A 142,615-nucleotide genomic window follows, 5' to 3' on the forward strand; every position below is an offset into this window, starting at 1 on the left:
TATATGAGTACATGATATTCTTCTGCATTCATGTGGTCACCACTTTTAAACTGTAGAATGCCTCACATGTGGTACAGCCAATAATCACATGACAAACTGCTCGGGGAATAATTTAAAGAACATTAGTAAGATTTAGAATCTTAGTAGCTGTACATGAAAATTATGTCCAAACTATGGAGGATTTCATGTAATGATAAAATGAAATGAATGTGATCTCAGGGTGATACAGATCAAATGAGTCAAATATTACAAAATATCCTTGAGAAATGATATCTCAGGGTTTGACAAACACCACATCATTTGTGATCAGTCTGTGATGCATGTCTTGATGATTAACAGTTAACACAGCCATGAGTACATTTTCAAAATGTACAAATATATCAACATAGAAATGTTGACATAGAACATTCTTGACATGGAAACTTGAGCTGGATTTGTAAAAATAAACTGATGGACATCACTGTTCCTGCATCACAAATAGCCATTGCCATGGCCATTGCAACTTTTGGATAGAGAGCAGCCACTGCACTTAAACTCTCACCAGACATATGCAATTTTAATGTCATCACTCATAAGTGATTATGGTGATTTATGCCTAACACTGTCAACTGGAAGACCCCACCAACTTTGTTTATTACAGTTGTGCAGACCTAGGATTGCAGTCAGAATTTACCACAGAGGTGAGGCTACCACGATTTGCGACAGAATGGGACGCAAATTTTTACGAGCGAGTTCCAGACCATCGACAATATCACTCACTACTAACAGACGAACACCCTTCCGTCGCTTATAGGTACAGTACCTAGCGCATCAATGAGCCATCGTTGTTGATTTGTCCTGGTGTTTCGATTGTTTCAGCTGCGTAACCTGTATATTCACTCGGCTATTCGCTACTCTTGTTCTAAACAACCAGAGCCCTGCTAGACAACGGCACGGGCTCCCTGAAATCAACTGCACCTAGTGCCCTCCTCTGATGATGCAGTTGCAGGAGCGCGTATTTTTGTATCCCAGTCGGATAACTTTTATTAACAAAATACCTCAAGATAAACCTGAGAGTTCTGGCTAGCCGGGATTTACCTGCAGTGCTGCCAGAATGCTACCAACCCGCATAGTGATAAATGCTACTAAATCCGAAGGCATCCAGTATGCATAAATAGTGCTATATAGTTGGTCTTTTTTAAAACTCTGAGGAATCAAAATTTCCAGGTAGGGCGCATATCTGGAGATAGAAAAACGGTGTGATGAATTGCGATGGACTGAAACAACATCATGCATGGTTGCATTCCCCGTGTGGAGGGGGAGGGCAGGTGCGCAGCCAGTGCCTTGGCAATGGGAAGCACAGGGTTGACAAAGGACTACCCGCTGATGGAACTCGCCAAAAAAATCGTTGGGTACAGTCCGTTTGCATGCATTAACGGTACAAGACAACCTTATCGCACAAAAATGACTTGCCTCTGCGCTTCAAACATGTTGAATGCAGTTGTTTAACACCCAACGGCAACTCGTACATGAGAGAAGTCACTCGGCACGCGAAGGACCGCTTCCTGTCGCCGTGCGCACCGCAGGGGGCGCAGGTTCTGGTCGTGCGGGTGGATCGGTCACTGGTTCGTGCGTTGAGGTGTGCTTGAAACAAACGGGCAAGATCCGCAGGTTCGCATTGCTTATGGGCTTTGAACACAGCGATTAATAGTTCGCAATTCACACATTTGGCGATGGCATTGCAAAGTGCAGGTCATCCCGCGTGCAAGAAACGTCATACTTTCGGAGGCCAGTAACTACACTGGAACGGAACTTAACTGCTTTCAAAAGTCTGGCTAGCAACAGCGACCCCTGGCCATAAACTGAAATACAGCATCTCACGTGCGAGATGACTAGATCCTGCACGGTGGTCAGCAGCACGATCGTGCAGGTCAAGATTGCTGCGTGAGACCGATGTAGGAGAAAACGTTTCAGGCGGCGGAGATCGATCAGGCTGCCGATGCATTTTTTCAAACTACATCAGTGACGTATGCATCCCAATTCAGGTGATGGTCAAATAGCACGCCCAAGTTTTTCCGGCCTAATTCGATAAGGGGAAGGAAGGTTGCGCTTAACATCGGATGTAAGGGTTCGAGTAGGGTCATCGTACTGGATCATATGGGCGTCTGGCGCGTGCAGGCTGAGGTCGTGGCGAAGATTATAAATAAAAGAGGACCAAGAGCTAATCCCTGGAAAACTCCTATGATGTTGGGGAGGGGCTAGGAGACCTTTCTGTCACCAAAAGAAGAAGGATGCAGACTGACTAGAAATGGAGAGAAAGATAGGGGAAGAACCAAGCGGTGTCAATGTCACAGACATGCAGCTTGGAAAGTAGTTGAGGAAGAGGAAGGACATCAAAACATTACTGAGATCCAAGAGGCCGCACGAGTGAAAGATGGCCTCATCCATGTTTGATATATATATATATATATATATATATATATATATATATATATATGCGGTTGGTCACCGGCGAGCAGAGCAGTCTGTGTGGAATGGACGGGAACGGGAACATGTTGGGATGAGGACAGAAGATGATTGTCAGACATGTATATAACACCTGCCTGCACTGCACCACAGGCTCGGACAATGGCGGCCATGATAGGGATGTTGGAAATAGGGCAGTAAATGAAATTCAGGGTTGGACCGCCGGATTTGAAAATAGGATGAACGGGGGTGGGCTTCCAGGAACCGGAAAGTTGGCAGAAGATGTGAGGCAGGGGTAATCTTATATGGAGGAGGACAGGGCCGATAAAGTATATATATATATATATATATATATATATATATATATATATATAAACAGAGGAGCGCAGAGTACAAATACAAACATCATCACGTCCACACCCCACAGAACGGCGTCATGGAGGGCATGACCTCGTGCAGCCCGCCCAGGGTCGTGCCAATCACCCGGAAACCAAAGCCCCACCCTGGGCGGGTGACGTGGGACGTCAGGTGGCTGTCCAAGACCGGTCAGGTTGGGTGCAACACGTGGGCCGACATTAACAAAATAAGCATTCATCTCGTCCGGGGAGGCGACAGTGAGATTGTGAACACCGCTCCCCCCCCCCCCCCCCCTCCCTAACAGCGGGCGGATAATGCGGTTACAGAGAACTGCTCCCCTGATCACGCAGCCTCTCCTCAATTTCAGCCCGGCAGTCACGCCTGATCGCCGACCTCACCCTCTGGTTCAGCTCGCGGAAAGCCGGCGATCTCCCTCGCGACGCAAACACGCCCCTCCGCCATGCCATGAGGTCAGGGGTCACCGGGCTGAAATGTTCAATTTTCAGTCAAAAGTCATTAGTGATACAAATTACGTAACGTAGTTTTGAGCATGCACGTTTGACGAAAGGTGGACGAAAATGATAACGCATTTGAAAGAAGTACGTTTGAACAACATCATATCGTGCCTTTAGAAGGTACTTCAGGCGGGTATTTCACCTGTGCAATTTTTAGACTGATGGTGAGAACGGATTGGGCTTTACAGCGCCGCGAATTAATGCCAGAATCTGATGTTCCTTAGAGGGATGCATCATTTCACGCTGTTCGTCTCCCTGATGCAGGGGGCCTTCTGACGCGCTTATTGGAACCCAGATCGAAGAACCCTCATTGACACAATAACATCCATGATCGCCGCAGGTGGTCCAATAACTGGCACATAGACTCAATTTGGTTTAGCGGGCACGTGTTGGAATTGTGTTGGAGGGCCCACCGTTCAGTACTAGGGGCCCTAACTGGCATAGGATCCTTCCATTGCCTCATTGTAAACAGCCATCATGAGTTCTCGTGCTTCCTTTCATTGTCAGAGAGCACCGACCAACGCAAGAGACCCTCTATCATTCGGGGTCCCGTCCTCGCCTCTGATGAATAATCTTCCGCTGCCCGACGTGAGGACCTTTGTTGACACAGAATACCCTGTTAGGCATTGTGGGCTTCTCAACGATACAGGTACATACAGGCCCCGTAGTATAGCAGGGACCCCAACCAGTGTAAATCGCGGGCCCGGCCGCGTCCCTGCTCGGGAAATGACCGGAGCTCAGACTGACACGGTGCCGACGATTCGGTGTTGGTAATCTCTGGCCGAAACAAAGGAACGCTCTGTCTCAGGGGTCCCCAATCACTCGGGGTGACAATTTCTGCAAATTATTGGGGAACCGAACCCAACCGAACCGAAGACCCGACATTCCCCCCCCCCCCCCATTTTTCCCACGGGATTTAGCCCACGTTAGTTTGATTAAACACAGTATATGTTTTAATCTTTGTGTAATTTATGTCTTTAATTTAAGCAGTATGGAAGTCATGCAGGGTTAGATCCAGACAGCAGGCACTGAACTCACGCATCTCTTCTGATCGGCACTTAAAGGCGCCCTTTTAGAGGCCACCTTAGGGCATCGATGGCACTCTTCTATGGCGGTCATTGGATGCGGCACGCATTTCGGTTGTGGGGGACGGGGACAAGGTTAGCCATGAAGGACTTAGGTCATCCCCATATTCCAGAGCTTTTCACTTTACCCGCACAAACCGAGACGCCACTACGCAGAAAGACCAAGAAAGATAGTATTTGCGATACGCTTATCTTTTACCCACCTTTTTGGTAATATTTCAGCTAAAAACATTGGGGCCAAACTAACATGACGGGGGGGGAGGGGGCGGGGCAACTCAACATTGAAGGGCCAGGGTCTCACAAAAGAATACAAATCGACACCCGTGGTGCAGAGGCCCTCTAACTGACATTCGAAATCACAGTCCCACGGGAGGGGGCCACTAATGTGACCTACAGTCAGCCCCCTTGGGCCGCTCAGCCAGCCTTTGGGACCTTCAGCCTTTCAATCGAGCCCTTGATCTTTGGTATAGAGAGACCCTTCGGCACCTCTTCGGGCCTCCTCAAACCCCGCTCCGACTCGGGGCCACTTGCCGCCACAGGATCCTGTTAGGCCCTGTTCCCCTTGACCGACAAAGGAGCCCCTCATTGTGACAAGGACCCCGAACATTGCAAATCGCGAGCCTCGGCTTCGCTCGTGGTTGGTACAGGGGTGTCAAGGGCTCAGGCGAACACGGAGCCGACTGTTGGCTTCGTGTCGAAGCTCTTTATAATAGGGATAGAGAAGACCAATAAGAGGGCCCCAACAGAAGTTCTCTGAGTGACATTTCTGGTCATAGGAATACAGATGGAGGGCCGGGCTCAAGTCCAATTGGACTGTTGATTTTGGGTCCCAAGCCCCTTTCGGCCCCTCTTCGGACCTCCTCAAACAAAGCCCGTGACCGATTAGGGGCCACTAGCCAACACATGACGCTTTGTCAAGCACTGTGCACCCCTGACGGACACAGGGACCCAAATACAGTTTCAGAGACACAGACCGATGCAAACAATAGCCCACGGCCTTGCTCGGGCTTGGAGAGTGGACGCCGTGGTCTAAATTGACAGGGAGCCAACTGTTCAGTGTTCGTGGGCTGCGGCCGACTGAGACACCCGAACTGTCTCAAGGGATTCTCAAACGGTACAAGGGGACCTCTAACTGATATTTTAGGTCACGACCCTACGGGCCGAGATTCTTTATATGACCTATAGCCAGTCCTTAGGGCCCTTACGCCCTCCAACCGGACCTTTGATAGTCGGCTCAGTTAGGCCGCCCAGACCCCTCTTCGGGCCTCATCGAACATTGCCCTTGGTCCGCTCGGGGCCCCTTGTGAGCACTGGACTCTCTGTTGGGCGCTGTGGCTTCTGACAGATACAAGGGCCCAACCAGTGTAAATCGCTGGCCCGGTTTTGTGACTCATCGGGCAGTGGTCCCTTAGGCCAATACCGACACGGAACCGACGGCACGGTAATGGTGGTGCCTGACCAACACATAGAATCATATCGACTTAATGGGTCCTCGAACGGTGCAAAAGACCCTCTGACTGTCATCTGGGGGCTTGTCCCCGCACGTCAAGGCCCATGATGACGACTCCGTCCGGCCCCTAGTGCCCTTAGGCTCTCCAATCGGGTCACTGATCGTTGGCCTCGGCGGGCCCTTTTCGGACCCCTCGAGTCTTCGGGCCTCCATCTATTCGAAAAGAGGTTTCTTATTTCCGTGCAGTCAACCACCATACGCATTATCCGCCCGCTGTTAGGGAGGGGGGGGGGGGGGGAGAGCGGTGCTCACAATCTCACTGTCGCCTCCCCGGACGAGATGAATGCTTATTTTGTTAATGTCGGCCCACGTGTTTGCATCCCAACCTGCCGGTCTCGGACAGCCACCTGACGTCCCACGTCACCCGCCCAGGGTGGGGCTTTTGGTTTCCGGGTGATTGGCACGACCCTGGGCGGGCTGCACGAGGTCATGCCCTCCATGACGCGTTCTGTGGGGTGTGGACGTGATGACGACTCCGTCAGGCCTCCAGCGTCCTTAGGCTCTCCAATCGGGTCACTGATCGTTGGCCTCGGTGGGCCCTCCAGACTTTTCGGGCCTCGAGAGTCTTCGGGCCTTCAGCTATTCGAAAAGAGGTTTCTTATTTCCGTGCAGTCAACCACCGCACGAAAAGTATGCACCCTGAAGAAAGTTTAGGGGCTCGTCTTAGACCCCACAACAGCCATCAATGGCTTCCACTAGTCACTCTACCATTTGCTCAGAGAACCCGCATTCCGCAGCCACTGCCCAATTAGCTTCAAGACGGCATGGGGTAGCCACCTATTTCATGGCCTACCAATAACGTTTTCAGCGTGGGGGATATAGGTAGGTACCGGCATATAGCGCTGGAAGGAGCAGAACGGCATATTCCTCGTCAATTCAATCCTCACACATCATTATTTGGTTCAGCAGGGGCGCTGCGGGCTGATGAACGACTCAAATCCTCCTCATGTGCGGGCGCGCTCAGAATCATTTAAGGCTCGGCCCTGTACACTGAACTAAAATACTCGTCATCATCACCTTCTACAAATCCCCACACCATCTTCCACTTACCTCGTTCCACCTGCTGCACCTCTCACATATTGTCTTCAAAGATGCCAGTGAATAAACACACGCACGTGCGCATACAAAGCGTGAGAGAGACACAAACAAACGGCAAACTCAGTCCACGCACGCTGCACCCTGGCGCTCAGCTCCGCCCGCTCGGGTGGGGCTGTTCCCGACGGTCCCGGTGCCGCGGGGTCGGCTGTCCCTACCGGTCCCATTTAAGCAGTGTCGGGCGTTCTCGACGCGACGAGAGACGCAAACCACCTGCTGGCCAGTGTGAAACACATGGGTGTAGGAGCAGGAGGGGTAGGGGGCCACGGCTCCCCACTTTTCATGAGGGGAGGTGGGGGTGGGGGAGCAATGTTAGCTGGCCCCCACTTTTTCAAACTTAAGCTTCGTTGAGCTTAATTTGTACTACGTCAAACACGCGTGCCGATTTACCAAGCTCACTAGCCATCTTCCTCCAACCACGCCGGACACAAATGCTTCATATGGTAAATGGCAGCATCCTATTCTTGCATGCACGGCGAACGGATATACTCAGGGGCAAACCCGAGGCTCCTCTAGTACCAAAGGCTCCGTTCCGCCTTTTTATATAGTCCCGGTTCTTCTGCATGGCTGCTTCCATCCGCTCAGTACATGTCCACTGTATCTAGAATGATATGATGCATCTCTTTGTGGGTTCCAGGGGACCCCGCACCGTGGGGTCAGAATGACAGCCGAAATGCATCCCAAGCTGGGACAGAATGACCGTTCAGCCCTGGACCGGCAGTGCTAATGCGCTTCCTAGTGTTCTGCCTACGGTCCCTTGCCCGGAAACCGCGAGGTGTCTCAGAAATGTTTGATTGGGTGAATTAGGTTAAACATAACAAAGCGAAACCATACTCGCCTGAAAACGTACATTCTTTTGCAGAATCGACGACTGAGATAAATAACATGATGAAGGTTTAGACCACGCCCACTTGTAATCTCAGGAGCAAGAGCAGCGATGGCCGGGATTACAGCTTCGCAAAACCGAACAATGCTAGCCGCTGCAGGCAACACCAAGCGGCAGGCGCCTTACGCGCAAGGACGACCGCCGTGAAATAATGCTTCCGAAAGTCTGTCAAAATAGATTTGAACTACCAAAAGGTTAGACTGGGGGATATGTTTTTAACAGTTGTGAGGATGTTCTCTGGTCAAATTAACATTAACGGCAACACGGTAATAGAGATTCTGCCTTTAATCTTCCAGTTCCAACATCAGATCCCACCATAACTTTGTGGTGCTGTAAAGGCTAATCCGTCCTGATTGTTAATATAAACGCCGCACAGTTAAAACAAACGCCCGGCATACTTTTCAAACGTGCGAATTATATTTCCCAAAGGGTTAAAAAGTATTTCTTATGCGCCATCTTTGTCGTCTGCCGGTTGGCCACCACGCAATGTCAGCCGAGCGGCCACCGCCTCTTGGCCTACGGAGACTGCAACGCTGGGCGTCAAGGCTGTTGCAAGATTTCGAACGCGCATGTTCAAAAAATGTCACATAGGTTTTCTCAGTAAACTATTCTGAACGAATGTTGAAAATTTCAAGGCGACCACGGGTCAGCCATGTCAATACAAATTTTGGCCCCATTTCGATCTACAAACAACGTTCAGGGAGCCTTCAATGTCTCTGAAGAACACAGCGAATAGCATGGCAAGGCTTCCGAGTTCTACCGGTTTAGGAAGACTGCACTGAGCCATCGTAAAATTAGGAGCATCAGTTATATATTCCATACAGTCGTTCATCGCCCCATCCCTGCAGTTTAATGACTTCAACATGCAAACGGAATTGATCTGGTGGCAACTTTTGGTTTCTGTTTCTGTTCTGGTTGCAAAATAAAGATGATAATTAAACGAACAGCGATGTCCCTCGTCAATAAGTGAGCTATTTCCAGCGATTCTTTTTTGTGGCGGCCTTTCACCACCAGGGAGCATTTGTCACTGGGCCCCTCCCCTGGGAAGGCTCATTAACAAGTTATATCTAGCGGTTTTAGGGATCACCATCTGGGGGGCTTTTGTCAACCCTATGATCCCGCTTGGCAAAGCTTTGGCTACACTCCTGCCTACAAAGAAGAGCAGATCAAGTCGGCAAAGTTGAATGAGGGGAAGTGAGTGCTCAGTGGACAAAATCATGGGAGGAAGCGCGCGGCAGGACCGAGAGCGAGAGAAGACATGGATGAGCAGCGAACATCGAGTGCGAGGGAGCGATCAAGACAGCACGCACGGCTGTATTCTTAGGAGTCTTCGGTGCCGATGCGGCCATAAGTGACGCCAGCTCCTCTTGTGGCTGAAGTCCAACCACACGCTTAATCCTACACCAACATGACAGGATTCAGCTTTGCTCTTTGATAGTCTTAAATTTTGTTAAAGGGGGCTGGAATTGGTGGTGGCGCAAAGCATCGCACAAGACCAGACCGAAGGTCACCAATGCCCCATTTTATACACACGTTCTCAGTAATGCCATCAGCAAGGTGTCATGCTGTTGCACGGATGCACACACATCGTTCAGCAGTTTGTGGCCGCATATGGGCGATCTCATTCAAAAGTTCTGACCCGCTAGGCAGCTAGATCCGTTTTGATGCAATACATGGGGCGGAAATTACTTCAACATTCAAACACGACTTGCACAATTGACCACATCCACGCATTTCCGCGGCGTCACCACACATACACATGGTTCGATAGAACAAAACAATGCTATATGTGGGGATCACACGACGGCGGAAGTGCTGACAACACCATCGGGCTTCATAGGGCGCTACTTCACCTAGACTGGGCAGTGCGGCCATATTTGGCCAGTTGAAATCAGGGGCGGAATGCCGATAGTTTAAACGTGTCGATGCGTCGATATTTTGCGTGCTTTCACACTCCCGGATCGGACATCGCGGCCTGTTGCTCCTCCCCTCGTGCAAGATTGAGCAATGAGCATTGAGCCGGCCAGTGGAAAACCCAGCATGCACGCGCCTTGGGGCTGGCAAATAGGCTGGGCAGGTTGGATGTCAGGGTCTAGGGTCATAGGAAAGTCTATAAGCTGTCTGTAAAATGTGCGTGCGGATGCCTCCGTGGAGCCAGAATGCTGGTAGCGTAAATTCACTTACATCAAGCACATCGAAGTTAATTAAATTTTACAACGCTAAGGCTGAGTATCGCGCAAAGAAGCACTTACAACGCGAGACAATATCATCGTCGTTGACACACTATTTATTCACACTCGGCGTGTTAGCTTCAGCTGGTACTCGTTATCATAGCTTTTTGCCGTGCCTCCTACTTACTGTTTCCACCTAACGCCAGGAACTTAGATTGGGAATGCCGAGCAGAGGACACTTCTAAATCAATTGTAGTGTGCTTACATAGCTACGTAAGCAACTACTCAATCACTTTCAAAGACAACAAACGTGTTAAGGTGTAGTTTGGTACGCATACACGCACAACATAACCAGCCCATTTAAAAAAAAGATTGCCATCGAGACCAAGACAAGAGTACCACAGTACGTCGCGCCGTGTCACTCGCTCCAACGGAGGATGGCGGCTGGAGCTGCCAAAATACCGGCTGGCGTGCTCGCAGAGGTTTTCGATACCGAGCGTCGTCCTTATGGAATGGGCTGCCGCCTGGTGCTACTAAGTGCCACTCACTGTACGCCTTCAAGCGAGCCGTGAGGAACGTGAGATTTGGCGGCTATTTGAGATAAGGTTATATTGCGGCTGATGCACAGTCATACCCTTGTGCCTTCTTATCTGCACGTTTGCAGTGTGTTTAGTCACCCACATTGTATTTGTCAGAGTAATCGTGCTCTTGGTTTTATATTTAACTGCATAGGCATCAGATGATCACCTTTTATATATTGTTTTGACGTCATGTACTGGTCGCAAATCCGGAGTAGCCACTTGATGGATGGATTTTAGATCAAATATATACATGCATGCATGCACACGTGCATCACATCGCGTCAGCCGAAGCGCCAACAAATCTAGAGACATTTTAAAAGCAGCAAGATCCACCAAATACCACTAGAAGTCTCTAGGCAAAAGTGTCTAGCGACTTGGATACAAATACACGCAAAAGCAGCGCACATGTTGCAGTTGCGGCTGTTTTCAGTGTTCACTGCACGTTCGTCGATCTGGCAGCACAGTTATGTCCAACTGCTAGTTTGATATTCCGGGGTGCTACGATCGCGTTAAAATTTGGTGTGCATAACCTTCTCAACACGATGATTCGGAAATCAGTCTTTGAGGTGGGATCTTGCGTAATTTCCTAGTTACAAGGCGCGTAACATCGCCAGATCGACGTTGTGGGACGCTTCGATTGCCCCTAAGTTTGGTGTACAGGGCCTTCTCAACACGACGTCCATCAATCTAGCAGCAGATTGATATCCAATTGCCAGTCGGATATTCCGGGGCGTCATGATCGCCTCAAAATTTGGTGAGCATGACCTTCTCAACACGCTGATCACGAAAATCAGTGTCTTTGGGGTGGGATTTCGCATAACTTCAGGGTTACAAGGCGCGTAGCATCACCAGATCGACGTTGCGGGGCGTTTCGATCGCCTCCAAATTTGGTGTACAGGGCCTTCTCAATACGTTGATTCCGAAAACCAGTGTCTTTGGGGTGGGACTTTGCGTAACTTCCGATTTATACGTCGCGTAACACCCCAGTTAATTATAGCGGGACGTCTCGATTGCCTCCAAATTTAGTGTGCAGGACCTTCTTAACACGCTGATTCCAAAAACCATTGTCTTTGGGGTGGGATTTTGCGTAACTTTCGAGCTATACGACGCTTAACACCCCAGTTGGATATTGCGGGGCGTCTCGATTGGCTCCAAATTTGGTGTGCAGGGCCTTCTCAACACGCTGACTCCGAAAATCACCGTTTCTGGGGTGGGATTTTGCGTAACTTCCGAGTTATACGACGCGTAACTGTAGACGACGTCACTTGTAGGCGGCGGCACTTCCGTAGACGGCGCCACCACCGTAGCTGGCGTCATGAAAGTTGTGGGCGGCGCTACTGAAAATGCGCCTGCCGCCCGATTCGCTAGATGTTACCGTGGCCTATGCAGTATCAGGTTTTACTTGGAAGTTGTCACGTCAGCTCCACCAGCTGTACCTACAATGATTTCCTACCGCTTAAATTATTTCTTCACGCCGACAAAAATAGTTTCACTTAGTAAAAACTGTTCATTGGGCGAATTGTTTCATAATGTCTTATATGCCTTTCGTCAGCGGCAACAGACAAGCTCTGCCAACATCCGCTCCCTCTCACGCCGCGACACACACATGCGACGGTGGGGCCGCTCGCTGCTCCATTGACTGCCGAATAAACCTTTGCTGTTAAGATACTCGCTCAAGTGTTAATGCCCATACACACAACATAACACCCCAGTTGGATGTTGCGGGGCGTCTCGATTGCCTCCAAATTTGGTGTGCAGGGCCTTCTCAACACGGCTGATTCCGAAAATCACTGTCTTTGGGGTGGGATTTTGCGTTATTTCCGAGTTATACGATGCGTAACACCCCAGTTGGATATTGCGGGGCGTCTCGATTGGCTCAAAATTTGGTGTGCATGGCCTTCTTAACACGCTGATTCCGAAAACAAACGTCTTTGGGGTCGGATTTTGCGTAAGTTCCGAGCTATACGACGCGTAACACCACAGTTGGATATTGCGTGGCGTTTCCATTGCCTACAAATTTGGTGTGCCGGACCTTCTCAACACACTGATTCCGAAAATCAGTGTCTTTGGTGTGGGATTTTGCGTAACTTCCGAGTTTTACGACGCGCAACACCCCAGTTTGATGCTGCGGGGTGCCTCGATTGCCTCCAAATTTGGTGTACAGGGCCTTCTTAACACGCTGATTCCGAATATCACTGTCTTTGGGGTGGGTTTTTGTGTAACTTCCGAGTTACAAGGCACATAACACCACCAGATGGACGTTGCAGGGCTTTTCGATTGCCTCCAAATTTGGTGTTCGGGGCCTTTTCAACACGCTGATTCCGAAAATCAGTGTCTTTGGGGGGAGGGAATTCTGCGTAATTCCGAGTTATACGACGCGTAAGACTCCAGTTCGATACCGCGGGGCGTCTCGATTGCCTCCAAATTTGGTGCGCAGAGCCTTCTTTACACGCTGATTCCGAATATCACTGTCTTTGGGGAAGGATTTTGCGTAACTCCCGAGTTATACGACACGTAACACCCCAGTTGGATACTGCGGGGCGTCTCGCTTGCCCCCAAATTTGCTGTGCAGGGCTTTCCCAACACGCTGTTTCCGAAAAGCATAATTACTTGAGTAGCATTTTGTGTAACTTCCGAGTTACAAGGTGTGCATTGTGCCAGTTTCATATTGCAACCTTATTAGCAGTGAAACCTGCCGGATATCAATTTCGCCAAAGCCCGTGATTTCCCTCACTTGCCCACGAGCATACTGTTTTCCTGTCAAAATTTGATTAGGATGAGGAAGTGCAGTAACGTGGGTAGTGAGAAACTGTGGGTATTGGTCGTAATGAGCAGCTTTATTTTTCATACATGAATTTTGGGGGGACAATCTGATTTTTGGGCACTTTTGGACGGACAGCTGATCCGTCCTTGTGTTTTCGATTGGACTTTGGGCAATCATTTCCGGAAAACCGTCTGGCCAGGAGATATCACCCCACCATTACACAAATGGAAAGTGATGGTTCTCGCTGCTGCTGCTTTGGATTCTTCTGACATTACTAGAGCGTATCCGTGAGTCCGTGAAAGGCCGAATACTTTGGGTACTGAATCAAGTTTAAATTTTGTTTTCTGCAATTCGTGCATATGCGAAGTGTGTTTTACGTCACAAACAACACCCTAGAGAAGTTCGATTTCATTTCATTTTCAACATACCGAAACATACGTATGGATATATATATATATATATATATATATATATATATATATATATATATATATAAATATACATATATATATACATATATATTTATATATTTACATATATATATATATATATATATATATATATATATATATATATATATATATATATATATATATATATATATATATATATGGAACGTACGAAGCAGTCATCGAAAATGAGCTAGGCACATCGGACCTCACAATAAACCAGCTTTAAAACGCCATTCTCAAGGCCACCATCACCTGCTTTATTCGTACTTATCATTCTTGTTATTCTTGTGATCAAGCACGCCGCGCTCCTGTGAACATTTGATTCACGGTGGCGCGCTGATCCTGCCACATATCTTCAGCCGCCAGCCAGCCAGCCATCTCGAACGACGGCCATCACAGGAGCACGACCAAGTGACAGACATTGCCAGTAAAAACGTCGCTTCACGGAAGAAGAAAATCATCACCGGCACATGGCCGCAACCCGAGTTCGTTTCCATCCCCTGCCTGATCCACTGCGTGAAACAGTGCGGGATGCGGGCAACAAAATCAATCAGTGACGCGTGGGGAAGAGGCTGGCTGCCGTCAGCACCTGGGTAAGGACGGGATCGGCGGCAATCAGCGCCCGGCGCCGCACGTCGTGTGCCGTCTCATGCTTCGGCATGCAGCCGGCTATCAGCTGCCGGGCCCCTTGACCACCGGTGTGTCGACGTCGCCGTCCGGCCGGCTATCAGCTGCCGGGCCCCCTGACCACCGGTGTGTCGACGTCGCCGTCCGGCCGGCTATCAGCTGCGGGCCCCCTGACCACCGGTGTGTCGACGTCGCCGTCCGGCCGGCTGTCAGCTGCGGGCCCCCTGACCACCGGTGTGTCGACGTCGCCGTCCGGCCGGCTGTCAGCTGCCAGGCCCCCTGACCACCGGTGTGCCGACGTCGCCGTCCGGCCGGCTTGCGTAGTGTGGCGTCTCCACCGCGGCCAGCGGCAGCGGGCTGATGTGGCCGGCCAGCGACATGGGCAGGCGTGCACAAGTAGCATGTTATGGGTTGGCTATGTCAAGACCCGACCTGAGGTAAAGCACCTCAAAAGCGTGAAGAGAAAACTTAGCATGCAAACCAGTGAAATCGGAACTCCAACCTGCTGCACCAATTGCTGTATAACTTTCACCATTGGATGCACCGCACGTCATTCCAACTTTCAATTGACATTGAGTGACCGTAGAGCAGATCGAAAACCAGCAAATTGCACAACTAGGAACTCATTGTTTGCAGGCAACACAGCCCTCAGAATCAACTGAAGCGACCGCTGCTAAACGCTCCTCATTAGGTGTGCCATACCTGGTTTCTGTCAGTTAAAAGGTTGGTTCCAAACTCCTTGCTTGCAGCTAACTGATTTATTAGAACATGCTGAACCGATCGCTGCCAGATGTTCACCATTGCATGATTGGATGCGCTATACCTGACGCGAACGCCCTGCCCACCAAATTTGGAGGCAATCGAGACGACGCCCGGCAATATTCAACTGGGGTGTTACGCGCCTTGTAACTCGGAAATTACGCAAAATTCCACCCCAAAGACGGTGATTTTTGGTACCAGCGTGTTGAGAAGGTCCTGCACACCAAATTTGGAGGCAATCAAGACGCCCCGCGATATCCAACTGGGGTGTTACGCCTAACATAACTCGGAAGTTACATAAAATCTCACCCCAAAAACGGTGGTTTTCGGAATCAGCGTATCGGGAAGGCAAATTTCCCACCTTTAAGAGCGGTTTCTCATCGCAACCAAAGCAAACGTCCACGCGCGGTTGTAAATGTATGACTACAGTACGCTGATGCCCGCTTCTGAATTGACACAAGATAGTGACATTTACAGTTCTAGAACTAGCTTAGTTGCTAACTCACATTAAAAACAAGTTTCCAGGAAGCGCTCGTGTGCCTAACCTAGCTGAGACGCGGCGGCAAGCACACAAACGTGTTGGATCCACACTCATCGGTATGCCATGTCATCCCCCTCCGCCGTTAAGTCCATGTAGGTCCGCTGTTCCCGAGTGGACGTGGCGGTCTGGGGTGTGCTGGCCACGCTGTTCTGCCGCTGTATTTAAGACGCAATATTGCACATATGACCTACCACGACAAGCTGAAAGCTAAGCAATGAGAGGCGTTGGCTAAACGGGAGTAAGTATTCTGCACTGCATTGGCTGGCCCCCACTAAAAGGTAGCTGACCGATTCTGTGATGTGCCATACTGATCCTCGGCGCTCGCTAACCGGACTGAATAAGCTGCTTCGATGGCCGGTGTCAGACATTGGCCACAGATGTTTAGCGATAGCGTAATTAAATTTATGGATGTTGCAAACCCACATCATTTACGATCCTAGGGAGGCTCAATAACGGTCAAGGTCCATGCTTGTGCCACATTAAGATGTAATCGTAACTTGCGTGGACCTAAAATAGCACCGTCCTGCGACTAACACAAATACGTTTGATAAGAGTGGGATAGGCCCACACTTCACCACGTCTGCCCTGGTCTGATAGATCAGCCATCATGCATAACAGACAACAGAGCATGTGAAAGCAGAAGAGGATAAGGGGGGTTAATATCAGCAGTTTTTTTTTTGTTCCGCATTTAATTTAAGAGGCATGGAGTGGTCGACGAGGCGAGGCCTACAAATGCTGTAAAACTAACATACGCCAATCGCAGGGACTTACGGACTACACATCTCCAAAATATGTATCCGCGTATCCACACGCTGAGAACAGATCAAGAAATGTCATATGAACGTCAGAAAATATAGCTGGCACAAATCAGCCCTGCAATGTATACTCTATCTTGCCGAGTAAAAGATAAGGGCAGCATATATCGCACAACATGCACTTGCACGAAGGACATCGCCGCTTATTTAAATGACATCAAAAGTGTAATGTGCTGTGATTTTTACGCCACGCTATACAGATGCGAGGTTGTTTGATCAATGGCAAATGCAAACAATGAAAAACTTTGGTTTTGGCCCTAGACGTCACTGGGGTTGCAAATCGGAGTATTGTGATCTTTTTGGGGTGCTCCATCTCCCAAAAGTTTGTCGAAATCCTTTGGCAGGCTGTTGACAAACCTCCAGCCGGGATTTAGTGGCAAACTTGATCGGCTTCCGAGGAATGACTCTGCTTGAAACGGGCTTCACGGTGGTGCCACGTTCATGGCAAAAGTCGTCAGTGCTCAGACCACAACGAACTGCGGTGCGCAACATGTATTAGCACGACGGATACCATAAGTGCTATTCTTTTTGGGACAGCAGGCAGATGTCACCCACAGTTTCCACGTAGCCGACTCGGCATGAGTGAAAAATCCCATGCAGACATGTGTATGGAGCCCTCCAAATGGATACCAGCTTCCGATCCCAGGATCCTATCCCCAGGGCCGATCCAAGCACCCGATCCCATGGGTCTACTTACATGTAATCCTATGGGATCCTGGATCCACCCGTGGGATTCGGGTACATGTCTTCTCTAGTACGTATAGTAGAACCATGCGAAGTCCGCTATTGGAATTGTTGCAGGTTTTACCGTCATGATATCGGGGTCACGAAGCCTTGCGTTCTCACCTTCCACTGGTAGTGTCGAGGTCAGGAGAACCAGTCAGCGACGAGAATCTTTGGCCCCAGTTATCGAGCCTGCATTGACATCAAATCACAGGTCGGCGTTCAGGAGAACGCCATAAATTTTGCGTGCGGTTTATTGCTGCCCGGTGCGCTTCGTAGTGAGGTGACACACAAGCATCCTCTTCCAGGATGGCCTCGCATGTTCCTCACGGATTGATATCACTTCCCCAGGTCAGTATGCCATGGTGCACTCGGTCACAGGCGGCATTGTGACCGAGGGCTTAATGCCCACGGATTCCAGGCCCCTTCGCATTAGAGCAGATAACGTCCATCGGACGTGATTCATTGGCCCTGTGAAACCGCGAGGGTCTTTCACTTGGGTTGACATACGGTAGTCGGGACTATTGCTGGGTTCAATTCATACCCCATCTCCCATGGCTACAGCCTTTTTATGATCTCAATGGAAGTTGAGCTTTCACCCAGCACAGCCAGCGGGCGCACGCAAACGACATCGATTTCATCTGCCCTGACCGGCCGCAGCGGCAGCTGTTGCACGTGTCAGAATCCAGCTCTCGGCTCGGAGATTGTTTCCAACACATCGCGCCAGCAGAAGCTGAGGTCGAAGTTCCCATATAGTACACATAATAGTACACTACCCCCCACCTCCCCACTCCAACCGGTGGACGGCTTCAGAAAGCGAGGATACGATACAGGTCACTTTGGAACTGCACGGTCCTCAGGGTTCCAGGACCTAGTTTCATACAGCGGAAGTACAAGCCTACACGATTTTATTCGCATCGGATAAACTTGTGGACTCAATCAATTTGACACGTCCTGTTTGTCCGATGTCTTGAGAATAGAAACGTCCAGTGAAATATGTTCGTCTCCTGTTGGTAGGCTCAAACGGGGCAATTGAAAATTGCTTGAGTTCGTATTTTCGTTTCAAGAGACAAAGCTGAGACCAGTTGTACTAAATGAGACGATTAGATTCGTTTGTCGAGTAGAAAAACGTCATGAAGCCAATATAGCGTACGATCCACACGTCCACATCGGGACGCGGGTCCCAGCCTCCTGTTGTGAAACGAGCTATATGCGACAATACTCACCAGAGTCTCCGCCACGCAAACAACGCACGGGGCAGGCCTCCATCTTCACGTTCCCTGGTCACCCCGCCACAGTCTCCGTCCGTCCCGCCTTGCGCCCCGGGCTGCAGGGCGTCGCAACGGCTCGCGCGCACACGCAGTGCTCCTCGAGTCGATAAGGAGACGCGAGGGCGGACGCGTAACCGTCGCAGCTCACCAGCACAGCGCGTAAAGGGATCAGCGCCGAGGCCACGGGCCGAGTGGGGCCGGAGATTGGGGTCGGGATGGGGCGGAGGACGCTCGATACGCCCTGAGTCACTCATCTCCCACCGCTCGTCGGCTTCAGCGCCGCCGCCGCCGCTCGCGCCGTCTGCTGTCTCGCGGCAGCCACGGCCGACTCAGGTGATCCTGCGTCGGCGCGGTTTGGACAGGGTTGAACGCCGGAGCGGTGGTCACCGCACGGAGGCGATCCTGTTTTTACGGTCGTTCGTTACGGTCATTTGTCTGCCGGGAAGTGATGCTCCCTGTTGTACACTGTACGTTGTGCAGTGATGCTCCCCGTATTCAAGCGTATGTTCTTGTATTGTCTGGGTGCGACTAGACAGTGGTTTTTGTGTGCTTTTTGTGTTTAGATCCTCAGCCGGCTTGTAATTAATGCGTGCACAAGCTGAAGAACATGTAGAACATCAGCATACCTAGCCGCACAAAACTGGAGACGCCGAAATCACACTTTATGAAAATTGGAAGGAACAGTTCCCTCTTGCCCCCTCCCCTCTCCAGGCATGGATACTCTCATGCGTATTACTCACTCCCCAAAACTATGCATTTTGCATTGAAATTTAACGACACCCTGCGTAAGTTGTTGGGTGCATTTGCGAGGAGCATTATGCGCGTAGATGAGACAGGAGTCAAAGCCTCATTCCCCGTAGAAAGACCGGAAGAATGGAGATATAGATGTATTGAGTTTTTTAGTTACTTCTGCTATTCGTTTCGATAAAGGCGTGTTGCTGAAATGTCGACGCATTTATATTTCCATTCTCCTGGTTTTTCTACGAGGAACAAAGCTATTACTACTGTCTTATCAACGACACCCTGCCCCCTTCAAGCAGTCTGATTATCGCGTTACCAAGTACCGTATGTCCGGCAACGTCTCGTCTGCTTAGCTGTGTCACATCGTCTTAATCTTTACATGTTTACCGAATGAGTAAGGTCATAGGTGTCTGTCCATACTAGACTGACTGATTGGCAGACAGCGCCGCAGTTTAGTGCGTCGAGCATTTCCCTAGACAGCGGTCGGTTATCATTGTTGTAAATCTTCAAAATCATGCGTGGCTCGAATCAGACATTTACAAAGATACTCCGGCAGAAACCTGTTCAGCGATGGTGTCTTCACCTACGGAACCAGCGGATGAATTCAACCTTGTCCCTCCGAGGCCTGAACACAGTGATCCCGTCTCCGGTGTTCTGCTCTAGAGAACGGTCACGTCCATCCTCCTTTCATGAGAGCTGTGTTACAACGTTTCTTTTTCTTTTTGCAGACGGGGTGCCGTCCATATTCCGCTCTTCATGGCAGTGGTACATCATTCCTCTCGGCTCGATTACTGCCCATTTTATATATCCCGTGGACCCTTACCCTTTTGCAAAGCTGATGTATTCTGCTCTGACTGTCGGGTCGGGGCATAGCCCCTCTCATCCCCTATCTGCCGGGATGCAGCTCGTCTCCCCTCTCCAGCACGAAACGCGGCCCCTCTCTCCCCCTTGCACGGTCCCCTCTCTCCCCTTTCCACCACCCCCTCTCTCCTCTGCACGGTCCCCTCTCTCCCCTTCAGGACCGGAGCACGGCCCCTCTCTCCCCCTTGCATGGTCCCCTCTCCCCCCTTTGCACGGGCCCCTCTCTCCCCTTCAGGACCAGAGCACGGCCCCGTCTCTCCGCTCCAGGGGCGGAGCACAGTCCCGTCCCCTCCTCCACAGCGGGAGTACGGTCCCGCCCCTTGCCCGCAGGTGGCGCCGGTGGCGGCCGCGCCGCGCCCCCGTCGGCGGCCGGGTCAGTCCGTGCGTGACGCCGGTTGCGGAGGGTCCCCCAGCTGCCTGACCACGCGCACTGACTGCTCTCACCGATCCGATCCGATCCGATCCGATCCGATCCGATCCGATCTCACGTGAGACGCTGGCCACCCCGGAGCAGCCCGGCTCACAGCGAGAGGCCGGGAGCTGCGTCTGAGCTGGATGTGGCGCCGCTGGACTGAGTCGCCCTGCGTAGCACAAGGTAAGGACTGAAGAAATGTGATTAATTAGTAGTGGGTTCACGATGTTTGAGAAGCGGACTTCCACGCAGTGGATGACATCGCAAGCGAGACATCGGCAGGGCTCTCGGATGACATAATAGCCAGAGGCGGCTACGCCCACACACACTGAATAAAACTTCCTCTGTAAAAAACTTGATATACGGGAGGCAGCTCGTCCCTTCCCCACCAAATGTTCGCGCGACGTTATATGGAGATGATGTGGATGGATGCCATCGGCATTTTTCACCACAAATGGCTGTGAACCCCCGCCATGTGAGGGGTCTTTCTTACCTCATGTCTACGAGGTGCCATCTGAGCCCGCATGATTGGTAGCGTCGGCTAACCATTACGGGCGATAACTTCAATACTTGAGTTTCACGTTTTCCGGAATGTACCCGCCTGCCAATGCGCATCTGCCGCGTAGTGCAAGGACATGCCCATGTATGGCGGTCAGTCACTGGTGGTCTCACGGTTTGTTATGATTCCAATTAATTGACTGCTATTTGATATGTAAACTCTTATGTTCAGTTCACACACAGCAAAGGTGGTTATCTTTTGTATGCATGCGTGTGTGCATTTGCACATGCTTTGTCGGATATAAAGTATGTGAAATCCGGAAGCATACGATTACCTGTTTAAAGTGGCTATCAGCCAAGGGGTTATGTTCTCAAACGCGAAAACATGCAGGGCACAGGATCGCAGCTTTTTCATACATTTTGTATGCGTCCTTTCGACAGGGTGATATTATTGCTGTGTGATCTATCACAATAGCATAGCGTAGTCGATTTCTTAATGCACACTTCTTCTGCGTACATGTAAGTCGCGGTATCCACTGCACGTGCGTTTCAACTTTCCAAATGCACCGTAGCTTTCGAGTACACCCCAGAGCACCATGCCGTCCTCTGCGCGCCCCATTCACGCACCCCACTCACGCGCCCCACTCACGCGTCGTACTCATGCACTCCACTCATACACCCCACTCACGCGTCTCATTCATGCGCCCCCACTCACGCGCCCCACTCACACGCCTCACTCACACGCCGCACTCACGCGTCCCACTCATGCACCCCACTCATACACCCCACTCACGCGTCTCATTCATGCACCCCACTCACGCGCCTCACTCACGCACCCCACTCACGCACCCCACTCATACACCCCACTCACGTGCCCCACTCACGCACCCCACTCACGCGCCTCACTCACGCATCCCACTCACGCACCCCACTCATACACCCCACTCACGCGCCTCACTCATACGCCGCACTCATGCACCCCACTCACGCACCCCACTCATACATCCCACTCACGCGTCTCATTCATGCACCCCACTCACGCACCCTACTCACACGCCTCACTCACACGCCGCACTCACGCGTCCCGCTCATGCACCCAACTCATACACCCCACTCACGCGTCTCATTCATGCACCCCACTCACGCGTTCCACTCATGCACCTCACTCACGCACCCGACTCACGTACCCCTCTAGCACACCCCACTGACACGCCTCACTACATCAGCATCGGACAAGAAGACGACCTCGAGGTCACGGACAATGGCCGGGGCCGCCGGCGCGCCCGGCCCCTTTCTGCGGTCACTCGCGGTGTCACGGGGCCGCGCTCCCCGCCGTGGCCGGCGCACGCAGCCGTCCAATTAGTGTCGCTCCGCCGACCCCGCTGCGTGGCTCAATTCCCGCCGATGCATTCATGACGCGCCAAATTCGCCTGCGACTGACGGCACGGAAACGCCGGACGATCAGATAGCTATGCATTCGTTGCGGGAATCGAAGGTAAGCCAGAATGGCAGAGTGCGGTTTGACGAACTGCCTCTTTGGCTGAGGTTTGGTAAAGGACTTCTTGCATGCGGTTTAGGCGCAAGAATCTGGGGTAAGTTCACCGTGCTAGGGAGTGCACACGGTGATATACACATAGATATACCACTGTCTTAGATCCTAGTCTTAGATAACAGGCCCAAATGTGACGCGATAAGTCCCTCGGAAGTCTGTGACAGCCTTCATTCGCCCAGCTCCGTTATCTTTCATTATGTATCCACATACAGCATGAGTCATGATGCCTTATCAGCACACGTCACTGTGTACCGGGCATGGGGTGCTCGCGACTGGCGAACACGGCTCCGTATCATTGCCGTGGTCATTCACGATGAAGCAGCACTGCGCCGAGTCTGCGACTGCTGGAGGCGACTTCGGTTTGTTGAGGTTGTGCGAAACGACTACGTGTAAGCACAAACCGACTCCCAGATTAGCCCGAAATAAACAGGCGCGCTGGTGTCTGTCCGTCCCCTCGGGCGACCCGGAACAGCGCGTGCTTCTGTCCGGGTCACGTGCCCCCATTAGCGGTCCGCCGACCAAGCAGAGGGCGAAAATTCCACCTGAAAGCCAGCATCAACACGTGCCTTCTGCCGGCCATTTCAAAGCGGCGCGTGTCTGTTGCCATGGTCGGGCTGCGGGCCGCGGGCCGCGAAGTCCCCTCCGTGCCTCGGCTGCAGCTCCGGCCGGGAGCTCAGGAGTTCCGGAGCTCCAGCTTCAGGAGCTCCGGCTCTGAGACCCGGACGGACCGCTTGGACGCCGAGGTCGTATGGCCGTCTACCGGGGCGCCGCGGCCGGGCTCTGTGACCTAGGGAAGTCGTGAGACGCCGAGGTCGTATGGCCGTCTACTGGGGCGCCGCGAGTGGGCTCTGTGACCTAGGGAAGTCGTGAGACGCCGAGGTCGTATGGTCGTCTACTGGGGCGCCGCGAGCGGGCTCTGTGACCTAGGGAAGTCGTGAGATGCCGAGGTCGGATGACCGCCCCTCATTGTCCCTTAAAAGGTCCTGCAGCTCTTTGACAATGATCCTACTCGAGCAGAGCATTGTGCACAGTATGATGCGCGCAACGCCAAAGGTCAAGGCGCCGTTAAATCACAGCACGCGTTGGTTTTCAGCCATTGTTGTTGCCATGCACTAAGTCAATGTCATGTCGTGGGTGATTATACGAATCGTTTTGCCACGGCGCGCCAGCTAGCAGGGCATGAGGTCAGATTATGAAGTCAGCACTGTGCAAGGGATGGAGCTTTGCTGTCACTGAGAAATAAACGGAAGAAATCCAGCCCCAATTCAGCGTGATTTTAAACCATTAGACCCTGTGCAATAGCCAGGATTTCGATCGCGACGGAGTCAAATCGGACAAAGTGGACCATTTCAGCCACGTGGGCCCCACTTTAGGGCTAGCATGGCCTAGTTTTGGATTCGGGAACCCCATTTGGCTCTGGATCCCATTTTGATGCTTCGAGTGTCTGATTTTGATGTCTTGGAAGCCCCTTCGAGGTTTTAAATTGCTAAAAAGGATTAGGGGCTTTGACCACGGGGGTGACCCCGTCACCTCCAGGGGGGGGGGGGGGGGGGATGACCCCACAGTCCCTCCGCTCTAACGACGCCATTAGTTAGAACAATCACTGTAAAATTGATGTTATGAAACGTTTTGCAGGCGCACTGAAATGAGTGCCAGCTGGGTATGCGTGGAACAAAGTGATTTGGACAGATGCGAATGGCACAACGCGCCGTCTTCGCTGTTCTAATAGTCCGGTAATTCGCGCAGTCCGCTTCTGGAGAGGGGTCACCCTTCACCAGCTCTGCACGCGCCACGCGGCCGCTGGAGCGAGGCGGTAGCACTCTTCACAAAATATTACCGACACAAGCCAGACGTAGTGTTAGCACCCGCACACCATTAACGCCACATGCTGGCGGGTCACGACGCTGACGCTTCAAGCTTAGCAGAGGCTGTTCCTGTCACTTCTCTTTACACTACGAGCATCCCCTATCTGCGATACATGTATCACAGCACCACATTTATATGCTGCGCTATCGCGCACCATCGCATCCATTCATGAACGCCGCGACCGCTGTCCCGCTTTGGAACACGTCCCCGCGCAAACGGCGCAAATGGACGAAGCACGCAATCCGCGGCTTGCGAAGCGCCGCCTCCGGTCACGCCGATGTCCGCACGCGTCCCGCTGAATAGGAGAGTGATTGCCCTTCAAGCGGCGACGGTGCGCGTCATCGAACGATGACCCTGATGTTCTCATGATGATGGAGCATTGCGGCGGCGCCGCTTTAACCAAACGTTTTGCTCGGTCACGATTGAGAGATTGCTCGTTTCTGGCGTCGCCGACGTCTCCAGGATAGATGACCCGCGCACGTCTGCTCGCTGGATGCGACCTCACTCCGCATGCCGCCTGGCCCCTCCCTCAATCGGTCCCAGGACCGGCGGAGAGACGGGGAGCTCTTGCAGCGCCCCTGGGGAGATCGATCGTGCGGCCGGGCCCACGGGTGCCTATCTGTGACAGCTGTCATGGGGGCCGCTGACAGCGATGGCTCTCTCCTATGACAGACAGCTGTCCTTGGAGGATGTGACGGCCGTCTGTCGATGGCCTGGGACTGGGTTGCGTGGGCGGGGATCTCAGTGACGCTGCTGTTGTACTGGTGCAACTGAAAGAGAATGTTTCACATTTGAAGATATGGGAGCAGGCATCAGATATAACGAAATAAGCTCGCTTATACCTATTGCTATAGTTTTTAAGTGAGACAGACTGTTCTAGACAGCACAATTGTCTGTTAGGTAAATACGCTCCTCGGCGTGTCATGGTTTAATTACGTCATCGCATCTTGCACAACGATGATTGGGAACCAATGGACAGCCGTTGCATCTGGAAATCGTGCTCACATGCGCCAGATGTGACCGCCTTCACAATTATTTTTTCTTGGCCTATATTGCGCCATCGTTTGTGGAATGGCAGAATTGCGTGACGTTATTATGAAGCCATTAATGCCAACTGACTTTGAATTACTCTTCCCAAAATACTCCCCATTTTCGCGGGCGTGTAGCTCAGAAGCTTGGGGTGTTTAGGTCTTAAGAAGAGCAGGGATGTGAACAGCATTGAAAGGTCTTCAGGATGGCTATTTGACTTCAAAACCCCATGTAAATGTGGAACACTCCATTTAACACGCGCCCGGGTGGCTGGTTGGATACCCTTCGCTCAGGTATAGGGGGGGGGGGGGGGTTATTTGACCTCCTGAAATCTCAGGAACTGAGGGAGCTAGGGACACAAAATTCACAGGTTGTATTGACCTGCATGTGGACTCGCCAAGGAAAACTTTCAGGTTCCCAGGTCATGACCTTCGAGTCAAGTAAGGTCAAACAAGGTAAATTTCCAGGTTGATCTCCAAAGGGACCTAGAACCTAGATAACTGCTCTCAGCAAAAAGCCACATACTCATCTAAGGTCGGTGGCCTTTTTTGATTTCTTGAAGGTCATGGTGACTAAAATCATACAAGACCGCTTTGAGTTTTGCTTTTGGATAAGCGACAAACATTACGCTAGGCAGAATGCTCCTAAAAGCAAAATGTTGACCAGGGTCATTCTGGGTCAGTGATCTATTCTGACATTGAAGAAGCCTATGGAAGATGCATAATGCGGTTCCTGTTATCATTAAATTCGAAATGAGCGCCAGGAACTTACCCATGCAGCGAGCGCTAAAGCAATACAACAGGTTGGTTTTAACCTTGATAGGACCTTATACCTGACATTTGGTCAATGAAATTTGTTCATTTAATTGTTCTGTTACCTAAGAAGGTATCTCAGAGATGTATGCCTTCGTCTACCACCCCGTTGTTAGATCAGTTTGAACGATTTCCTAGAAACTACCTTCGCTAAAAGCCTATTCTGACTTGACCTGCCATAGGTCAGCGACCTTACAAGGTACATCTAAATTTGTAACCCCAGACGGTCCGCTATTCAAATGTCTACAGCTCTGCAAAATTTAGCGCGGCTACGCCGCGACGTTCGGAAAACATTGTGGAAAAACCTTCAGGGGAGGTCAATTTGACGCGCACCTGAGCGGTGTTAACGGACGTAACCGGCGTAACAGCGCGCAACCGGCGGTTGACGGCTGTTGTTGGAGTCGCGACAAGGTTTGCGATGAGGTGCATTTTGCCCATCAGTGGACTTTTCTTTATGATGTGCCCATCCAATGGCTCTGTTTTTGGTGACGACTCAAAGATCTGCAGCTTCAAATGCGCTCAACTGATACCGTTGTAAGGGATAATGACACTTCGGTTTGATTATCAAATGTCTACGAAAAGACATCATAAATACCAACTATTAACCTTAAATAAATACGAACTATTCCAAGGAAAACCATCCTTCTCAGAGCAGATGCAATTTTTGTGAGTAAGGTGCTTGACCATTCGTTGTCTCGTCAAGACCTATGACCTTGGTATACAGGGTCTTCCCTATGACCTTTTCTTCCCAGTCCAGACCACAGCATAGACCTGACAATCCATCATCACTCCCCAATGAATGACCATGGAAGCGAGAAACCATCTTAAGCATCATGCTTGATCGCCCAGGGTTTGCCAGGTGCAATAAAGCGCTCTCATTTTACAGGACATTTCCATGAGGATGTCCAGATGAGACCACGGTTGTAGCGAAAAGGATGACCAGCTCCACCCTGGAGCTCATCTACAGCCCGAAGTCTTCCAGCTACATCACTCAGGTAACGGTCAGACGCTTCTTTAGCACGACACTGCCCTCGACGTGATTACATTCTCTTACCATCTTACGTTCATAACCGATCCTAGGCTCACTCCCGATGTCGTCCGCCTACACCGTGACGTCAGCTGCACACTGTACCTTATTTGTATCGTCCTCTGATTTTCGCTACATTCTCTGCTAGCACGCACAAATATTTCCTACGCACCCAACACACATTTGCGATGATCCTTCCCGTGCATTTTGTTCTGGCCTGGCCAGCTCGACGGCCCCGTTGTATGGCCCTGACACCTGTCTCGTGTGGCAGGTTCTGGCCACACTGGCCAGCTCGACGGCCCCGTTGTATGGCCCTGACACCTGTCTCCTTGTGTGGCAGGTTCTGGCCACACTGGCCAGCTCGACGGCCCCGCTGTATGGCCCTGACACCTGTCTCCTTGTGTGGCAGGTTCTGGCCACGCTGGCCGTCTCGATGGGCCCGCTGGCGGTCGGGTTGGGCAAGGGCTACAGCTCGCCGGCGCTGGCCTCGCTGGCCGGGCCGGCGTCGCTGGGCGGCCTGGCCATCTCGCCGGAGGAGGGCTCCTGGGTGGCCAGCCTGTCGCTGCTGGGCGCGCTGGTGGGCGGCCTTCCGGCGGGGCTGGCGCTGCGGCTGGGCCGGCGGCGCGTGCTGGCCGCCGTCGCGCTGCCGTTCGCCGGCGCCTGGTGGCTGGCCGCCGGCGCCGGCTCGGTGCGCGCGCTGTACGCGGCCGCCTTCGTCAGCGGCCTGTGCTCGGCCGTGGTCGCGCTCGTCACGCCCGTCTACGTCAGCGAGATTGCGCAGCCGCGTGTGCGCGGCGGCCTCTGCGCCGTTACCAAGGTGGCCTCCAACGCGGGCATGCTGCTGAGCTTCAGCCTCGGTGGCTTCCTCGACTGGCGGCAACTGGCGCTGGTCGCCTCGGCCGGACCGCTGCTGCTGGTGCTGGCCTGCTGTGCCGTGCCCGAGACGCCCAGCTTCCTGCTGTTCCGAGGCCGCGAGCGCGAGGCCCAGGTGGCGCTGCAGTGGCTGCGCGGCGCGCGCGCCGACGTCGCCGCAGAGCACGCCGTGCTTCGCGCCAATATCCTCCAGATCCGCGCCGGCAGCGGCGGCGGCGGTGCAAGCGGCGTCGGTGGCGTGCCCGGGCGGCCGCGTGCGCTGCTGCGGCCCCTCCTCGTCACGTGCGGCCTCATGCTGCTACAGAAGTTCTCCGGCGTCAACGCCTTCAGCTTCTACGCGGTGCCGATCCTGTCCAAGACGTTCGCGCGCACGAGCGCGCACGGCGCGGCGGTGGTGGTGTGCCTGCTCCAGATCCTGGCCGGTCTCACCTCGGGCGTCCTGATCGACACGGTCGGCCGGCTGCCGCTGCTGGCCGTCAGCAGCGCGCTCATGTCGCTAGCGCTGGCCGGCTTCGGCACGTTCGTGTACGTGGTGGATGCGAGCCAACTGCTGACGGACGGCCAGCAGGCGCCGCTCGACTGGATCCCCATGTCGTGCGTGCTCGTATTTCAGGTGGCCTTCTCGCTGGGCGTCGGGCCCATCTCATGGCTGCTGATTGGCGAGCTCTTCCCGCTGAGGCACCGCGGCCTCGGCGCGTTCGCCACCTCGGTCAGCTACGGCTGCGCGTTCGTCAGCGTCAAGACGTTCGTGGACCTGGAGCGAGCGCTGGGTCTGCACGGCGTGTTCTGGCTGTACGCGGCCGTCTCGGCGCTCTGCCTCGTCTTCGTGCTGGCGTGGGTGCCGGAGACACGCGGCAAGGAGCTCCCGGAGATGGAGAGGACCGGCTGCTGAAGAGAATAGGCCCAGACAGCCGCGGTTACATATCAGCTGAACTGCCGGGCGCGGCAGTCGATGGTATGGAGGATTACCGATGGAGGAAGAAGGAGAGAGAGAGAGCGTTACCTGTCAAAACGCTGAGAAGTTAGGTGGGCAAGGTGGTCAATATCCCAAGCGCTGCAGGAGGGCTGAGAGGAATGACCCCGAGCTGCAACCGGTGGAGGCCTCGTCTGGATAGTGGAAGCATAGGCATGCAAATATTGAGAGAATTGGTGGACTGGAGAAGGTGGCGAGCGGTTCCAGAAGACGGTCGACTCACTGAGGTGGTAACGTTCGAAGCCCCAGAATCAGTCAAGCTGCCGCTGGAACTGGTCAGCCAGGAGAGGCCTGTCGGCTGAGTTATCAAAATCCGGCACGCTTCTGAAGGGATCAACGGAGAAAGGGCAGCGCTGTATCACTCCAGCTCCTGTCAGGGAGGTCAGACGAGAAGAGCTGCTCGAGGGGCAGGAATGAGGAGACGGATCGGTCAGTAGGCTGGCTACAGTGTCGGAGAACACGCTGCGTGAGCGACAGCTCGGTCGTTGAGCAGACTAACGGACCAGCGGAGACGAACGCTGTTGTGACATAAAATGGAGTGGGTTAGCGCGCGAAGATGAAAGTGGCTGAAGGTACCCAGAGGCGATGAAAGCAGAGAGACACGTCGCATATATGTTGAATGTGAATGCTGATGGAGCTTTTCAGTCTTCCACGCCCTACCATCTACCTCCGTATTGTTTGTAGCGCCGCATGCCAGTACAATCCACATCCCTGGGCCGAGCGGTGGCCCGAGTTAAGACACGCTTGTTTTTCTACGTCGAGCGCCGGGCGTCCATCCGCCGCGTTTGTTGTTACTAATCGGAGATGTATGTTTGTTATGTGTCATTCAGCAGCAGCATAGGCGCTCCTCACGTACTATTGTATTGTTACCAGCCGATCTCAACCAGCTGCTCTGTGCATCCTTCAAAGTGTCTTGTAGTACAACTTCGCCAGCAGTGAGGCTTTAACCAACGCGTCGTAATTTACAATAGAACAGCTCTACGCGCACATCGCAGAAGTTTGGAGCGTGGCGGTGCAATGTTTCAACAAAAGCGGATGCGCTAGCGTGACGATGACGTTAGCGTTATGTCTCACGAGCATATCAGCGTGTGGGTGTGGCCGAGGCCAGGCAGCCATTGTTTTCTGAGCAAATGCCCTGACCTTGGATCCGCCATCAAAAGAAGTTAGCAACATTTCGGCACGTGCGACCACGAACACTACACCGACAGCACTCCCGAAAGAAAACCGCTCTCAGTGTAACGTAGTGAGCCTTGTTAAAGACTTAACTAGCTGGTCTTGTCGATGAGATTTGTCAGTTTTACCTGCACCGCATTCTCAAGCAGAGCGTAATTAAATCATCTGGTGTAAGCCTGTATTTATAAATATGGGTTCCATTTCTCTTTTAAAATACTGCTAAAAGCGCTGGACTCCGCTCATAACTGCTATTATTCGTCGACCGTGACGGAAAAATAGTCGTTTATTCACTCCGGCGCTTCCGTTTTCCCATTTTCCTCTCCTGTCCGAGGCTTTGTGTTGTTCCATTTTTTGCTCACTGCCTCTCCTCGGCACAGTCAGCAGAAGAACACCATTCCGAGCCCGTGTTTTCGTCCTCCATTTACTCAGCAAACTTCCTCCCTTTGGTTAGGGCCGGGTCCTTTCTTCTGCCGGCACGGCCGGCGAGCTGTTTTTGTCCGCCTGTCAACCACGAAAGGCGGTGTCATCCGGGTCCCCTGGGGCCTGTCGTCGCAGCCAAAACGCTGAGCAGACTGCGGCCGCTCAGAAACGCCTCTGAGGTATTTCAAACACCAGCTATCTGCGGAGACTGCCCGCTGGCTGGATGCGGCACATTCAAAGGGAACAGCTTCCAGTGATATGATTCAGCGCCGGTGCGGGCCTCGGAGGCCAGTGTGTACTTGGGGCTGATAGCGGGGCGGGGAACTCAGGACGCCGCACCGGGGACAACGTCGATGTGACGGCGGACGGCTTATGGCGGGTGGTCAGGACCGCGCGAGCGCGAGCACTCGGTAAGGGATCCACAAAATTCGACGGCTGCATGTTAACGCAGCGACCTAAGGCATTTTCACACGTCTAAGTGTAAGTATATTGTGGAAAATGTGTGTGCGTTGTGCAGTCGCGTCCGGCAACGCAGCTCCGGGATGACTCGATTTGTATTAACCCAAAAGTCGCATCACATCATGGAATCTTCATGGGCCTTCATCTTTGCAGTGTTTCACAAATGAGTAGCTTGTCCGGAAACATTTCTGCGACCTTTATTCGATCGGTTTGTCATGCGTCACGTGTCGCCATTTCATTGAGCCACTCATGTTTAACGACGGAGTAAGCTGTAATGAGGCAGTCCTTAACCACGTAACCTGCCCAAAAGTGTCTCAAGGGGATAACGCCATGGATCCAAACAGCAAGCGAGCGGTCATCTGGTCAAACTACAGGGGAAGATGTCAATCTTCGTTAAATCGTTGACGTATTTTGTCGTGGTGAATTCGTTTCTTAGATCCACCGGCAGTAGCCCGCAATCGGTACCATCGGTCGAACCGCGGGCCCTCAGATCCTCGGACTGCAGCCACACAGACCCTCAGATCCCAGGCCGCAGACCCGGGGACCCTCAGATCCCCAGGCCGCATACCCGGGGACACTCAGATCCCCAGGCCGCATACCCGGGGACCCTCAGATCTCCAGGCCGCAGACCCGGGGACCCTCAGATCCCCAGGCCGCATACCCGGGGACACTCAGATCCCCGGCCGCAGCCACGCACACCCTCAGATCTCCAGGCTGCAGACCCAGGAACCCTCAGATCCCCGGGCCGCAGCCACGCAGACCCTCAGATTCTCGGGCCGCAGCCAGGCACACGCTCAGATCTCAAGGCCGCAGACCCGCGGACCCTCAGATCCCCGGGCCGCAGACCCGAAACCCTCAGATTCCAGGCCGCAGACCCGGGAACCCTCAGATTCCAGGCCGCAGACCCGGGAACCCTCAGATCCGCAGGCCGCAGACCTGCGGACCCTCAGATCCGCAGGCCGCAGACCTGCGGACCCTCAGATCCCCAGGCCGTAGACCCGCGGACCCTCAGATCCGCAGGCCGCAGACCCGGGAACCCTCAGATCTCCAGGCCGCAGACCTGGGAACCCCAGATCCCTAGGTCGCAGACCTGCCGACCCTCAGATCCCCAGGCCGTAGACCCGCGGACCCTCAGATCCGCAGGCCGCAGACCCGGGAACCCTCAGATCTCCAGGCCGCAGACCTGGGAACCCCAGATCCCTAGGTCGCAGACCCGCCGACCCTCAGATCCCCAGGTCGCAGACCTGCCGACTCTCAGATCCGCAGGCCGCAGACCCGCAGACCCTCAGATCCTCAGGCCGCAGACCCGCAGATTCTCAGATCCCCAGACCACAGGCCCGCAGGACCCGCAGACTCTCCCTCTATGCGAGCAGGTGATTTTTCCCTGCCACATCCACAACCGTACGGCGCCCTCAAACCTACAAAAACGGCAAGTGATCGTCCTGATATCCTGACGACTGCATAGCCTTTGACGCACGTGCGGCGTTTTTGTGTCTGCTCTTCTTTTGAAATTAATCAGATACAGGCGGCATTTGCATGCACTCCCACACTTACAAAGAACTGTCGTGAGTCCCGCTAAGTAGTCCACCGTCAGACAGCGTGCCAAAAACCCGCGCCTGCTGAACACGAGATGAAGAAGCAAATGTCACGGTCATTTGTTCCAGATAACTCGCTTCGAGAATGGGTAGGTTCGGAGTTCCGACAATAAGTCCCTTATGAATGTAGTGATGATGATGCAGATGCAATGAAATGATACAGGACGCCTACACGCATGCGGAGTAAAATTAAACGTTAGCTGCTGATGTTCGCTAAGGGGGGCGCATCGCGCAGGGATGACTGTGCAAGTAAGTGAATAATTAATACTGTAAAGCTAAGCGCTCGTAGCTGCCATTCCCAGTCTGCCAAACGCATGAGGCAGCAGTACTCACATAAAATAACAAAGCTTAAAGCATGATCTTCGGTAACAATACCACTCACTGATGAGACCGGGAACACAGATGTCCTCCTAACTGGAGGACCACCGCTCACCCAGGCCGGAGATCACGAACAATCTGTCCGGAACGCACTGTTTGCACTGCACGGTTGAAAGCACTCAAAACATCACGGATCGATCGGAAAGATAGATCCTTGCCGATGGATCACAATATGGCATGGGCATCGTAGATCCTTCTGATGTGGAAAGCGTGTTATGAATATCCACCCGCTGTGTGGATCATGGATTCACGGATCACAGCGGTCTGGGATTAAAATGTACTGATCGGAGGATCACAGATCACTTTGATCGGTAGATCGTGGACGACACTGGTGTGACGTCTCACGTCTTATTGGCCCCAAGGTCAGGGACCACACTTTTAGGTGGACCATACTGACCTTGGGAGGGAGCACGATTGGGGGATCAAGCTGGAACCTAAGGGAGGCATGAAACACACAAATCCAACTGACAGATAAAACTGAAAATAAATGGAAGGATTACGAAAAGGTATCACGCTGGCCAAAGTTCTCTAACCACGCGTGTCGAAAGGAAAAAATAAAGTTACTTGGAAAACAAACGATCATCGGTAGCGAAGACCAAGGCATGAAATCAAGGCATGAAGTCAAGGCATGAAACCATTTCACATGGTCGCCTTGAGCAAATTATTGGGCATCCTCGATTAAACTGTTCCGCAAGTCACCAATCACTCTAACCACAAGAGAACAACCTAGCACTGAAACTGCACATCGGCTTAGCGCTGAGATCACAGATCCCTCAGAAGACCACTGACCAGGCCGGCAGACCGCTGACCAGACCGACAGACCGCTGACCAGGCCGACAGACCGCTGACTAGGCCGGCAGACCCCTGACCAGGCCGGCAGACCCCTGACCAGGCCGGAAGACCGGTGACCAGACCGACAGACCGCTGAACAGGCCGACAGACCGCTGACCAGGCCGGCAGACCGCTGACCAGACCGACAGACCGCTGACCAGGCCGGCAGACCGCTGACCAGGCCGACAGACCGCTGAACAGGCCGGCAGACCGATGACCAGACCGACAGACTGCTGACCAGACCGACAGACCGCTGAACAGGCCGGCAGACCGCTGACCAGGCCGACAGACCGCTGACCAGACCGGCAGACCACTGACCATGTCGACAAACCGCTGACCTGGCCGACAGACCGCCGAACACTCGGACGGCCGGCGAAAGATCCGCGCGCGCGCCCGCGGCCGCAGTTGCGCCGCTTGGCTGATGATGGACCGATAAACAGCCGGCGACGGGCCGCTGACGGTCCTGCTGCTGTCACGTGACACCTGAATGAGCTTCGTGATGCATCGCTGATCGTCGGGAGACGGCGGTGGGCGCTGACACGCCACAGGTCACCGGAGGTCACGACAGGTCGGACGGCGCGGCGCGGGCGGCGCTGGGGTGGTCGGCGCCGGTCCGTGGCGTGACCTCGACGGCTCAGGTGATCCGACCACGGGAGACGGACCTTTGTGGGCAATTGGAACGTCCGCGTTGGTAGCGGATCAATGGAGAAGGAAAGAGGATCAGGAAAGAGACACGACCACAGGACGTTAGTAACGCTAGGCGATGAACAGAGGAGGGAATGTAATTAGGAGGGAGACACGGTCACAGGAGTTACCCTCATACGAATATTAATAGAATATGCGTATCAAATATATATATACATATATATATATATATATATATATATATAATTTATATTATATATAATATACATATATTGTTATATATTATATATCTTAATTATATATAATATCTATATAAATATCTAGAAAATAAATAGGAGAAGATAGTGGAAAATAAGGAACATCATGACATGGAAAAGGGAAGAAGCGTCAGCCGCAACTGAACAATTCTTTAGAATTCAACACGAAGACGGAAAGGAAAAAGAAAGACCCAACGCAATTGTAGAGTCCGGGGTGGGGGTGAGAACCGAGGACAGGTACCAGGACAAGGAAAACACTTGAACAACGGAGAACAAGATCAGCATTTATCAGTGATCCCCTCGTCCATGTTGTTCCACTCCGGTGAGTTGCATCCCACCAATCTAACGGCGCAGCTTTCCGAAGGCGCAGCGCTGACACAGCCCATCGCTATCCCGCGCCGCTGCTGGCGCTGGCTCCGGCCGGCCGGGCGCTCAGCTGATCCTCTCCGCCAGCCCCGTGAGGGCCGTACCTGGGCCGCGCGCGTGCGCCGCGCGCCGACGGACAGCCCGTCGGCGTAAGTCTGCGCGCCTAATGAAGCCGATTCGTCTTGTTTCGCCAGACCGTTTCGCTGATTCGTTGCCCGCGCACGCATCCGACATAAATCCCTCGGCGGCGCAAGCGGCTGACGCGCGGTCAGTGACACCACGTGGCGCCGGAGGACACGCGCGCCCCGTTCTCACGTGGCGGCCGGCAGGCGCAGACGTGACCACGGCAGGAGCGAGGTTAGGCGGGAATGTAAGGCGAAAGGAACGTGGCTTCCGGGTTCCGGCATCGCCAGAGGAGGCTCCGGGCAGTGGCTCCTTACTTGGGCGATGCTCGTCAAGATCTAAAAAGTGAGCCCATCGGTCTTGAACGCGTGCTCGTGTGGTGATTGTGATCTTTATCCCACTCTCGGCTAGCGTGTGGGCTGGAAAATCTGGCCTTCATAGGCGAAATGTTTGCCGCATACCTGAAACAGCTTCCCGTCTATGATGCAGCGGAATGCAGCGTCCATGATAATCTCCAATAACCATTCCGCCTTAACTATTTTCCAAATCGCCGTTTTCACATCCAGCACGCCATCGATATCCGAAATCGGCACTTCGGTGCGCCATCACCAACGCCGCTGACCCTGACCTGGCGGCTCCGTCACGACATTGACCCTGACAGGCGCGCCGCCGCGCCGCCGGCGGGTCACGGATCCGGTGGCACGGCGCCCGGCCCGCGCGTCCGCGCCCGCCCGTAAACCATCGCCGATGGGCTACACATCGCGATGGGGCGGGTTATGGGAACGCGTGGAGCCCATTACTGCAGCGCGACGACGCGACGCTGGCAGGCTCTATCCACACACCGAGAGATGGAGGAAGCGCTAAATCGTGCCGAAGGTCAGACGATGAGGCGGTCTGCCGCGTGGTGAGGGCGGGGGTGACGACGACGGCGCTCGGCCTGGACATGACACGCATGGAACAGCGGGCATCTGGGCTACTGAGCTGGAATAGCGAACCTCATTGCACTTCCACAGCTCGCTAGACATCATCATGGCCATTAATACCACCAATGCCGACATGCGACTGTACAGTGTAAGGAACTGCAAATCTACCCCATAAGCCTCTGCCTGGGTCAGGTTTTCATCACCATTTCGCACCGTACGCAAGCTCTCACGGCCAGCTTCAGTCGTTGCCTACCGGCTAAAGACGGCGCGAAGGCAATTAATCGATAAGTGTCGACCCCGTTGTTGCCCCAGACAAGAGGTGCAGATGCCTGAATGACGTTGATTGTCTGAGCTGTCGGCGATGCAAAATGGGCTGCCAACGAAGCCGAGGAACAACATGGTGGAGCAGAACGAACGGAGGGAGTTCTCAGACATGGTCGGGTTAATTATGGAGCGGTAGGTTCACAGACTTCTAGGGCATACTGGTGTTTCTGCAATAAATGGAATGGGTTGTTTCGCCCCTCCAATCGTGCGTTGCATCCAAAACAACTCCATACTTAATGGATACATCTGAATGCATCTAAATTTGATACACCACTGCAATAACCTTGTCTTTCAGCTGAAAAACACGTGACGTGGCACTCACGGTACTTGCGACTTGCGTAAGGGCGGCAAAACCAAGAATCGATGCATGTTCCGAATGCTCATGCACGACCATGGAACTAGCCTCGACAAAAACGTGCCGCACGGACAACACAAGGAAGGTAGTGACGCAAACACGCGAGACGTACGAATAGGAAGTGAAATATAGTTGTGCGTAATACGGCGCGTGCAGGATTTTTCAAGGGATGGGGGAGAGGCGGTCAGGCCTTTGGCAAGGGGTTCTCGGCTGCAGGATCCCTTATTCTCAGCAGGCTGGAATTGCGTTCTTGGGGGGGGGGGGTTTACGAAGCTGGGTTTGGGCTTCTCCCTGCCAAGCGCGAAAGAGTACAGACCCAGCGTGGAAGTAGTGTCCTCCAGGCTGAAGGGAGGAGAGTGTCGGGTAGCCCCAATTGTCTGCCACATATTGGGTGCCCCATTGCGTGTCATGAATGGGCAGCACACTCGTCAGAACATGCGAAGCTCCCGCAAGAGCGCCCAAGAGGATACACAAAAGTAAATATTAGGTGCTATAGGCTACGTTTATGCATACACCTGCTACCGCCGTGACCAGCTTGTGTAAACACTTACGGCCTCAACGAAAGGCGCAACTGAAATACGCCGCTGCCAGCCCCTTTACTTTCAATAAATTTGACATTAGTCACCCCATCTCATCAAAACAGCCGGCACGGCGTTCATAAAAACGCAACATTAGCGCCGGTAAAAACCCAATAGCACTACCAAATGGCCGATACCATCTCGGGAGGGCCGAGCGCAGCGTCTGCCCTCTGTCAGACGGGCGACCCAACGAACGGGGCTGCGCCGTTTTTGCCAACGAAGAATGCATTCAGGCGGCGCAGCCATGGGTTGCCGTGGAGGCGGTGGCTGATTTTACGACCCGCTGCGTCACGTTCGCGCGTGATGGCAGGGACGCCGTTCCGACACGGCCAAACCGGCGGAGCGACAGCCCGCCGCCGGCACTGCCACTGTTTAGATTGAGCCATCCCACGGACTGGCGCCGCGGTGTCGGCCCCGAGCCGGACGCAAGCGAAGTGTCGCCCTGCAAGCGGACAGTCTGCCGCACACTGTGTCGGCCCGCCGCCCGCCAGGCCGTCCGGCTGACCTGCGCACGACTCAGCACGTGCTCGGCGCCGCCCACGGCGACGCGGGGGGCCACACACGACCGCGGCGCCAGCCGACCCTTGTCCAGCTCGTCAGGGCGCCGGCACACGACCTTTCGCCAGGTGGCGCCGACAGCAGATGGGAGCAGCTATATGAAGCGGCCTGAGCTACGGCCGGCTGTGGGTCGGAGATGAGGGGTGCTGAGAGGCGGCCTTCAGCAGAGCGGCATCGAGTGTTGTCCCACGTTATGTCGGCTCTGGGGCGCGTGTCATGCTCCTCTGCTGCGTCCTTTCGCTCTGGCTTCGACGACGAGACGGCCTGGCATGCAACTTCCCTGATCTTCATCTTGCACCGGATGGTATCAGCCCGTTAATCTAATGGAGCGTGCTGACATTCCGCACGCCAACGCTCCCTCCAGGCCACGGCGTCATGATCGCCAGGATGCAGCAAACCGGTGAGCACCGCCGACAGGCGCTAAGCAACGGCCTGTGCCGACGGCGGGGTGGGAGGGATGTTGAGGGTTTGGGGCGGGGCAGAGCTCTGGGCCCAGTCCGAGCACCTGCGCCGGCCATCCGGCGGGCGCCCGGCCGTCCACCACCGGACCTGGCCAAACAAACACGGCCGACACAGGACCGCCGCGGCCCGCGTCGTGACAGGTCTAGACAGGCTCTGACTGGCGTCCGTCTCAGCGGCCGAACACCGGCGGCGCGCGGCGGTGAGCACAGCCTCTGACGACACGAAGGAGACCGTCAAACGCATGGCAGTGCTTAGTGTCTTTAGGGGGTCTTACTCCCTCGCTCCAATGTGCGTTTCGGCACCCAGTGCGAGGCACAGATGGCTCCCAAATACGCTAAAAAACGCTCAAACTAAAAATCCAGGGACACATCCCAGTGGGTATGTGAGGCCTCTGACAAATCGTCCATGGGCGTGTCCCATTATCAACAAATTTTTAGTGGGCGTGCCCCATCCCTAACATATCATCAGTGGGCGTGTTCCATCCCTAACAGATCGCCAGTGTGCGTGTCCCGTTCCCAACAGATCGTCAGTGGGCGTGTCCCGTTCTCAACAAATCTTTGGTGGGCGCGCCCCACCCCTAACATATCATCAGTGGGCGAGTCCCATCCTAACAGATCGCCAGTGTGCGTGTCCCGTTCCCAACATATCGTCAGTGGGCGTGTCCCATCCCTAACAGATCGTCAGTGGGCGTGTTCCATCCCTAACAGATCGCCAGTGTGCGTGTCCCGTTCCTAACAGGCCGTCAGTGGGCATGTCCCGTCTCTAATGGATCGTCAGTGGACGTGTCCCGTCCTTAAGGGAAATGTTCCACATCTGAAGGCATGAACCAAACATCAGACATGAAGAAAGAGGCTCACTTATAACTATTGGTTTACTTTTAAGTGAAAAAAGACTACTCGAGACAGCACAATTCCCTGTTCGGTAAATGTGTCCCTCAATACGTCATTGTTTGATTACGTCATCGCATCTTGCACAACATTGATTGAGAGCCAACTGATGGCCTTTAAACCGTGAAATCGCGCTCACAAACGCCAGATATGATCGACTCGACCATCATACTTTTCTCGGCCTTGACAGCCGCATGGCTTATGGAATGACATATATGAATGACGTTATTGACGTCCTGAATACCAAGGTGACTTTGAAATGATCTCCCCACTTTCGCGGGCATGCAGCCCAAAAACTGGAGGGACTTAAGCCTTTAAAAGGACAGGGCTGTGAACTGCACCGAAAGGTCTTTAAGATAGCTATTTCGCCATACAAATGGGGAACACTCCCTTTCACAGATCGTCAGTGGGCATTTCCCGTCCCTAACAGATCGTCAGCAGGTATTCCCCGTCCCTAACAGATTGTCAGTGGACGCATCCCGCCTATGGTATTTCAGTGGGTGTATCTCGTCCGTGACATACAGTCAGTGGGCATGTCTCGTCCGTGACATAAAGTCAGTGGGCGCATCTCGTCCGTGACAGATAGTCAGTGGGTGTATCTAAGTCATGACAGATAGTCAGTGGGCGTATCTCTTCCATGACAGATCATCAATGGGCGTATCTCATCCGTGACAAACAGTCAGAGGGCGTATCTCGTCCATGGCATAGGTCAGTGGGCGTGTCCCGTCAGAGCTCCCGCCCGTCAGACCCGTGCCGAGAATGTCTCCGCGCGTCGGCGGCGTCCACCCCGCCCTACCGTCGCCGCCTATTCCCGGCCGGTCGGCGGACACTGATTCAGAACAGCGCGCCGTGGACAAACGACGGCACGCGCGCCGCACAGCCAAGACAAACACCGGCGGCAGCTGCTGGTGCCGCGCGTCACCGCCGCCACTGGGTCAAGGGTTGTGCCGGCGTACAAAGCGTCCGCGGTGCCGGGCGGCGGCGAGGCGGCGCGGCGCCCGGCGCGGGTAAGGTCGGCACCTGTTCCCCCAGCGCACCGGCCGCTCGTTTGAAGCGCGCGGGCCGGCCGCGCCGGCCGGAGAGCGGCTGTGTTTATTTGCACTGCGGCGAATAGGGTTAATCGGATGATGATGTGTGCACGAGCCGAGCGAGCAGCCACCTGCCGCGCGCGGCTCAGCCCATCCGGTGACCGATTGATCGAGGGGAGGTGGCTGAACTCGGCGCCGGGCGCGCGGGGCGGACGCCGGGAGACGCCGGCCCAGACTGCAGGCGGCCCGGCAGGCTCGCACATACCGCAGCGGGGCTGGAGATCTGGCCTGCTGATTTGCAGGGTCATTTCCTCACACCGGCTTGTGGTGAGCAGTGCATTCCCGGCCGCATACCGCTGACTGATGCCATAAGGCATCCCCTGTCGGACACAGCAGGGCTCGTGCTCAGTTGCCGGCCATTACGTGCAACGTTTCGGCATTCGAAGCTACACGTTTCGTATGACGCCCCCAGCAACGCCGTTGAATAGCGATGTTAAACTCGCCGAGCCGTGTAAAACGAGCTGTATTCAGGGCTGACGGCGTCAAAGCCACCGACCCTCACGAACAGACCAGATGAACGACCGCGGCGCAGAGTTCACGCGCCGCACTCTCGCTGTGAATAGCGCCGGGTGATGCCTGGACGGCGGCTGCGGCCCGGGCGCCGCGACTGCTGCGTGAGCCGCATGACAAGCCGCGCCGCCGCCGCCGCGCCGCCGCCGTGGGGTGACGCCCGCACGCGCCGCCGCCGCCGCGCCGCCGCCGCCGCCGCCGCCGCCGCCGCCGCGGGGTGACGCCCGCACGCGCTGACAGCCACCCGAAGGACCCAGCCGCCGCCGCCGCCGCCGCGGGGTGACGCCCGCACGCGCTGACAGCCACCCGAAGGACCCGGCCGCCGCGGCGCCGTCCCCGCCCCGGCTGTCGGCCTCGCTCGGCGGTCGCGCGCGTCGCAGCGTCGCGCGGGTTAAGGCGGCGCCGCGCCGGCGCGCTGCTGCAGCCGACAATGGCCGATTACGGCGACGTGTCCATGGAGCGTCCCGAGCGCCCGGCCGCCGGCGGCCGGCCCCCCGGCACGGCGCCGCCGCGGAGGCGCGGTCGCGGCTGCCTCACAGCGTGTCACTAGTCTTGGCACCGACGCGGCACCAGTCTTGGCACCGGCGTGGCACCAGTCACGGATCACCATCGTGTCACTGCGTCACCACCGCACCAGTGTCGGCGGCGCCGGCTTTGAAGCGCCGCCACGGCGGCAAGCCGGCCATCACCGGGCCACCGTCAGCTTCCGGAACTCGTTGAACTTCTCCAGGTACATCTGGATGGTGTCCGTGGGACTGAAGACGGAGTTCTGGCGGTTCTGAGGACACAGGGCGGACGATTCTTATCTTGTTGCTTCGCGCCCGTGGCTGTCGGCTTTAACGCCGCGGCTCCAGATCCAGCAAAACAAACAACAGAAATCGCGCATCGATCGTACAGCGTTCTCAGTACCATAAACAAGGACCCACGATCGAGACAGATTCATAAACAGCTTAGAGCAATCGTCCGACGCTGATGTTCCCAATCCATCGACACCAGAATCAGTCAGGTTCAGCAGAGGCTGTCCCCAGCTGGTCCCGACCGCAGCCAAAGTCCCCCGCGCCTCAGCACCAAACCTGACCACAGAGCGACGCCAATGCATTTGCGGTTGTTCGACAAACATGCGAACCAGACCGACGCAGTTGGTTGAGTGTGCCAGCAATGTGTAAGCCGGTAACGACCGATAACGTCGGTGGGAATTACCGCCCGAGGGGCACAAAACACCCGGTGACTCCGATCGCCGAAGGATCGCGACGCTCAGTAGAGGGGAATTTAGACTTTAGGGCGCGCCGACTACAATAGTCAAATGGCACCCAAAGCCAAGGCCACGCAAGGGCAGGAGTTGGGTTGGAAGTTTACAAACAAGCGTGGCTCATCAGCTTCCACGCCGACATGTCCGCACAAAGCCAGCGCCACCGGAAACAGCAGAATACGCTAATGTCTCCATGTGCTAAGCCCTAGCTTGACTTCCGGGCGACGCAATGAACGCCTTTATTTGTCTAACAATACAGCTTACAAGACACGTTATCCAAGAGCGAGCATTACAAGAAGCAAAGAAGGCTTCAAGGCGACAGCCCATGCCATCCGACCTCTTTTTCATGTCCGAGAACGGCAGGAATCCCACCATTCTGGCATTTCTAAAAAAGCGTCCCGCCCAAATTGGCACCCCGGCGCGACCCTTCCGCCGGTCCCCCGACGGAGCGAAGGCCGCCGCGCGCGCCGCCAGAATGTCGAGGTGAGCGGTCATCCGAAATAGTGGCGGCGCCTGCCGAAAACAAACAGCCGTAAATAATCAGCTGAAGCGGGCCGCCGCCGCGGCAGCGGCGACCCGTCGGCGAGCCTCTGACGCGCCGGCGACCCGCCCTCCTCACGCGACGTCGGGGGAGGGGGCGGGCAAGGTCGCCGCCGCCGGCCCGCCCGGCACCGCTCATCTCAACAGTCCAGCTGCGCCGGCGGCGGCGGCGGCGGCATTCCGGGTCGCGCCACGCTCACCACCGCGCGCTCGTGCAGCCGTCCAGTCGTGCGGCACGCCGCGGCCTTGGCGCACGGCACGGCACGTGCGGCGCCGTGCGCCCGGCCGGCGTCGGACGCATTCGTCTGAGCTGGCACCAGAGTTCCCGACCCGGACCCTGATCCCAGCGTCGGCGAATGCGCGGCCGTCGGACGCATTTGTCTGAGCTGGCACTAGAGTTTCCGGCCCGGACCCTGATCCGAGCGCCGGCGAACGCGCGGCCGTCGGCCGAGTCTGAAGGGAAACGGCTCACGGAGAGGAGCGCCCGCTTAGCGGCGCCTACAGGCTGAGCGTGCGCCTGAGCCGGGTCCTGGCGCGCCGGAAGGCGGAGGCGTCTCGGTGGCTCTCACAGGCCGGGGTCCGCCGGGGAAGGGGCCGATGGGCAGCTCTGCCGACCCGCTGTCACGCGGTCTGCCGCCCCCGGCTCTCTCTGGCCCGATAGTCTGGTGTGGAGAGGACAGGAGCAGTAATGCCACCCCCAGACATGATCGGGACTGAAAGAACCGGGACAGAAACGAGTAACCTTAAAATGGCCGGAGCCCTTCCAGTGTGTCTGTGCCAAGCCTGGAAGAGGCCGCCGATGAGGTAGAACCAGACCCTCTTCAGCCCACCCATGACGGCGTTGGAGGACGCCGACACTTATTACGCCGGCCAAGGACGAGTCATAGCTCACATAGTCTGTCTGGGTCGGAGCTGCGAGCTCACTCAGCCTGTCTGAACCGGAGCTGTGAGCTTACTCAGCCTGTCCAGGCCTGACTCGGGCTGGCGCGAGCGCGGCCGCCTGTCTCATTAGTCACGGCCGGTGCCGCGTCGACGTCCCGGGACCGGCTTCCATCGGGGCGCTGATCAATTAGCGTCGGCCCGCTCCCGCAGCCGCTGCGGCACCGTCCGACGGCCAGCCGAGGCGCGGTGGCGGCGAGACACGTGCCGCGACCCTCGGACCGGACAGCGACGCGGTGTAACGCAGCACGCCTGCGAATGCCGCCGCCGGCGCCTCAACTGCCCGCCGCGCGCTCGCGGCACCGCGCGCTCGCGGGCGGTGTAACGCGCGCCAGGAGCCGGCGCGACGGAAAACACGTGCCATAATGGTGCACCCGGGTGGCGTGTAACCACGGCCTCTGTACAAGCTGGGCTGAGCAGCTTCCCAGCGGCACAGTCCGCGCAACGGATCGCAGCCCGAGCCCACCGTCTGAACGGCTTGAAACTGCAGCCGTCTCACACCCAGCCGGCGGCTGGCGCACGTCGTCCGGGGCCGGCTGGCCAGCAGTCACCGGCCCTGACCGGCGACCACCGGCCCTAACTGGCGACCACCGGCCCTGACCGGCGACCACCGGCCCTGACCGGCGACCACCGGCCCTGACCGGCGACCACCAGCCCTGACCGGCGACCACCGGCCCTGACCGGCGACCACCGGCCCTGACCGGCGACCACCGGCCCTAACCGGCGACCACCGGCCCTGACCGGCGACCACCGGCCCTAACCGGCGACCACCGGCCCTGACCGGCGACCACCGGCCCTAACCGGCGACCACCGGCCCTGACCGGCGACCACCAGCCCTGACCGGCGACCACCGGCCCTGACCGGCGACCACCAGCCCTGACCGGCGACCACCGGCCCTGACCGGCGACCACCGGCCCTGACCGGCGACCACCGGCCCTAACTGGCGACCACCGGCCCTGACCGGCGACCACCGGCCCTGACCGGCGACCACCGGCCCTGACCGGCGACCACCAGCCCTGACCGGCGACCACCGGCCCTGACCGGCGACCACCGGCCCTGACCGGCGACCACCGGCCCTGACCGGCGACCACCGGCCCTAACCGGCGACCACCGGCCCTGACCGGCGACCACCGGCCCTAACCGGCGACCACCGGCCCTGACCGGCGACCACCGGCCCTAACCGGCGACCACCGGCCCTAACCGGCGACCACCAGCCCTAACCGGCGACCACCAGCCCTGACCGGCGACCACCGGCCCTGACCGGCGACCACCGGCTCTGACCGGCGACCACCGCCCCTGACCGGCGACCACCGCCCCTAACCGGCGACCACCGGCCCTGACCGGCGACCACCGGCCCTAACCGGCGACCACCGGCCCTTACCGGCGGACGTCGCTCCTGGCCGGCGTGTGCCACCATTGACGGACAGATGCGGGCACCGACTGGCTGACCCCAACAGCCATCACCAACACCATCCAGACCGAACAACAGCCGCGCAGGTCCCGCGCTGAGCCCGGAGCCGAGACTGGCGACAGCGACCGGTGTGGAGGTGCGCTCACCTGGATGTACGGCGGCAGGGTGGAGGGCACCGTGCTGCCCAGGAAGGACTGCATGAACTCCCAGACCATCTCCCAGCAGAGCGCGGGGACCACGCAGGCCAGATACGACACCTGAGGACAGGGGGGAGGGGGTACAGCGCGACGGGTCCGCATCCGCACGACAGTCCACACGCAGGTCGCACGTGATGCCGGGGACGAGCGTGCCATGTGGGCGCCGCAGCACTGCAGCCCCACACAGACCACGAACCTTAAAGAACGCCCCATTCATACTACTTGAAACGGCCCAGCTCTCAGCGAGGTTTTCCCAACAGTGAGTCTCGGCGTGGCTGCGGGATCTAAGCCAGTGAGTGCGAGCGAACCATTCCCCAATTAAGACCAGCGCTCCCATCTGATCTCCGCGTCCGTGTCAGCCGGCCTGGCGGCGTGCCGCGGCGGCCCTGGAGGCGGGTGGCCGGGGATAACTCAGCCGGCGGTGACGCCCCCGGCCTGGAGGACGGGGTCGTCGGGCGGCGGCGCTCCATCACGGAGAGAGAGAGGCCCACCCACACAGCGGAGCGGCGTCCGGGCGAGGCTTCCGTGTCAACAGAGGAGGGAGGGAGGGGGGAGGGAGGGAGAGGGAGAGAGGAAGAGAGGCAATGAAGGAAGGAGGAAATGGGAGGGAGAGGGAGGGAAGGAGGGAATAAATGGGAGGGAGAGGGAGGGAAAGAGGGGGGGGAGGAAAGGAGGGAGGAAATGGGAGAGGGAAAGAGGGAGGGGGGATGTGAAGGAGAGAGAGAGTAGAGAACGCGAATTAAGTACGCAGTCAACGGAGGGGTGGCGAGAGGGGAGTGTGAGGGGAGTGGAAGGGAAAAAGGAGATGCCTGAGACAGAGGAAGGAGGCGGAATCGTCCACACATGTACACAGAGCGCAAACACGACACAAGCGTTGTCGCTAATGGAGGCAAGGAAATCGTTCTCCAAGTGCAGCACAGGCGTGGGAAATAGCGCCCCGTCCCGCGTCAGCCCTCCTTCTCCCACCGCCCCAAGTCTTAGGGATATCTCCACGAGAATATCGTGATCCTTTACTGGTCATATATAGGTCCTACGTACTATCAGATCAAGAGCCCATACACCAAAACCACCATCACGACCCAGCTTAACCATTAATTCAAGGTTTTACAGCCAATGTAAATCTTGTACCATGTTAGGATCTTTCAAAACATGCTATAGCATTGATGATTCAAAGTCGTCGTAGCCGCTGCTTACGCACGCAGCCACTGAGTCAGAAAACGCACCATCCTCAACCCATCAACAATTTACACTCGTGTAACGGTCCCATGACAAGCTTAGTCCCCAGCGGGATGCTTCTACACAGACACTGCGGTTGGAGCTCACGACTGCTGGTCCTGACAACCTCCGGTCATTCGCACCTCCACTAGAATGCCCTTGAAGCTGCCGGACATGGTCACACTGCCGAGCTTGACCACGAAGTCGCCCATCTCGTAGCGGTTGCCCTTGGACTCGATGCGCGTCTGCTTCTTGTTGGACGTGTACAGGAGCGCCACCTTGGGCAGCAGCGCGTCCAGCAGCGTGTCGGCCACCAGCACCGGCTGCTTGGCGCCTCCCTCCAGGATGGCGAACACGCTGGCCGGCTCCTCCGTGTTGTGCAGCACGTTCAGGATCCGTTGCGAGTTCCCCGGCACTGTGGAGAGTGTCGGTGTTAGCGCGACAGGTAGCGCACGCCACCGGGTGCGGTCGCCTAGGTAACTGCGGTCGGTCCAGCACGCGTCTAGACCTGATGGTTGTCGAGGCCCGCGACGCGGCAAAGGTCGACTGTCACACGTATCAGTGTACTATTTGAGTGGCATGTGTGACGCGTAGCAAGGAAAATTGCGGTGCCATCCGCTGCGTTCGCCGGACACTTCACGGACGGCGCAAACGTGCCACGCTAGCCGCACCAACACCCCGCAGCGACGCAAAACAGCACTGCGGAATTGGAATAGCGCATCCTTTCTCACGGCAGATGCGAGGGACGGCTGCGACTCACATGTGGATTTGGTACCTGGGACGCTCAGGACCCGTTGACATAATCCCTGATCAGAAGCATCTCAAGAGGTCCTGAGCTAAGCGACTTCCTCCTACGCTGCGGGGAAATTTTAAGTTTAATTTAAGATAATTTATTATATTATATCATTATATTATATATTTATATTATTATATATTATATATTTATATCATATTATATTATATATTTATCATATTATATAATTTAAGTTAATTCAAGTTAAATTCTAAGTTGAACGGCAGGAGCCGGCCGCTCAGCTTTTTCGGACGTTTTTTGCGGATCACCATCAGGTGTCAGAAACCACAGCATTTGAGAATGCACGAATGCATCGTCTACAATCCATTAATCAACGCCAAATTGTCCCGCCTACAGCAACGTAAACAACCGACCCGGAAAGGGCCTGCGTAGCCTTACGAACGCCTTCCAGTGCACTAGTCGCTGGGTCTGAACCAAGACAAAAGCGACCATATCACCACACAGGTGGATGGCCAAATCGTCTATGGCCAAAGCCAGGCCAAAATAATTGCACCTTTTTAGTGTTTTCGTTACAATGAACGTAATCTATGACCTCCCCAGCACCTCGGCGGCTGACATGGCCAGGCCCGTTTACCAGCCCACTCTCAGGCGATCATTCCAGTCTCAGCTCGGTAACTGGCGGCTCGTCCTTGCCAGCGGAAAGGCGCCGTTGGGAGAAGGTGTATTTCTCGGCTGAGTAACAGCCTCACAAAGAGGGACAGTGTCAGACTGGGGACAGGATTCCTCCTCTGACAGAAGACACGTCGTTCCCCTAACCACCGAGTACGGGGATCACTTGCTCAGCCAACCTCCACCCAGAAGTGTTTGTTAGCCGAGAAGCTGATCAGATGGGCGAGATGAGAACCTAAGGTCTGCGAGCACACCACAAGCATTCCTCAATGGTTTTAGTGATGCCAGAGAGCAAAGAGCATATCATATGCGCATACCTACTCTGGTGAAAGAAGCTGGATTATATCATATGACCGACCCCACGACGCTGGTGTTGATCTCACAGGAATTAGCGGGCAGTTTCCCAACGTACCCGACCGCGCTGAATGGTTCGTTTACATATCCTGCTCGGGGTGACACTGGGTCGCGACGGATGCACTTGCTCTTACTTCACCCTGGCGTCCTTGTTTTGCGTTCTAAAAGGCCATTGCAACAGCCAATTCGCATCGTAAGTTTTTGCGGACCATAGGTCGCGGCCGTGCCCAAACAAACTCCGGATAAAAAGCTGTCATGCCGTTTCTCATCCCAAGCTCCAGATAACTTCCGGCGAACGAAGTGCAGCTCCGGGCGCGGGCGGCGAGCGCTTAGTGTCAGCATCGCGCAATGCCTGCGCAATGATGCACGCGCCCAAGCGTGATGCTGAAGTTTTGCAGACAGCGGACCGCTCTGAAAGCTACGCACTTGGACACGCAGTTTTTAAATTTATATACCCTCTGGGAAGTTGCGTCAACACATCGCTTTAAAACGATTATTGCTCGCGGATGACCCCTACCTTATCAAATGATAAGATGCCTCTCCCCAGCCCCAACTTTCTGTCTAGAAGTGTTTCCAAAGCAGGTCAACAAGAGGCCAAGTCTCTGAAGTAGATCAACCAGTAAGACATCATTCTCCCGCAGCCCCGCCCAATGGCCGCCCGGCCAGGGGCGACGGATTGTTGTGGTGGGGGGGGGGGGGGGGGCAATGGACAATCGTCCGTTAATTTGACAAAACATGAGCAAATGTCGCGCTCTTCCGCTACATGGAGAAACAACGACAGTGTCCAGGATCCGGCGCTGTTCGGCACAGGGTCTACAGCTCTTGCTTGGGCACGGGTCGCCGGCAGCCGACGCTCCAGTTCCGCTCCCGCGCGCCGGAGCCGGCCCGGCCTGGGCCTGCCCGTGACCTCGCGGGGCCGCCGGGCACAGCGCTGATTGTCATGCGTAGACGCTCCCCAGTCACCGCCACACCATCAGAACTGGCTGTCAGTGGCCCGCCGGAGCCAGCCCGGCCTGGGCCTGCCCGTGACCTCGCGGGGCCGCCGGGCACAACGCTGACTGTCATGCGTAGACGCTCCACAGTCACCGCCACACCATCAGTACTGGCTGTCAGTGGCCCGCCGGAGCCGGCGATGGCAGGCAGACGCCGACGAAACACGCCCAGGGCGAACGCTGGCAGGCTGGCGAAGACACGGGCCCGGGATCATGGTGGCCTCAGGGACTGATAGTAGGTGCGTACATGCCCGACTGGCGGCCTTACCAGTAGCACCACAAGACACATAACAGTAAAAAGCCAAGCATCACGAAAATCGTTCCAAAGCAACTGTGCGCTTCTGAAGTCAACGTGCTCAGCATGATTTTGTTATCTCCCAACAACTTAACTACGTGAAGTCCTACACCAGCGTCTTCTGTATTTACTGCAGGTGTCATTGCTTAAATAACGACCGAACAAATTGACCACACAACTATAGCTGTCCAGTTTGCGGAACATGACTAACTTCGTCCACAGCAAGGTTTTCACCGGAAGCTCACCATTCTTAGTCCCCGCCCACACCGCAATTGCCGGAACAGAGACACAAAGTCGACTCAGCGGAACAGCGGTGGCAGCACGGGCGCGGCAGACGCACGGGTGCGGACAGACGGAAGTGGACTGGAAGGGGGAGGGGGCGGGGGATGCAAGGCCGACTGTCCCGGTGGTGCAGGTGGGCGGGCAGGGAGAGGGGAGGCCGGCACGCGCGCGCGCGGCCCGTTTGAAGCCCACATCACAGCGCGACAGGACGGCGGGGCATGAAGGACCCCGCCGGCTGACGTGTCAACGGCGCACGTGAAAAATGACGCACCGCACGACCGCTTTGCAAAGATTGAAACCGTTACACGCGGAAAACAGGCTTGTTGTGAGCCAGTGCGTGCGTTCTGGCGCGTGTGGCGGGAAAATCACAACAGATCAAAGCGACGCGCCGCTGCAATCGTGAGGAAGAACACAGACCCACCAATACGGAATATTCAAAGGCATTTCCAGCAGTTACACGACCAATGCATGCCAAAGACGGGGCGCGGAGCGGGGAGGGGCGATGGGCGAGAGGTGAGCCCCCAACTTTCTGAAAGTATAACATTGAGCGTTGGCTACTGGCGCTGGCTGGAGAGAAATGATACACAGCACATCCTATCACCCCAAAATTCTGAGCACTTTCGCTGACCGTACGCCAAAACAAAGGCCACAGCCCTTCATAATTTTCGGTCGCGGTTTCTCAGTCGTTTAAAATAATATTGAGACTTTGTGTTTTTTCTCATTTAACTCACACATAACTTATTACAAGCCCCAGTGCACTTGATAACGACTTCACAGGGGGTGGCGGAGGAGGGGGGGGGGGGTGCGGAGGTAATATACAGTATTGCTTCCGCAATACGCACAATACTCCGGGCAATACATAGATTTTTGTAAACCGTTACAGTCATTGTGAAACAGCTTATATGTTTGAAGCCAAACAATGTCACACCACTGTTGTCACGTGTCTCGGTGGCCAGAAGTGACACACGTGAATGCTAACAGGATGATAGCAGCGGATCAAGTGAGCAAAGTGTGTGCATCGTCTAAGTCCAGGCGCAAGAGATCGGTTAACTACGAACCAGGGTCGCGTGGCTACATACTTTGTATGGCAATGCTTACGAGTCCGAAAGATGCATTTATAATATGGGACATTTTGTAAGTCACACGCACCCTGTCACCCTGTCATACTGAACGGGGGTGCCATGCACGAATGCTCGTGACATCACGGGGGAAGTTGTTTATTTGTTCTAGTTACGCCCCTGGATTACCATTCGTGGGGTCTAAGGTTCGTACAATTAGTTTCAAATAAGTTCAAACCTTAATAAAAAATTGTATTTTAAATGACATAAACAACTTTTAGACTGCATAAACATCTATCAATCATTACTTAAAACGGCTAGGAAAGCGTTAGCTTAGCGGAAAATACAATATAAAATAGCATAAAGCCAGAAATTGACGATGTTCTCAATTTACCATGAGCTGCAACATCTTGCTTATGGGAAGAGCCAGGTTGGACCGGGCATCACATCTTCGGAGTGAGCTAAATTCACAATGTAAATTGTGATCGACGCATAAAAGTCAAGCAGAGAGAGATGTTATGCTGCTTTGTCGCCTTGGGGGACATATCTCGGTCGACCTCCTCCCCACCCCCACCCCACCTGACCAGTGATGCAAAAAAGCCACAAGAACGCAGGTCGATATCGACGACAAATACTATGTAACATGACAATACGTCCCACGTCAATAGCTAACGCGACTTCATAAGATTACGTATCATTATGCCTATCGCATCATGATAACTATGATCTCGTAATTATGTGAGCACACACGTGTGGCTTCATTATCGAACATATGCAGCTGCGTGATAACACGTGCGATTACATGAGCATACGTAACTAACGATAGCAGGAGTCTTGTGCACCCTGGAACAACTACGTTGTCACCATGTCCATTTCTACGAAATCCGCAACTGGTGACAGCAGCGCACGTGACGCGCATCAGATGCCGCCAAACCAAGCCAGGCGCAGAACGACGAAGACCTCTACGAAATCATCTACAACTGTCGCCGTGTCGCGACGCTTGGAAAGAAAACAGAGCAAAACAGACCGCCTTCGAGTAAGCCGCTAATTTCTGGACCGACAGCCGTAAGCTGGAGAAATGGTTCCAGTTGTTTTTCCTTCGGGTTCGTCAAAACAAACAAAACAGCGCCAGCAAATCCTGGCACGAAGAGCTCCCTGATCCCTCGGTCCCTGAAGAGCTTCAGTGCGGACACAGCCCACAACAGGACAGGCTCACGGCGGCCGCCGGAGAGCAATGCATCCCAACAGCGGACTCAGACTCGACGGCACACCGGCACACTGCTGTCCTGTCCTTCAGCGCGGACACAGCCCACAACAGGACAGGCTCACGGCGACCGCCGGGGAACACTGCATCCCGACAGCAGACTCAGACTCAACGGCACACCGGCACACTGCTGTCCCTGCTGTCCCTGCTGCGGGTCCCGTCACCGCTGTCCTGTCCTTCAGCGCGGACATAGCCCACAAAAGGGCAGGCTCACGGCGACCGCCAGGGAACACTGCATCCACACAGCAGACTCAGACTCGACGGCACACCGGCACACTACTGTTCTGTTCTTCAGCGCGGACACAGCCCAAAACAGGACAGGCTCACGGCGACCGCCGGGGAACACTGCATCCCGACGGCAGACTCAGACTCGATGGCACACCGGCACACTGCTGTCCTGTCCTTCAGCGCGGACACATCCCAAAACAGGACAGGCTCACGGCGACCGCCGGGGAGCACTGCATCCCGACAGCAGGTTCAAGGCTCGATGGCACGCCGGCACACTGCTGCCCCTGCTGTCCCTGCTGTGGGCCCCGTCACCGCTGTTCTGTCCTTCAGCGCGGACACTGCCCACCACAGGATAGGTTCCCGGCGACCGCCAGGGAGCACCGCATCCCAACAGCAGACTCCGACTAGACGGCACACCGGCACACTGCTGTCCTGTCCGACTTAAATGTTCCCAGGTGCATTACTCGTCGAATTGAAACCGCGCAACTCCAGTGGTACGTTTGGAGCGGATGCCGTGCGCAGCAAGCTCGAATGGGGCATTTACTCACGGGATTTACATCTAAGGAATCCTGAATTTAAATCTAAGGAATCCTGAATTTAAATCTAAGGAATCTTAGTCATAGTCTCTCTAGTCATAGGCATTCACACCTAAGGAATCGCGAGCACAAAGTCAGGCCTTCAAACCATTCCGACAAACCAAGCCAACAAGCCAACGATCGTTTTCAACAATCAGCGCTAATGGCTGTGACAGCCAAGTGTCGGCCAACCAAGCGCTAAACTCCGCTCTCATCCGCTGCACAATGCATCACATTCGTCTCCACTAGTCTCCACTAGTACACACGCTCGGGTCCCACCACAGCACCGGCAACCCCTGCCTGATCGCCGCGAGTGGGGCGGGGTGGAGGTGGGGGGGGGGGGGGGGCGCGTGACCAGAACCCGTCCAGCGGCCGCGGCCCGGGACCGTGTCGCGGGCGGAGATCCGAGGGGCCGGCGCTGGCGCCGCCGGCCGCAGTTCCGCCACTTGGCGCGCTCACAGAATCAATCGGCCGCCACCGGCGGCGCACGGCGGCGCCGCCTCGGACCGGGCGAACAGACCGGCCGCCGTGGGACGGACCGGCCGTGTCGGGCCCCACGCCACACGATCCATACTTTGTACTACGTCTCGGCACGCGTGAATCTTCACAGGACACTTTTTGCATGCATAAACAGAGCGCGACACACATCTCCACGCCCCTTTCATGGAGCACAAGTGCATTTTTGGGAACATTTGAATTAGCATATTTGCTGGTGTTGCGTGAAACTAATTCCTTCCATGACCACACCCGTGGATTCGTCAAGATGTTGTCTGCAAGGCGCAGAGAGGCCCGCCTGCTCGCTGCTCCTGTCACTGAGCCTGCACCTAGGTGGATGACTGTGCAATCTGCTCAGGGCAGCTCGATGTCTAAACACCGAGCGACACCCTGCGGCGCCCGCACCACCCAGCTCCGTCCACTGGGATGGGTCCCGCATCCGCCCACAGACAACCGCAACAGACCGGCGGCCCGGCAGAGTCCCGAGCGCTGCTCCGGCGCTGCCAACACCCGCCAGTCCCCGCTTCACACCTGCCGGGGGCATCCAATACAAGCCGCCCGCACTTCGGGAACCGGGCCGTTGTGACGGATGGTGGCGGCTGAGAACTGAGGCACGCGGCTGACCGCCGGTGCGGGAGGCGGGCTGAGCCCAGCGGTACACCGGCGGCGGAGACGGCGCGCCGCCAGCTCCGGGCTCCGCCGCTCCTGACTGCGACTCAGCTGTCTGTTCACGGCAGAGGGCAGGAGTCGAGCAGCGGCCGTGTACCAGACCTGCGGCCCGGTCTTCACCGAACGCACGTTGCGTCACATGGCTAGTTTTGCATTCGCCCAGTCGAATGGGGACAGAGCCTATCGAGATCATGCTTCTCCTGCGACCCGAATCTGGGGCCACCAGGTTGAATACAAATGTACGGGAAGCGGGGCTACGAATAGGAAAGAACCGAACTTGCCCAACATTAGAACTGATCACTTTCTTCTTTTTTTCATCGGTCATGGACTCTTGTTTGTGGGGCGATATATGATGGTGGTCGTACCTAACCTTAATCATGGATGACTAAAGATGACAAATCATCATGATCATGATGGCTAAAGGTCCCCCCGATTCGCGCCGTTGCTCGCATGTTGTACCGTACCCACCTCTACCAACGGTGTTTGTTGCGCACATTTTCGTCGCTTCGCTCGTTCATTAACGTGTGTGTGTGTATGCGTCCGCGCTGGCCAATCGCCTGTCTCGTGTACGTGGTGATTCACGTGTGAATAATGCACGTTTTGGACTGACATTGCAGCATCGTCAACCGCCAAAGGTGTCAGCAGCTCTGAGACCCCGCTGCTGATGGTTGCAACAGAGGAGATGTCTGATTCTAAATAATCGTCTACTTCCATAAATATTATCTTTTGTGCTGGATTAAATGAAGGGAAGCTGGGGTTTCGGAAAAGTAGCTTAAACACTGTGTGGACAAACCCCCGAGACGTACAGTAATTGGTTATAGTCTATTTTTGAGAAGCTTGAAATTTCTCTTCATTTTCGAACATTTTTTACCATTGTTAATCTACAGGAGTATTTTAAGCTAGCCATACCTAAAATTAAAAAGTCACAGTAATACGTCATTGATAGGGGTCTTAAACTCACCATCAGGGTCGTCAGTAACGCGGCAAACAGTTGACCTTCAAGGGAAGGGTATCGAAAATGTGTTAAGGGTTACAATGGCAGATGTTGTCTTAAAAAAAAACAATGCATCCATTGGCAGGCGTACAATTTTTACCAAAACAGTCACGTAATACTGTTGTACGTGCGGCCCACAAATCTTATCTCCTTCCTAGCGAAAAACCGGCTCATAGGTGGTGCTGCCTCTGCGTGGTCACGCTTAACAATGGGAAGTTACCGATGCCTTAATCCTGCAATGGATTTCGGCACGTGAGCGCAATACATAGCTTGAATCGATGAGCCACAATACGGCATGGATAATTGCGCGTTGAATACTGCTTCTATCCAAAGGGTGTTAACACAGCACGAATCCACGCTACTTAAGCTTTGACTCCCCGGAAATGTTACAACACAAACGGTGAATGGCTGCCAAAACGGCAGGTTGCACATACTGTAAGAATCAGGCACAGACGACACAACGTTCTACGAGAGCGAGACGCCACAAAATAATATTCGGCGGGTCCATCCTCTTTAACATTTTGCGCAGCAATAAAAATTCACGAACAGACACAGCGGGGTGTTCATCAACCTTGTTTTCATGCAAGTGCAAAATAACATGTCCCGATTTTTTGTCAGTTACACCTATGAGGACACCTCACAGTTTGTCAGAGGCAAAGGTGTCGTCCATCGTTTACTTTTTCTGAAGCTGATCATTGGTTGGCTGGAGTGTTCATCTGCACAATGATTTGCAGCAGAACTGGTTAAATATAGGCTTTGTTTTACGCCTGTGAACTATCAGTGGATCATTCAAATCCAGAGGCAATAAAAGAGAAGAGTTCTAACACATACCGAGCATAGATGACGCCAGCAGGAATTGCATAGATGGAGCCACCAACGACAACACGGATATGTCGCAAAATAATAATGTGAGTGAATTCGTAAGTCTATGGTGCTACGTGACCGAAAATACACTTAAGTCGCACCATGCTTCCACAATCATTTGCAGGTGGCGCGGCCCTCGCTGGCCTGCCGCATGAGCCAGGCTACACGGCTCACAAAATCACTATGGCATGACCAGTGGAGATTATTACTAGCTACCAATAGCAAAACGCATGCAGGTCAACAATATTTAATGTACGAATACGAAGTGCATGCACGCGGAAAAAGTGTGACGACATCATCAATGACAAATTACAGATGAGATATAACCAATGGTATTCAGAATGGAAAAAGCAGCAATACAGACATTTGCGAGGAGTGCAGATCGTCCCTGCGGCATTGCGGGGACGTATACGTAGTACACACACAGGGGTGAAGCCTCGAACGTGACACACTTAAGAACGATATTCTTTACTTAATGTAATCTTCCCTACACTGTTGTATAGCACATTTCCAACACAAATCGCTTGTCGTGAAAGGCAACCTTCAAATACAACAAAACTCAGCCCATTATCCCAATCAGACAACCGGCAAAATCAAACTGTTTAGTGACTTTGATACGGCGACAGTCACTGGAACAGAGGAAGGCCCACACCGCAGTGACCTCACAGCGCACAGAGCGTCACCCATGTGACCAGCGGCCAGACTTACGCAGTGATGGAGCGGAGAAGTACGTCTCGCAGTCCACCACGAACTGGCCCGAGATACGCGCGCCCAGCGCCGTGATGCGCTTGTGCAGCACGTCCAGCGTCTGCGGTCCCGTCAGGCCCTCGATGAGCGGGAACGTCTGCAGGCTGGCCCAGCACATGCAGGTCAGGATGCAGGTCAGGTGCCAAATGACAAATGGTGTATTTGGGGAATTAGAGGCCAATGTGTTTAAAAGGGATGTTCCGCATTTGAACACGTTGAAGCAAGCATCAGATGTGATGAAATAGGCCCACTTAGAACAGTTGTTACATTTTTAAGTGGAAAAGACTGGTCCATGTCATAGCTAGTGCATTATAATCAAAGAGAATGTTTCACATTTGAAGATATTGAAAAAAACACCAGATATGAAGAAGCAAGCTCACTTCTAACTATTGACATGCTTCTTAAATGGAAAAGACTGCTCTAGAAAAGACAATGCTCTGTTAAGTAAATATTCTCCTCAATGTGTCATGGTGTGAATGCATCATCATACCCTGCACAACATTGAGAGCCAATTAATGGCCAATGTATCTGGAAATTGCGCTCATGCATGCCAGGCACAAATGCCTCAACATCATATTTTCCTTGGCTTTGATCACTGCATGGCTTATGGAATGACAGGATTTGAATGATGTTATTATGTTATGAATGATAAGGTGACCTTGAAATACTCTCACCAATACATCTTTTCTCATCTTTACAGTGTATGGCTCAGAATCTAGAGGAGCTGAGGTCTTAATATGGGCATGATTGTGAATAGCACTGAAAGGTCTCCAAGATGGCTATTTGAGTTCAAAACCCCACATAAATGTGGAACACTCCCTTTAACTTACGTTCAATAAACCAACTTTAGTTGGTTATGTGGAAGCAGCAGGATGTTGTAAAAATAATTATATCCGCATACCAAAGTTCAATGACACCCTTCTTTCCTTATTCAACCACTTGCTCCTAGTTTATCATGGGTCAGCTTTTCAACACCAGCACTCTTGTCACTTTTTCACTTAAGTATGCTATAGCATACTAGTCTTTCACCAAAAATGTTCAAGTCAGCTCAAATTGCATCAGCGGGGTGGTGGGAGTAGGATGCCATGACAGCATACTCTTAGCAAAATGTTTTTATTCCATAACAATCACTGAAAAATATAGACAAATTGCATTTGAACACATGGGTTTCTCTTAACTCACAATCAAGATAAATCAATAAATTTTAAACAATTTAACATTCACAGTGGGTGCGCAAAGAAAACTACCATTTTAAATATACAAACTTCTACAGAGCCTGCTGTGGAAGGTGAAAGCCTGAGTTTACAGAAAATATTTCCCTTCTTTGTGAAATTCAAAATAAAAGGAGTAAAGCTTCCAGATCAGCTAATTACAAATTGTGATATGATACCAGTTGCACTAAAATTAAGCAAAAGGTGGTGTGTGGAAAACCATGGACCCCACCCTTCCATTCCCCTAAAGGTTTTAGCACATGGACCACCACAAGGTAAAATCTGGTACAGGGAAACATACTTTACAATAACGGCCAGCTGCAAACTTACATGACAAACCAGGTTGGTACTTCAATGAGCTCATGGTACCTGCAACAAGTTTTTATTGGCAACAATTTATATGCTTCCCACATAATGCTGATCTGCTTGGTCATGTTAATAAATGAAGCAGACTCAAGTTAACACATGTTTATCTTCCACCTTACACCTATTAACGCATCAACGTCCTGACAATGATCTGCACCGGCTATTCTCCTCAGTTCACTTACGTAGAAAATCCCATCTCGATATTTGCACCAAGTCAAAACATCTAAGCGAAACTGAGATCAAACTTTAAACTTCAGGATCTAGGGGAGGGCAAATCCACTCGTGCACTCCCCTCTTGAAAACACCCAGAGAATAAAACCATCGCTGCCGAGTAATGTTTGTAATTCATAATACTCCGCGCTGGATATGAATCACAAGCGTCAGCACTACAACAACCAGCCTGCAAAGAAGACGCTACTATATACTATAAATTGACCAAACAGTACATGAGCTTAGTAAAAATCAAAAGGATGATAAGCTTTGAGCTTGAACAAAACGACTTTTATAAAACACGCATAACAATCAAAATAAGGGATAAATTAGACGTCTCTTGAACTTAAGCAAGAGTGGAGGAACTAGAGGAAAAAGCCCGCAGAGACGTGACCACATCGTAGATGCTACAAATGTCCATTATGGTTTTTGGCGCCCTTTGCATGGCTTAAGGACACAAAGAAACCAATCGGCCTGATTCTCTGGGGTCCGACCCTGTCTGATCTCAGTGATGGTTTGCCTGTGCACAGAGCCTTGGTTATTCCGGTGAACCTAGGACCAGGCAAAGAGCTCGCAGGAAACAGGACGTGTTCACTCCAGCTGTCCGAGCGTCCGTAATGCATGAGTTTCTTTAACGGTTTAGTAAAAACCTGTCATTTCATATCATCTTTGTCTTGTACTATACCAGTGAACAATTATTGGCGCTAGTTGTAACCCCCAAAGTCTCCATAACGCAGGGAGTGTTCCAGATTTGGAAATATTGCAGTAGACATCAGACTTGATGAAATGCGCGCACTTATGACTCTTGGTATACTTTCAAGAGTAAACTGTTCTAGACAACACAATTTCTGTTTATTAGATATTCTCCCCAATGTGTCATTCTTTGATCACGTCATGGCACCTAGCACAACATCGATTGAGAGCCAGTTGAGAGACGTTGTATCTGGAAGTCATGCTCATGAACGCCGAATGTGAACAACTCGATATCGATTTTTTTCTTGGCTTAGATCGCCGCATTGGTAATGGAATGGCAGAATTTGAATGACGTTATTTCAGTCGCACGCATACCTGGGTGACATTGAAATAGTCTCCCCGATAAGACTGCACATCTTCGCGGGCGTGCAGCTTAGGAACTAGAAGGGTTTAGGTCTCAAGAACGACAGGGCTGTGGACTGCACTGAACTATCTTCAATGTGGCTATTTCATTTGAAATTCGCACTCCAATGTGGAATACTTTCTTTTTATTCGTCTACTCGGGCTCAGCTTTCTACCGACTGAAAGAGCGACGTCAACGCGCCATTTTGTTACGTTTGATCGTGTCCCCGAACGGTTAAGTATGCAACATTGCTCCTCCATTTCTGTTGCTTTCGTATTTTAGCAGGGGCGCAATCAGGATTTAAAGGACCCTCAGTTCCGTCAACTCTCTCCAAAATCAGCTCTCTCCGTCCTGTCCTCTTCCCTATGAAAAATTCAGGAAGTTGTAGGGCGGACGGTATTTGCGTTAAAGTAGCCAGGATGTGTTTCGAATCCAATAGCCGTGTCATCTCTCAAATTCTCAACACCTGTCTAACATCCTATGAATGTTTTGACTCCTGGAGACATTGCTTAATACATCCTATTCACATATCCGGAAGTCCATTAGATGACTAAAATTTTAGATCTATTCCTATCGTGCCTGCCTTCCCAAAGCTTACCGAGAGGTTGGTGCATGGACAGCTTTCCTCCTACATCGCCGGAAATAACCTCTTTTCCTCATTCCAGTACGGTTGTCGCTCCCGTCTCTTCGCAGAAACCGCACTCCCTACTGTATCCCCCCACATCCTTGCCGCCACTCACCGCCAAGGAGCTTACCCTTCTCTGCGTTCTGGATCTTTTCAAATGTTTTTACGTGATCAACCACCCAAACGTTCTTCTCACACTTCAACCCTATTCTTTCTATCCTACCTGGTTCTTCTCTTATGTCCGTGAACATGCCCGATCTGTTCGCACTGTTGACGGGCGTGGCAACGGACACCTTACCAACCTTACCTTGCCTTGACCTTACCAAGCCCCCGTCCATTCCCATCGGTGTATTCCAAGGATCCTCGCTAGGTCCACTGCTCTTCCAGATCTTTGTCATCGACGTGTCCCTGTTCGGCCCTGACGCGCACGAGGTCTAGGACTCTGATTATACCCGAGTTCTGATGTCTGGAATAGAGACTCTCTTCCGCAGCTCACTGCTGCAGTGGAACAGACACTAGAGTCTTTGGACATCTGGTTCCATCCCACGACCTGAAAGTAAATAGTGGGAAAATGAACGTATAGTTTGTGGTTGCCGTTAAAATTGTCGAGGCATGACCTCCATTACTGTTCAGCTCAGCGAAGCCGCAGTACATGAGGACCCCACTGTGGGGAACCTCGGCGTAGTGTTCGACAAGCACCTCACCTAAGACTCTCACGCGTCTGGCCTCGTCAAAAAGTGCAACGGTATCCTTATCGGGCTATTCCACGTGCGTGATCAGACCCCACCCGACCTTCTCTCTACTCCAGCCAATGCACTGATCCTCTCGCACGTTCGTTATCGCCTTGCTGTCTATGAGGATGGACCGGAGAAGAGCATACAGCACCTACAAAGACCTGGATTTTGGGCTGCACGTTGTCTCTGGCCGTCGCGAGTTTGATCATATTTCAGACGTGCGCGAGGAACCGGGCTGACAGATCCTGGATTTTGGGCGGCACGTTGTTTCTGGCCGTCGCCAATTTGATCCTATTTCGGACGTGCGCGAGGAACTGGACTGACCTGCCGCCAGTCAGCTCTACCGGCAGCATCCAATTAACTTGCTTCACAAAACATCTGCTACCGGCGAGCCGCAAGTTCTTACCTTTCAGTTGCACGACAACCCTTCTCTTCGCTCACGCCCTACCCGTCAAGATACTAATGTAGCTCTTCCGCGTGAGAACGGAGGCGGGTAGGCGGTGCCTCATGTACGGTGCAGTACATATTTACAATATTTTGCCTCACCTTGTCACTCGCATCTTTTAACGATTAACTTTTAACTGGAAGTTAATGACTATATGCATATATATATATATATATATATATATATATATATATATATATATATATATATATATATATGTGTGTGTGTGTGTGTGTGTGTGTGTGTGTGTGTGTGTGTGTGTGTGTGTGTGTGTGTGTGTGTGTGTGTGTGTGTGTGTGTGTGTGTGTGTGTGTGTGTGTGTGTGTGTGTGTGTGTGTGTGTGTGTGTGTGTGTGTGTGTATGTGTGCGTGTGTGTGTTTGTACCTGCGGTTTGTTTCGTACATGTGTCTTTGATGTATTCCTGTGCGATCGTTGCTACGGACAACCCCTTTAACATGTCTCTCCTCTTTGTCTTATGGACTCGACATTCAGAATAGCCATTTTATGTTGAAGAGTGTTTTAAACGTCACTGCATACATACATACATGCATGCGTCGTTACAGGGTTGACGTCAAGCATTAACGGAAAGTGGGACATTCGGAGGTCGAAAAGCGTGCTGGATTGTCTCCTAACAGCTCTTCTAACAGTTCTAACAGTTCTAACAGTTCACAGCCTGTCTCCTTCGCCCATTCAAGAACACATGCTCCTAAATCACATAACTCACTGAATGCACAGGCTCTCACATTAACTTAGACATTTTTAGAGTTTAGCGATTTTCTATATGTAGTAACACAAGCACAAACACCAATAACAGACAACAATATGAATATGAAGACGTTGTTGGTATCAACGAAACCTATTTTTCCGCCAATTGGTTATTTACCATTCTGTGACGTACCTCTTGTTATCTTCATCCCGCCACAAAACGACTATTTTACAACGAAACACTGCTGCAGCCATGATTGTTGAAGGTGTGCCTTTTAAGTTTGTTTTTTTTTGATACTCTAGAAGTGACACCCATCATGTCCACGTTTTACTTTTTAAAGTAATGGATATATCATCCTGAGCTCATGCATCTGGGCCTTCCATGAGCACGATGCGAGATTAAGAAAACCTGGGTCTTGTCGATGATCAAATAAGCTCAAGTGGACAAGATCTTCTATCTCGCAATTTTCCCCGCCCCGACTTCCCGGCAGTACCTGCCGTGCAACGGTGCGCACACCTCACGTGCGCGCTCACTTATTTAAGGATCAGCGCATTGTGAGCAGAAGCTATGGATCGCGGTACACACTATTCTGATATTGGTCGCCATATCTTATAACTTTTCGTCCAGTTGTGTTTGAAGCATCGTGACGCAAATAAGTGGATTTTTGCCTCATGTGCACACTTGCCGCTTGTTTTAAACTGCGACAGGCCTTTCTTCTTCCAAACAGCGTTTGTTTTAAATTGACGTCACAAAACGTGATATCGCGGCGTAACCGACTCCGAAAAATTGATACCGGGCACAAAACTCCTGCGGGTGAGGATGCGGACAAATCCAACTGAAAGTCGCCCGTTCTGCGTTTTAGCGTCTTGCAACCCCTGTTCCTGCTCAATTCGAGTGTCTCCTGTTCTATCTCCGTCAATGATCTGCCCTATACAGCCTTCGCACTACGGGGGGGGGGGGGGGGACGGGACAGGGCCAGTGAAATATGCGCAGTGACCAGACCGTCGGACTGTTTCCGCACGGGAGGATGGAAGACGGAAACGTGCCTCACGGGAAAGGCGCGAACGATGGAATGCGCTGGACGCTTGGGCTGGCGGAACGCTCCGTCCCCTCGGTAGCCAAGGTTTGAGGGCTCGGCCATAACCGCGGGGAGGAGATACCTTTTTCAACACGCTCCTTTGTCTCCTTGGACTTCTTGCAGCGTTTCAGAATGCCCCCAACTGGTGTTGCCAAGGAAGCAACTTTTTGCCGTCTGGAGGCGGTGACGGGTCCTTCCCTGTCTCTGCGGTTCCTAGATCTGTGCAGGGATCACAAATTCGTGGCTTCTACGGAGGAAGCCTTCAGCACTTCTGTACTCATCTGTGGTATGTGGTACTTCTGTACTCATCTGTGGTATGTGGTATGATTTGTTGCGACGAACAGACACCACTCGTGCTGCCCACGAGCATATCACAGCGGTAACGTTCTAAGAAGACGAACCGGTCTGAAAGGAAAGCAAATGTGTATTTCGACGACAAGCCCTTTCATTTTCAAGTTCTGCGTACTTCTTCCACTTCATTCACACTTTCTCAATCATACAACAGCACCGCCAACACCTCTCTGCAGATAACCTTCCGACGTTTATTTGGCATTAGCATTCAACGCGATTGGTAAGTCGCTGCGGCGGGTGAGCCGTAGCCACTTCCACTTCCGTGGCCTTTCGTCCTTTTAATGCCGCGCGCTGTGATAATTGCAAACGTTCATGGCTGCTGACAGCATTCATACCTAATCAACACGCGAATGTAACATATGCTCACCACTACAACCACGGTTGGCAGAGGTATTTGATTATGATATTTGGCTCGCTCCATTCAGAGGCGTGGCTTCGCGAAATGAGTTGCGGAAGGTGGAGGGGCGGGCTCGACAGTGAAAAATTGCCCAGCCCACCCCAAAAATATGCCAATAAACAAGTTTCTCCCAAAAACTGAAATGGAGCCGAAAATATGCCATTCACCCCAATTCACCCCAAAAATATGCCAATAAACAAGTTTCTCCTGGGATGCCGCCCATTTTCTCCCCAAGATTTGGGGAACTGAAGCCCAAGTTGGGGGGGGGGGGCTCAAGCCCCCAACTAAATAGGAAACTACACCCCTGGCTCCATTTCAGTTTCAACTTACTATTACTCTCACATTAACTTACTATCCGCTCTAACCCTCATAGTCATCATATAATTAAGTCACTCTTGCACTCATGTCAGGCTAAAAATGGTTTGCTGAACTGAGTAAATATGCTTATTTTGCTTTTGCCCACTGAGTTTTGCCAGTGCACAATGTCAGCATGGCACAATAGTCGGCATGTCGGCATGTCAACTTGGCACCGTGGGCATGCTTGCTTGTCTACCATTTGAATCGTTTTAGTTTGACATAAATGGAAACACAGAGCTTCATGAACGCATCCGAACCAAATCATTGCTGCTTGGAATCAGCGCCTCTCCACGATCAACGAATACTCCTTCGGTTCATTGATGAGGGCCCTGTTCTGGTTAATACCGAAGTCGTGCGTGAAGCCGTCGGGGAAGCGCAGCCGGAACTTGTGCACCACCGTGGTGACGAAGAGGAAGAGCTCGGCACGCGCCAGCGCCTCCCCCAGGCAGGCCCGCTTGCCCACGGAGAAGACCATAAGGGCGCGGTTCGGCTGCAGCTTGCCCTCGGCGTCCAGGAAGCGCTCCGGCCGGAACTGGGCCGCGTCCGGGAACAGCGCCTCGCTCTGGTGCACAGCCGTGAACAGGGGGAGGACCTGCGCGCCCCGCGGCACCGTGTAGCCACCCAGCTGGAACTCTTCGCTGCAGAGGTGCATCATCCCCGTGGGCGCGACGTCGCCCAACCGCTGCGTCTCCATCAGCACGGCCTCGGTGAACGGCAGCTGCGGCCGGTCGGCGAGCGTGGGCGCGCGCCCCTCGCCCACCACCCGGTGCAGCTCGGAGGCGAGGCGCTCCTGCACGTCGGGACGCGCGCACAGGAAGCAGAAGGCCCAGCGGAGCGTGGTGGTCGTCGTGTTGGCGCCGGCGAAGAAGAGGTCGATGATGGTGCGCAGGAGGTGGCTGTCAGTGAAGAGGGCTGGGTTTCTGCTCTGCTCCTGCAGGAGGCAGTCGATGTAGTCGCGCGGCTCGCTGTCCAGGTCGACGGTACGACGGTGCTGGTCGAGCGCCGGCTGCAGCAGGTTGTCGATCGGGTAGTGAAAGTATTTGAGGAGCCGGTCCAGTCCGGTCATACGGTGCGGCAGCTTCAACAGTGCCGGCATGGCCGCGAAGATCACGAAGCGGTCCGCGATTTCGTTCATCTTGTTCAGGTTGTCCATTACCATCAGAATTCTGGTGTCTTTAATGTCCAGGTTTTCTCCAGCCACGATTCCCCAGAGAATGTTGAAGACAGCTACATTCATACTGTTGTCGAGCAATATAGGCTTCCCCTCACTGGGAGCTAACACAACGTTGATGAAGTCATTGATCTGGTCCTGCATGACAGCTTCCAACCTTGACTTCCCCATGCCAAAGTTCCTCAGATGAAAGAGGGTGAAACGACGCGTAAGCCGCCAAAGGTCACCACTAGAGAAGATAATTCCTTTGTCGGCGTAGAGCAGCTTGAAGAATTCGTTGGTGGATTTGTCACTCGTTGTTGCTTTGTTCAAAGCCTCCCTGATCAGTTCTGGGTCTGAGAGAACAATTAACGTTTCTGGACCAGCGTTGACCTTGAAAATGGGGCCGTATTTCTTAAACCATTTCATGTACGTCCGTTCCCGGTGCCGCCAGTCTATGGAGAGGGCCTGGCCGATGAATGGTGGACCCCTGGGACCTGGAACAATGTGGGACCGTCATTGGTGTGTCATGTGGAACTCTCGAGGATGTGCAAGTTCCGGAAGACTGGATTCCCCGGAAATTAGATGTAAGCCCGATGAGCGGCGAGACATACAACCTAAAAGGTCAGATATTAATGCGATTGATCTTTTAACTCCTCGGCCTACGAAGAAAACCTTGGATCCTCCCTCTAAAGTTCCCCGGAATAATTTGTGAAAGGTGTTGAGCACGGTACTTTAATATGGTACAATATGAGCACGGCGCACGGTACTAGAATATTCATATTCATTACAGATTTGACGCTACTTTTATCTCCCAAAGTCTCCATAACACAGGGAATGCCACACATTTGAAGATTCGAAGCAAGCATTAGACGTAATGGAATAAGCTCATCTATAACTATTGGTTTACTTTTAAGAGGAAAAGACTGCTCTAGACAACACAGTTTCTCTGTTTAGCAAATATGCTTCTGAATGCGTCATTGTTTGATCACCACATCACATCTTGCAAAACATTGATTGAGAGCCAATAAACGGACGCTATATCTGGAAATCATGCTCAAGAATGCCAGATATGAACGACTCGACAAACATATTTTTCTTGGCCTTGATCGCCGCATGGCTAGTGGAATGGCAGCATTTGAATGACGTTATTATGGCGTGATAGATGACTGCATTACCTTGAAATAGTGTCGCCAAAATTATTTTGCACATTCGCGGGTCCAAAACTCAGAACCGGTAGAAGCTTAGGTTTTTAGAAGGGCAGGACTGTGAACTGCATTGGATGAAGCTCAAGAGGATTACTTTGGTTCAAAACCCCATATACATGTGGAGCACTCTCTTTTATGGCACAAATCTGGCAGCTCTGGAAGATAACTCGAACGTCCTCTTGCCCACTGCCCTTCATGCCTGTGACGTGACATGGCGTATCACAGATCACATCTGTCCATATTCACTTGTGCCCCTCGGACACAGATTGCCAGGGAGTACTGAAGGCCCCTTTCAGGCAGGGACTAAAAGACTGACACATGAACCAGACACGCTCGTTCTCCGAAGCATCTCATCTGATCACCTCGGAACCTCCACCAATCGATTCAGTGCAGTGAGGTGAGTAATGGGATGATAAGATCATGACCTGACCTGTGGTCAAACGCCTCCAAAACGTGGAGGGGAAATTTCACACGCAAAAGCTGACAATACAGATTTCAGAACCTTCTACGCTAATCGCTGTAAGATATTCATCATTGGATGCACCGTACCTGATTCTCTATGGGGGCCGCAAATATGGTGCCGTTCACAATTATACCTTTTCCTTTGTATGTGGAATCTCAAGAAAGCATGCAACTTGGTTGGGCTGGCGTTATTAGGTCAGTGACGTCCTTTGTTATTCGAATTTCGGCGGATGTGTTCTGCTGAAAGTCAGGTGCTGAATGGTGCATAGTGTCGGGGATAGATACCGCATAGCATGGGCGTAGGAGCAGGGAGGACCAGTGGGCCATGCCCCCCCCCCCCCCACCCCCACACTTTTCAAGGTGGGGCCAGCACTGTTAACTGCCCCCCCCCCACTTTTCAGATAAAGGTTGCATTTGGCTTACTTTTGCACTGCATTAAACATGCATGCCGATTTACCTAGTTCACCAGCCATCTCCCTTAAGATGCGTTATCTTTTTCGTTTGTCCATTGGCCACCACTTAGTGTTACAGCCACAAGGCCGGCGCCGCACTGTCTGGAGACTACAACGCCGGGCGTCGAGGCCGTTATTGCTATGATTTGCGAGCACGCATGTTCAACACCATATTACGTAGATATATTATCAGTGATCAGCTCTGACAGGATCTTGAGCATTATAAGATGAACATGGGCTAGCCATGCTAACACAAATTATGAACCCCACTTCATCTGCAATCTACAGTCAGGGAGAGCTGAATATCTCAAGGATATATGTTACATTACGATTACATTTACGATTACGATTACGGCTGTCCCAAGTGTGCCGAAAACGGAATGTCTTGTGCAGTGTTTTGTGTGTCTTTGCTCACCCAACACGAAGGCGATGCCCTTGCATTTGCGCGCAAAATATGTACAAATGTTGTTGTAATGTGCACAACTGCAAAAATCTTAAAAAATGTCTGCGCGCTTGGGCACTAAAAAAACAATGACCCATGGCCTCGTGACATACACCACAACTTCTTGGCATGTCCTATCGAACAGTGAAGGTTGGGAGATGATCCGATAAATAACTTTTGACTGAGTTGTCTGCAAGGAAGAATGTTGGAATTTGTGAAATTTGATGAATTTTGACATGCCATAGCAACCTAATTTTTGACGGCAACAGGGAATCAGGTATGGTACATCCAATGGCCAGGTTTTCACAACAACCAAAGCAGTAGGTTCTGAGATCTGAGTTGTCTGCTTACGCATGCGAAATCTTCCCCTCACGTTTTGGCGGTGTTCTACCCCAGATTAGTGCATGATATTGCCACTTCATTCAACGCATTTGATAAATTAGTAAGGGTTTCAAGGCGATCAGTGTAGCTGTTTCGGAGGACGAGCGTGTCTGCTTCATACGTCGGCTTTTTAGCCCCTGCCCCTTTTCAGCATGGTCGTCACGTGTTTGTATTTAAACGTGGACATAGCCAAGACAGTCGCTTTTGGTAGCTGCAGCGAAATAACACAGTTGTTATGTCTAAACGACCGATTCTAAATGTCTTCCCTTCATACCCCTTCAGAACAATGCCACCCGAAAGCGACTTAATGTGTGTGAACAGACCCGTTTCAAGAAACCTCATCGCTTCCCAAACCGTTCCCTGTAAACATCACCAGAGGTCGGTCGGGTTTAGAGGGTTAACACTGGCCAAACATCAGCTGATCGCCGGGCTTAGGAGCCTCATCAACGCCTGTACGCAACAAGCATTGACCCTCCGCACCCGTGTCGGCGGTGCGACATACCGCGAAAATTGGAGGGCCTGCGCGCGCCACCGGCGGCGGCGGTCGTGGCCCACTCACCCGGTGGATGGTGACTGGTCCTTAGCGCGCTGTGAACCGCGTACGTAACCAGCGCCAAGACGAACACCAGTACTGCCGTCAGCATGCTGTTCGGAGTTCCCTCACAGTCTCGCTCTAACCCGTCGACTGCCCCGATGAGATTGAGGTGCCCTCGAGCTCTGCTCACCGGCGTCGTTCACAGATACTTGCCTGGCGTAACCAAACGAACGGCGTCAGATGAGCGCTGAGGATGACGCAAACGAGGCTTGACTTTGACCTTCAAACTCCGCAGCAGATGCTGTGCGCCTGCTCGACCGGATTTTAGAGTGGAACGCCGGCCGCGGGTTGCGGTTGCCGTGCTTGTCTGAAATGAATTGGAACTGCCCGAAATGTTGGTGTTGAGGCAGTGGTGTCAATTTATGCGTTTTGACGACGGGCAAGTCATATTCAAATTTCGTATAATAAAAAACTAGTTAATTTGAGCAGCTATTAGTCGTGCAGGGGCGGATCTAGAAGGGGGCACTGGAGGCACGTGCGCACTCTTCTGTGGTGGCCATGGGCGGGGGCACGGATTTTTACAGGAGGGACGGGGACTGGGTTAGTTATGGATGGCTAATGTCATTATCGTACTCCAGAGCTTTTCAGTCTAACATTTCGAGCCTTTGCGCATCTTATGGCCTTAGGAGTGTAAAATCTATCGCATCGTTTATCCGCTCAACAGCTGCTGTTTTTATCTGGCGGTGAAAGCAAACACGATTTTTTCTATTTCTGGGACGTGTTCTTGTGTCGGGAGATGCGCTGCTTTACACGACAAACATTTATGTTTTCTGTTTATGGGACGGTAAACATCCGGCTACATTAATGAGCCCAGTGACGGGGTTTGAAGAGCAAGTCATTCGGTTGAATACCACAGCCTACTCCAGTATAATTTTTCATCATTGGATAAAGGGCACAGTATCCCGTGTAGAAACAGTGGTGCTTTACTTAAGTTACTATTTTTGCGTGACCCGCGAGCGGCGTGCGAAAATGTTGGTCTGAATTCGGTGGCGTACCACATTTCTTTCCGTCCAGCTATGTCGCGGCAACAACAATCGTAATCAGCAACATCCTAATGGTCAATGCTGCTCAACAACGCTCAATTATTTTCAATAACTCATAAATAGCTCACTTTGACCAATGTTTTCATGATCTTGGTGCTAAAAGCAACTTGTTTCAATCATATATGTTTCAATCAAGCATAAAATGCGTTCCTTAAATAACGGCCGGGTCAAGTTTGTTGTAATTGTGGTATAGAAAACTTTTGTGGTATTAATAGGATTGCCACATGCTTCATTGTGATCAAATCACTGTTGCGCGCCTGATGTGTGCTGATTACATGATATCCATCCATTAAACGCATGGACGTCTTGTAATTTAGCCAATTTAATTCCGTGAGGGCTAGTTCTTTAACAGCATACCAAAGTGCTAAATGACCAGCCTACAAAATAAGATGGATTGAAATGTGCAACGTTATTTATTACCTAATGGTAGCATGCTCTGCCGCGCACGGAAGAGTGCTTCCCCCTTGCAGTCTCAAAGTCTGATTGAATTCCGAATCGATGAATTCCCCACGGCGTCGCCACCAGAGCCAGCTATCAAATCCCGATTTATTTTCGCACAGTTCAAAAAAGAAAAAAGCTAATTTTGCGCTTTGTGTCGTGCGTTTCTAATGCAGCGTCCTGCTCAATAAGCATCAAATATTGAAAGAAGTAGGATTCGATCTTCTCTCCTCATGCCGCTTCATCCTGCACCTTCGCGACGCCCCACATGTGAGGGGCTTCACGCACCAGCCATAAGCGGGCATAAGTGCCAACCTAATGAGGCTTCGTACGAGTGCCGAGTACATACCTCACATGGTTGCCGGATTAAACAGTTGAATGGAAGAAGTCAAACGAAACACGCCGGCCGCAAATATTCGAATGGGATAAAAGTCCACAGGGATAAAGGTCAGATCGGAAAAATTTAAGGACTGAACGTCCAAAGGGATAGAAGTCGATCCAAAAAGCGAAACGAAAAAGTCCAGGCACAACATTTTGAAAAGGATGCAAGTTGACAGGAAAAAAGTAGAATGAAGGATTGAAGGACAAAAAGTCGAAAACGATGAAAGTTGACACGGACGCAAGTCGAATCGGAAAGAAGCAGGAGACAAAGTGTGGAAGGGGACACTGTGAAGGGCCAAACTGGAAACAGTTCATTGGACAAAATATGTGCATAATTAAGTGCTGTGGATTGGGGTAAATATGAACAAACACATCATAAAAGGGATTGAAGACAAAATGATCCTCAGCACGTGGTTTTCGGTATGGAAGGGATGGCCCTATTGCACTCGGATGCTCCCGTGGATCCAACGGATTCAGCTACCTCGCATGCCTTGGCCCTTTTATTAACAAACAGATGCCGTCACGAGCCAGTGCTCACGTCTGCATGTTTTCACGCGTGTTATATGCTGACCTTCATACCTGACGCAAGGAGAGCGGAGTTCGTTGCATTCTTAAATTAATTGTTGTATTGTATATAAAACTGTGGCAGAAATGCATGACTTCGTCCAACACCCGGTTGCCACATCAGGTTGAAAGATTCCCTTAAAGTTGTCTCCGCAGACAGCCACGGTCTGGCTTTGAACTCACAAGGTACATATGATTTGGCATACCAAAAGCTCCGCTATTGAACTGCCTGCAGCTGTACAAAGTTTGTCGTGGCTACGCCACAACGTTCGGAAGTTATTCTGTAAAAAATTTCCGTGGTCAAATTGACCAGCTGGGGGCCAAATTGACCCCTCCCCTCTCCGCCTCCTCACCCAAGTGCGTGGTAAAGCTGAACGAACTGAAGACACACTTTCCTCCTTCAGCCTAAGGCACAGAGACTACAAAACAAAGCTTAATAAGCAGACTTTATCAAAGCTTAATAAGCAGATCTATGTACCCTACCTTGTGATAAAAGTCTCATACAGTGCACGCGTCGTGTATGTAACGCATGCTTTTGTGACCGTGATGTAAAACACGCAGCTGCTGCGACTGGTAACCTTAGTATGAATTTACAAGATAACAAACGACATATCTAGATTAATAAGATGTGCTCTTCGTGATTCATGTCCGATTTTGAAACTTCACTTTCGGTTTACCTTGACTTTAATACCTTCATTGAAAACTCGTCTGGAAATGGGCTCCCTGCTATATGGCGTCCCATCCCCATTACTTGTTTATATATATATATATATATATATATATATATATATATATATATATATATAGTTTATAAATATGAATGAGCTATATTACCCATGAGTCATGAGTATTACCAACGACGACTCGGACGACGACGGAATTTCGTTGTCATTGCCCTCCGTTCCGCTGGCCCAGTTGGTTATAGTGCCTGCCTTCTGATTCTTCCACCCGTGGCGGGGTGGGTTCGAATCGCTCCAGGCGCTAGCTACTTGCCGTTGATAAGTATGGCCTGCAGCCGGTGGCAGTGGATGCGCTTGAGGTCAGGAGGCATCAGAGGCAGGACGGGCCATGCCGAGCGTTGCGTCACGTTAAGGTTTCGCCACCAAATTCTGCCATGGACCTGGAACTGCCCGATCGGATGGTAGGGGTCAGAGCTCAAACAAGTAATACATAGCGTAGCCTCTGATCCCAGGAATGCATCCATTAAAAAACTCGAAAAAATGCACATCTGGAGAATTTGCTTATGTAGGTGCCTTGCATGAAAGCGCAAGTATATGAAATCTTTGCCGCACCATGAGATCATTGCCGTACTCCACAAATGACAATTTGTAGGAAGATTTTGATGAATTTTGCTTTTTAAGGTATATTTCAATCGAGCATCGTCACATCTTCGAACGATCGTCTTTCCAAAAGCGCTGATGTGAAGAAGTTTCTAGTTAGAACGCAGACAAGCCTTGTCTTAGGCGTCAGCCGGGCTTAGCCGAGAGGACGTCCCTGCGGTGTCCGTCCTTCCTGCCAGGGTGAGAGGCAGGCGATGTCACATAGCGCCAGCAGCTGAGCGCGTTTCAAAACCCTAATGGCGACGAAGACGGCTGATAGAGGACGGAAGTCCTTCCTCTTAAAGTTTCCGGGCTTAGGAAAAGCACGCACACACAAAACGATGGAGAGGAGCGGCGTGAAATATCACGAGCCTGCTTTCATACCATCCGTTGCGTGCTCGGGGACCAATTTGAAGCTTAACACGCGGCCGGATGGCCGGCTAGATACCCTTCGCTCGGGCGGCAGGGGTCAATTTGACCCCCACTGAGATCTCGGGAACTAAAAGAGCTAGAGACACCAAATTTACGAAGTATGTTAACCCGTACGTGAACTCACTTAGGTCAAATTTTCAGGTTCCTAGGTCATGATCTTCGTGTCAAAAAGGTCAAACAAGGTCAAGTTCCAGGTTGGTCTCCAAAGTGCCCCCAGAACCTAGACAACCGTTTCTAAGCGAAAGATCACATGATCATTCAAGGCCAGTGAACTTGTTTAACCTTTTGAAGGTCAAGGTGAGCAAAATCATACAAGATTGTTTTGAGTTTTGCATTTGACTAAGCGACAAAGATTACGCTAGCAAGCATGTTCCTAAAACAAAATGTTGACATGAGTCATTTTAGGTCAATGGCCTATTGGGACCTTTAAGAAGTCCTTGGAAGATGTATTATGCGGTTCCTGCTATCAATAAATTTGAAATTAGCACCAGAAGCTATCCCATACAGCAAGCCCTAGAGTAACAAAACAGGTTTGTTTTGACCTTGGTATGACCTTCATACCTGACCTTAGATCAATGCTATTTGCTCATTCAGCCGTTATGTTGCCTAAGAAAGCATCTCAGAGATGTATGGCCTCGTCTAACATTTCGTTGTTGGATTAGATTAAAGGATTTCCTAGAAATTGCCTTCGCTGAAACCAAGGCCTGACTTCGACCTGCCATAGGTCAGCGACCTTACAAGGTACATCTAAATTTTAGATGTCATACGATCTACTATTCAATTTTCTACAGTTATGCAAAATTTGGTGCGGCTACGCCGCGAATGTTCGGAATCCATTCTGGGAAACTCTTCGAGGGGATCAATTTGACCCCGCCCCACCCGAGCGCGTGTTGAAGCGAGTCACTGCGTTGCCCGATATCAGTCTAACGCTAAGGCCTTAAAGTTGGAACCCTCAACTTGGCTGGGCTTGGAGAGATTTGGTGAATATTGTAGGTGCGTTCCGCATGTGTTGCGTATGCATTTACTGGTTTTATTTAATCTTTCAGCATTCCATGCTTTTAAAACTTGCGCTGGAATGGCCTTAAATGAGTATTCCGACAGCGACTGGCCAGACTGGCTGGAACTATCTCCAGATTGTTGCACTTAAGTGACTTTGCCCGTATTGATTGCATCATTGCTAATCAGACGCATTCGAAAAACGCTTCACAGCTTTGGATTCCCGAAACTTCTTTCATTTGTTAAATAGAATAATTGAAGTAAAAGTCGAGTAAACATAAAGTGATAAAGGAGGATAGATGAACTACATTTATTTCAGTCTAGCCTCTGTCAATGACCTGATATACATATGATCATGTCATATATACAATGAACTAATAACGACCTAATAATGCCGTTGACAATTGCGAATTACATTTTATGATATGCAAGGAAATGTTAGGGCGTCGCTAAGTGGGCAACAGGGAACATAGCCCCCTAAGCAAGGAGATCTGCACTAGGTGCAGGGCGATTCCGCAGCAATAAGGTCAAGTTTGCAAGTTTTCGGAGAGCATCTAGCGTCTGGACCCCCCCCCCCCCTCCCGCGAGAAATATTTTGGCCACTTACTCGTACTAAAGATTTTACGAACATTACGCCGCTTCATTTTCACGGCGCGCCCGAAAATCTATATGGGCCACAAATGTGGCCCAACATCCGGGTACAGGATTTCAACGCGTACTGCACATGAAAACATGCAACCAAAATTGTGCTTTGTTTTACGTCCATTACGTCGCAACATTTCCCCCACGTAACCTAACGATACTCAATTTCATTCCTTCCTTTCTTCTTTTCAAGCTCGGGACATTTGTATGTCTGGTGGCGCGGAAGCTACGTATACCAACGCTGCGGAGGCGCAGAGGCGCGGCACCACCAGAGGGGTGCGTTCCCTTTGGTGGCGCAATCAATCGCTTTTGTCAAACAATCGAACAAATGCGTTTTCCAGTCTAAAATAACAAGGGGAACTACCCCCTCCCCCATTTCCCGGGAGACCAAGCACAGGTCGCGTTCGGTCTATTGTCAGCTTGTCAGCACCAGTCACAGCTCAGTTTTCGCTCTACGTCACGTCATGTGACCACAAAGTCACGTGGTCTGTAACATCATGCGCCGGCTGGCGAGGGTGCTAGGATTTTGCCAGCCCGTCAGCATGAAGTGAACGCGCCACCAGATCAAAAATCCCTCTGACAAAGAAGCGGGAGTTTGGTTCAATTTGGGAGCTTTAACGTTGGCGAGAGGAGGGACTAAAAGGCCAAGTAAACCTGTTGACAGCCCCATGCTTCAAGTCTATAGCACCGCTCATCATGAAACCTTCACCAATCGATGCACCATAGTCGATATCCCATTCTGTCTAGAACACGGTGACCTTGAGTCAGATTAAGGGTCACCAAAAACGGCCAAATCTACCAATATTGGCTGCGGAAAACCCTATGCTTCGAGCCTATGACACTGATCAGAGTGAAACCCTCACCAATAGATGCACCATAGTCGATATCCCACTCTTTCCAGTACACGGTGACCTTGAGTCAGGTTAAAGGTCACCAAAAACATCCAAAACTGCCAATATTGGCTGCGGACAACCCTATGCTCCGAGCCTATGGCGCTGATCAGAATGAAACCTTTACCAAACGATGCACCATAGTCGATATCCCACTCTTTCTAGAACACGGTGACCTTGAGTCAGATCAGAGGTCACCAAAAACGGCAAAAACCACCAACATTGGCTGCGGACGACCCCATGCTCCTAGCCTATGGCACTGATCAGCATGAAACACCTTCACCAATCGATGCACCATAGTCGATATCCCACTCTTTCTAGAACACGGTGATCTTGAGTCAGATCAAAAGTCACCAAAAACGGTCAAAATCACCAATATTGGCCGCGGACAACCCTATACTCCGAGCCTATGGCACTGATCAGCATGAAACCTTCACCAATCGATGCACCATAGTCGATATCCCACTCTTCCTAGAACACGGTGACCTTGAGTCAGATCAAAGGTCATCAAAAACGGTCAAAATCACCAATATTGGCCGCGGACAACCCTATACTCCGAGCCTATGGCACTGATCAGCATGAAACCTTCACCAATCGATGCACCATAGTCGATATCCCACTCTTCCTAGAACACGATGACCTTGAGTCAGATCAAAGGTCATCAAAAACGGTCAAAATCACCAATATTGGCCGCGGACAACCCTATACTCTGAGCCTATGGCACTGATCAGCATGAAACCGTCACAAGTCGATGCGCTATAGCCGATAATCAGTCTTTCCAGATCATGGTAACCTTAAGTCCGGTTAAATATCATCAAAAACGGCCAAAACCACCGAAATTCGCTGCAGGCCACCCCCGTGCCCCGAGCTAATGGCACTGATCACCATGAAACCTTCACCAATTAATGTGCTATAGTCGATGTTCTATCCTTCCCAGTATATGGTAACCTTGGGTTAGGTCACAGCTTACCAAAATACAAAAAACGGAAAAATAGGTTCGCAGCCAGCCCCATACCACAAGCCCGCGGCACTGATCGACATAAAGCCTTTACCAATGGATGCTTGCTTACTGGTCGCGCAGAGGAGGATCAACGCAGCAGTAGTATGTTACGTGCTCGCCTTCGCTTGGATCAAATCGATCCAGTTCATGCCGCAGTCGCTGTTGCCAGCCTGAACGCATCAAATCAAAAACGCTTGGCTTCACTTAGGACTGCGCCACAAACGGCCGTGGTGCAGTACTGGAGGGAGTATGTGAACCCTATGATACTCACGAAGGGTGTCGTTTGGATGCTTTGTCGACACTGTTGTAAGCGGCCAGATTTAATGTCTAATTATTTGTCCATAAGCAAACAAAAACTTTAGGGGTCGGACGTCAAAGCCGTAACGTAGCTGCGAGTAAAAATACATTAAATATCGCCCTGCAAAGTTTTGTCACCACAGACAAACACGTTTGTATGCCCAGCTGGTCTAGATAATATGCACTGTGCTAAGAGCAAGCTAAGATACTGCGATTTCCGCCGCCATGGAGGAAAGGACGTCCGTCCCTGTTGGTGGGATGAGTGGATGATAGCCAATTTTTCAGTTAACGGCCAAATGGCTGATGCTAAATTTTCAGAAACTTATGGGTCTCAGCCCCTGCCACCATCGCTGGTTTCCGCGCCCCCACGCCTTGCGGTAATGCAACTGAAGATGCGAGAGAATTTGCGTAGCAATAATCATTTACGAGAACGCCAGTTACCCATGAACCCATGTCTCATTCATGTGTTTTTATTCAGTGTCGTGATTGTTTTTTAACCTCGCCTCCCGCTAATATATATATATATATATATATATATATATATATATATATATATATATATATATATATATATATATATCATATTATATACATGCCATGTATTATGGGATATATAATGATATACGATATAACTTATACATACACACACACATATTATATATATATACATATATATATATATATATATATATATATATATATATATATATATATGTTGATATATAGTCATCAGTTGAGCCGACTCCTTATATCTGTGAGCCGGACTGGAGCCGGCACAAAAAACATTGAGTTGAGCACAAGTCTGGTCCCTGATGTCTCCGTTCGTCAATTTATACATCAACTGCTTGCACGTGCGCCTTGAAAGATGATTACCTGCAGCCTGACATCTGCTGTAGCTACGTTGACGTCTCCGTAAGCAAACGAAAAAATGTTAAACGCCTGCTAGAGGCGTTGTGCAATCGTGAAAGCGGCAGTCGTCGAATGCGTATTTTTCCGACACTGCAATCCGGTCTTATTTCGCTAGATAAAGATCGCCTAACCGGCACACGCTTCTACCAGTCTTAAGAAGTTAATCCGGCGTGATCTCTTCTTATGCTTGGCTGTCGCCACCCCGCTGGCCCTGACCAGAATACCTCTGCGAGGAGAGGTCCTCGGAGGAGAGCGGCGCTAGGTGACCTCTGGCCGCAGCGGGTGACTGAGTCAGTCAACAGCCCGCCCGGCAGTCGGCAGCGTCATGGTACCGTCGCGAGCGTGCCTCTGGCTCACGCTGCTGCTCGGTGTCGGTGTCGAGCAGCTTCAAGGTAGGCATCACGACCGTCAGCAAAGAAATGAAGGCCGATGTCGAATGGGCGTGCCCAATAGCTTGCCAGCTCGGGAAACTTGTAGGCAGCTTAGACTACTCGTCCCTAAATCGGGATAACTTAGATGGCATCTGCTGAAGCGCCTCGTGTCCGTGACAGGCCACCTATTTAATCTCGTAATCATAAAGATGTGTTACATTACGACGCGTGCCTATCGATGTCATGTCGATATGATATGATATCCATCGATGCGATGGCGTTTTCTCCGTGCAACCACCAGCCGGCTTTGGAGCCAAGCTTTCATCGCTTTTGTTATTTGTGTAGTTCGTGGCTTATCCATGTCGATGCAGCTCTGTGCTCCGAGGTCCGGTCCGCAGTGCGCGTTTGGATGCCTGCCGCACTCAAGCGGCTAGACTCGTCTCCCGGGATGGTACTTTAAATGGGTTGTGTTACTCAGAGTGGATCATGGAAGAACTTAAAAGAACTGGTTGTTGCACATCTCTCAAAAGGTTTTAATAAATGAAGAAGTCCCTACTTTCATGTTGTTGTTCTGGCCTTCTGGTTGGAGGAGAACATATTTTTGTTTATGTAACCGTGCCTCCCGTTCCTCGCCCCTGACGCAGCCTTTTTTAGGCTAACCCAGAGCTTAGTTCCCATTCAGTTGGACGGGGGGAGGGGGAGGCCTTCAGCGCCCTTCGAATGTGATACAAATGTGGACTTTCGCGGACAAATCCGGTTTTCCTACAGGTATGTTGAGAGTAGGTTCAGCCATTTTCCCCGTTCATTTTCCCCAACTGATTTCACGAAACTAAATCCCTCGTTTAATCTATAAGAATTCGTTTCAGATCTCTCAAAAGTCAGTCCGTCGATCAGATTTGAAATCATGGATAGCTCCAAATGCACCATGCATTCCAAGATCCGAAAATCGAGAGCTGCTAACTGTGCTCACCCATTGCGCCCATTGCCCATGCGGCCATTGCCGCTCACGGCCGTACCTCATCGCACCACTCTGACAACATGACCGCGCTCCCGACAGCTTCGTACCGCTGCGAGAGGCGCTGCCCGTTCGGTGAGCGGTGCCAGCTGCGAGTGGCCTTCCGCCGCGGCAGCTTCTGGAAGCACGCTGAGTGCGTGTCGGACCCCGACCCGCCCGCGCATCCGCCCAGCTGTCAGGACATCCAGTGCGGGAGATCGAAAGTATGCGTGCTGCACGCCCCGCAGTGCTTTGCACCACCGTGCTACCCCATTCCTGTATGCGTCCGGGACAAGTGCTTTACCGTTAATTGCAAGAAAGACTACGTCTGCAACGTGGTCCGGCGGAAGGAGGCGAGTGCCGACTGCAGCGGCTCCCTCGACTGCCTGTACCGCCCTCGATGCGTTCCGCGTGCGCTGCCAAGGCGCGGCTTCTGCCCGCCGCCAGGCCAAGTGCCGCCGGTTGAAAAAGCGCTTTGCGATTACGACCGCGACTGCGCCGGCGCGGATCTGCTCTGCTGCGAGACGGCTGGCGGTCACAGCACGCGCAACTGCTCGCAGCCCGCCTTCCCCGACCCCTGCGAGCATGTGGAGTGCCCGAGGAAAAGGCCGGTGTGTGCGCTGAACCGGCGAGGCAGACCAACGTGCTTGCACAGGCACGATGAGTGTATACCAGACTCCTTTGACTGCCATTACGGGAAGCAGCTGTGCTGTTCCGACCATGCAACGCTCATCGCCACCGACCTAGTGTGTTAGCAGTGGTGCATCCGGCGGTGGATTTCGTGGGCTGAGACGCTTATCGTAGCGGTGCGCTGGGTGATAGATTTCGTGGTTTAAAGTACTTACCGTAGTGTCTACCGGGTAGTAGTTTTTGTGGGCTGATGTGCTCACCGTAGCGCTGCACCGGGTGAAAGATTTCAACAAGATTGTACGGCCATGGTGATAAGATGAATATTAAACGTTTTTCTGCGGCCAAAGTTTTTTTTCTCGTACTACATTCTGATCCCGCTCACACAGCAGCAGATGGAGGTATTTGTGGAACAAAACACAAATTAAGCCCGTTTGCAATTCACGACCACGCACGTACTAAGCTCGTAATCTTCATCAGTGTGTACAAGATATGCTGGCTTCTCCTTTCTTTATGTCAATGGTATCCATGGTTCAGCGACGGTGCCAAAAATGCTTGATAGGGTGACGAGGGCGTAAAACCATGACAACACCTGAATGAAAAATGGGCGAGAAATAATAGGCTGAATAAGTGGTGTACTTGTGAATGATCACTGCTATACGAACCCATCAACTTATCAACACTGCATTGCGCTGCTCCACCATAAGATACAGCGGCGCGGGAACTGGGGATAGAGGCTTGGATTCAGACTCACAAATTCCTGCAAATTTAGCATTGGCCCCGCGAGCGTTGGCTGGAAACATGTTACAAACGGTTGTCTCTCTTTTCTTCCCAACGTGAAAGGACGGCCGTTGTCCCATGTCGGCAGAAAACACATTATCGCAGTTTCGTAGCTTCCTCTCAGCAGGTACATATTATCGCCTAGACGATCTGGCCATGTCATGAACCAGAGTAGAAACATGTATTTGAGTGGTGGCTAAAGCTTCGCAGAGTGATATTTCATGCATATTTGCCCTGCAGCCACGGTATGGCTTGGCCCAATTCCAAGGGCATTTAGGTTCTCTACGGAAAATTATGGCAGAAAAAATCCCACTGTTTTTATGGGAGCGATAAAAATATCTTAACAACACACAGCTTGAGGATCACAGAATTCACGTACTCCTACCAAGTCTACACCAACAACGTTTATGGTGGGACCCTAAGCGCAGCCAAACGTTCTCTAACGTGATGCGTTTAGACTGGCAAAAGCGACCGCGGCATAAAATGCATCGATTCTACCCAGGCGAAGGCGATGCACGTGGCACACTGCTGCTGTGTTGATCCTCCTCTGCGTTATAATTAAACCAAACAAGTTTCAGCCCCTGTCGCGTGCTGAAACTGCATTCAGCTGTGGCTGAACGGGCGAACAAGTCCATGAGAAGGCCGTCAATTTTGACAACTTCAGGGAGCTGGGTTCACACACGTTGTTCTCCAGATTGCTGAAAACAGACTGGGGGGATACCGTTAACCCCTTGGCAAATGGCAATAGGGCAGTTGTCACCTTGCCCCTCTGGTGACGCTGCTCCTGAGCGCAGCCGTAGGGTTGATATGCGCAGCTTCAGCTTCTACGCGACCAGGAACAATAATTTTTACGAACTTAAAAACAGGGAAGAAATGAATTGAGCGGGATCTCTGCAGGTTACGTAAATGACACGTCACGTCATGGCGTTGAAGCAAAACATACATAAAACATAAAACATATAGGTACATACATAAAACATAAAACATATATATATAAAACATACATAAAACATAAAACATAAAACATAAAACATACGAGGTCCGTTCAGGTCCGTCCGTTCCGACAGCTTAGTTGGTTAGAGCGCTTGCGTTCCGATCCACCTAAGCGTAGCGGGGTGAATCCTTGTCGTTTTAGGCACTTGTTGCTGCACTGAAATCGCATGATATACGTTAGAGGCGCTGCACTTGCATGAAATTGCCCAGCCCCTCGCGTAAGCCTTTTGGCCCAGGGGTCATGTTCTTCTTTGCCACACGATTGTCTGCGTCCTAGAGCATTCTTGAATATTTGTTGCATACTGTCGGCAAGTTCAAACGGCATTCCAGTTCAGGTCATTGCAAAAGGCTAGGTCAAATGACGAGATTTTTGAAAATTTTCACTTCTTGCCTTTATTAAGCATTGCTTTGAGCCAGTCACCCGAAATTTATCTGAATTATGCTGTTTAAATATCCAAATTTATGATTTCAAAGATGTTTTAGGAATTGAAGGACATAGTGAGCATTGCAAATGTACTTTTGTATTCGGTAATTGTCCAAAACAAATCACTCATGGACAATGCTTTGAGGTTGACCGCTGCCTGTCAAGCAAGCACTGCCGGAATACCGCCTGAAAGCCATTCCGCTGCAATTTGTAAGGCCATAAAGCGTTTATAGGCCAATTCAAACTAGTAAACCCACATGTCTACATACACCGGAGCGCTCCTGTAATGTTCACCAAATCTGCCCATGGCTGAACAAGTTATGAGGGTTGTAATTTTTGGGAGGGTACAAGTTTTGAACTTTAACCTTAGATTGACCTCAGCCGGCATTGAAATGTTTGGAACCTTAAAAATATTTCTGGAGCAAAACGGATGCATAGAGGCACTGCAAATTTTGTGTCGCTTCTGTTTGCCGTTTTTTTCCTATTTTTTGTTTTGCTAAGCTACGGCAATAGAAGAAAGGACGGACTTCCGTTACCCCAGCCGAGCCCGGCAAATTGATACTTGATCACACCAACCAAATCAGTTGAAAAAGGGAATTGCCGACACAATGGTATTGCGTTATGCGATAGCTATAACAGAATATATATATATATATATATATATATATATATATACATATATATATATATATAATATTTCAAGGTGCATAATGGACAGAATATATGCGCGAAATCAGAAGGGGCCCGACAAGAGCGTAGGGCCCTCCATTGAAATAAGGAGTAGCCAAAGCCCAGTGCGGAGGGCCCGAAAGATGGAGCATACCCGAACAGATTATCAGGTGTCCCAGTCAGGAGTGAAGAACCCTAAATTCAAACACCAAGACCCAATAAGTAAGTCCGGAACAATCTAGTGTGACCGAAGCGGCGAACAGATGGGGCCTCCGACAAGTGCGTAAGGCCGTCCATTGAGATAGGAAGTGCCCAAGACACGATATGGAGTGCTCCCAGATATTCTAGTGGGTCCGGGCAGGTTAACAGATGGTGCCCCGGCAACAGCGTAAGGCTTTCCGTTCAAATATGAAATACCCACGACACGATGTAGAGGGCCCCGAATAATCGAGTGCGCCAGAGCAGGTAGACAGATAGGGCCCCCGAAAAGAGCGGTGGGCCCTCCATTCAAAAAGGAAGTACCCAAAACCAGATGTAGAGGCCCCCCACGATCGAATGGGCCCAAGCATCTTGTCAGAAGGGGCCCCGACAGGAGCGTTATGCCCTCCATTCAAATAAGAAGTACCCAAAACCCTATGCGGAGGGCCCCCGAAGGATGGAGTACACCCGAACAGGTTATCAGATGACCCGGATGGAGGTAGAGAGCCCTAAGTTCAAACACAAAGAACTAATGTGGAGGGCTCCTCGAGCAATCCAGTGTGGTCGAGAAGGTGAACAGAGGAGGCCCCCGACAAGTGCGTAGGGCCCTATTCAAATAGCACGTGCCCAAGGCCCAATGTAGAGGGCCCCCGAACGACCAAATGTGCCCGAGCAGGTTATCAGATAGGCCCCCGACAAGAGCGTAGGCCCCCCCCCCATTCAGATAGCAAGTAACCAAGACCCAATGTATGGGGTCCCCGAATGATCGAGTGTGCCCGACCAGGTTAACAGGTAAGGTTCCCAAAAGGAGCGTAAGGCCCTTCATTCAATAAGAAAGTATCCAAGATCCAACGTAAAGGACTCCCGAATGATCCAATGCGTCAGAGCGAGTTAACATGTAGGGCCCCGGTCAAGAGCGTAGGGCCCTCTGAGCAAATGCAAAGAAATGAAGGGCAACGTAGTATGCTCCTTAACGATCGAAGTGATCCTGCGAGTGGGCATATAGGTTCTTCGGAAACGGCATGAGGCCCCTAGACACTATAATGAGAGTTAAAATTTCCAGTCCACAACTAATCCAATCGTGGAATATGTTTGTGACTTATCATAGGCCCTTTACTTTCGCTTAAAACTGCTCTTAGTCGCCTTAAAGTTCGGGGATACCCAGTTTTGTCGCGTTTTGTGTTAAAAATTGCACCTGGTCGACCGGCCATGGGCCCTCTCGGAGCTAATGGTCCCCTTCGGGGCCCAAGGTGGGGGGGGGGGCATGGGCCCGTAACCCTCCCCCCTGGATCCGCCTCTGGGGTGCCTGGGCGGCACAAATGAGCCAGCCACAGTGCAAACGGTGCAAGCCACAGTTTTTACAGAACACCAACATTCAGGGGACTTAACAAAGAGCGATTGCCAGCCATTACCACGATACAGTCCCCATCTAAGAATTATAATGCGCGAACATACGTGTACCTGCAAACTAACTGAAGCAAATAGGCATCACGCATCGCGCATCACTCAAACGTGCAAGCGAGTTGAAATAAACAGGCATCACACACCGCGCCTCAATTAAACATGCGAACGATTTCAATTGGGCAGGCATCGCACATCACGCGTCAGCAATCACTTACGCGTGCAAGTGATTTAGCGTTAGCACACATCACACATAAAGGCACATATCACGTTCGCATAATCGGCCATGATGAGCCCAGTATGTTAAGATTTAGTCGCCGACTTCTTATAAGAATATATTCACATATTTGCCTGCCTGGGGGTCCTGCGGTCTGCAGATGACTTTGAACTATAAAATGGGCACAGAGTCCATGCTTCCCTCGATTTCAACCAGAGCGTTTTTTTGCCAAAAAATTGTCACCGAAAGAGGCATTCCCTGTTTTGTTTTTAACGTCTCGCAGGTGTTCTTTGTATCTCAAACGAATAGGGTACATGGCCTCCCCGTCAAAGACTATGTCCCTCCCATGTTTTTTTGCACAGTTTGCATTTGAATTCGTAGACCACGTTTTTTTTTGCATGCAAACCACTTGAAACCTAAAACTGCATAAATGACGTCTGTTGCCACCCGGGCACTTAGGTTTCGAGATGGAAAATTTCATCCGATACTTTTTAAGCTTATTGTCGTTTTTCTAGACTATGTGTACGCACAGTTTCGATTTGTCAAAAAGGTGTTTGATTTTCAAAGCAAATGCCCATCTGTGTAAGGTAGGGTTAAGAATCCGTCTTCCCATAGGACGTGTTCCCGCCTCCTACCACCCATCGCCCCACGCGCTCTAGACTTTTTTTACTTCTTCCAACATTCTACCCAAAAATTGCGGAGAAGATCCGTTGCCCAACAGCAAAGCCATATTATTGCTTATGCTCTTTCTTTCTTATAACTACTTGAATTGCTTAGACCCCTATAGAACATATTACGAATTATGCTGTGCTTAGTGGTAGTTGGAAGCACAGATTCGCGGTGCAGAATGATACCAGAGTTGGTGGGCACGATGAAGAGCCCCGTTTCTTACGTCGTGCGGTTGTTCCTCTTTTTCACTGTTTCTAGCGTATCCAAATATGGGACCCCCTTTCCGCCCCCTGTAAGCTCTATCGTAAAAGCTAGATTTGGATGCTGGTTGTTAATGAACTCTAAAAACCCTTCACGGTGTCCGTGCGTCCATACCCCAGCATAATCATTGATGCATCTAGCTAAAAAAGTTGGTTTTAATGGGCTCGCGGCGAGGGCCTTCGTTTCAAATTGGTCTAGAAATATTATTACCAGAGGAGGGGTGCATGGGTTCCCTAATGCTATTCCCAGTTTTTTTTGCTCGGTAGAAATCACCTCCGGAGGAGAAAACAGTATCCTGGAGATACTGTTCTAAAATATTGCAGATATCCTCCTTTGATAGACCGAAAGATTATGACTCCTGTGATAGAAACATTCCCTGGTTTTCTCCGATAAATAAGGCTAATATTGCTGTTATCGGACCTTCATTTTCGCTTCCGGCTCTTTTTCGTGCCCCAAGACGTCCACCGATTGTGTTCCATGTTAAAAAAAACTGCGTTCGTTCGACCGATTACGTCTCCCTTCGGAGCGCAAAGGGATGAATATGACTCCGTGCCCCCCCCCCCCCCCCCTCCCCCCCGGCTGAGATCTGCCACTGGAATTGCCTGCTTAAAATGGCGCTGATGACTGGTAATCCATGGCAATACGACAAAGGGGCAGCCCTGCGAAGATCTCGCACTTCTGACAGCTACTCTTGACCCGCCACCTTGAGGTCTCGGACAGAATACCCGACACGGCGTCAGGTAGGAATCATGATCGGCATTGTATGAGACGCCACGCGTCGCCGTGGCGTCGCAACAGTGCAAGCCGCGCAGGTCGTATCATGAGACGTGCATCTTAAGCTTGGCTGCAGGATTCGGGTCGAAGGAAGCGAGGACAAGTGACGACGCCGCGGCGCTTTCACTAATGCGAAGGCCGTTCCACGCCGTGTGATCCGTTTTCCGACGTTCCTGGGCTTCAGATGATCGCGCCGTGGCTGCCCACTGCAGCGGGCGAGATTGCTGGAAGGTGCACCCAACCGGCTAGTGAGGCCCGTAAACGACCTGAGGACGGTGGCGTTTTGCGGGGTGTGGAACTTCGGAGATGTCCTCTACCAACGCCTGATGTATGCTCCTGGGCGGAGGCGATGTAACCACGGTAGTCTACGCTGCTCCTGGTGGAGTCTACGCTGCTCCTGGCGGGGTCTACGCTGCTCCTGGTGGGGACTACGCTGCTCCTGGCGGAGTCTACGCTGCTCCTGGCGGAGTCTACGCTGCTCCTGCACCGAAGTGCTGGACAATGCAGACTATGTGTTACGTATGTTCGCAGTAGGTTTAGTCATGTGCGGGAATGTCGTCTACCTTTTTAGCGTTAGCAACATTTGCGAAGATTTGGCAATCCCTGCAGTTGTGCAAGTGACCTGTCGAGACCAGATATTGAACCCCACGAAGAAATTTTAAACATTAATGTTGTGTCGTAGGCATGTTGGGTCTTGACAGTCCTCCGCAATCTCCATCTGAAAGAATCCATTCTTAGCCTCACACGTTGACAGCCATCGCGCTCCATTTCCGACAGCTGCCATGGCATTTCAAGGTGAACGAACGGAAATACGTGGGGAGGCAAATGCGCTTGTTTAATCGGGCTAGACCGACACAGAGACGTACTTCTAGTGACTTCTTGACCACCGGTACCGTTGGATGGTACCAGAGCGTTGGAGAGTCCACTGGTGCGATCACTTTCTGAGCTGCCAGGTCGTCCGCGGTTTGATGATGTCTCGCACTCTGTTCATCTGATGAGTCAAAGCCATGCGGGCATGCAGGTAACATGACGTCACCAGATACCCGTCGTCGTTCCTCAACTCCTGCTACTGAGGTCGCGTCGGTTACGGTCGGGGCTGAACTCCTGGTCAAGTGTTCCCCGCCGCTTGTGTCAGTGGACGTGTGGATGATGCTGAGGCCTGGCCTGAGCAATGAGCGACAATGCTTGAGGCCTGAGCAACATCCTCGCTGCTCCGCTGACTGTACTGACTGGTCGACCTGGTGTCCTGTCGGCGCGCTGAACACAGAGACGGACTCTGCCGCGGCCGGCCGCGACCGTGGGACGACCTGTATCTGGGCGGAACAGCTACGTGGCAGGACACTGAACGCAGCGGAGTCAAACCAGCTGATAAGCACTCCCGGTGACTCCTTGACGACGTCCCGAGTCGACTAGCCGAGCGAGGAAACGTCGACAACCAGTTCGGTAGTGTTTGGGCCCGCAGCGGCAGCATTAGGAAATGCTGACAACTTGTGCGGCAGCATTTGGGCTGTAGCGGTAGCATCAGCCTCATAATCAGTGGTGTAGGTCAGAGTTCCTTGGCTGTCGTCGTGACTTAATTGCACCGTGATCTTTGGCGCCAGTAAAGCAAGCAGCATGCTGAATACGTCTGCAAGGGCTGCATGCAGGGAGCATTGCAAAGGCCCTGCTCCAGTGCGTCCTGATGTTGAGTTCGGACTACGCCAATGCGATAGGGAACGAGACTGAATAACGAGTCTGTCGCCAACCATGGATGGCGACAGACGCTTGGAACATGGTCCGGTCTCGCACACACGCGTAACACGCCGTACTTACCACTGGACACGGGCTGAGATCGCACTGACTAGATGGGTCAACGGGTACGGGCACCGAAGGCATACCGGTCGGCCCAGCGGTAAATCAACGTCCACCAGACGCCCGGGGGTGGAGACATCTCTGAGTCCAGAAGAATCTAGTGTCCCCCGTAATAAACTTGAACTAGTGGGCATGATGCCAAGTGAGTGCCAAATCCGAAACTAGCATCCAAAGACAGCGTACGATCCAGACGATAAAAAAGCTGAATTATCTTAGTTTAGCCAGCGCCCCGCGAAGCGTTCCAGTGCGGTCAGTTCAGAATGACTAATTGCACATGCCTGAACAGCAGCATTGTTTTGTGCGGGAGACAGTGACATAAGCAGGCACGGATCCTGGTGTCTGGGCGAGTGGTCTGAAGTCCGGCTAAGTCCAGGTAGTGCAAGCTGAGACAACCGGTTGTCTTAGCGCCTTCTATTGAGTCGCTTAAAAGGACACTCACCGCCATAACAGCCGCACCTTTGTCCCGGATCATGAACTGGTTGGATATTCGCCTGCGGGGGAAAAGGCTAATGTAGTAAGCCATAAGACAGCGGTGGGTCTCATTTCGGAGCAAAAAAGTACGACTTAACGGCCCGGCAGATAGGATTTCGTAATCGAATTTATGGGTAAACGACCGTGAGGCAGCATGTAGGCGGCGTAGGTGGAAATGCGGCCCAGTGATGCATGGGCCGCAGGGCGTTTTTTTTTCTTATCAGTTTTCATTTTTCCCTCTGAAGGAATAAGAGCTAATAGCTACTGCGAGATGACCGTGCATGAATTTTAATGCAGTCAACTGACGAAATCACGCGTTCAACGACCCCATGAAATAAATCACCGGCGCTCTTCATTGCACTGTGGTCCAGTGAACTCTTTGTGAACCGATAGAACTCGGAAGCTTTGTCATAATATTTATCTGGGCTGTAGAGATATGAAGGACCTCGCGAAGATAGATCGAAATGTGTTAACAATCCGTATTAACAAAGCCAAACCATGTTTGTCTGGAAATGTTCAGGCATAGGTTAAAACCTTTTGATGATTTGTTTCACCACTCGATCCTGCAAAGGAATAGACGTTCTCGGGCAAACATGGGATGACCTCGTTCGTTTTTGAACGAATTGCGACGCGATCTATCAAACATTAATGGCACCCCTTATTTCCCACAAAGGAGAACCATAGAGCAGAAAACTGGGGGCGCATTACGGTTCCCGGTTAATGCCTGAAGGGCTGTTCCGTCCCATTGCGGGATGTCTTCCGGTCGCCATTACGGCGACACGGGGCGGGATCCCCTGGCCGATCGGGAGGGCCTTGGAGGGCTAAATCACATCCAATTGCTCCCCACCCTGATGCGGGAGGCCTTCTGACCCGCGCAGACTGCAGTTGACCCTGAATCGACGCAGAAACCATCATGGACGCGACAACATCCCTGATCGCCGCCGGTGGCCCTCCAGTTAGCACATAGATTCCAGTTCGACTTAACGGGTCCGTGCTGGACTTGGGTTGGAGGGCCCACCATTCGGCGCTGGGGGCCCTGACTGACACAGGACTCTTCCAGTGCCTCAATATGAGCAAACATCAAAATTAGCTGTGGGGCCGGGCTGCCGGCCGGGGGTGTGGCTGACTGTCCCGCCCTGACGGCCGGAGGTGTGGCTGACTGTCCTGCCCTGCCGGCCGGGGGTGTGGCTGACTGTCCCGCCCTGCCGGCCGGGGGTGTGGCTGACTGTCCCGCCCTGCCGGCCGGGGGTGTGGCTGACTGTCTCACCCTGCCGCCTAGCGGAGTCTACAGCCGGCCGGCTCCCGCGCTCGCGCGACTGGCGGACGGCGAGTGTTGCCCCACGGTGATTGCCGCGGTGGCCCGCGAGGCGGACCCCGCGGCGAGAGGTGACGTCACGATTTGGGGCGGTGTGTATGCCATTGTGTGGCTGTTCCAATACAAAACAAGTTGAAATGTAAACATTAGGATGTTTGAGCATTAATAAGATGTGATCAAACTAAAAAAAACATTAAAGGCTGTCATGCTTCCTTTCAATATCAGAGGGCCCCGACCAACGTAAAAGGCCCCTCTGTCATTCGGGTCCCGTCCCCGTTCCTTGTTGAGCAAATGTTCTGACAAACTAGAAGCTCCCTGTTGAGCGCAGGAATGCTCTGTCTCAGTGGTCCCCAATCGGTACAAGAGGCCCTCCAACCGACATTTGAGATCACGACGCTACGGACCGTGACTAAATGACCGTAACTTTTCTTAATGTGACCCACAGCCAGCCCTTTGGGCCGTTCAGCCCCCAATCGAACCCTTGATCTTTGGTCTCAAGAGACCCTCGGGCCCCTCTTCGGGCCCCCTCAAACACGCTCCCGGCCGGCTTGGGCCACTTGCCATGACACCACCCCTGTAAGGCACTGTGGCTCCTAAACGTCAAAGCAGCCCCTCATTGTGTCAGGGGCCCCGAACATCTCGAATCGCAGCCCCGGCCTCATTCTTGCTTGGAAAATGGATCTCGAGTGCTCAGACGGACATGAAACCGACTGTTTGGCTCCGTGTTGAAGCGTTATGTAACATGGATAGAAAACCCTAAAAAGATGACCCTAATAGAATCCCTCTGACTGACATTTCAGGTCACGGCACTTTGGATGGGGCCAGGGCTTGAGTCAAATCGGGCCCTTGATCTTTAGTCCCGAGGCCTCTCCGGCCCCTCTTTGGACCTCCTTAAACAAAGCTAGTGACCAACTAGGGGTATGAACTGTGGGCCCCTGACCGACACAGGGGCCTCATTCACTGTTTCTGGGACCCAGACCAATGCAGACTGTGGCCCCCGGTCTTGCTCCCGCTTGGGAAATAGCCCCTAGGGTTCAGACTGACAGTGAATCAACTGTTCGATGCCCGTGGTCTCTGGCCGACATAGACACGCACATTGTCTCAGGGGTTCTCAAACAGTGCAAGATGATTTCTGACTGATATTTCAGGTCACGGCCCTACGGTCCGCGATTCTTTATGCGACCTATAGCCAGTCCTTCGGGCCCTTATGCCCTCCAGTCGGGGGTTGGACAGTCGGTTTCGTTGGGCCACCCGGGCCCCCCTTCGGGCCTTATCGAACACTGTGCCTGGTCGGCTTGGGCTCCTTGCGAACACAGGACCATCTAATAGGTGTTGTGGGCCCCTGATAGATACAGGGGCCCCGACCAGTGTAAATCACTGACCCCGGCTTTGTAAGCTCATTAGAAGTGGGCCCTCAGGCCCATACCGACACGTAACCGACTGTGCGGTACTGGTGGTGCCTGACCGAGACTCATGGTGTTCCTGATCAGCGCGAAGGGCCCTCAGACTGTCATGTGAGGGTCCGTCACCGCAGACCGGGGCTCCTGAATAAAACTCTGACCCACCCTTCGCGCCCATAGACCCTCCAATCAGAACCTTGATTGTCGGCCCCAATGGGCCCTCCAGGCTCTTCGAGCCACCTCGAACACGGCCTCTGGCCGACTTGGGGCCCATTGCCAGCACGGGGACTGTTGTGCGCTTCGTGGCCCCGACAAATGTACTTCTTTGGCTCCAGCTTTGCCCTGCTTGGGAAATGAGCCCTCAGTCGCATGCCGCCACGAGCCAACTGCGCGTTACTGGCGTTGCCAGACTGACAAATAAGTTCTTATCCACCCAAGGGCCCTGATCAGTGCGCAGGGCCCTCTGGCTGGCATTGGTGTGCCCGGCCATGGGGGCCTTGCCCCCCGAATGCGACGTCCGGCCGGCCTGTCCAATCCTTTGGGCCCTCAAATCAGGCCCTTTATCGTAGGTCCCGTGGGATCCGATGTGCCCTTCGGAAGCTTGGGGGGGGGGGGGACAGGTGCCCCTGTGCCCCCTCTGTCTGCACCACTGGCTGCGCTCCCAGCTCCTTAAACGCAATACGTTGCGTAACGAGCAAGTCGTTCCCCCTTCCCTGTATTAAAAGCAATCATGGTTCGCGATACCCCATCCCTTTTGTCCATCGCGGAACTTTTTTGATGACGGCTCTTACCTCTGCATTGACAAGGGCATACTTATATGCGGCGTGATAGACGTGACAACATGCACACCGCCTTAAAGTGAGCCAGTGTTCTGCATGTTGTCATCAAAAGGCTTCCATTCTGGCACATCCGCCAGCAAGGTTTTAGTGATTCAGTATTCCTCGGAGGCAAGTGCTCTCTCCCCCCTCTCGCCGTATGAAATTGTTACTGAGCAAAAAGTGCACCGATTCATCGGCTTACAGATGCTGCCATTGATAAATCCGAAGTAAAATTAAGGAGACCAAGAATGTTAGAAGTGTCTCGTCGTGCAAGAAGTTTGGCGCTTGTCAATGAGCTTTCGGCAAATATCGTTGAGTCGTCACCCCCCTCCCCCACCCCGCTGCTCGTCACACCAGTTTTTCTAAGCATCCTCCACCCGTGGCCATACGCCACGTAACCCCTGACGCGTTACGTGGGGTGATCGACGTGATGCAAAAATATACCTTAGTTCGTTTGTATTTCGCTTAGGATAGCTTGGGACGACCTGAAATGAAACAGTCACTCTGGAGGATTTTTCTGTTTAAATCATATTTTGCCTCCATCTGTAATAGTGTAATGAAGACTCCAATGGCCCATCTCATTCGTTAGAATTTCCGGGAATTCTTGGTTATGACGCCGAACACAATACTGCCGCAGGAGACGACACCGGCCGCTCAGTACGGTGCGTCGAGTCGGGGCCGTCGCCGGTTCTTGGGTTGTCGGCCGCAGGGTCCATTGTAAATCATACTTAGAAGGTACAACAGCTCGTTTAAGCAGTTTGTGGTAAGCAGCGTTCTGAACCGTAAAAATTTGAACACCTTGCTGGAACAGACGTGTGGGTGCTTTGGCCCGTGACCACATTTCCCGTGTCATTTCCCGCCTGCTATCAGTCAGGGCTCCCAATACCATTACGGCATTCCCCCATGTCTTAATATGTTTTGCCTCTTGAGTCAGGCTGGTGACACTTAAAATTGAAGGCCTTGAGTCCTTGAGTATATGGTCTTAACTTACTAGTGATGGCGCGATGCCCAGTCGCCAAAAAATCCATGCAATACCCTGAACATCCATGTGACATGCGTGCACTGAGCTCTAAATTTTAATGTCAGACTGCAAAGATGCTTGTTTACCCAGCATTTATGGATGTCTAAAAGTTCTGTTTGTCTAGTGCAAGGCAACATTTTGTCACATCTCAGTGTGCCATTCTATTCCATATTTTAAGGGATTATTATTGTGGTGCTAGAAGGAAGTTTTACACAAGGGTATTCTGGCCTGAGTTTAGGCACACTGGAGCCTTCGAGGTTCAATGGGGGTGAAGTGCAACAATTTTTTGGCAGAAATGCCATGACTGTAGAACTTATATTATTTTGTGGCAGCCCATGCTACCATGTAAATGAAATGAATGAAAGCATTTGAATTGAATGAATTGAATGAAATGAATGAAAAAATGAATGAAAGCAATGAATTAAATGAAAACATTGGCTGGCAAATTCAGTATGATTATAGAACTTTTTAAACATGGCAGTGGAATCAATAGTGGCTGGTAGATGCAAGTCAAATTATCAGAAAATTCTTGAAAAGCAACAGTCTGCAAAGGTTTCATGTTATAGCAATTGCTAAACATGTTGGGAATAGCAGCAAAATCAGACAAAAGCTAAGTCTATATACACCATAAAATGTGAATGATCTGCCACCTTTTGCTTATTGGACCTCTGCTATGCTGGTCATCTTAGCCTACCATGTATTTTTTCAGTTTGGACCTGGGGCACTATTGTACATTGTATTTTAATCCATTTGACCATGTTCAGCAATGCACTCAAATTGGTCAATTTCATTATATTTTTTAATATTTGCATCAACCATTTGCATCCAGAGCCATGCTCACCACCACCAGCAGGTTTATTTTTCAAAAATAACTAATTTTACTGTATTTTGGCTACACCCCTGTGCAAACCTTAGTGAACTTTGGAAAATGTGCTTCAAAATTACATGGTCTGGTTCCAGTGCATCACTATGAGCTGGTAAACATGGATACCTATAAATGGTGGGAACAAAATAATTCATGAATTTTACATTGAGTTGTAATCATTCATTGCCCTTTAAGATGTTGCAAATGTTCTTTTGGACCTATGGCTGATGGCCAAATGGAGGCCTATTCCCCACTCTGTGTAAGCCCACTTGACCTATGACATAGCATACCTAACTCGATGATAATTAAAGATTTTAGGGTGCGTAGACTTAAGATTCCTTTAATGGCAAAGTAAAGTAAGTGTAGTTGTTTCCAAACAAGTTTGGTTGTTTACATGGCAACACCTAACTCAAGCTGCTGACTGATAACCATTCGGTCAAGCCATACATACAGTGATAGTCCTTCTAGGGTAGTGTTTAATGGAAGAGTGCCAATGTTGTGATCTTTGAGATTTTTGCTCATTGTGAGAAAAATAAGTGATATCACCACGTCACATTTCTGAAGGGGACAAACGTGTCGCCATTGGCAGCTGCCATGAGAACCACTAGGAACTCATCTATTGGGAGAAAGGCTGTGGCTATAGGGGCCTTTTTTGTTCTTGTGAGTGCATACTAAGTGTGGTATCATTTTGCATGGGGCATTATGGAGAAGTGCCTTATTGCCAGCTGGGTATCCCAGGTCTTGCACAATGCACACTCATGATCTCGACAGTCAGCATTTTTGTATGTTGTAGTACAAACATAGTCATGTTTTCCTGCTACCTTTCCTGTTATAGTACAAACATTATCAAGTGTTCCTGCTATATTTCCTGTTATGGTACAAACATAGTCAAGTTTTCATGCTATCTTTCCTGTTATGGTACAAACATAGTCAAGTTTTCCCGCTATCCTTCCTGTTGTGGTACAAACAAAGTCAAGTTTTCCTGCTATCTTTCCTGTTATGATACGGACATCATCAAGTTTTCCTCGTATTTTTCTGTTATGGTACAGTCAACTTTTTTTTGTGGTACAAACATAGTCAAGTTTTCCTGCTGTCTTTCCTGTTGTGGTGCAAACATAGTCAAGTTTTCCTATTTTTCCTGTTGTGGTACAGACATAGTCATGTTTTCCTGCTATATTTCCTGTTGTGGTACAAACATAGTCAAGTTTTCCTGCTATCTTTCCTGTTATGGTACAAACATCATCAAGTTTTCCTGCGATATTTCCTGCTGTGATACAAACATAGTCAAGTTATCCTGTTATCTTTCCTGTTGTGGTATGAACATAGTCAAGGCTTCCTGCTATGTTCCCTTATTAAAACAGCATAATTGGGCTCAATCGTATTCTGCAATACAGAGATGGCAACTACTACCCATCTCGCATTGTCCAAAAACCCCACTGCACCGGACCGAGCAATCCCACTTGCTGGCCTAGGGAGGACGACCCCCGCGTGCAAATGCGGCGGGAGCGTGCGGGGCGCGCGCTGACGGCCTGCCCGGTGTCCCCCCAGAGCCGGCGCCCGACCGGAGCGGCGCCAAGATGCGCGCCCTGGCCACACTCCTGCTGGTCGCCGCCGTCGCCGCCGCTGGGGCCGACGGCGAGGCCGAGGAGCCCGTCGACAAGAGCGTCTTTAAGGCTCGCATCGAGGTCAGCAACCGCGACCTCTGTCGGTTCAGAACTCACGTCATGCTGAAGCTGATTGCAGAATGTCGTGTGCATTTTTATACTTTCAAATGTTCATGTGGTCTTCGCCGTTTTTGGCGTTTCTGCGTGCTTACTGCGCGATTCGGTTGACAGAGCTGCGGAGGATGACGTTTGAATCGGCTCCCCGAGGTGAAGAAATTCATCTACGAGGACATCCCTTTCTTTCACAACGTCATCTTCAAAGCGGTGCCCGGTGCGCCGCCTGAAGTCGTTTTGCTCAACAGACTGGACCAGGTTAGCAAGTGTATAGTTCTCATAATCGATAGCTGTGATGGACATCATTTTGACTGAAATGTGTATAGAAGTCATTGCCCATGTGAACAGAATCCCGCGTGGTTGCACTCTGCGGACTGGTGGGGGAGGGAAAGGCGGCGGTGAGTGCAGCAAGTGTTCGTCATGAGAACTTCGCGAATATTACGAAAGCGGTACTTTAAACCAAAGGTGTGGAGACCGTTACGTGCAGTGAACCTGAACACACGGCGATCTGGCGCTTCTGCCCAAAATCGAGAACGTGGTTCCGTGATACAGTGCCTAGCCACCCACTGCGTGTTGGCCGCGACTGACATGGATCATGGCACGTGACGAGGGCGCGCCGCGCCGTCCCCTCCCCATGCCGCCGCTGACCCGTGCGCCGGCCGCCGCAGGAAGTGGAGCGGATCGACCTCTCCAAGCTCAACCGCAAGGAGTGCAACGCACTGCTGGTGAAGAAGGGCTTTTTCCGGCGCAAGAGCCGCTCGGACGAGGTGCCCGAAGAGTACCAGGAGGGGCCGTACGCGCCGCACGAGGAACTGTGAACGGCGCGCGCTGAGCGGCCGCCGGGCCGGACCGGCCGCGCCCGTCCGCTGTCGCCGCCCGATGACGCCCCGCCCTCAAAGGCAGCCGCCTGGGACGGGGCCGATGCTGCGGCGGCGCGGGCGAGGGTCGGTCGGGCCAGTCCGGCGCCCCGCGACGGGAAGAGAACGGGTGGGTGGGAGGGGGGAGGGGTAATCGTGCTTGATCGTAGTGTCCGCTGTTGTTGATTTGCCCTTGCGGCGTGACGCGGCGGATGGCACCGGCAGCTTGTCACGGTCGAGGCGCGGCCGACGCCATCACGGCCGCGCTCCGCTGAACACGCGCGCGCACATTCCGCGACGCCACCCACAACGCGCACGCCGGCGGACGTCCGAGTCCCGCATCACAAGCCGAAGAAGTCCCAATGTCCGCCTGTCGCGTTCAGTGTGAGTCGGTCCCGGCTGACTCCACCGAGCGCAGTGAGCGTGCTCGCTGAGCTCGTGCCCACGCGCGAGGCTGGCGGCAGCTCCACAACGGCCAGTGACGGCCGGTGGCCTCTGTGACCTGCGGGTACGCCGTCAGCGCGTCCTCGACGCCAGCCCGTCCGCGCCAGTAGTCACTTCTCCGCGCCGATGCAGCTGCTCGGATGTTTCCAGGGGGGGGGGGGGGGGGTAGCGGAGTGGTCGTTGCTTGAGATCTATGGGATTATGATGTACTCAGTAATCATTTATAATCACGTGTGCGCACGTGTGAAGCGGCCGTATTTTTTACACGTTTTTCGCAAGTGACATAACAGCATTCTGACGTCAATTATTTTCGGATTTTGTTATCTCTGTGATTACGCTTTTGGCAACAAGCAATAAACAATCAAACCACCGCTGCTGCCTTCTGCCGCATGCGGAGCCGGAGACCACCACGAATGCAGCCTGTTGGAGCTTGAAGCATCACGTCTGCACGGTGAGTTCGCCATCGGCGGGCGCCGTCCGCCGCGGCTGATAGACGGAGGTCACGCAGCGGCCCGCTGGCTGGCGGCGGTGTTTCTGATCGCGCCGTCACAGTCGCCGACGGGGTCTCCCGACACAGCGGGGGGCGCCGCTGGCTAGTCCTAAGCCGCGTCGGGCACGGGAGGGCGCCCATAAAGTCTTGCCCCAAAACACGGGCTGGTCACCAGACTTCTGCGCGCTGATCGCGAGAACGAAAAGCCATGGCAGTTCCTTGCCGGGCGTCGGTGAAGTTGGAAGTCTTCCGTGACTCACCCGGGCTCAGAAGGGACACCGGCTTTACCCAGGGGTTCTGATATCCGGCCCCCTACAGCGTCACGTGGGGGACGGCGGCGACCCCAGGCCAATGGTGCATATCACTTCAAAGCGTGACCGCTCAGACCTGTGACGCTCGACAGCTGTCACGCGGCACGTGGCCGCCGTCGGACCTGTGAAGCTCGACAGCCGTCACGCCTCACAGTGCACGGTACTGTGGACCACGGCCGTTATCATCCTCTGGCTTTGAGCGTTGAGAACGGCGTACCCAGCGACCGGACTGGACCGGCACTGATGGATCCCATATCCATGCGAGGACAGCACGCGGGCGCGCGGAAATTTCCGTGATGTTTGACGCTGGTGACCCCACCCGTCACGCACGTCTATCCACGGTCCCATCATGTAGCGAAGCTAACGCAGCTGCACGGAGCTGACGCAGCTGCGTAAACCTGACACAGGCGTTATCGCGCATTTGCATAGCTGTGTGATGCTTTCACAGGTAGACGTTAAATTCCCCTACATTGCTCTGCACTCCAGCTTCAAAAATGTGCAATGTCCCATTGCGTTCGCTAGTGTTTGACTTCGATGCTATAGCCGACTCGCACGCGTGAACTTTATTCACGACGCACGGGCCAGGCTGCGACAGCGCGAATAGCTACGAGAGCGAGCTTAGAAACGTCCGACCATCTCAATGTATTCACGTGGCTGCAGCGGCGTTCGATCGGCGCGGTGATGCACGCTGCCACCAAAAACTGACGCCGCATCCCGGACCTCACAGCTCGCCTCTGAATAGTTCGCCAATGATCAGTGTCGGCGCAACACCAGCCGCGAAGCGCCGCTACACGCCGCAAGCGGAGGAAAACACGCGCCGTACCTGACGTCGAAACAACATTTTATTACAAAACCGTGGTCGTGCGCGTCAGAGGGGACGCTCTGGGATAGACGGACCGCCCGTGGGACACACTACACTGTAACAGCACGTAAATGCAACGGAATCAAAACGGTCCGGCGCGGCCAACCCCACTCTCGCGGCGCGCCGGCAATCGCGCCCGAAAACCAAGCAGCTTAAATAGGTACAAAGAAGTATCACTACCTAGTTAAATAGCCTGCCAGGAGAGCGCCGGCACCAGGCGCGCGGCGGCCGCGCGGCGCCGCCGCCACGCTCGAGAACAATGAACAGCTGCGTCCGTGGCGCCGGCCGGGGAGCGCGGCGGAGAGCGGCGGGCGGTACACGAGCGCGCCGGCCGCGCGATGCTTGATGAGAGGACAGCGCTGACTAGGTGACGCCGGGACCGCGGGTAAGATGCCGGCCAGCCGGCCGGTCGGGCCGACTCCCGGCCGGCTCGGGGCCATTAGTCCTGCCGGAAGGCGGCCGGGCTGCGTTAGCGGCGGCCACGCGGGACCGGGAACGGGGGGCGTGTCAACTGTCAACACACCTCGCTTCCGCAGGGGGCGGGTAGCCATTGGAGGCTACCTGGGGTAACCAGGCCCATGTGGCTGCACTCAGAGGTAAGGCAGTTCAGCGATTCGATACCTTAACGTGGCTGTTGCCAGACTCTTCCAGCTCTCCAAAACCCAGGAGCAATGGATCGCAACTTGGCTCCGATCTATGCGATCTGAACAACCTCCATTATTTCCCTTCATTTCGCAGCAGAGCCGATTCGCCTCAGTCGCGTCCACCGTCTCCCGCCTGCCTTCAGTTTTTACCTTGTCTAGATTCTCTACGAAGTGTGAGTCGGCGGCCTCCTCCAGCATCTCTACCAGACTTGGTACCACGTGATTCGGCACCACGATGCCTGCGGCGGCCGACACGGAAAGGTCAGGTCAGCCTCTCGGCCGGCGCCGGAAGGTCAGCAGAGCCGGGCAGGGTAAACGGGAGCCCCGAGTACCCGACCGGCGCCGGGTGGTCAGCAGAGCCGGGCAGGGTACACGGGAGCCCCGAGTACTCGACCGACGCCGGGCGGTCAGCAGAATCGGGCAGGGTAAACAGGAGCCCCGAGTAGCCGACCGGCGCCGGGTGGTCAGCAGAGCCGGACAGCCGACACAGAAGCCCCGAGTACCCGACCGGCGCCGGGTGGTCAGCAGAGCCGGGCAGCCGACACAGAAGCTCCGAGTGCCCGACCGGCGCCGGGTGGTCAGCAGAGCCGGGCAGCCGACACAGAAGCTCCGAGTGCCCGACCGGCGCACGCAGGCCATGACATCAGAAGGCTCGTGAGTCGGGAAGACCCATAATGAAACACGAGGGTCACGAAAGCCCGGCACGAACCGCCTACGCCACGAACCAACTCACTGCCATGTTGCACGCGAAATGAACGGCCCCAAACAGCGGACTATCTCGAGCCAACTGCGGCAAAAACTGCTATCTTGCCCACCACACTGCTATCGCTCATCGGAAACACGGATTAAAGCCTATCACGCGTCACGAAACTACCCTAAACTGGGCGGCACTCCACACCTCCCGCCGCCAGCGTCACACCCCGCGGCGACCGAGCGCGGGCGGCGCCACCGGCCGGCACTCACCCACAATCTTCAGCTGGTCGGAGCAACGCACCCTGATGACCTGCATCTTCTGCTGCGCCTGGCTCACGTTGGCCGACGACAGCACGCCCTCCACGCGCGTCCATACGTGCAGCACCGACCCTGGCGGACAGGGGCGCGCGGCCGGTCCACACACGGCGCAGATGGGCGGCACGCGGCGCCTAGTGAGCTCGCCGAAGCATGCGCCTTTCGGCGGCGCTGTCGTGGGCTGCACACGCCGCCTGAGCGATCGCGATGTGCGTTACGTGACGGTGCAGGGCTAAGCTAGCACCCACCACGGTCGGAAGCATCACAGCCTGAGCAACCCGCTGATGACCACCACACCATCTGTTTCAGTGACACGAAACCGCGAAATCCATCCACAGTTAGGCGAACCTCAAAGCCTGCGCCCACTCTTGAATGCGCAGCCACTTAGCCTGCTAACCCCGCCCGAGAGCAGGAGACAGACCACGTCCGTAGGCCGCCGCATGCGGTCGGGGCGAGACGAGCCGGGCCAGGCCAACCGACCGAGCCCCGAGGCCGGCCCCGCCGGCGGCCGCCACTCACCTGAGAGCACGTGGTAGGTGCGCGCGCGCCGGCCCACGTCACAGTCGACGCCCACGCCGCGTCGCTTGCACACGCCGCGCCAGTACGCGTGCGAGCAGGTGGTGACCGAGGCGTCGTACTGCTCTTGCCAGTGGCGCTCCGCCTCGTCCGGCTGCACGCGCTTGTACTTCTTCTTGATCTCGGCCAGCGTCTCCATACGGATCTGGCGGAAGTCGGACGCTGGTGAGGCGCGGACGCGGGGGAGCGTCGCTCGCCTGGTACGACACAGCTGACATGCGCGCCACTGGTTCCGAAACACGAGTCTGACTCCGTCTCCCGGGTCCAAGGGAACGGGCAGCACTACTTCCCTGACTGACTGCACTTCTTGCGTGAGGCGCACGCTCGAAGCTAGCCGCCCGCCCCAGTCACCACCGGCTGGCTCCTATGCAGCCTTCCACACACCGCACGCCTGCAGCCCACCGCACACCTGCAGCCTGCAGCCCACCGTACACCTGCAGCCTTCCGCATACCGCACACCTGCAGCCTTCCGCATACCGCACACCTGCAGCCTTCCGCATACCGCACACCTGCAGCCCTCCGCATACCGCACACCTGCAGCCTTCCGCATACCGCACACCTGCAGCCTTCCGCATACCGCACACCTGCAGCCTTCCGCATACCGCACACCTGCAACCTTCTGCACACCGTACACCTGTAGCCTTTCGCACCCTACGACACACGGGCCTGACCTGCACGCCAGTGTTCGGTCGACAGACGGTGAACAGCTGCTCGTCCTTCTTCAGCTGCTTCAGCTTGCTGCCCGGGTCGGCCAGGACGGCCAGCATCGCCGTCAGCTTGCCGTTCCGAATCTGAAACCGAGCTCAACCTGCTGCCAGCTGCACCGGAAAGGGCTCCCCTGAGGGGGAGGCGTGATCACACGCGCACGCACAGCAACAAGCGCGGACGCGGGACCGGATGGCGGAGGCCACGTGACGCTGCCCTGCGGGAGAGCGAAACACGAATATTTGCCGCTTTTGACTTAGTCTTCGGGAAGTTACTTAACGCTCCGACTTATCCAGACCGTCCATCCCCGATTTCACGCTGGAATCGATTTCGTAGTGAAGCAAAGTGGGAAGCGACCGAAGTCACGTACCGCTCCGGTTTGAAGCGAGCAGGCGACCATGGCATCATGCACAGCTTGGCACATAGCCAGCAAAGCCACTTTTTTCTCAAGAGATGGCACCACAAGGCAGGCTCAAAGAATCAAGTAGATGCCGGTCCGCGCCGAGCAATACTGGAGGAGAAACATCAAATGGAGGCAAGGTCGTTTGAACATTTTCTGATTGGCGTGGTTAGAACAATCCCAGTGCCCTTATTCTAGCAATGCCTTTCCGTCTCATAGTAATTATTTTCTGACATTACCAGAATGCAAGACACTCATTATAATCTGTCGCCAACATCATCACTTGCTTGGCATAACGATAATCTCACTCACGCACCTTTCAGTTTTGACCGGCTCCGATGAGATGTGCGCGGCCGTGCCCTCTCCCCTCCCCACCCCACCTGCCACCAGACACCCCGGTGCCTCAACAGCCGCACTCACCTGGTGAGACACGTAGAAGCCCTCGTCGCTGCCCTCCAGCTCGGCACACTTGTCCTGCGCCTCCTTCCAGCTGCAGCCACGCTCCACGTGCACTGTGTGTAGCTCAGTGCGGCCGGTGCCCGTGGCGTGCTTGTGCAGGTACACACGCAGCTTGGTGCGCCGCACCGAGCCCTCCTGCGAGCCGAGATCTGCCAGGCGCCGGCCGGCCGCCGTCACCGACGTGCACCGCGCGCCGGAATGGCGCAACGACCGATAACGAGACCGCTCAGCTGCTGGCGGTCATGTTGACGTGCCGGTCCAGTGAGGCCGCCAGAGATAGTGACAATGAGGCCAACAGAGATGGTGACAATGAGGCCAGCAGAAATGGTGACTGGTTAGCCCACAGTTCAAGCCAAAGGCATGGCGATGTTGACGTTTTGATCTGAGGTTATTCTTTTTGCAAGCCCACGTTCACATTTCCACAGCTGAACATTCCGAAGAACAAAAGGACCGGAACACAAGCATCTGAGGAGAACAGCAAACCCCAACATACTGCTGCCCCCCTGACTGCACTGCCGCCCCGCCCCACTGACCGAGAATGCCCATATCGTATCTGCCCGTCTTCTTGGCCTGTGCCACGATGGCGGAGAGGGTGTCGGTGAAGTACTTGAAGAGCCGGTTCTGCAGGTCCACCGGCATGCCCAGTATCCTGTGACAGCCACAGCGGCGGTCAGCGTCCCACTTAACAACACTAACGTGCTGAACAAGCTCTGGCACCGACCGGGAAGGGGGGGGAGGGGCAAAGCGAGCATACGATTGGCAGAACTGCACACAGCAATTCCGAGAACATTTAAACGAAGTTCAATGGGGCATGACGACTGCGGGCGAAAGTTCTAATCCGGCTTTTGTCATGCAGAGCAGGGCCTATCAAGCAATCACGAATGACAGAAACACAGCCGGCCACACACAGGGCAGTGCCTCCGAACACGACACGAACACGACCCGTGTGTCCTTGCGCATCACACCCAACAGCGATGTCACCGGCGCAACATGACACCGCTCACGACCCCCTGGGACCTCTTGAGCCGGCGCAGTCAGCGGCCTACCTGTTGAGGAACTTGCTCATGTTGTTGAAGTCCTTGTCCAGCATGTAGACGCGCTGTTCGTGGGCGATCAGACCGACTCCGACCAGCGCCCTTTTCACGTCTGCCCGGGGCACACGACAGGGTAACGTCGTCAGTGACCGTACACACGGGCACAGACGTTCCCGTAACATCCAGCATGCCATCAGTAAAATAGACCTAATTGTGCGGTCCGGGAGCTCGCTTCGGCGCAGAAATTGATAGCTCAAAACGAATAGGTCAGATTTAACTCCCATTCACCACGCACGTTAGTCGCAAAAAGTAGACTCGCCAGGCGCGGTCCGTCCACATGGTGGACCCGACCCGGAACGTCCAGACAGCTGACAGAGTCCAATGCGGTGACAAAATGCAGACTGCCCGTCCCAGCAATAGCCCAGCGCAGTGTGAAAGGGACCGAAACACCATCATATCTTGACCGTCAGGCGACAATCAGCTGGTCCAGTTTGTCGCCCCGCAGCGCTGCCTACTAATACGCGAGCCGACGCGGCGGCGGCGTACCGAGGAAGAAGTTCCCCTTGTAGTCGTCAGGTGGCGGCACGAGCGGCTGCTCGTAGCCCATGACCGTCTTCATGGTGGCCTCGAGCGCTGAGCGACCGTACTTGTTGTCTATGTTGAAGCGCGACAGGTCACGTGACTCGGTGGCGCGCCGGTCGCCGTGTGTTAGCGCACCCTGGCGGTGGAGGCGGCAGGTCACATGCCGGGTAACAGCATGACTCCAACATGACCACCGAGCAATGCCTACAAACAGACCGGGTACGTAGGAGGCTCCGCTAAAAAACGTCCCTTCGCCCATTGCTGCTTGCAGACCGCTTCTGTCGATCACCTCGATTCATGGCATCAAGTAGATGCCATGCACAGAAGCAACCGACAGAAACGATCCGCAAGCAGCAATGGACACCGCTTGCTGAACGCCTGCGAGCTACTCGACCAGCGGCATCAAAGCCCTCCGATCCCGACGATCGTCGCCACCAACAGCAAGCAAGACGTACAACTCTGCTCGCCGGCACTCTCACGCGTGCCGCCTATTCGCTGCACCGGGCGGCGATCGCCTCGCACGCGCACGAGCGCTCCTCACGCTCTCACCAGACTCTCGAGCCGCTTGGCGACGATCGAGGCGAAGCGGCGCTCGCCGGCCAGCTCCGAGATGAGGAACACGTACTCGGGCGCGTTGACCTGGTTACTGCGGTGGGTCCGACCTGCAGGCGAGGCAGGCCGGGGCGCCGTCAGCCGCCAGCCGTGCTGACGCACAGACACCACGGGCTCGACGCTTCCACTGTGAGTGGTTACGGGGGTCGTCCGGCAAACGCATGTGTGTTTTGAAGCCTAAAATTAATTAAGATTAAGTGAAACCATACAGCGAGCACATCTACGAGCACGCCACACCCAGGTGGCTTGGATCTTTGTCCTTAGTTTTGAAATTCATGAGCCAATTGCGGGCCTAGCAAATACAGTTAAGTGGCGTGACACGAGACAGGTGAGTGAAGGTACACGGTATATATATATATATATATATATATATATATATATATATAATATACATATATATGTATTTTGCTTGAGTCCCCCTCAGTCCCTTCACTTCAGTGCCCACGCGTCCACTCCGTCCCGCCGCCGGCCCGCACCCACGCCACAGGCCAGAGGTCCCGACTCACCGAACTGCTGTATGGCCCGGTCGGCGCTCCACGGCAGCTCGAGCGTGATATGCACCCGGCGCCGCTGGTTCTTGACGCGCCGGTCACTCTGCAGCGAGATGCCCGACGAGGCGGCCTCCGAGATGATGGCGATGTCCTTCTCTCCGTCCATGAAGCGCCGCTTCTCCGTCAGATTGAGCGTCTCCAGCGGGATGTCCTGTTCCGAACGCGACTCGTACGCGATCTGGCCGTCGTCGTTCTGCACCACGCGCCCCTTCCGCCCGGTCATCTGGCGGCGACAGCAGCGTCAGGGGCAGCAGCGACATCAGGGACTGCAGCAGCGTTAAGGGATGCAGCAGCGTCAGGAGCTGCAGCAGCGTCAGGGGCTGCAGCAGCGTCAGGGGCGCCAGAGACGTCAGAGGCGTCCGGGGCTGCAGCAGCGTCAGGGGCGTCAGTGGGGATAACAGCACGTAATCGGCAGTCCGCTCGTCGACTGCGTGGCGTCACGAGGCGTTCACGATGGAGAGCAAACCCTTGGCGGTAGTAGCTACAAAAATAGCCACCCTACGCCCCCAACAAACACCCCTATCTGCTTTCAACACCCCCACAACTCGGACAATAATTTCGCTTATAGAATCTTTCACTTCACGTCGCCAGTCCCCGTCTCGTATCCTTACATATGTACACCCCAATATAATGCCCAGACTCGGCACGTCCACAAGGGCTACACACTGATAGGTATTTCCGTACTGCGGCATACCTCCACAGGCCAATGCCGAACCCCGCTCGTAACCACCCCCGCCCCGGCCCCAATCCTAGCCCCAGCCCCAGCCCCAGCCCCAGCCCCAGCCCCCGCCCCAGCCCCAGTCCTAGTCCTAGACCTAGTCCCAGTCCCAGTCCCAGTCCTAGTCCCAGCTCCAGCCCCACCTCAGCCACGTTCTCGGGGCCGCCCAGCTGGTCAATGAGCTCGTCCAGCGTGTTGGCCGGCAGCCGGTCGCCCAGCTTCTCCATCTTGCTCAGCAGCTCATCCTTCATGAGGCAGGCCATCTCGACGGCCGACCGGCTGGGCGGGTGATACTCGCCGTCGGCCGCCCGGTTGCCGACCGTCATGTAGGCGAACTTGTCCTTGGGCGGCGGCTTCTTCGGCTTGGCCGCCTTCCGCTTCCGACCGCCACCCCACTCTGCCGTGCAAATGGAAGTCAGACTGCGGGGTCTGAGGTCAGACTGCGGGGTCTGAGGTCAGACTGAGGGGACACAGGTCAGGCTGCAGGGTCTGAGGTCAGACTGTGGGGGCACAGGCCAGACTGCGGCGGCAGAGTACGTGGGACTGCGGGGTCACAGGTCAGACTGCGGTGGCAGAGTACGTGGAATTGCAAGGTCACAGGGAGGTCATACCACTGGACCATTGATAATCAGGAATGTCAGGGCGGGTCACTCCGTGATGTCTGAGCGAGGATGGACTTCAGGGTCATGGGGAGTATTCCCGTAGGGTCAGGTACGGTCAGGCTGCCAGACCAGGGACGGGTCAGGCAGCCGGATGGGATGAACCAGACTGCGCGGGGCCGAGAGTGGCCTGTCGAATCAGTGGGACATCAGACTGTAGTCAAGATCAGTAACGGCCTTGGTCGGTCGGACGTACCCCTCTGAGGTCAAGAAGAGGTCGGAGCGGCCCCGAGCCGGCCGCACACAATACTCAGCAGCATCCCAGGTCAGAGCTAAGGGACAGGAGGACCTCGGGCAGCCTGCCCCTGCAGTCAGTCCCTGGTCGGGAGGAAATGATTGAGACTTTCGGTATTCTGGGACGCTTTGACTTATCGTCATGCAGCGCTCTCGTGAGGAAGGGTCGAAGGTAAGCACGTGTCAGGGATGACCTGAGCACGTCAGCCGCCACCCTCACAGGGGTTCCGCCGCATATGGAGACCAGGGGAAGGACTATATTATGGGCCACCCACTGCGATGTGCATCGGGTAGGTTTAGTGGTGCAAACCCCCCAAATATGTGGGGGTTTGTTGACGCGGGCTCAATCATCCAATCCCAATGATTGAGTTTCAAATGATTTTGTAGGTTCACGACCGAGGACCACGAGAACAAACGCTGGAGACATTCTGAAAAACAGCAAACACGCCAAGCACACCACGTAAAACAGAAAGCTGCAGACACAGCCGGGCGCGCTGACGTTCTGCTGCAGACATCGGACCTTGCGCGGTAAAACCACAACACGAGCTGAATCAGTGGACGCAAGGTCCGTGTCTGACCTCAGATCGCAGGGGCGGTGCCCAAGCCTCCACCCCCCCCCCCCCCCCTCCACCCGACCGCAAAACCGCCAACCGCCACTCCTGCATCAGCCACACGGCCACTATTTACCTAGCACGCAAGACAGGCAAGATGGTTACGGCAGACGATGACCAGAGCAGTAACGGCACTGGATACGCACTCCACTGGTTCGTCGATTCATTCCAATCAGGCGCAACGGGGAGAGCCATGGCAGCATTGCCACAGCGGCACCAGAGGACGACGGAGTAAATCAGGGATTGCGTCGGATGCGGCTGCAACTGCTCACCTTCCTCGTCGTCGGTCATGTCTGCGGACTGGACGTCCGAGTCGCTGTCCTCGGCCTCCCCCTCCTCCTCGTCCTCGTCGTCCGACGAGCCTGAGGACGGGTCACAAGGGTCACGGGTCACATGGGCCGCGGGTCTGCGCTCGCTCTCAGCACCGCACGTCGAGCGGCGGGGTGAGGGCACAAAACCGCGTGCGGAGGTTCAACACAACGCCCCAAACCCGGGCGAAGTCACGGCCAACGCCCAAGGTACCCGCATTCCAACGGAGAGGTGGTGGGACGCGCTATAGACTAGCCAGAAACCCAGCACTGATTTCAAGTCGTGTGACTCGAACAGAAATTAGCTGTCTGGATACACCGGCAAAGGCAGTACGATAAACATCGCACCAAACCGCAGCAACGGTGGGAGAGCGAGGGCTGTCCGTGGTTTTCTGGCATTTCACCACGCCTCAGCTGCTCAGCAGCGCCCCATTCCGCCGCGAATGGGGCGCTGCGGCCGCCATCCGCGCCACCCGGCTGCTTACGAGGACCGAGCTGCTGTGTGCCATCCATCGTTCAACCACACAGACGCCAATACGCTTCAACAAATGGGGTCATCGATCCGCATGCCGCCCTGTAGTCATAGTCCAACGCGCCGAGCCGTATTGACTCACCGGACATTTTGTAGTCGGAGTCGGCGCCGCGTCCGCTGCCGTTGTTGCGCCGGCCGTTCCTGGAGACGTCCGAGTCGGACTCGGAGCCGCTCGACGCTCCCTTGTACCGCTTGATGGCCTTGCGGGCGGCCTGGCGCACTGTGGGGCGCGGCACGGCCGTCAAGGGTTCGGCACGGCACAGAACGTCAAGGGCTCGGCATGGCAGGTCTGTCAAGGGCACGACACGGCATCGCCGTCAACGGTACGGCACGGCACGTCCGTCAGGAGCACGGCACGGTACGCACGTCAGGAGTACAGCTCAGCACGCACGTCAGGAACACGGCGAGTCCGTCAGAAGGGGACGGGTCCACCAGAAGAGGGCGTGTCACGCAACTCGAGGCGTGTCGCAAACAAGGGCACGCGGCTACGCGGAGCGTACGACCGCGTCACGTGGCGTTGCCAATGCTGACAATACTTTGACACTTTGACGTTGGAGGACTTGTTCAAACCGGCTTTGTTTGGCACACCTGTGTGTTAACTGGCCACAATAAGACACAGCTGTTCTCACACAAAATTTTTGATCATGTGTCTTACAGGTGTCAAGGGTGATCATGAAGCTATCATGAAGTATCTGAAGGTGTCAAAAATTTGCGTGGTAGCTGAAACTTAAAGTGCACGTGAAACTCGATGCTTGCTGATTTCAACAGTGGGAATCAGAAGGCAGACCACATATCTCTTCAGGTAGAGTAACTTGTATAAACACTGAGCCATGGTAGTTTCATGAGACCATAGTCTCTTCAAGTGAGCCTTTTGACCATTAGCTCTGCAAAGTAACTCACGACAACGGGAAAGAAGTGAGCAAAACCCCCACCAACAAACCACGCTCGCTCGCCACCGCAGCGCCGCCGGCTCGTCACCTGGCTTGCGTTTCCCGGAGCTGCCGCCGCTGCTGCCGGCCGAGGGAGCGGCCGCCTCGCTCTTCATCTCGTCCAGGATCTGCTGGAACTCTGGCGACGGCTTGTCCGGCTTGAGGCCGAGCAGGCGGTTGATGCGGTCCCGGTCCGGCGCCGGGAAGTGCTTCTCAATCAGCGACTGGATCACACCCCTGCCGAGCGCACCGGGTCAGCGGTGGTGAGGTCACGAGGTCAGGCGCCGGGAAGTGCTTCTCAATCAGCGACTGGATCACACCCCTGCCGAGCGCACCGGGTCGGCGGTCGTGAGGTCACGAGGTCAGGGATCAGGCGGCAGAGCACACGGCCAGGAGATTCCCCACGTGGGAGCGTTGGAGGACTACGAAAGGCGGGGGTCGAGAGCCACAACCCCATGTAAGGGCATCGTGGGCCACAGGATCACCAGAACACGACAGGAACGCCACGTGACAGGCAAATATAGCGGTTTCCGGCAGCGCCAATCTCGAAATTGAAATCGCCAAGCCTTGAAATCTGCACAAATGACGCAAATAGAGGACACCAGTGCGTTCAAACAGCTCCAGGTATTGACTCGAGCACGAATCGACTACATGTTGCGAATCAGTTGCATGATCAGTGACGGAGTAGCTGCAAATCCATATCACAGAACTGGCCAGAACAGCTTTTCCTTTTAGTACGATATTACACGTGACTCCCACACCGTACATAGCGCACAGTAAGCTTAACAGGCCGGCCGCCTGGCGACTTCGCCTGACGACCTGCCCGGCCATCGTCACCGCTTGCGGCGCTCACTTGGCCGTGGAGACGAAGTCGGTGAGCTCGCCCTCGTCCCGCTCCAGCTGCTCGAGCGTGCGCGCCTCACCGGTCGACTGCATACCGATCACCACGCACTTGCCCATCTTGATCGCGTTGCTGTCAGGTCCCAAGCAGGTGTGAGCGGCGAGTGAGTGACGACACGCCAGACAACGGCAGCACCGGTGCCGGTGTGAGCGGCGAGTGTGACGACACGCCAGACAACGGCAACAACAGCCGTTCCAGGCGCGAGCGTCGCGTAGCCCGCCGCGGGCGCCGACAGGGACGAGCGGTTCACGGCGAGGGCCAGGGGTGGCACGCGGATGCAGGCGTCTGTTCGCGTGGGCGGCAATGACGAAAGAACCACATATGCATGTGGCGTGCATGATTTCGCAAGCGTTTGTCCCAGCGCAAGATTATGCGCATCGCCAACAGGTCGGGCTTGGATCTAAGGCATTGGGATGCACTTTCACAGAAACCTTCGCATGGTTGTGAAGCAATTTCGGACGCAACGGACGGTCCAGCTGATAACGTCACAACGTTGACACCAACCATAGCACGACTGTCAAAACTGGCCTGACCGCGACCCCGCTACTCTGACCGCGACACCATTGGCCTGCACCGACATCACTCACCTGGCCGTGTTGACGACGTGCTTGACCTTGGCGCCGATACAGAGGTACTTGAAGAAGCGCTGGTGGGCCGACCAGAACTGGCCCCACATCGACTTCTTGAGGGTCTTCTCGGCGTCGATCAGCTCAGCGGCGCGCTGGAACTTCTCGCGCGCCTCCACCCACTGCCGGCGCGGGGTGCCACGTCAGACGACAGGCCATCCCAGGAGTCAACGATGGGTGATGGAATTTACATCCACGCCCAGGACTTCTGTGGTACAAGTTAAACGAATCATGATTATCCATCAGTATGCTTGCTGAGTGCTAAAAGAAGAGTATCCATATCCAAAAAACTACATTTTCATATGCCTGCGCTTTTAACCAAAAAACTACCAACAAAACATGGTCCTGGGGGTGACATACTGCCTTGCTTCTGGCCGACCGTGTCCGGGACACCCCCCGTCACATCAGCCGCCTGCCACCAGGCCCAGACAGCGTCCGTGCCGCGGTGTACGGAGGCCTCGCCCGGATCGCCAGGTCCTGGGCGGCGACGCGGACGCACCGCCGCCAACGCCGCCATCAAACCGACGTGACAAAGAAGGTCACCGGCAGGCCCGCCGCCACCCACGGGCAGAGGGCGTCTCCCCGCGCCTGGCCCGCCCGACGTACCAGCTGCACCGACTCGTCGTACATCTTGGTGAACTCGGGCGTCAGCATCACTTCGTCGATGCGGAAGGAGGTGCCGTGGAAGCTGAGCTGGCGCGCCATGTACGAGCCGCGCAGCTTCATGTCCATGGCTACGATCTCCATGGCGCCCACGCCCCTGCCGGCCCGGCGGCGTCACGGTCAGGGGCACATTCGGAGTCGTGATCACATTCAGGGCCAGGGTGACATTGAGGGTCAGTGTCACATTCAGTGCCAGTGTCACATTCAGCGCCAGTGTCACATTCATTGTCAGTGTCACATTCAGTGTCAGTGTCACATTGTGTCAGTGTCACATTCAGTGTCAGTGTCACATTCAGCGTCAGTGTCACATCCACGGTCAGTGCCACATTCAGGGTCAGCGTCGCACTCAGGGTCAGTGTCACATTCGAGATCAGAGACGTCACCACCAAAGCCAGCGAGCGCCGCGCCGGGTCGAGGCGCGAAGCCCCGGAACTTCGCTACCCGCCTTGCAGGTCGATCGGGTCGTCTTGCAACACGTCACCTCGCGGCACGCCGTGATCTAGCCCAGCTCCACGCTCGTGACGTACCGCTTCTCCACGGCCGATATGAAGTCGCTGAAGGCGGCGAACGGCGTGCCTTCGCCCCAGATGCCGAGCCGCACCATGTACGCCATGTTCTTGGGCTCGGAGGCGCCCGTGGCCGAGGCGTAAACCACGCGCGCCTTCGGCAGCTGCTTCTGCAGCTCCAGCACCGTCAGGCCCGTCTTCGTCGGCTTGGACGAGCCGACCGGACACAGGTTCTTGGCGCGGTGGCACTCGTCGAACACGATCTGGTGCGGGCTCGGTCAAGGAAACGACGGTACGTGCGCTGCCGCCGACACCACGACGGCTGGGACGGCGGGTCGCGCCCGCGAATCCCGCCCACAAAGCCAGCAATCCTAGTGTGTGGGGTGCCGACAGTGTAGTGTAGTAGTAGTAGCAATTGGAGCTTTAAAGCGCTTCGGCTTTCGGCTTTTTCGGCCACATAACGCCCAACTGATGGCGTAGTGGTTAACGCGTCTACGTTAACCACCGTGCGTCTGTAATATCTGAGATACTGAGTTGGATTCCCCGCGGTGCCCGCCCTTCTTGCCAGAGTGAGAGGCAGGCGACGCCGTATAGCCTCAGCAGGCGAGTGCGTCGTAAAACCCCAAAGACCAATCCTGGCGTGTGCAGAATCGCGCTACCGAACCCGGTGCGAGGCGCAAGGGCAATGCTGGACATCAAAGTGAGCTCTGACGACAGGTTACCCTCACCCACAACTTCCTCTACAAACAACCCAATTAAGTTAGCTAGGCAAAGGGCAGTTCAAAAAATCAAAAAATCAAAACACCAAAACACCTCCACTCAAGGCACCACCAATGGTCACACACCAGACATGGTTCTCATGAAACAGCATGTCAAAACGCCGACCAGAAGCGAGAACGCTCCCACTTGCCAGCCGTAGTACACGGTGCTGTAATGCAGCGCCGTCAGCAAAAGGCACGGCTGTCCTCTGTCCCACGCGCACCCCGTGCCGGCAAGGATACGAGGCCGTCAAAGTCCTCCCCGCACCAGTTGAGCAGCTGCTTCAAGCGCGTCTTGTACTTGCCGCCGACTGTCGACGACTCGCCGATGAGGGAGGAGTAGGTGGAGTAGATGACGCCCTTCTTGATGTCGCCGTTCACCGGCGAGTTGATCTTTGCGTACTTCAGCTGAAACGGGTCTGCATTCAGTGGGGAAAATCTTGAAAGGGGGGGGGGGGGGGGATTCAGTGGGAGATAGGTCCGGAACCAGTGGGGATAAATCCGCTTCAGAGAGTTAAGAGGCCCACGAAGGACGCAGCTCGGGTACGTGAATAAGCGGCCAAGCAATTGCTGTTAGGCAGCCATCGTCGACCTAAAAAAACGGACACACACCCATTCACGTAACCAAATAGTCCAAACATCTAGGTAATGTACGAACCGCCGCAGGTTGCTTGTGAATTCACATCCTTGTAATTCCCTTATAACAGATTGGTGTGGTTGGTGTGTGGTTCCCGTTTCAACTTCGCACCTGGTTCTGAGCATCAGACTCAACAGCCAGCTCGTACGCCTCTGCCCCTCCCCCCCCCCCCCCCCCCAATGACCACCCCGCTCGAGCGAGACGGCCACGAGCGTGCTCGTGATTACGGCGACGGCCCCGCAGCCGACGCACCTTATTCAGCGAGTGCACGGAGATCCTGCCGGCGCCGATGTCCCCCAGATCACGCTCCGAGTCGTACTTGAGGTCGTTGGAGACCGACACCCATATGGCCTTCTTGCGGCCCTTCAGGTAGTTCTCGTAGATGAGGCCGGCGATGGTACGGCCCTTGCCCACGCCGGCGCCGTCACCTACGGCAAAGGGGAGGAGGGGGGTCAGTCGACCGCACGCGTCGCAGGGCCGCAGACAGGAGTCTGGCGCGCCGGTGTTCTCAGGACTGGCGGCGACGGCACAGCGATCGGCAAGACACCGTTACCACACACCCCACCGTGAAGTGCCGCGTGGCTTACGACGACCGTGCCAGATCTGCCAGACCTCGCGCTGGGTGAGCTTCTATCCCCTCGACTACTTGTCAGCGTTGTCCGATGAACCAGCACTCCAAAAACGGCAGCGGTAAGTCCGCGCACCACACCGTCGCCAGCTAAAAGCCACACAAAAGCGACTCATCATGTGCTAGCCCCACGGGCGGGCCAGGCAACCAACCCAGTGACACAGAACGAGGGCATCGACCACCGCGCAGTCCCAACCGCACTCAGCAGAGGCTGAGGATGCCCGGACGACACCGAACGACATCGGAACCAGCGGCGGCGCTCACCGATCAGGAAGCCGGCGCGGCAGCCATCCTTGAGGAACTGCGAGTGCTGCTGGCACGTGTAGGTGATGGCCTCCAGCTGCAGGGCGGACAGCTTGCCCTGGCTGATGACCTCCTCGGGGAAGGAGAGATCGTACCACACGTCCGTGGGCGCCACGCTGGCTAGCGACGCGGTCTCCACCACCGGGTCCGGGTGCTTGCGGCCCAGTTTCACTGGCGGAGGGCGGGACGCGATCAGGGGCGGGGCGCGGTCACGGGCGGGGTGCGGTTAGAGGCGGGGTGCGGTCAGGGGCGGGGTGCAGTCAGGGGCGGGGTGCGATCGGGGACGGAACGTGGTCAGGGAGGGAGCGCGGTCAGGGACGGGGCACATTAAGGGCGGAGCGCGATCAGAGGCGGGGCGAACGGTGCGCGACGGAGGGCCCGACGGGGCCAGACGCCGTGCACGGAGAGAGGGGGGGCCGAGGGAGCGGGGCCGCGAAGGATAGACCGGCTTCAACAACGTGAGTGTGTTTACTGCTGAGTTCATCGTTCAACAGGTAAATGTGAACACCACCACCCGTCGAAGGACAGGTGGTGGTGTTTGAATTCAAGCGCAAACGATGACGGATGAACCGTACGTGTCGGATATATTCGCAACTTAAGGCAGAAACAGTTAAAAGCGGCCGTGCGCGTCAGATGCATGCGCTTATATGTGTCTGCTGAGCTGTTTCAAGTAGTCGACACTTCACTTCAATACCGCAGAGCAGCTTTGATGGCATAAAAATAGCCAAGCAAGTGGCAAGGAGTGCTCGCGTTTCGACACAGGACAGCTGTGAACTATACTTGACTAAAGGTGGCTTACATTTGCTGGGCATGTAGTCGGCGTATGTCTCCGCCACACCCATGTCCTCGTCATCTTCCTCACCGGCCTCGTCCTCCTGTGGCATCCCCATCTGAGGACAACCAGTGAGACTGGCACCTACTGTCGCATAGGGCTCGCAGCGGGAGATGGACTTTACCGACATCATGATCATATCCTTGAGACATCTCCCAGGGTTTAAGAAAGCAAAAGCCGAAATAGCATGCATGCGCACCCACAACGACGACACGTACCAGATACAGTGAGGGGTCCTGTGTACTGCAGAAAAAACGATGAGTGGGAATGTTCCACCGAGAAACCACGCGGGACACCACGGAGAGAGATCTGACCAGGAAGCAGACTTTCGGGTGCGTTTCTTGACACTTGAAAACGCGAAAGTGAGACATCGGCGTATCACGAATGCAAGACTGACTGACTAACCCAGCATCAACGTATCAATCGACAGGTTCAGGTAGGCAAGGGCGCGCCAGCTGGCACAGCGACGAAGCGGGGCCTCACACCAGTCACAACGGCACAGCTGCGGGCAGCGTTAGGAACCGAGCAAACAGTTAGACATCCATCTGAACATCAAGCTGGAGGACGCCATGCCAGCATCAGACAGCCAAGCACTACAGCTATTCCACCGGCCTCCGTCGGCGCGAGCTCAAGCCACGGCCTGTTCCCGGACGGTCTCTGTCCACCGGAGCCCGCGGGCGGCAGTCGGACCCTCCGGGTGCGCACAGCTCGGGGCGGCTGCGGGGAAGTCACGGGGCGCAGCCGACGGCTGGCCCCTGCGGGCGCCGCCGCAGCTGACTGCGGCTGGTGCGCCGCGCTCTAGCCTGACCAGCCACGGTAGAGCGCCAACACCCCCTAACGCCACTGTCTGCCGGCACTTGACAGGGCAAGTAAGGAAATTGTCCTTTGTTGGATTCCTGGCCATAGTGGTATTGAGGGAAACGAACTGGCTGACGCTGCAGCGAAGCGAGCGGCGCTGGCACCGTGTACACGTGCGTTTCCACCTCCTGCACGGGGCTTTTACTCGGCCATTAGAACATATATTCACAAGTGGCGACGTAGTTTGGATACGATGCCAAACAACAAGCTCTATGCCATAAAACTTAAGCTGGAGCACTGGCACTTCTGCTTTCGCCGGTCTAGACGAGAAGAAATAACACTTGGTGTGCTGCGCATTGGCCACAACCATGCGACTCACGGGTACACCCTGTGTGGCAAAGAGAGACCCAAGTGTTCCAGTTGAGGCGCTCCCCTAACCGCACACCATGTGATGAGCTCGTGTCCGCATTGCGACGACGAGCGTGCGCGCTGCTTTTGGAAGGTGTGCTTCAACGTTGCGATGTCGCGACGTTACGGGCAAACACTGTGCTTTCCTGAGAGCTGCTGGTTTTTCAGCCATAGACAAACACGGTTCGATAGGATACACGTCGCTACGGGTGCCAAGTGGCCGTAGATGTCAGCGCGCCCCGAAAGCGGCGTTTCACCGGGCCCCAAAACCTCGATTATCATTACCTGACGGCATCTATTTGGCCGTCGAAATCCTAGTACATTTTTGGCGTGGATGCCGCTCGGGGCGGCCGTGCGCTGACCCGGCCGAGACGTGGTAATGTCAGGTTAGCTTAGGTGCAAACGTTAGTGGGGCGCTATTCCGATCGTCCGGATTGTCGAGTGACGCGGGTATTTGTAAGTACCGCTGTGGTTGCTGACACTGTTACACCGCGGTAGAAACTGGGACCGGTTGGCGCCCGCTGTGCTGAGATCGAAACGACACATCAAGCTGGCAAAGACGTCAAGAGCCAAACTAAAGCCGAAGCTGTGGCATCCGTGGCCGGTTAGGGGGGGGGGGGGCACCTCCACTCCCGTCCGTGATCGCTCAGTGACAGCCGGTGGCGGGGCGCCCTCCCCAGCCGCTCGTTGGCAACACACATTTGCGAGCGTGCAGCGACGTTAGTACCAACCTTAAGCAACATCAGCTCACAAACCATCTGCATAACCCGTCAAGCCTCGTACGTTTAGTCAACGACAGGCTAATGCCAAGCAGGCGAACAACAACCAAGCGGCGACATCGTGATGCACGAGAGGCAAACACGGCGACGGGTGAGGGCGCGACGTGCAGGGTCGATCTGGCCAACAGGGCGGGGTGAGCCGACGGGCGGCGGCGCCGCAGCGGCGCTCCGCCCGGGCGCGGCACACACCCCGACGCTTACCATCGGCGGACTGGCCCCCGGTGGGAACATTCCCGGGAAGCCGGCGGCCATTGGAGGAGGCATCTATAACGGCCAGACACCATAACCGTCAGCCGGGGCCGTCGGCCAAGCGGCGACACAGCTCGCGCGCCACCGGCGCACACGCCACAGCCCGCATCAGTCGGCGCCGATCCAGCACACCTACAACGCTCGCTACGCCGCAGGGCGCTAAGGCGCGGCCAGAGCACTCCCCACCGACTGGAAGCTAAGGTCGTCTGAGTTATGGCCCCGACGGCCCGCTGACTATCAGCGGCGCGGAACCGCACGCGGTCCCGGCCAGGCGCCTCAGCGTCGCCGCACGCACCTTGTAGTCGTTCATCCACATGTTGGGCGGCATCTTCTGGCTCATGCCCATCTGCTGGAGCAGCAACTGCTGGATCTGGCCCAGGCTCATGGGCGGCAGGCCCATCTGGGCCATCTGCGCGGCCATCGTTTGCACCAGCATCGGGTTCATCATGGCGGCGGCGCTCATCGCCTGAGGGCGGATACGGGAGACGGCATCACAGCGACGCGGGGCCAAGAGCGCCCGTGGGGAGGCGGGCGGACACGGGAGGCGGCGAACGGAAGTATCGCAAACTGAGCCTCAGCAAGTGATCGTACAGTACGGCTTATATGCCAACAACACAGTACAGCTCGTGTAGCCAACAAATTGGCCCAGTTCCAAACGTGTGCGGAGGGGGTATTCGGAGTCGTTTAAAAGTTAGCCAGCTTGACTGATCGAACGCGCCTGAATGCTTTACTCTCAAGCAGTGCACGGATCAAAGAAACAATGCATCCATGCATATTTTTGCTAAATCACCCTGAAATATGGGTGCAAGGGTCAAGGTCGAGTTTACAACAGTACTTTAACCAAATAAACAATAATTACCACCTAGCTCGTCGTATAACGGTTGTTTCTGCATTACTGAAGCGCTAAGTTGATAACGGAGACCGTGAAGGCTCATGCTTGAAAAGGAGTGTCTCAAATTTGTATGGGGCTTTGAACTAAAATAGCCATCTCATTCAAGAGAGAGAGAGAGAGAGATGGAGATTTATTCGGTACAGTTCACAGCCCTGACCTTCTTAAGAACTAAAACCCGCTAGTTTCTGAGCTACGCGTCAGCAAAGACGTGCAGACTGTCTCCGAGGCTATTTCAAGGTCACCCAAGCATCTATGCCGCCCAAAACGTCATTCAATTCTTGCCATTCCGTTAGCCATGCGGCAGTCATGGCCAATAGAAGTAACGTTGTCGAGTCGTTTATACCTGGCGTTCGTGAGTACGTTTCCCAAATGTGACGGCTGTCAATTGGCTTTTAACCACTGCTGTGCGAAGTACCATGTCGTAACCGAAAAAAATGACACATTGGGGAGCATCTTTACTAAACAGGAATTGTGTTGTATGCAGCAGTCTTTTCCACTTGAAAACATACCAATGGTTCTAAGTGAGCTTATTTCATCACATCTGATACTTGCTTCCATATCCTGACATGTGGAACATTCCCTTTAAACAAAACACAAAACCAGTGTGGGCGGTAGTGTAGCTAGCAATGGGCGGTAGATAAATATGTTAGTTCAAATGGGCTGTAACATGTCAATCACATCCACAGTTTAACTCACCAACAGTTGATCATCATATAGCTGCTTGAGGACAAATGCAGACATGCACAAGTTATATCATCAGCTACCTTTCACATAAAATTCAATGCCAATATTTTTCAAAGGTAAGGTCACCTACGAACATCAGCTTTTCTGCCATCACCCATTCACACCCTGGCTTCTCTGATGACTTGTCTCATTTCTAATATTACCGTAGATTCACAAAGGAAAGGAAACATTTCAGAAGTGCAATAAAGCACTGCACCAAGGGTCTTGCTCACTCCAACGCCACTATTAGAAAAGTGATGCCTCAGCTCACGAAAAAAGCAACACGCTACTGACAAAGCGGAGTGTCAGGGAAAAGCCCAACGAGAGCACGTCGGCGGCGCTAACTGCTAAGGTAAGTACGCCTATAAAACCGGACCACGCCGCAGCACCGCAACACACCACCACCACCACCAGCATCTCCTTCCATTCACATCTGCAGGCGGCGGGCGAGCCGTCCTCGCCCGGGCGGCGTCAGCAGGCGCGCCGGCGCCGGCCGCCGTCCCCACTCACCGAGTTCGGTTTGACGGCCACCTTCATACGCGGCCCAGAGGCGCCCGGCGGGGCCGGAGGCATGATCATGCCGCCGGGCGCCAGCCGGGACAGACTGCCCGACATCAGCGCTGGGGAACACGGAGGTCACACGGTCAGACTCAGAGACTGCCCGACATCAGCGCTGAGGAACGCGGAGAGGTCACACGGTCAGACTCACAGACTGCCCGACATCAGCGCTGGGGGACACGGAGAGGTCACGCGGTCAGACTCACAGACCGCCCGACATCCGCGCTGGGGAACGCGGAGAGGTCACGCGGTAAGACTCACAAACTGCCCGACATCAGCGCTGGAGAACACGGAGAGGTCACGCGGTCAGACTTGGCAGACTGCCCATGTCTCCCTGCAGAACACAGAGATCGCCTGAGCAGACTTAACAAACTATTTTGAAACAAACCACAGAAACCACAGCTGCAGAACACAGTCACAAGGTCAGACTGGGCAAGCTTCCCCACATCAGGGTTACAGAGCAGACATGATGAGGTCAGCCTCACAGACTACCTGACGTCACGGCAATTGAATGCAGACTTTACACAGCTAGAAACCCCAGGCTGCCTGGCACCAGAGCACCACAATAAAAGGGTGTCCTATTTCAAACAAAGTACTGAAATTGACAGAATTGCATCTGAGGGAGGCTGGTTTTACCAATTTTATCAGCTGCAATTCCGGGAAACTGTATTGTTGCGAAAGGTACTGCATGACTGTCAGTGCTATGACAATGCTCTGTGGGCCAGGATTTTATTTAGCAATTACAAAGAAAATGGTGGGGATGAGGCTGAAGTCACCCAGCCTGAGTGGCTGGATAGACATGCATCCCCTGCCAATTGCATTGCCACAGCAGCAGTGCATACTGCTCCAACTGCTGCACTGGTCATCCCTGTCACTCCCACCACTGCACCAGCAATCCTTCCCACTCCCACTAATGCCCCAGCAATCCGTCACTCCCAGCACTGCACCAGCAATTCCTCTCACTCCCACCACTGCACCAGCAATCCCTCCCACCCCCACTAACGCCCCAGCAATCCGTCACTCCCACCACTGCACCAGCAATCCCTCCCACTCCCACCACTGTGCCAGTAATCCCTGTCACTCCCACCACTGCACCAGCAATTTCTGACACCTACACAGCTGCACCCGCCAATGCCGCCCAGCGCATCGCCGCAGCAGCGCTGCGCCGCGCCCACTCACACTGCTGCAGCATGCCGGCCGGGTTGACGTGCGGCGGCTGCGGCTCCTCCGTCTTGATCACCTGGAAGCCGGCGTCGCTGCTCTGAGCGTCTGCCTTGGTCAGCAGGCCGCCCCGGATCAGACGGTCGATCTTCGACTGGCGCTGTGAGGAGCCCGGCTCGGGCTTGACGGTCAGGCTGGAGCTGGAGCTGGAGCTGGAGCCCGAGCCGGAGCCGCCCGCCACGCCGGACGAGTCCATGGCGGACGAGAGCAGGTCGGAGGGGAGGCCGGGTCGGCCGTTGGTGGCCGGGCCGGAGGAGTCGCTCACGTCTGTGATGTTTTTGCCACCACCTGGGGGTGAAAGCCACAGCCAGTGGTGAGAGGTGTCAGATGAGATAAGCTTCCCAGTCAAAGAAAGGGGCCTAAGCCAAGTACTGCTGACAGCCCAAATCCAAAAGGATGGACATGTCTGATGAGGCATCTGCAATGGCAATGATTACTGCATTGCTAGCCATGGTATAACAGTAAACGTAAGCACCACTCTGGTAAACATCCCAACCCATCCCCACAAACAACAGCATGAGTCATGCAGGTGATGCAGACTTTTCATTATGATCACTCACATGCACATATTGCAAAATACCCACCTGGCACTTCTGTTTCATCTGGATCCCAGTCAGAGTCCTCAGATGATACAGAGCCATCTGACTCCTCTTTGTACTTGGGCATCCCCTTTGCCTGCAAAGATAAAGCCAATACCATGTCACCCAGCACCTGTCACAAAGCTCAAGCCCTGGTTGGAGTGTACCAGCAGTGTCTTATAGATGACTGGGGCTTTGAGGCATGCAGGCTGTCCAAATCATCCATTACATATTGCCAACCAGTGATATGATGCAATATATACAACAAAAAATCACATCAATAGTCTGGACCATATATACTATATGTATGGCATTACGAGTGTGGCTAGCATGCATCAATGGAGTTTTACAGCACACAGAGATGCTGAGGCTTCATCATGTTGTCTCCCTCTAAACCCAGGCAAAAAGAACAGGCACAGCAGGCAATCAAGCCACATACCTCTGGTGTCCCAGATGCATAGCTGCCCGACCACTACACTTCTGATGCTCGACTAGTGCAGCTGAGCCAGCAATACTAGTAGTGCTGTTTCACAAAGCATGATCCACCAAGCATGTTCTGCCAAATTATGACTAGCTGTATTAGGTTCTGTGACGTAATTACTCCCAAGATCTAATCATCAGATCACAGAGGTTAGAAGGACAATATCATCCATTTTTCTCCCCAGGATGCACAAAATGGCCCCACTGCATGACAATGTCAGTGTTTATCACAAACATCTGAATCCTGAAAATAATTTTTCACTTTTTGGGTCTGCACTGATGGTACAGAATATCACATATTTGCTTATATACACCATATCATTGTTTATATATTTATTGTTTTCTCTTAAAAAAACAATAACCCTAAATACATAACTCCATGGTGTGCAATTGAGCATGTGCCACATTAAACAACATTTCTGCCATGATTGTCAACAAATACAAAAGAGCACTCATAATATTTGCATTGGAACACTGGAAAGCCAGCATGAGAAGCTGGTTTCTACCCAGTATCTTCCCTCAATGTTTCCACATTTACCAGGTTTGCCCCCTAAAACACCATAGGATTTAATGGCCTGCATGCAAGCATGCCAAAAATTGCTGCACAACTCTAAAACTCACCAAATGTTGTTGGCAACTGCAAAGTAATGTAATTGGGGGTTCCAGATGCCTAGCCTAACCTGGCAAAGCAGTGCCTGGTGACACAATATGCTAAGCTCATCAAAAACAAAGCTGGCTGGAATTGTCTTGTGGAGTTTAGCCTGGGGTCTCATAATGACATCAATGATCTAACCAAACAATCAAAACTTATGTTGGTATCAACATCAGTCAAACTGATTGCATGATACACTTGAGAAATTAGTTGAGATTAGCTAGCATTGTGTAGTGGTATTCCACAAAACCTGGGAATTTAATTTTCTCCCATGCATTTGAATATAAGCAATTGAATGACAATTGAATATAAACATTAAAAAATTTGAAATTCATATGTACACAATGTCATGTTCAAATAATATAGCTTATTCACTCAGATGCAATAATTGAATGATACAAGGTTACAGGCCTGCATATCACCATCTGCATTAACTATGAGAATGGTGCTGAACTTAACAAAGTAGTAAATGTGTGCACAATCTCTCCCTCATGTCTACTCTGCTATCAATAAGATCTCTTATTTGGAATAATCCAGAATACAGGTACTGCAAGTTATAGTGAAGCTTTTCACATGCTTCAGCCAAAATAAATGTCATACACAAATTCATGGAGCATAATGCTGTACAAAATAATAACCAGAATGCTTGCACTAGTAGCTAGCAAGGTTCCTGCTTCAACAAAGGATGACCAACAAACCAATCAAATTTAAGTTATTAAATGATGGCAAAAACTGATAATGCTTGAGCTTTCTTATACCATAATATCAATAATACAAGCTGAATTTCAAATACTACATAAAAGATGTACACATTTATTAAAACACCAGAATCACGGTCATCAGAAGCAAAACCAGAGCAAGTAGTTTGCTTTCCCAGACAACTGGAATATGCCTGCAATGTCTCATTACTTGGCACATCTAGGCCTCTAAACATGAGCAATGTGTGACAAATAATGTAACAACATGCAGCACCCAACATGCAGCATGCACCATGTAAAAATGTGACAACACATGCATCAATGTCCCATAGAACTGTTGAATAAGCAGCCAGATTTTCAAAAATCAAACAAAAAATAAAACAAAGTAAAGTCTCTAGAGTCTTGCAAAGTCTTAAGGAAAACACATCACTAAGCCTAGGTAAAATTAGGAAGTTATGATAAAGACATGGCAGGTCTGAGAGTTTCAAAGAAGCCTGCCATTTGTCCAGTGTGAGGTACTTCAGGTACCTGACCTGTTCTGTAACATTTTTTTTTATAAACCTGAAGGTCTTTCAAGGCAATGCATGATTAATCTGGCTATGTGGAATATATGCACAATTCATATCTTATATTTTACTCAAATGACATCATGAGCTATTGCTATGCATAGGCTAAAGCAGAAAACATGACCTGACCACACCAGTAATACACTTGAATGTAAACAAGAACTTTCATCCATGCAAGATTGCCAAAAATCATTAAATGGCATCTAAAATAACCACACTGACATGTGGCAGCCCAACTCCAGGCTAATCAATCTCAGTTAAGATTGCTCTTGGATAGTAAAAATACTGAGAAATACCTGAGGTGCAAAAAGAGCCTGCTGCTCTGGTGGTCAGGTGTCCAGCTCTCTACCCAAGTGAGCTGCAGTCTGAAGCTGAAGTCCAACCCATCATATGCCAGAACTTGTGACTTAATAAATCAAGCATCCTTAGCACCAAACAATGCATGCAACAGGGTGGCCTTGTCATATGCATATTGCTACTAAAAAATTGTCACATTCTCCACTCACACCCAACCCTGTTAAATCGACGCAAGGCTGTCTAGCACCGACGCGTGCTGGCAAATCCCCAATGCAACCCACACTGCGCCACAATCGTCTATCGTCCCCGATAAATCGACCAATGATGACATGCACCACGACGTCATGCTGAAATACCGGTTTCTCATAAACCTACGTCACCATAAATTTGATTTCAGCTGTCAAATCTAGTCACAGGTCATTTAAAGACGCCAATTACCGTCGGCATAGTCATCATGGTGCGCCACTCACCACGCTGCCCCGGTATCGAAATACTCAGATAGCACGGAAATCTCTGGAATGGCGTCCAGTCCATCGCGAACATTATCATTCATTCAACTGGCTCACGTCAACGAGCATTACTTACAGGGCGTTTCGATCTGGAAGAGGACATCGCCGCGAAGGACCGATGCGACACCCCACCGCTTTTTTCCTCCTCTCCGAACTGCGTTTCCCGCCATCTGGTGGCGCCATCTCCAAACATTGGCTGTACGGTACAGATACATTCAGGCGTTACTGGTGAGGAGAGCCCACCAGGGTAACTCGCGTAAACAGAAACATCGTCTCCTCCGTCAGTGGTAAAATTTCCACAGCCGTAGGTTGAAAAAATGTAACAGAACGTACATCGTTACTTGTACCGGCGCGTGCACAACCACATGCGCGATCGATATAAATTGAATTAATGCGCTCGAGGTGACCGGAAAAAGCGCTGTGGCCAATTGAAAAACGAACCCGAAAGTAATTCCCTACATCATCACTCTGACTGGCATATTTTCCAGCTGACTCCGTGTGGAGGCGAACACCTTCGAGCGACCCATCACACAGAAGAAATGCAAACGAACGTTGATTGAAAACGTGTTCTCCGAAAACCGTATGCAAAACACACCAATGACAATGACGTGAAAACTGCCTAATGAACAAGCGATCAGGCGTGTTGCATCACAGCCTGCGCAACGTCACGAACGCGCACCAGATACCGCCACAGACGTACGCTCACAAAACGCCACTGCTCCGATCACTCATATTTGAATTCATTCTGTTTTGAATAGCCGAATCGAATTTCAGTAAATTCTGTCACTCAATCTCCGCTGTCCAGCGGGACCGCGAACACCGTGTTGACCACGAGGAAGGCCGGCTGGCCGCCGGGCACCGGCTGCAGGCCTATCTCCACTGCCGGCCCGCCAGCCAGAGCGTCAGTCACGGCCCGCAGGCGGCGCTGCAGTGCCGGCAGCGTGGCCGGCCGCACCGGCATGCCCAGCAGCTGCTCGGCAGGCTCGCCGGTGAGCAGCGCCTCGCCGGCAGGCGCGCCGCCGCCGCCCAGCTGCAGCGGCAGCACCAGCACCAGCGCCATCTGCTCGCCGCAGTAGGCGCAGAAGTGCGCCGGCTCCAGCGCCGGCGTGAAGCGCATCGGCGGTAGAGCGGCGCCCACGTACTGCGTGCGGCAGCGCGGACCGCGGCACGTGGCCGCCAGCCACTCCAGCGGCGACGCGTCGGGCGCAAGCGGCGCGCAGCGCACGGCACAGCGCGTGCGGAAGCGCTGGCCGGCCGGCTGCGCCGCTGCCTCGGCCAGCGGCACGAGGCGCAGCCGGCGGTCGGTGACGCGCAGCACGAGGGCGGCGTCGGCCGGTGCGGGATGCGCGGCGGCGCCCGGTGAGGGCGAGGCAGGTGCCGCGGTCACCACAGTACCAGCGGGCGACTGCGGCGCCGTGACGAAGCCGGGCTCCTGCGACTGAGACTCTTGCGACTGCTCCGTCTGGGTTTCGGGGAGGTCCAGACGCTCACGCTGTACCGGGTAGAAGGAGCACGGGCTTTCCTGTGGGAAAGCACACAATTTCGCCATTAGTTTTGGCGAAGGGTCGAGGCTATGTGGTGATTATTCACGACAGACTGATAATTAGTGAAAACATCACTCATGCCCTCGCAGTTCGCTCCATCTTTCACCGCCTGGATTTTCCGACAGGAACTAGTCGGATTCGCACGTCCTGCGCTCTATCTCACGGGCGATGATGCTAATGCCGACGAACGACGGGCGGCACCGAACGACAAACGACTGCTCACGGTCCGCGACCGCACCCGCCGCTCACCTGGGAGCTCCCCGTCGAGGTCTGGGTCTCCGGACACGCCGCCGCCGGCCGCTGGGCACCCTTCTCGGCGCCGCGCAACACCATGCCGTTCGCCAGCCTCTGCCGTCGCGGACTGGGCGACTGAGCCGACGGCGGCGAGCCGCGTCTCACGGGTGAGCCCCGCAGCCCGCGGCGTGCCACGGCCAGGGGGTGGCCCCCGGGCGACCGCCTCCCCGGTGGAGGCGTGCTGGCAGCGGCCGACGCGAGCGCCGCTGAGTCTGGGGCCGGACCGGCCACAGACGCCGCCGGCGCCGGCGCAACGGCGGCCGTCCGGCGTTGCGATGCCCTCAGCACCGGGCCGCGGACGGCTGCCGCCGACTCTGCTGGCTGGGCGACACCGCTCGCTTCGTTCACCATTGACCTCAGGATTCGACCCTGGACGACTGCTGACGCCTTTTCGGGATGGGCCGCTTTGGCTGCGGATGACTCGTGGCCGTTTGATGTTAGGGCTGGACCCTGCGGCGCCGATGCTGCCACCGTCTCCGGCAAGCCGGTCGCGTCCGCACGTGTTCCGTGGCCGTGCGACCCCAGAGTCGATCCCTGAGCGACGGCCGGCTGTTCCGGCTGCGCGGCGGCACCTGCGGACGTCCCGTCGGCCGCCGGGTGTTCGCCTCTATCCAACAGCACGGCCACGCGCCGCCGGATCTCGTCCGCGCCGGCGCTGCCCGCGTCCAGGAGCACCACGAGCGCCTCGTCCTCGGCCCGAAGGACCAGCTCCAGGCCGGACGTGTACGTCTCCTCGTCCTGTAGCGCGTCGGTCACGCGCAGACGCAGCAGCTGCACATAACACAGCCGGCCGTCCGCGCGGAGCTTCTCCAGCGTGGCCAGGCAGCGCCGGTCGGCGACGCGCACGTGCACGCCCTCGGCCCGCTCGCGCAGCACGATTGTCTCCTCCGTCTCGGGCAGGTCGGCGCCGTCGTCGTCCGGTGGGCGTGGCTCGACCATTGGCAAAGCACATCGCGTGCCGTCGCGCACCAGCAGATACGCGGGCCGGCCGGCGTCGGCGCTGCGTAGCTCCAGCGCCTCGCAGCGCACGTTGTAGAGCCCCGGCCCGCCGACCTGGCTGAAGGTTGCGTCGACGACGAGGCCTTGCCTCTCCTGCCAAGGGCGCAGCACCGCCCACCATTCGCGCAGCCAGATCAGCCGCGCGCGCTCGGCGTCCGTGACTTCTACCCCCGCGGCCGGGCCCAGCGGATCCAGCGGCTCGCTCACGCCGCCCGAGAACACCGTCAGCGCCGAGCCCTGGAACACGCGGCCGTCCAGCTTGCCGTTGTGGCTCTCGATCTTGAGGTGGCGCGCGCGCAGCACGTTGCCCACCTGCAGGCCGTAGTTGGCATCGAGCGCTGGCAGCTCGCTGAGGCTGCGCACGAACACGAACACCATCAGGTCGAAGCGCTCGGGGTCTGCGGCGCAGCAGGACGGGTCCTTGATGGCCGCCATGGCCATGAAGCCACGCACCGTCCGCCGTAGCGCCTGCGGCACCGACACAATCACGCCCATGACGTGGGGCCGCTGGCGCAGGAACGGATCGCCTCTGCCGACGTCCACAATAAGCGTGTACGGCTTGCCCGGGTCGCTGGCTGGCGCGCCCGACAGGAACCTGTCCAGCGCCGTGGGCCGCGCGTCCGACCCAGACGGTGCTGGCGGCACGGCGGGCGAAGCGCCGGTCGGACTCAGCGGCTGCTGGTTGGCGTCTGGCGCAGTGGCCGCGGCAGCCGGGCCGGCCGGCGCCAGGCCAGGCAGTGACGCGCTCGCAGTGGCCGCCGTCGCTGCGTCCGTCCGGTTGGGTTCCGCCGCGGCCGCCGCGGCGGCTGGGGCGGCGGGCGCCGGCTCCCGACGCTCCGCGCGGCGTGGCGGCTGCTCGGCCAGCAGCTCCGGCGAGGGGTCGCGCTCCACCGGCGCTCCGTCCGCCGCCTCCGAGACGGGGTCTCGCTGAGCTGCGTGCCGTCGCGACCGCCGCCGCAGCCGCCGTCCGCCGCCACCTGCACGCGGCGACCCCTCGGTCACTGCTGCCTCGTCCCGTGGCTCCTGCCTCGATGCCGCCTCGTCTCGCAGATCTTGCCTCGATGCCGCCTTGTCTAGCAGATCTTGCCTGGATGCCGCCTCGTCCCGCGGCTCTTGTCTCGATGCCGCCTCATCCCGCGGCTCGTGCCTCGATGCCGCCTCGTCCCGCGGTCCCTGCCTCGATGCCGCGTCGTCTCGCGGATCTCGCCTCGATATCGCCTCGTCCCGCGGCTCCTGCCTCGATGCCGCCTCGTCCCGCGGTCCCTGCCTCGATGTCGCCTCGTCTCGCAGATCTTGCCTCGATGCCGCCTTGTCTCGCAGATCTTGCCTGAATGCCGCCTCGTCCCGCGGCTCCTGCCTCGATGCCGCCTCGTCCCACGGCTCGTGCCTCGATGCCGCCTCGTCCCGCGGTCCCCGCCTCGATGCCGCCTCGTCTCGCAGATCTTGCCTCGATGCCGCCTTGTCTCGCAGATCTTGCCTGGATGCCGCCTGATCCCGCGGCTCCTGCCTCGATGCCGCCTCGTCCCGCGGCTCGTGCCTCGATGCCGCCTCGGCCTGCGGTCCCTGCCTCGATGCCGCCTCGTCTCGCAGATCTTGCCTCGATGCCGCCTCGTCTAGCAGATCTTGCCTGGATGCCGCCTCGTCCCGCGGCTCTTGTCTCGATGCCGCCTCATCCCGCGGCTCCCTCTTCGACGTGCCCTCCTCGCCTGGCGCCAGCCGGCCGCGTCGCGCCACTGCGCCATCCTCGGCAGCGGCCACCCTGCGCGCCTTCCTGCGTCGCATGCGCGGCGAGCTCGCAGGACTGTCCGCGCTGTCGGACGCCGCGCGCGCGCGCCGGCCGGCACCCGGACCGTTCTGCCGGCAGGCGGCGCAGTCGCTCCGCCCCGTAATGTGGAACACGACGACAACCGACGGGTCGGCGTCGCGCAATAGCAGCATACAGTCGCTGTACTGCGGACAGACGGTGTCCACCTTCCAGCGCCATACGACCGGTCGGTATACGCACACCGCGTCTCCACTGCGGATCTGGGCGTCGGCCCGCCGCGCCCGCGCTCCGACCAAGCAGCAGCGGTACGGCCGCTCGTCGACGCTGCCGTCCGTCCGCACCTCGCGCAGCAGCAGGGACTTGATGCCGTCTGGCTCGTAGTACGGGTACGCCTGTTTGACAATGCCCAGCAGCCAGGCGTCGTCGGTGGCGGACAGGCAGTTCTCAATCAGCGCATGGTGACCCACCAGGTAGCTGCACTGGCTGGCACAGCAGACCTCTCTGATTTGAAATGACTCACTGTCATCTGGAGCGTTCATTCTGGGCAGAGAAGATGCCTGTGGTCAAGAGTCCCCCATGTTGAGTTTGTTCAAGTAGGTCATGGTTATAACAGGCACATAATCAATATTGAAAATGATGAAAAGCAAATGATAATAAACTATCATTTTTATTGCACAGTGCCAATCACCTGCACATCAACATACCTAATGCATTGGCTTAACTCTATATTTGGTGCACAATCATGCAATTTATTCTCATGTTACCTTTTTGAAAAAAATGAAACAATAATGAATACTGCTTAATATCAAATGTGATATTATTTTGATGAACAAGTGCAGGATATCTGTTCTAGAATGTATATATAGTCAGAGGTGCAGGATGTAATCCTAACTTAATGCTACCACAGTTCTGGTCCCCAGGTAGCAGTTACACACATCATTTCATCAGTTGTTAATTTATTGCCTTTTGACCCAACATCCTGTCTAATCTGACCAGTTTCCATCAATTCATCGAGCCTGAGGTATCTAAATGCACAGGTGAGCACTGCTCAGCTGGCAGTTAGCCCTAAGCATGGGTGCAATAGCATGAAACAGTATAGATACCTCTGCCACAAAAGTGCCCACAAGCAAAATTAAATTGGTTTCCGCATTTTATATGGTACCCTATTACATTTTCATTTCAATTTGTGACTGATCTGTCTGTATTCAAAAGGCATGTTCTAAAATGCATTCTCATGTGACAATGGTGCACTCGACCCCACATTTCCAGGCGCCAAATTCAGGCCAGTTAAGATTGCTCTGAGGTTTCAAAAAAATTATCCACAAAAAAACGTTTCTGGGGTATTATTATCTAAAACCACCTTTACAACACAGTTCCAAAAACAAAGACTGAAAATGTGCTAAAATTTATGGCGAACATGTGCCAAACCGTTGGATAGCACTGTGCCAAACTCAGAGCGCTGGGATTTACTGAGCATATGTGCTAAAGCCCGAAGCTGTTGCCGCGATGTTGTTGATGCACCGGACATGTTCCACACTTTTCTTGAAGGTAGGGGTGCACTAACTCACGATACAGAACGAGCTGGTATCGGACGTTAGCGGATCACCGCCCGATATAATTTCTTGAACATCGGATAAAAGGACGATAATTTCGCGAAACTACACGGGTACCCACCCACTTGCTCTCCTTACCACCCTACACACCAGCCCGAACCCGCTGTGCCTATATCCCACGATTGCCGCGCGCGCGCCCTTTCGAACGCGTTCGTAACAGGAAAACTGCAGCAACTTATAATATCCGTCGAGTTTGGGATTTCTTCACGAATTGATTTACCCCGCACAAGCACAGAAGGAGCCCCAAGCTCTGGTTTCAATGTGAAATCCACAGATGCTCATTGTGGCACAAGAGCACTGAATGTAGTACGATTTTCGTACCACATGACCATCAAGGTCAATTCCAGTCAAACAAAAGACGAATAACAGACGAAGACATCACCCAAAGTTGCTGGCCGATTTAGGGTCTTTTAAGCGGAAAGCCTTCATTGAGACTTGACGATGCACTTGGCCGCTGAGGCTGAGTGCGTCGTCGCTTGCGAATTCCCTAGCAGAAGGGCATGGACATCGCGGGAAATCGAACCCTGTACCTCCAGTTTCACAGACGTGCAGCGCAGATGCGCTAACCACCTCACTATCCACCCTCCGAACGCACCAAAAATCTTCTTCAGCGCAAAAACCGGCGTGCGCCGACATATCCTGACTGCATGTCAGCCTTCAAAGGTCGAATTTTCAGACCTTGTAACGGGGAAGCTCTATTTTACTCTGAAGTTACCTCCCGATTTTGGATTTTCAAGAATCGGTATATTCCTCTAAGCACAAACTAAAGGTAGTCGGAAAACTGTGACTTTGAGATAAAATTTAAAAGGGAATACACCTCTCTGCTGTACTTTTCACTTCTTGCTAGTCTGCTAGGTCAGACGCCTCCTACTCGGTCGGAAATAGCAATTTTCTCGAAATTCTTCTAGGAGCTCAGAATCTATGCTTGAGGTATCCGCCCCGACGGGAGAAATTTCAGTGAGCTCTCTGCTCATCATTATGAAAGAAACAAGTGTCATTTCCAAATATCAGGAAAGTATCGGGAGCCTTCAGTTCACCCAAAAGTTACTGAAAAATTCCGCAATCCTGCTCACTACCCGGCGCGATCACATTTTAAGCAAACTGCCCCTTTACAAAACCTTCCTTAAAAATAACAAGGACTCCGTACTTCCCGACGGATGGTGATGAGCGGCAAGGCATCTGACCAACTTTCTGGTTTTCGTGAGTTACATGTTAGTAGCGTCAAAGTCTTATGACGTGCTCTGAAACTCTCTTGAATCGCCTGCTTTGACAATGAACAAATTGTCCATTATGCACCCGCCCAGCAAGGGACGCAGTTTGGAGCAACGCGTCGGAAACATCAGAAAAACGCCCTCTAAAATTTAAAAAATGGCGTCCCCAAAATTTGAGCTTGTGTTTTTTTTCAATGCTCGGGAAAGGGGACTCAAGTCAAGTTGGGATCAAGCTTGGATGCTCGAGCCCCCTACCACCAATACCAGCAGCACCGCCACCTGCAGGCTACAAGTAGGGGTGCAGCCAGCAGTTGTGACAGGGCGGGGGCTACCATGTTTTGCGACGGGGGGGGGGGGGGGGCTTTTTAGGAGCTAGTCCCTGCTCCATTGACAGAACGGACCGCCAACAGTCTGCTTCACAACCGCAAATGCGTAGTGCCTAGTGATCAACGAATTGTTGATATTGTTTTGACCTAATGCCTCCATAAATCGTTTTAGCTGGGTGTCATGCATGTTTACTCGACTATCCACTATTCTTAATACCTTCAGTCTGTTGGGCTCCACATGTAGCCGCCCATGGCAGCAACTATCCGACTTATAACCAGACTTGTTCTCCTGATCATTAGGGTCCGGAATTATATTCAAAGTCGCGTCGCGGTGAGAAATTGGGCTCAACCGTGACGGAAGAGCGGGAGGGGGGGGGGGGGTTAAGGCCGCCTGACCTCCCTCGCCGCCATTGGCGGTGCCGCTACCTACTGCGCGAAAATGCTAAATATTCCTATCGTAGTTCCATGATTCTGCGCCCCTTTTCAAGGCATCAAAGCAAAACGACATATCAGCATTTATTTCAGTCTGTTCAGCAAATGAAAACGATGTAAATAATGTTTCAAACGAATACGCCAGGCTTTGAGAACATCAGGAACTGGTGTATGGCCAGGATTTTCTGGCAGTGTACCCCTTGTACTTGTTCTTATACTTGATCGACGAAACCACCGTTGAGCTTTTCGGGAAAGCAGACACACCACCGAACTTGGTATCAGTTTCTGGAAAGAAGCACAATCGTTCAGAACGAACAACGACATTGCACAGCTTCAAGTCCTCGGATCCCGAGAAGCACGTGCAGGTCAAAACGAGCTTTGAACAAGACTAAAAGGCACCGGCAAGCTGTCACGCACGTGACCACGCCAACCTAGCAATAGTAAGTCATACGCGCGCTGCAGTGCGAGATAAGCGACGTACTCATACCCCCTGCCAGGCAGCGGGCAACAGCATGTTTCCCCCTCTCCATAAAAATGAGGGCAAGCTCCCTTTTTCCCAAACAAAAGGCATCGTAGCAAGAGTACCAAATCCTCACGGAATACTTCAAATGGGATCAAAGAGACCCTATAACTGAGCTAGCGCAGTAAATCGGGCTCAGAAAACCCTTTGCTTCATCAAAAACCCCGTTCTCTGGATTACGGGGTCACTTTAGGAATAAGGTAGCCGGTACTCGAGACCGGAAGGCCCAATGCTGTGTTAAAGAGACGCTTTAATAGCTCGGGAGGTCCCCATTAAAAGCTAAGAGGCCCTGTTCCGCATAAGGAGGCCCTTCTATATCCAGCCGGCCCCATGTCTGGAACAGGAGGGCCCCTTTCATGCGCCAGATGGTCGCGGTTCCGGATCCGGCTGTCCTATTTGGGATAGCGAGGCCATTTGGTTAGATTGGGGAGCTCCTTCATGAATCAGAAGCCTCCCGTTCTGGTTTAGGAGACACCTCTGCGCAGCGGGCGGGGGGGGGGGGGGGGTTCCTTGAACAGGAGGCCCTGTTTGACGATACCGAGACACTGCTGGATAATGAGAAGGTTCCAATTCTAGATTTTGTAACTGTCGACATTTATTTACTTGGACATGATAATACAACAGCTTGAAAGGCAGGCACACACCGCCCTCGTTCTTTTCTCCTTGAACATGACACTGTGCAGGAGGTTCCTTGTGAGGGGGTCGCATTTCGTCCGGGAGGCCCCCTGGAAAATCCATGCCCCTGACCGTGACTGTGCCTATGTATGGTCCTATCGCATTTGATTGCATGTAATATTACATTATGTATGACGTAGCTCTATTGAATCCATACGCTGTATCCGCATATGGTAATATGGAGCATCGATAACACCATACGCAAGAACGACGCAAAATACCTCAACAACGGTACGAAAATCAGGCATTTAACAGTTACGTTCCTATTTTGTTACCGCCTGGGGTTGGGGAAAACGGAAAGGAGCAAAGACCCGCTGGCACTCAACGGGCCGACTTGCTTGGGGTTTGTCCGTGGTTCCCTTCGCATCTCCCAGTGCACTGCACACAAGAGCAAACATCGATTTGGGCACCGATAATTTCAAAGCACCATGTAAATGCAATGCTCTAAGTGGCATTGGAAGGATGGGGGGGGGGGGGGAGGCAACCGGCATACCTGGGTGGAATCGCACGTAGTCCAGCTGAATATGCAGGTTCTTCGGCAGGTCCTGCTCCTTCATCTGCTCCAGAGGGGTTGATGTGCGCACCGGTGTGGCGTAGTACCGCATGACGTCTCCTGCAAATGTAACAGGTCATGAACAGTAACAGCAACGGGAACAGGTCAGTGGTCAGGGGTCCCAGCGTTTTCAGGCGGAGCTCAGGGGGAGCGACGAGATGATTGGGTTATGGACTGTTGTGATGTACTTGAAAGTCATTTCCACCATAATGACGCATCACTGAACTAAACAGAGTGTTGATGCCCGAAACTAGCCCAATGTACTACGGTGCAGTTTCAAATCCTACAAACATAAGACATAACTGATTGGTATACACGCACAAGTATATATATATATATATATATATATATATATATATATATATATATATGTATATATATAATCAGGCATATACATATATATATATATGTATATATATAATCAGGCATATACATATATATATATATATATATATATATATATATATATACTGACAACTCCTGCAGAGTCAGGTCAACACACACACAACACAAACACGATGAAAAGCAAGCTTCTTATATTAACTTCCGATACGTTTCACAACTAACAACTGCTGCAGTCAGGTCAACCAACACACACGACGCAAACACAATGAAAAAAACATCAAAGCACAAGAAATGACACACAAATCGCCCTGAGGTAGATGAACTTAAACTTATTACAATTTCCCATGGGAATTACGAAGAAATGCTAACAAGCGTTGGGCATGATTATCAATCGTAGATTGTTTAGTGTTGACGACGATTACTTGCGTTAGATATGCACTAAATAACATGACGGACTTTCTAAGATAAAGACTCTAAGATTCCGAAGTCCAGCGAGGAATGTGTTCTGCCCAATTAACTAAAATTACAAGTTTAAACTGGAACATCACACGTAAACGTCCCTTCGCGCGGCCCGAGCCCGCGGTCGGAACGCGACCCGTGACGTCACATCGCCCTTCACCCTCCGCCCCGTGGAGCCCCGTGGAGATTCAGCTACTTGGGCCGACCACGGCGGCTCGAAGGTGCGGGCACACGGGATGCGATACTCGCTCAGTGTTCGCCGTGTCACGAGGTGTTCCGCGTGTGCAGACGGGCGGTGCAAATATTGGGCTCGCTCCGATCGGCGCGTAGCTCAGGCATTTTCTGCATACAATTTGTGGCGGGCGGGAAGACTGGCGAGAGGTAAGTGGCCATGCAGGCAATCGCCACAGCCGGGGCATCAGGACACAGTTAATGGACGCAAAAGTGGTGCGCCGACCTGACGCGTTGCTCTCCGTGCTATTTTTGGTGGCACGTTGCAGCGAGCCAAGCATCACGCGAGAGTGGCAACGAAATAGGACTTCGTTGTCGTCGTCGTCATTGGGGCAATCATGCCAATTATTGCTCGCGATCAACACGATCAGCCGCTGAGGCTATATGGCGCCGCTAACCTGTCGCCTCGGTAGGAGTGGCGGGCACTGCGGGGAAACTACGGGCTCTTCGAATGTTCAGTTGTAGATATCCCTATTCGGGTATTGGGAACACTTGAACACCAACCAGAAAGTCACGCACTCGCGCACACGTATCGACCCAAAAGGAGAAGGGAGGGGGGGGGGGGGGAGTGTAGCGGCGCACGGTCCGAAAGTTTTTTTCTCCAACAAATGACTTAAAGTGAAATTTTCACAAAATTCCGGCAGCGCAGCAGCTATAATGTGATTGGACTGCCAACGCGTCATCGTGTGCTGCCCCACAAATTTCACAAGTCACTTAAGTAGCGTCATCTCCACGCGCACGCACCCTGCCTGCTAGCTCAATCATGACAGCTAAAACAAAAACAAAACAAAACCCAAACCAAAACGCAGAAGGCAGCAGTGTGTAATCCGAGACATAAGCATCGGATCATGACAACTGAGATCGTCTTTGTTGTGAGCACGCCCAGCCGGCCCGTCGGCACAGCATGCCATCCCTGTCGTGTCTCGGCGCGGCCTCGGCCGCGCGGTGGAATGTGACATACCGCCGCGGGCGCTGACCGCCGTCCGGTGGCGGACCGTGCGGGACGCATGATAGGTGCGCGTATGCAAGCTGACTTATGAGTGGTATTTCACCCGAACTAAATGTTATGTTGTGCCTGCCTGGGATAGCAGGGGCAGGCCGCCACTGGACTCGGTCCAATACAGATCGCCGCATCGCTACACGTCTCTCTCTCTCTGATCGAGCTGAGCCGAACCGCTGGACGTCCGGGTGGCACCTTTCCAGCGCGCCGGGGAGCGCGGGCCTGTCCGGGTGGCATCTACCCAGCGTGCAGGGAAGCCGCTCCCCGCCACCGACCCGTCCGGGTGGCACCTACCCAGCGTGCGGATCTGGTGCAGCTGGCTGTTGGTGACGTGATGGCCCAGCCTGTCGGCGCACGTGACCAGCAGGCGGTGCTTGGCGGCCAGGTCGCCGACGGGCGTGCCGCTGTGGTGGCCGCTGCCCAGAAGGTCGTCGAACACGGCCGACAGCTGGTCCTGCAGGTCGGCCGGCGGCTGGTACGGCCGCAGCGGCTGTCTGTGACTGCAGCACGACAGCCAGAGTCAGGCCACGGCAAAAACCGTGGGTGCGGCCAGAACTGGATACGAGATGATGTGGCAAAATAGAGCGCACTAAGAATGGTATGGTAAAACATCGATGAAAACGATCGTGTAGCTAAGGATTGAATGGCAAAAACACATCGCCAGCAAAATATGTTATGAGACAAGATTGTACGTGACTATGTGATTATATGTATGTATGTGAATGTGTGTGATTGTATATGTGTATGTATGCAAGAGGTCGCGATGGCAAAAACTTGCATGGGCACAAATAGTGCGAGATTACGTCCATATGGCCAGCTTCGCTTCCTTTGCATGACTTCATAGGAAGGCAATATGTGGCCCGCGCCGGACTGACATACGGCGACAGCTTCCCATCCCCCCCCCCCCCCCCCCAACATTACAAGGTCTCGAGTGTCTGGTCAGGGGTCGTTGCCCATGGGGATGCATCTGGAGCCCATCGATCGGGCGTGCTTGGTTGGGCACCAGCTTATGGTTCTATATGTGTCTTACTGCTATAAATCAATGGTACATATCCTTATGTGCTGATTACATGTTAACATTTAAAAATGTAAGGCAGATATGCACAAATCGGAAGATCAAGAGCATGTGATGTTTTACAGCACAGAATAAATTGTGTGGACCTACAATGCTCTGAACCAAGTTTTCATAAAAATTTTTCATCATGTTCCCCTGCTGATGTGAAATCCTGTGATGTCACTAGCCATGACCTAGAAGCAGTTTTTCCACCAGTTACCACCCTCAACAGCCAACAAGCACTGCAATTTCAGGAGCTATCTACATGCTTCCAACAAGGTTCATTATACACATGTAAACTTCTTCCTACATTTTTTTTGCAAGAAAATATTTAAACACAACAAGCCTTTTCATCGTAAACTAGATATTGCACCCACTTTTGCTGGCAATATCTATGTGTTTAACTTGAGCCTTTTGGATGGACGTATTTCTGGGACCAGAGCTCATGTTCGGCAGAGTTTGTAGTGTGGGCCCTGACCCCTATCGTCCAATCAAGCGATGCCTGGTTAACAGTAGAACTTGGTGGTAAAATTTTAACATGTCTGAATGTTTAGCATGGTCCATCCTACCCACTGACATCACCTGACCTTTAGTTCCCCCAGTGACTGTCACCACCAGTTGCAGACTGCAATAAGCTACCCATTGAGGGCAAATAACACTTGCCTAGCAACTGAAGACAGGCGCCATAACCAACTGAGCCATCAGGTAGAACAAATAATCAGGTCATCAAGCAAGGCAAAAGGATAAAGATCATGTCATGTTGAACTACATGAAAGCATTTCTATGTACTTGATGCAAAATTAGCATCTTCATACACAATATGTTTTCTCAATATCACTATCTTAGAGTTGCAAACATCACATCTAATTAATACCACAAGCACCCATTTTATGCAATTTAAGTGCTGGCATTGCTAATCAACACCATGTGCAGCAGTTATCGCAAGGAGAGAAACAGTGTTGGCAGTGGCCATGGCCATAATTTTAATGCACCTTAGTGCTATTATTGAGACCATAAAGAGTATGTAGAACACTCATGCCCTTATAAAGTTAACAATACTCAACATGACAAAATCAGCACCTGGTTTTGTGATAAAAGTGATGCTTACCTATTGGTGTTTACCCACTCCAATTCCTCAGGCCATTCAATATTTTCAGGAAACCTCTGATTTTTTTTTTGTGCTTGTGCTGTTATGCCAGGTATCTGCACTGCAGGGAGCTCATTTTTCAAGAAAGCCTGTAAATATAGACCAAAAATATTAATTTGCTATAAGCAGGCTGCACCTCAAATAATGCCTGATATATGATAATTGTAATAGCAATCCAACACAATTGACCAAAGCCCACACATGCAAGCAAGTCTTGGTAGCATATACATCTCAAGGCTTCAGAAGAAAAAACAGACCTAAATGCGATGATTGTTTCTTCCTGCAGTCACATTTGCAACATAATAATACCTCAAAACATTGCCTATATTTGCAATAAAATTGGTGTGCACCATGCACCAATTTTATTGCAGATGATCAAAACACAACTTTGATGAGCAACGCAATATAAAGGCGAAGGAAAAAACCTGACCTTTTGGATGTATGACACCACGTTTCCCGCAGATCTGATGCTTTTGGTGTTCCACCTCCATAACATAGCCATGTTTCTTCCGGCGATTGCACCCAGTTTCTTGAGAAGCTTCGATGAAACTCTCAACCCTTACTATCGCTTATTATCTAAATAATTATTTTTAATTGGTAAGCAATGAAACACTCTACGTTCTCCGGCCACCGAGTAATGACTGTACGCAACCGTATTCAGACGAGTCCTTGTGAACACGTTCCTCATAGCCCTCCCGCACAAAACATTGGCTGCCGACATTTATTGCGCTAGTGTTACAAAAGGCATAAATGTTCCATAGATAAAGTACAATCATAGCTAGCAGGGTCGCGTGAAGATAAACAAAACTGTGAACAAGATCAAACGTTAACTTATTGAAAAAGATTATCTAAAGATGATGATTTTTGACTCCGACAATAACAGCTTTGGTTGGTGTTCAGGCTGACAATGGTATTTGAAGACCAGCTAAGTTTGGAGTTCCGTTGATTGCCAGATATAAAAAGGGCTAGTCGTTCACCTGTTGTCCGCATCGCTGCTCATAAATGTGAATTATTGAGGATATAATTTCGATTCATACAAATATTTTCCAGCCTTTCTCATGTCCAGGTATATTCTTTGGTCTTCAATTGAGTACTGAGTTGCTGGACATTGGTTTTGTCAGCTTTTTGGTGTTATTTCACAGATAGCTTATTCAATGAGCCTGTGTCTTGATTTTGTCCAGCAGTTGGTGCTCCGTGGGCCATATGCGTTGTCCTTACTAAGCTACTGGTTGTGAATATGTGAACTGGGTGAACTAAACTGGTAGTGGTAAACTGATCATGAAATACAGGAGGCAGTAAAAGTACACTAATTATAAATATAGCATGTTATAATGGGTCTCCTTATGTTTCCTGGTACTAAGTAATTGTCTCTATAAATCTGTCCTGGAAGTAATTTCAAAGAGCAGTTCTGGTGTGCACTTAAGTGGTGCAAATTATGGAAATGGCAGCTGCATAGCTGTAAACCTAGTCCTGTCTGGCTAGAGTATTACTTGCAAGCCTTTTGCATGCATAATATTGAACTGTGTAATATTAGTATTTTAACATCCCCTGCATGTCACTGGATTGGCTAGGACTGAATTCTTATCATGATCTACAATTATGGGTTTTTTTGTCTTACCACTCTTCCTGCCAAGAGGCGAACTGAAGTTTCAGGAACTGTCTGAATATGTTTACCTCATGGGGAAATCCTCAAAGTATGTGTTATACCATGACAATATGAATGGGACTGTCAGTCATAATTGTGTAGTGGAGCAATCTTGAAATACATGATGTTTGGTGCATGAACATAGTTGGTATTTTCTGGTGATAAAGAAGCATCAGGCAATGTTCATGTTTGTGTTTATCTCAGATACCAGCCTTATATTTCCACCTGATCATTAAGGAGGAGAAAGCTGATGATAACTGTTAGATTCTTATACAACTGTAAAAGATAAATGTATATCACATGATAAACATTAATGTTTGGAGCTCATGAAGCTTTGGTACCTGTAATCCTCCTGTAATATGTGTCTGTAATCCTGTAATCCTGTAATCCTGAATTACTAAATGACTGCATTCCTTGCCAGTTTCTAAATGAACTTACCATTGCAGTGAGTTAATGTTTATGTGGACTTGATGCATCCTTGCCATGCAGTGCTAGTAGGAACTATGTCTCATGTACCCATGGTTGTGCTGATCAACAATGCATCATCTTATTGTTTCAAGGCAGTTATGAACTCATGCAAGGCTTTCAGGGTCACCTCCCACAAGATAAGGATGGTGCTCATCTTTTCCTTGCTACAGTATTGAGGAATACTGGGAAACAGCCTGGTCTTCATTCTATAGACCAGGTTGAAATATGTATTCTACAAATGCCAATATGATATGCAGCTGAGTGGGTTTTGCCATTTGCCATCAGGACTTTTCTCTAATGCAGCATATTCTTCATATAGCCATTGGCATTGTCCTTATAATTCTTGTGTGTGGTCTCTGTATGTTGACTGTGGAATTGCTGGTGTGGCTTATGCCTTTTCTGTTATTGCAGCTTCTATGTTGTAACAGTGTCTGACTTCTGAATGTTGCTGTTGTTTTTGTGTGACACAGCTGTCCTTTCCCTTGCACTGAAGCAAACCCAACCATGTGAGGTGACCTGGTACTGCACCTGATATGATGACATCATGTCAGTGTATCAGTACCATGTGAGTCAGTACCAGTGAGTACCAGTCAGTGCATGTGTATCAGTACCAGTGAGGGCATCACATCTCATCAGCCTTGCACTGGATCCTGCTCAGCAGGTTTTGATGAGACTTGAGTTGACCCACAGAGTTAACCTGGTCATGTGGAACTGCCCTCATCACCTCTGACTCACCATAGCTCAGACTGGCTGCTGGCTGGTGCCACTGGTGGTCAGCCAAGGGCTTGGCTCTGCTTCAAGGCACATCACCATCAGTCCACCCTGCATCTGCTGTGGTGGCCAAGTTGAGGATCTGATGGCAAGCCAGGGGATGGAGAGAGGATAAGGATGTCACGAAAAGCCTCACAGGTACTACTGACTGCTCCAAACGGGAATGGTAGAGGCGACTACATCAGGATGGTAGATATGCCTTCTGGTATGTCATTTTCCCGAGGATTTCAGCGCGATGTGAGCGCCGCCTGCTCCTTCCATGCACTAGCACGCGGTACTGCGGTATTCTATGGTACGTCCGAGCACGAGACGTGGCAACTCGAAACACGTGTCGCTCAGTACTGACGCTGCGCAGGGTGCGAAAATGTCGCTCAGTACTGGCGCTGCTGAAGGTGCGAAAGTGCCGCGCGGTACTGGTGCTTCTCAAGCTGCGAAAGTGCCGCTCAGTACTGGCACTGCTCAGGGTGCGAAAGTGACGCTCAGTACTGGCGCTGCTCGGGGTGCAAAATGCCGCTCAGTACTGGCGCTGCTCAGGGTGCGAAAGTGCCGCTCATTACTGGCGCTGCTCAAGGTGCGAAAGTGCCGCTCATTACTGGCGCTGCTCAAGGTGCGAAAGTGCCGCTCAGTACTGGCGCTGCTCAGGGTGCGAAAGTGCCGCTCAGTACTGGCGCTGCTCAAGGTGCGAAAGTGCCGCTCATTACTGGCGCTGCTCAAGGTGCGAAAGTACCGCTCAGTACTGGCGCTGCTGAAGGTGCGAAAGTGCCGCTTAGTACTGGCGCTGCTCAGGGTGCGAAAGT

At 53.3% G+C, this 142,615-nt stretch overlaps 6 protein-coding genes and 1 long non-coding RNA gene across 7 annotated transcripts in view; 2 read left to right on the forward strand and 5 right to left on the reverse strand.

The window, feature by feature from the left end:
* LOC119097418 (uncharacterized) overlaps positions 1–885 on the reverse strand; it is a 3,373-nt gene extending 2,488 nt beyond the window's left edge. The window contains exon 1 of the long non-coding RNA XR_005094143.1: positions 803–885. This is a non-coding gene — a long non-coding RNA (uncharacterized LOC119097418). The remainder of the gene's footprint in view (positions 1–802) is intronic.
* A 19,718-nt stretch (positions 886–20,603) lies between these two features.
* Positions 20,604–29,160, forward strand: LOC119097819 (facilitated trehalose transporter Tret1). The gene is made up of 4 exons (XM_037220778.1): positions 20,604–20,794; positions 27,255–27,363; positions 27,805–28,383; positions 28,573–29,160. Exons 2-4 carry the CDS (start codon positions 27,304–27,306, stop codon positions 29,158–29,160), a joined length of 1,227 nt encoding a protein of 408 aa, XP_037076673.1. The 5' UTR covers positions 20,604–20,794; positions 27,255–27,303.
* A 12,503-nt stretch (positions 29,161–41,663) lies between these two features.
* LOC119097831 (mediator of RNA polymerase II transcription subunit 20-like) lies at positions 41,664–57,082 on the reverse strand. Its single transcript, XM_037220787.1, has 4 exons — positions 56,926–57,082; positions 46,868–47,139; positions 45,459–45,569; positions 41,664–41,951 (listed from the first exon to the last, which is right to left on the reverse strand). Exons 1-4 carry the CDS (start codon positions 57,080–57,082, stop codon positions 41,859–41,861), a joined length of 633 nt encoding a protein of 210 aa, XP_037076682.1. The 3' UTR covers positions 41,664–41,858.
* A 7,297-nt stretch (positions 57,083–64,379) lies between these two features.
* Positions 64,380–69,334, reverse strand: LOC119097520 (cytochrome P450 2B19). The gene is made up of 2 exons (XM_037220556.1): positions 69,195–69,334; positions 64,380–66,187 (listed from the first exon to the last, which is right to left on the reverse strand). Exons 1-2 carry the CDS (start codon positions 69,277–69,279, stop codon positions 64,818–64,820), a joined length of 1,455 nt encoding a protein of 484 aa, XP_037076451.1. The 5' UTR covers positions 69,280–69,334; the 3' UTR covers positions 64,380–64,817.
* Positions 69,335–93,056: 23,722 nt separating this feature from the next.
* On the forward strand, positions 93,057–96,959 carry LOC119097469 (selenoprotein M-like). Its single transcript, XM_037220502.1, has 4 exons — positions 93,057–93,137; positions 95,809–95,945; positions 96,096–96,236; positions 96,647–96,959. Exons 2-4 carry the CDS (start codon positions 95,838–95,840, stop codon positions 96,794–96,796), a joined length of 399 nt encoding a protein of 132 aa, XP_037076397.1. The 5' UTR covers positions 93,057–93,137; positions 95,809–95,837; the 3' UTR covers positions 96,797–96,959.
* Positions 96,960–98,900: 1,941 nt separating this feature from the next.
* On the reverse strand, positions 98,901–124,908 carry LOC119097458 (protein strawberry notch homolog 1). The gene is made up of 30 exons (XM_037220492.1): positions 124,843–124,908; positions 121,571–121,661; positions 120,945–121,274; positions 119,718–119,827; positions 119,181–119,204; positions 117,888–118,058; positions 117,545–117,607; positions 115,326–115,416; positions 114,488–114,697; positions 113,848–114,023; positions 113,202–113,366; positions 112,222–112,463; positions 111,638–111,791; positions 110,993–111,153; positions 110,358–110,477; positions 109,554–109,741; positions 108,658–108,795; positions 108,008–108,097; positions 106,375–106,628; positions 105,469–105,736; positions 104,900–105,012; positions 104,315–104,486; positions 103,781–103,880; positions 103,268–103,383; positions 102,696–102,883; positions 101,842–101,961; positions 101,114–101,315; positions 100,550–100,669; positions 99,737–99,825; positions 98,901–99,387 (listed from the first exon to the last, which is right to left on the reverse strand). The coding sequence occupies exons 1-30, from the start codon at positions 124,867–124,869 to the stop codon at positions 99,382–99,384; spliced, it is 4,299 nt and encodes a 1,432-aa protein (XP_037076387.1). The 5' UTR covers positions 124,870–124,908; the 3' UTR covers positions 98,901–99,381.
* Positions 124,909–133,020: 8,112 nt separating this feature from the next.
* On the reverse strand, positions 133,021–139,652 carry LOC119097688 (39S ribosomal protein L50, mitochondrial). Its single transcript, XM_037220691.1, has 5 exons — positions 139,365–139,652; positions 138,896–139,023; positions 137,028–137,233; positions 134,639–134,758; positions 133,021–133,235 (listed from the first exon to the last, which is right to left on the reverse strand). Exons 1-5 carry the CDS (start codon positions 139,434–139,436, stop codon positions 133,108–133,110), a joined length of 654 nt encoding a protein of 217 aa, XP_037076586.1. The 5' UTR covers positions 139,437–139,652; the 3' UTR covers positions 133,021–133,107.
* Positions 139,653–142,615: the final 2,963 nt, after the last annotated feature.

This window comes from Pollicipes pollicipes, unplaced genomic scaffold (assembly GCF_011947565.3).
Source record: "Pollicipes pollicipes isolate AB1234 unplaced genomic scaffold, Ppol_2.1 Scaffold_2543;HRSCAF=2982_pilon_pilon_pilon, whole genome shotgun sequence".
In the NCBI taxonomy this organism is placed as follows: domain Eukaryota; kingdom Metazoa; phylum Arthropoda; class Thecostraca; order Pollicipedomorpha; family Pollicipedidae; genus Pollicipes; species Pollicipes pollicipes.

Bases quoted from the DNA above. Each gene is read 5' to 3' on its own strand.
- LOC119097819 (XM_037220778.1), top strand. From the start codon at position 27,304: ATGACCAGCTCCACCCTGGAGCTCATCTACAGCCCGAAGTCTTCCAGC. The intron at 27,364-27,804 runs GTAACGGTCAGA...CTTGTGTGGCAG, and splicing joins CTTCCAGCTACATCACTCAG to GTTCTGGCCACGCTGGCCGT. The intron at 28,384-28,572 runs GTGGCGCTGCAG...ATGCTGCTACAG, and splicing joins GCCGCGAGCGCGAGGCCCAG to AAGTTCTCCGGCGTCAACGC.
- LOC119097831 (XM_037220787.1), bottom strand. From the start codon at position 57,082: ATGTGCTGGGCCAGCCTGCAGACGTTCCCGCTCATCGAGGGCCTGACG. The intron at 45,570-46,867 runs GTGCGAATGACC...CCCTGTCCTCAG, and splicing joins TCAAGGGCATTCTAGTGGAG to GTGTCGTATCTGGCCTGCGT. The intron at 41,952-45,458 runs GTGAGCGCACCT...CTGTGTCCTCAG, and splicing joins CCCTGCCGCCGTACATCCAG to AACCGCCAGAACTCCGTCTT.
- LOC119097520 (XM_037220556.1), bottom strand. From the start codon at position 69,279: ATGCTGACGGCAGTACTGGTGTTCGTCTTGGCGCTGGTTACGTACGCG. The intron at 66,188-69,194 runs GTGAGTGGGCCA...ACATTGTTCCAG, and splicing joins GACCAGTCACCATCCACCGG to GTCCCAGGGGTCCACCATTC.
- LOC119097458 (XM_037220492.1), bottom strand. From the start codon at position 124,869: ATGTCCTCTTCCAGATCGAAACGCCCT. The intron at 105,737-106,374 runs GTGGGGCTGGAG...TGTCGCCGCCAG, and splicing joins GCCCCGAGAACGTGGCTGAG to ATGACCGGGCGGAAGGGGCG. The intron at 102,884-103,267 runs GTCAGTGGGGCG...GGCGCCTGGCAG, and splicing joins ATACGATATGGGCATTCTCG to ATCTCGGCTCGCAGGAGGGC.
- LOC119097688 (XM_037220691.1), bottom strand. From the start codon at position 139,436: ATGGCTATGTTATGGAGGTGGAACACCAAAAGCATCAGATCTGCGGGA. The intron at 139,024-139,364 runs GTCAGGTTTTTT...CTATATTTACAG, and splicing joins TGGTGTCATACATCCAAAAG to GCTTTCTTGAAAAATGAGCT. The intron at 137,234-138,895 runs GTAAGCATCACT...GTCGTGCTGCAG, and splicing joins GAGTGGGTAAACACCAATAG to TCACAGACAGCCGCTGCGGC.